This window comes from Miscanthus floridulus, chromosome 1 (genome assembly GCF_019320115.1).
Source record: "Miscanthus floridulus cultivar M001 chromosome 1, ASM1932011v1, whole genome shotgun sequence".
Lineage (NCBI taxonomy): Eukaryota > Viridiplantae > Streptophyta > Magnoliopsida > Poales > Poaceae > Miscanthus > Miscanthus floridulus.
In genome coordinates, this window is record NC_089580.1 from 39051502 (window position 1) to 39193600 (window position 142099).

At 48.1% G+C, this 142099-nt stretch overlaps 9 protein-coding genes, 1 non-coding gene and 1 pseudogene across 19 annotated transcripts; 4 read left to right on the forward strand and 7 right to left on the reverse strand.

Moving 5' to 3' along the window:
* The first annotated feature begins 29412 nt into the window (after positions 1–29412).
* Positions 29413–31735, forward strand: LOC136479848 (small ribosomal subunit protein eS26-like). Its single transcript, XM_066477583.1, has 5 exons — positions 29413–29515; positions 29600–29692; positions 30239–30323; positions 30421–30551; positions 31440–31735. The coding sequence occupies exons 1-5, from the start codon at positions 29513–29515 to the stop codon at positions 31524–31526; spliced, it is 399 nt and encodes a 132-aa protein (XP_066333680.1). The 5' UTR covers positions 29413–29512; the 3' UTR covers positions 31527–31735.
* A 1267-nt stretch (positions 31736–33002) lies between these two features.
* LOC136479857 (uncharacterized) lies at positions 33003–36967 on the reverse strand. Its single transcript, XM_066477587.1, has 11 exons — positions 36832–36967; positions 35810–36659; positions 35065–35186; positions 34870–34989; positions 34614–34701; positions 34444–34535; positions 34220–34324; positions 33996–34105; positions 33720–33807; positions 33599–33634; positions 33003–33502 (listed from the first exon to the last, which is right to left on the reverse strand). The coding sequence occupies exons 2-11, from the start codon at positions 36618–36620 to the stop codon at positions 33419–33421; spliced, it is 1656 nt and encodes a 551-aa protein (XP_066333684.1). The 5' UTR covers positions 36621–36659; positions 36832–36967; the 3' UTR covers positions 33003–33418.
* Positions 36968–45364: 8397 nt separating this feature from the next.
* On the reverse strand, positions 45365–51025 carry LOC136488889 (uncharacterized). Of its 8 annotated transcripts, none has more exons than XM_066486004.1 (9): positions 47731–51025; positions 47539–47632; positions 47356–47457; positions 47184–47244; positions 46847–47107; positions 46370–46763; positions 46062–46284; positions 45899–45984; positions 45365–45823 (listed from the first exon to the last, which is right to left on the reverse strand). In XM_066486004.1, the coding sequence occupies exons 1-6, from the start codon at positions 48688–48690 to the stop codon at positions 46415–46417; spliced, it is 1827 nt and encodes a 608-aa protein (XP_066342101.1). In that variant the 5' UTR covers positions 48691–51025; the 3' UTR covers positions 45365–45823; positions 45899–45984; positions 46062–46284; positions 46370–46414. The 8 variants fall into 8 exon arrangements, with proteins under 8 accessions (XP_066342101.1, XP_066342052.1, XP_066342009.1 ...); XM_066485955.1 differs by having other exon boundaries at positions 47184–47247; XM_066485912.1 differs by having other exon boundaries at positions 47184–47247; positions 47326–47457.
* Positions 51026–55338: 4313 nt separating this feature from the next.
* LOC136479863 (uncharacterized) lies at positions 55339–55968 on the forward strand. Its single transcript, XM_066477595.1, has 2 exons — positions 55339–55370; positions 55461–55968. Exon 2 carries the CDS (start codon positions 55523–55525, stop codon positions 55952–55954), a length of 432 nt encoding a protein of 143 aa, XP_066333692.1. The 5' UTR covers positions 55339–55370; positions 55461–55522; the 3' UTR covers positions 55955–55968.
* A 15879-nt stretch (positions 55969–71847) lies between these two features.
* LOC136479874 (uncharacterized) lies at positions 71848–74682 on the forward strand. The gene is made up of 4 exons (XM_066477601.1): positions 71848–72033; positions 72636–72959; positions 73387–73731; positions 74123–74682. Exons 1-4 carry the CDS (start codon positions 71962–71964, stop codon positions 74396–74398), a joined length of 1017 nt encoding a protein of 338 aa, XP_066333698.1. The 5' UTR covers positions 71848–71961; the 3' UTR covers positions 74399–74682.
* A 59-nt stretch (positions 74683–74741) lies between these two features.
* On the reverse strand, positions 74742–76649 carry LOC136479883 (protein LURP-one-related 15-like; annotated as a pseudogene).
* An 876-nt stretch (positions 76650–77525) lies between these two features.
* LOC136479891 (protein LURP-one-related 15-like) lies at positions 77526–78854 on the reverse strand. Of its 2 annotated transcripts, XM_066477616.1 has the most exons (3): positions 78484–78854; positions 78146–78379; positions 77526–78070 (listed from the first exon to the last, which is right to left on the reverse strand). In XM_066477616.1, exons 1-3 carry the CDS (start codon positions 78721–78723, stop codon positions 77936–77938), a joined length of 609 nt encoding a protein of 202 aa, XP_066333713.1. In that variant the 5' UTR covers positions 78724–78854; the 3' UTR covers positions 77526–77935. The 2 variants fall into 2 exon arrangements, with proteins under 2 accessions (XP_066333713.1, XP_066333708.1); XM_066477611.1 differs by having other exon boundaries at positions 77526–78379.
* Positions 78855–82548: 3694 nt separating this feature from the next.
* On the forward strand, positions 82549–99057 carry LOC136489533 (SCAR-like protein 1). Its single transcript, XM_066486160.1, is given in 27 exon segments — positions 82549–82865; positions 91193–91356; positions 91448–91557; positions 91559–91572; positions 91650–91776; positions 92269–92330; positions 92475–92889; positions 92891–93031; positions 93033–93476; positions 93478–93592; positions 93724–93899; positions 93901–94071; positions 94074–94113; positions 94231–94775; positions 94777–94923; positions 94925–95053; positions 95055–95099; positions 95101–95173; positions 95176–95240; positions 95242–95786; positions 95788–96076; positions 96078–96479; positions 96481–96598; positions 96601–98207; positions 98291–98377; positions 98475–98594; positions 98699–99057. Coding segments are annotated over 27 exon segments (6357 nt in total). The 5' UTR covers positions 82549–82707; the 3' UTR covers positions 98747–99057.
* LOC136489387 (CASP-like protein 4B3) lies at positions 98750–100653 on the reverse strand. 2 transcript variants are annotated; one of them, XM_066486099.1, is made up of 3 exons: positions 99857–100645; positions 99634–99772; positions 98759–99456 (listed from the first exon to the last, which is right to left on the reverse strand). In XM_066486099.1, exons 1-3 carry the CDS (start codon positions 100114–100116, stop codon positions 99265–99267), a joined length of 591 nt encoding a protein of 196 aa, XP_066342196.1. In that variant the 5' UTR covers positions 100117–100645; the 3' UTR covers positions 98759–99264. The 2 variants fall into 2 exon arrangements, with proteins under 2 accessions (XP_066342156.1, XP_066342196.1); XM_066486059.1 differs by having other exon boundaries at positions 98750–99772; positions 99857–100653.
* Positions 100654–120730: 20077 nt separating this feature from the next.
* LOC136512209 (small nucleolar RNA Z247) lies at positions 120731–120869 on the reverse strand. Its single transcript, XR_010773007.1, has one exon. It is a non-coding gene; the product is annotated as a small nucleolar RNA Z247 (small nucleolar RNA).
* Positions 120870–135519: 14650 nt separating this feature from the next.
* On the reverse strand, positions 135520–138271 carry LOC136455048 (uncharacterized). The gene is made up of 3 exons (XM_066455236.1): positions 137963–138271; positions 136899–137522; positions 135520–135651 (listed from the first exon to the last, which is right to left on the reverse strand). Exons 1-3 carry the CDS (start codon positions 138269–138271, stop codon positions 135520–135522), a joined length of 1065 nt encoding a protein of 354 aa, XP_066311333.1.
* Between the last annotated feature and the right edge of the window lie 3828 nt (positions 138272–142099).

Here is a 142099-nt window from a genome sequence, read left to right on the forward strand (position 1 = left end):
ATCATCCATCCATCACTCCACTCCTTCGCCCTCTTTAATTTTTCACCCCTTCTTTGCCCGTCCCTCCACGTCGCGGACTCGCGGGGCAGCAGAGGAATTCGTCGCGTCACGCGGGTCCAGGTCCTCCTCCGCTCCGCGCCGTGCGGGACGAGACCCCGCTGCCGCCTGCGTGACTCCGCGGCCGGCGGCAGCCACGGCCGCCCCGCACCTCACGGCCCGTGCGCCGCCCGCCCGCCCGTGCCGCGTGCGCACGCGGACCGAGCCGCGCGCCCTACCACTACGAAAATCGGTTGGCCTCGCGGAGTCTGGACATGGTGGCGGGCGGCAGGGCCGGCGCGGTGCGGACCGGACCGCGGGAACATACCCGCAAGTCTGCTGGCTGCTGCGCGTTCAGACGCGCGGGCCGGGGAATTCAACGTACCGGGCGCCGGGGCACGTGACTCGATCCGCCCGGGCGGGCTGGGGCGTAAATCCGAGCCGCCGTGGTGCATGCCGTGTCGAGACGGGACGACGGCCGGCCGGCCGGCCGGGCACCGGAACCATGCGGTCGTGTCGGTCAATCGGGACGGACCCCATGCGTGCGTAGGGTGGCGCTTCTTCAAGTCTCGTGCCGGAGGGGGGTTGACCTGCCAATGCCATGCGTGCCAAGCGCTCGTCGGGTCACCTGTCAGGTCGATCGCGATCCCTCCGTTGTTGGCTACGAGTACCTTGTTCTCTGGTCAACGACTTTTGCCCAATGCACAGTGTCGTGTCGTCTAGTCTAGGATATGGCTATGGCCTATGGCTACACAACACATCACTAGACGTTAGTTTTGTGGATATGTATGTATACGCGAGAGTTGAAGATACGTCCCGTGTGCATGCGATCTCCACACGATCGCGATGGTCCACCTGCGTCTGCGTGCTGAAATTCCGTGACAGTGGAAGCGCATGCATGCGCGGATGATACCGCACATTTTACTATGATGGGGGGCTAGGATGATGATGCGTGAAAGATGTGGTGGGTGCAGGAGCGATCATCGTCAGTGCTACGACGAAGAAAAGTCTAACAGGGCTATTTCTTACCTAACTCTCCCGAGCAAAACAACGACCACCGAATCTAGAGGTCTATGCCCAAACCTAGTAACCTAGCCATGTTCTGATGGCCTGGCTAAATGAGCACCGATTCTTGTTAAAAGTATGCCCAAATTTGGAGTTTAGGTCTACGGCCACCACTTGGAAGTTAGATTACTCGCCACTTGTCATAGCTAGCGGCGATTAGGTCAGTAGTATAGGGCTTTGAGATACTGCTACTACCTTATATTACTAGGACGTGTGGCGCGCTTCGCCGCGCCAGCCCTGTTGCAGGCGATGACGTGAACCAATATGCTGTGGGCGCATCAAACTGGATTATTAGAAACTTCATCCAGAACATTTGGTATTTTCTCATCGGATCATTTTGAAGTAATAAGGTTTTGCTAAATTTCTTCTTAGAGAGCGTGATTTCAAGTTGCATAACAAATATAACTGACTTATATACACCTTGTGACAGAAGGAAAAAAATGGGGAAAATATCAGGCAGTAAATAAAATCTTTAACGGTGATTGCAATTGGAACCAAAATTTGATGAACTCTAATAAGGTCAAATCGGATAGACATATAGGCCAAATATTCTCTTTATATGAAGTTTTGGTAAAATCCTCTACAGAAAAGTTCAACGGCAATGAATTATACATGCATATAGAGGATTTGTGGCATGGACCACTACAGTTAAAGCAATTGATAAAACATCCTAGGGACTGGCTAGAGCAATATACATGAACAGAGCAACAAAAGGTATGTAGGTTCGACTTGAAAACATCAAAACTTGATGGATAAAGTCAGATTCATCATTTTCCTTTTAGAAGTCCTGCAAAGCATGTCCATTAACAACTCTATAACTGACTTTTATAAGTATTGTTGCTTTTTTCTGGTACTATATTTATTGAGCTAATATATATTGTGTCGGGTTCATAAACCCGGGGTTCCTTGGGGACCGGCTTCCACGCCAAGGCTCGGCCCAGAAGAACGGCCTTTTCTTCTTCTGGACCGGCCCAAGAGTCTGAACTCAACAGACCGGAGCACTCGCTTCAGGCCCTGGCCGCCATCGGCCCATCTTTCCGACCGGAGCACCTCAAGCTCATGCCAACTCCGAATGGCCTCTTCAATCGGAGCGCTGGCTTCAGGCCTCGGCCGCCTTCACACGGCCTTCGCTCGGAAAGCCTGACCCGAGGACCGCCTCCAACCTCGACCCCGTGTCTCCGACCGGGGTTCATAGAAAACCCTACTCATCGCTATTCTTCGACTGGGGACCATCCGACCGGGGACGCCCGCTAGGCAAGAACCAGAAGGCATGCGGAGAAAGGCAAGGCATGGCTCACAAGTCAAAACCACTGTACCAGGGACCATACCCTGCACGGAACAGTGCTCTGCAGCCACCCTGACACAAAGTATTGTAGGGGCCGCTAGAAATTCCCATATGGTAAGCCCCCTCCGCGTGTCTCTGGACATCGATTGCGGTATGGGCTCCAGGATTTGCCATACCAGGTGAACATAGCACAGCTCCTCACATGCCACTAGGCATCCAGAAGTATTTTACAGGTACCGGCGTCATCCTTTCTGAAGAAGATAGCTCGACCTTTCGTACACATCTGACATCCTTAAGCGACATCGACAGTATCGGAGGGCTTCCACCATTATCCAGTTTTCATCACCGTAGACAGCAAGGCTCAGAAATATCTGTATTCTCTCCCTCTCACCTGTAAAAAGCCACCCCTTTCATCTATAAAAGGGGATGCGCTCCCTCCAACGAGGGGAGATCGATTTCTTCAAGCTCAGACTCACTAAATCGACTTCTTCAAGCTCAGACTCACTAGATCGACATCAACACTTCCAACCGCAGCACCACCCAGTTCCGACCGCGACCCTTCCGGTCGGAGCCGACCGAACCTCTTGTATCCCCCCTCCTTTCTCCTTCTCGTTTGTAACCCCACTACAGACTTTGAGCACCTGGGCTCAGGAATAAAGTCACCGACCGACCCCGATTGGACGTAGGGCACGTTGCCTGAACCAGTATAAATCCTGTGTCATTGAGTGTTATGCCACCTCCGATCATAACTTATAGTAAAACTACAAATATTTACTAGTTGGTCACTTTTTGCACCGACAGTTGGCGCCGTTCGTGGGGAAGACGTTGTACGTTCAACACCTTTTGGTCATTGGATGGCCCATTTTTCCGCCACTCCCGCCGTGGCGGGCTCGGACGATACAATTCGTTTCAGCTCGCTGGAGTTCCCCGCACTCTTGCCCGTTGGGATACGGGTTCCGCCCGTCTTCGAGCCATTCTAGGCCTTCCGCTTCGGGAGCCTAGATTTCGTCGCCGACCGGCTCGGCGTACTCCACCTCCGCGAGGAGGCTCACGACCCGGCACCCGTCGGAGGGACGTCCTCCATCGACTCCGGGACGCGCGACTTCGACGGCGCGGCATCTGCGCTTCATTCTGAACAATCTCTCTGCTCAAACCCCGTTGTGAGTAATATGCATGCTGTTATTTACTTACTGTGCTCTATCTTCCGCCAAATACCCGGTGGGTTACCGTTGTCCCTATCGCAGCCGCCATACGGTCGGTTCCCCTATGGCCTCACGTCTTCCGCGGACGCGTATGCCCAAGGACTCCAAAAGGTGCTAGCGCCGCACCCTCTCACGTCTGAGTTTATGGGGATGGCGAGCTACGCTCCCACCTATTTCGTCGACATCATGGATGACGACGTCGGGAGTGACGGCTCCAGCATCGGCGACATGGCGTCTAGCCACCGTCGGTCCCGGGAGTACGCTGCGGCGGACGTCCCGGAACAGCCGCTAGGGGTAACGGAGTCCTTCCGGACCCACGCCCCACCAGGCCCCCACGTGGGGACCCCCGAGCTCACACGTGAGCACGGGGAGGATCTACGACGATAGTGGCCGCATCAGCCACCAACTGCACCAACGCGCTCGGCGCACCACACTGCGCCCCGTGCGCATAGACCGGCGAGCGACGCTCGGGGTCGCGCCTGTCAGCCCCAGCGCAATGCCCCAATTCGGGGGACCAACCCCCCGTAGTTCGCTCGGGCTAGTCAGAATGTTGCTGCCGCGGCAATGCTCCTGCATGACCTGCCCGAGCTGAACGACCCTCGCGGACGGGCAATCCACTAGAACCTCTAGGCACTGTTGGAGACCACTGCCGTTCAGCAAGCGGAGTGCTCCGTATCACGACGCCGACCCATGACCTTGCTCCCTGTCCGAGGAACAGGGACGCAGCAGATGGGGCACTACACCCTATCATCGCCACAACCACCGATTGCGGCACAAGAAGCCGCAACCGCTCCTCGTCTTGACCTGACGACCGCCCCGTGCCGACCGCCCATCTACGCGCGGCTCGGGCCGAAACAAGACGCGCGCAACGTCGATCGGAGTCATAGCCCTGACAGCCTGGAACCACGGACCTTTGTTCAACACACCCAGCAAGCCTTTTCCGCCACGCTTCAACGGGGGTCGCGATAAAGGTAAGGCCACGCGCTAGGATCAAGACGAGGGCCCCTCCATGAAGAGGGGGAAAAAGAACAGAAAGGATCACCGCCAACCGGCTAACTTCACGTCGGTATCCACGGTCGATCATGCGGGCACACAACCCCGGCCAGACCCTCCGGGCCACTTTCATGAGCTCATGAAGAGCCCGTGCACCAACCACAACTATCCTGTCAACCATCTCTACAAGGACTACCAGCTCCTTAAGCGCCTGCTGAGGTAGGCTAGTAGGCCAAAGGAGGAAGAAGACGGGGAAGCAACGACCGAAGAAGGGGGCGCAGCGGGCGAGGATCCAGACGACTGAGGTGATCTGACCAGAAGCCTACCGACTGAAGGACGACGACGACGCTCTCTCTAAGGACCTTGGAACAGCTATGTCTTTTCTTCTTTTCCTAAGTTTCAGTCTTACCTTACTTAGCGAACGCTCCTATAAGAGCACCCTGACCCGAACACTTTTTGGCTTCTACTACCCCTTTGTTGTTGTTTTTACCTTAAGTACTCTTTTGCTTTTGTATGGAGAAATTCCTTCCTACCCTAACGAGGGGGTAGTTCATTCCTTTGTTTTGCCTTACGTAACTTTGCTTTATAACATTCCGACTGATCACACCCCGCCTTTTCCTACGGCTACGACCGGCCGAGCCTCGCGGGCCACGCCCCGGGCTCGCAAAGTTATGACCTACGAAACAAACGGGCAGGTACGAGATAGAAAGAAATTTAAAACAAAATTATGCTAAGGGAAAACTAAGGAACGAAAGGGAACAAGCTTCCCCGAACGGAGCGACTCCATCACAAGAACAAAAACCAATTGCAGTCATTAAAACACACCACGAAACGTCTTACACAGGGGCTTTCCCATGAACTTAAAACTTCCTACATTTACTAACTACTATTATATTTTTACATGCTACTGGGCCGGCCCGGCGACATCCGATGACGGTGGAACCGACGAAGGCGCAGGCTGCTCACTTCTCGACGGCACGGCATCTGGCTTGGCCAAAACCAGGGCAACATTCACCTCTAACCCAGGCTCCTCGCCATCCGAGAGCTCTGCAGCATCGTCTCCACGCGTGCTTTTGGCCAGGTCTTCACGACGGACGTCCATCACCCACTCGGCGGAGACTTGGTCTACCACCGACCGCGTGTACAACAGCAAGCTCTCCCCGATGGACTGGATGTCTGCCATGCTCATGCCTTCAGCGTATCCGCTACATATGGTGGTGAAGTCTAGGTGCAGATGGTGCGTCCCCACTGCGGTTAGCACCCCCGACGCTCCGTAGAACAGCCTAGATCTGATAAGGTCCCGGACCTCCCCTAGGACCTTCGCCAGCTGGACGGCGGGTGCGCTGGTGCTCGGCGCTGACCCAAAGATCTCCAAAACGACGTGCTAGGCAACGTTGTGGATCTGGTCAAGATCCCCCTCAAGAGCACGACGCTCCTCACGGGACTTGGCCAGCTCCTCCGTACATCGGCCAAGCGTCGCCTTGGTTGTCTCCAGGTCCCACGCCAGCACCTCCGCTTTTCTGCTGTGACAGAACTGCCCAATTTATACAAGATCAAGTACGGTTGTCCCCGCTAACACGTTGACACACCCATACTTTCACTTATATAAACCCGGTAGTCCGCCGAGTGTCCCGAAAGACCTCGGTAAATCAACTTCACAACCAAGATCGCGTGATTAAGCAAATACACATCACATACATCAGGTTGCAGTGGAAATAATATTACAAAGGGGTTAACAAATAATAGTACAAGTTTGGGTTATAAAACCGCTTAGTGAAAACAACATAGCTTTCAAATGATTACATTAATATAAGTTCCAAATATATTGCTAGCATAGTGACATCATCCGACAAAAGCATATAGATGAGAAGTAAGTATAGAATCACCGAGCCCACCGGTGGTTAGCCACCATCATCAACAGGTCGAGAACATCACCTGCAACAAGGTGGGATAAACCCTGAGTACTCGAATGTACTCAGCCAGACTTACCCGTCGGAAACCAAAACAAATGACACTAAGGATCATGCAAGGCTTTCTTTAGTGGGCTAGCTGACTTGTTTGCGAAAAGCATAAACTATCATGAAGAAACCATTTTAAGTACTTGGCATCATCTTTATTATGACCTATCCATCTAGGTAAGCACCTGTACTATAGCAATCACTTGATTAACCAATAACATCCAGTTACCAATTTAGATTTAGCATATCCCATACCATCCAGATAACCATCATTGTTCCATAATAATTACTACGATGCAGTAACTCGAGTCAAGTGCTCACTATCCAGGAGCGATGGCGATTCGAATCGATTCCTAACCAGCTGGTGATTTATTCCTTACACAAACCTCACTCACCCGCTAAAGTGAGATATTGATCACTGAGTCAACTTTCTAGGAATCTCGAGTTTGCTAGGAACCACATGTACCCGGGGGCCGACCGACTGCACTTTGGTCTTATCATCTCGCCCCCGTGTCCTACCACACCTGCTCCGGCACAGTGCGCTGCGGGCAATCTACTCGGCCCGAAAAATCTCCCAGCTTCGCGGTCGGAAGGTACTTTATCCGGCCAGCTAAATGTAAGGCATGCGTTCAACATGACTCGAGGGCCAACAACGGTCAGTCCTTAATCGACACAGACGGAAACTAACAGCACCCCAGAACCCTGTCTGGTTGCCTCCAACTTTTTCCGTCCGGTCTCCAATTATCCATCACACATGATTAATTCCAGGATATCATTCTTTCCATAGTTAAATTCTTCGAGTAACCACCTATAATGTAGGTGACCGGATATCACCGATCGCTACCGGTCTAAGCAAGGCTAAGCAGTTATTCGATCCTGACCTAACAGGGTAACAAGGTAGTAAGGTAGGCAAGGATAGTAATAAATGCATCAACGGTTTCAATCAACTCCTACAACTTAATGCAACAAAATAGATAAACCCATATATATAGAAAGAATTGCTTTTATAAAGTAGGAGACTTAGAATGCTCCGGGGCTTGCCTGGGATCCGACACAAGTTAGTTCAGTTAACTTGCACCATCCTGGTGACATCTCCGGTTCTAGCATTCGCTTAGTCCTTCCATCTTCGGGATAGATCCATCAAACACTGTCTTCGGGTTTGGCTCCAACATCACGTCCTTCACGTGGTTCATCTAGCGTACCTAGATGAGATGCAATATGCAAGTGTATTAATATGAAGAATAGTACCATGAGACACATCACAAAATAGCAAGCAAGACAAGCATAGTTTACACTAACACACTTAAGTACTTTGCGATGCTTAACTTAAACATCACACAATCTATCATGCTAAGATGGCAAACGGAGACAACAACACCAAGCATGACACAAGTTTCCCAAGATCTCAGGTGCTCTAACTCAGTCATCATTCAAGGCATAAGTCACACTTAACAATATACAAGCAAACACTATAATTGGAATCTGCCAATTTCTGGACATGCAAACAGCAGCTACAAGATTTAGCTATAACTGGAGTTACACAAATCCAAATGACTTGCAAGAAGACATTATGGAAATCTTATGAAATTTTCTACAATTCATATTTAATCATCTTAGCATGATTCTCAAGTTAACTAAGTCAAATATATCTATTTACAGAAACTGGTCTACAATGACAGAAAACAGTCATTTCTGAAACCCAACTTTAAACAGCTGTAACTCTTAAACTACTTGGCCAAATGACACCAAATTTTAATAGAAGCTAGATACATGAATTATCTACAACTTTTGTATAAACAAGTTTCACAACAAAGCACATTATCATGAAGAACTTTGCTAAGTTCCCAGATCTGTCCATAAACCACATCGGCAAGAAAATAATTATTAACTTATGTTGCAAATACATAATTGGGCAAAACCAACTTTACCAACATTTCACACATGACTAAAGAACACCAGAAAACCTAGTGTCCATGACCAAATAAATTCTTTTAATGCATTTCTTAATTTATTTTAGATAACAAGGTGACTTAATGAACATATACCAAAAGTGCACAATAACTTCTACAAAAATTACAGTGGCTCAAATATCCTCTCAGTAGTCCTACTGTACAAATTTCACTCCATTTGGATATGTCTAGCAACCTCTATGAAAAAGACAAGTTGCTAAAGCAAGAATTCATGTGAGAGCAAGATAAACCAATAACTCACTCATACTTCATCCAATACTCATGAAATTTTTACCACACATCAACTATCACATGAGTAGCATGCCACAAAAATTTCACTTCATTTGGAGCCCTAGATCTACAGTTATGAAAAATAACAAATTCAACTAGCATTACAACCTTACTGCACAAATCTATTTTTACTGCAAAATATTTAAACTAAAACATGCCATATTATAGATCCACTGCATAGACAATTTCACAAGGATTCCAAAAAGTCCTCATTTACTATTTTACAAATTTTCTATGATTTACTATGAATTTCCAAAGTTCCTACAAAATAATTACAAACCAGTCCTTATGGCACTATTCATCTGAGTCACTTGACTTCGCAGTTAGAACCCTGACTTTCGTTGAATTTTTGTAGGAGGTCCCTGATGGGATTTTGAATAGGGAGGTCGTCGGGGCTCGCGGAATCCGGCCAGAGAGGCGGCAATTGATGGCGACGAGTAGTGGGGGAGCAACAGGGGGCCCTTGCGCACCCGCGGGGCTGCTCGGCTTAGCCCAAGGTGGCCCACGGCGGCTTGGCCACGCGTGGGCGCCGGCTGTGGCGGCGGTGGCCGGAGCTTCCACGGCTAGGGTGGCGGGTTGCGACGGAGAGCACGAGCACGGCGTGAAGGAGATGGCGGCGAAGCTGAGGGTGATGCTCGTGGGGAGTGAGAAAGCTAGGAGTGGCGAGAACGGCTGCGGTGGCGAGCTCAGCGGCGGCGCCCATGGTGACCGTGCTCTGGCGTGCGTGAGCGCGAAGGAAAAACACCAGGGAGGGAGAGTGGAGAGGAGAATGGGGACTGGGGCAGCTAAGGCGCTCGGTTGAAGCAGCAGGGGTGCGACAGCGAGGCCGGGCACGCGGCAGCGGCGGTGGTGCGCGGCGTCCATGCACGGCGACCACGTCGGCAAAGCGTCAAACACGTGGTGAGCGTCGCGGTGGGCAAGGTGGGAGCAGATTTGGGCCATCCACGGGCCGAATCAACGAATGGGCCAAAAACAAAGTTTGCTCACCTCGGCCTGCTCTACGTTTTTCATTAAGGCACTCCAGTCATTTGAGCAACATAACAGTGGTTAATTTAATCTCCAAAGTGGCATTGTCAATGCATTGACGGCGATTAACAAACTCCAAAATTGAGGGTCATAACAAGGTCAAACGAGTGCCATCCCTTTACATGATCTTCTCCATGAAATTAGCTCCAACTTTTATTTTTGGACCAACTCAAGTTGCTTAGCAAAATTTGGAGAACACGGAATGGCAACAGCGATGACAATGGATTCCAGACTTAGAAAATTTTCTAAGTACTGAAAACAGCTGTCAATTCAAAGTTCGAGCCTCGATTTGACTTAGTTCCAAGTTGATCTGGCTCTGGGTCCAAAAACAAAGTTTGTTCTACTCCACTCAAACTTCAACTTTTATTAAAGGCCCAACTTCATAACAGGTGCAGAAGCTATAGTTCTACTTTGATCAAAGAAGGACCACGATAAAGCTTAAATTATCCGTTGTGACCCATTGTGGCATTTTCTTGGCATTTGCTCAACATGAACCTTTCATGACTTTTGTTGTAGAGTTAATCTAGAGTCATTTGGGCAAGGTTGCAAGGTTTGGTTGACGATCGAGAATTCCATTCACTTTATAAAATAATTCAAGCAAGGACATAACTCGTCATTTCATGTGACTTCTTGATTCCAAACTTCACGAAACTTTTCCATGGATTAATATAGATGGTTATTGATGTGAGACACATGGAGATATTCCAATAACACTAGCCAAGCATATATCTTGAAAAGGGCCTATATGTAAAGCAAGGGTGCAATATCCAAGCTTAGGTTGGGGCTTATTTCCATAGGTTTGACCTTGACACCTCCATCGTCACTTAATCTGTCATGTTTAAGCTTAAACCCATTGCTTACTGGTGACAAACACCTGGGGTGTTATAGCCCTCCCCCCTTAAAGGAATCGCGTCCCGAGATTCGATGCGAAAGACTTTTAAGGGAAGAGAAACATGTCATCCAGTTTCCAACATCAGTGATAGCATTAGGCTACTTAATTTCGGAGCATCAGAGAGGCTAATTTGGTCATGACACTTTCTGATACTTGCTTTTCGTCGTAAGCTGTTGTCTGAAGAATTTCCTTCTTCGGCCTTCATGAAATATTGTTACTTTGGGAGGAATCCAAGATAGCAATGTCCTATGTACTTCGTCCTTGATGTACGAAGAGCGATACAAACGTAGACTAAATACTTGCAACATCTACTTCCCAAGTGGATATAGCACAGACCTTATGGACTTTGCACTAGATGATAATCTTCTGAAGGATACTCGTTGCAATGGTTCCATGTGTGCAGTTCTCTTTCTCTGATAACAATATTATATGGTCTAAGTCTACTGAGTGAGTGGTAAACATAGTAGCTGACTCTGTCGGCTCAACGTTCTCGATGATCATTCTTTAGGGAGCCTTCGTATCCAAGTTGCAACAGTGATCTGGGTTGAATCTGATGCAACCTCTTGGGTAAAAACACATATAAGGTACCAAAGGCATGTCAGCATTGGAGAACCATTGACGTAGAAGGATGTTAGCGAGGCTTGGAGGACAACACAAGTTGCAAGTAATTCACAAAACTAGGGACTAGTTCACTACCAAGCAGGTTGAGTACAATTTGCCTTCATGGTGCAGTTGCACAGCAAGTTGGGTTGACTTGCATCGTAGCAAAACCAGCTTTCTTGAACTATATTTGACCTCGAGGCTTCCATTCTTAGGCCAATCAATATCTCAAAATCATAATCTGAAAATATGCGGTCTGACACCTTTCCAATTGCTTTCGAATTGCAAGGGCACAAATTTGGACTTCTAGAACACTTTGACTGCTTACGCATTGCTGATCTAAGAGGGCAAAAGCAAGGCACATAGGGGTGCAATTAGTCTTCTCAAGGGTATGGAGGGTTGTCTAATCAGCAATATACCTACAAGTTGTAATTCCTTGGCATGAATTACAAACACCACCGTCTAATGCAAATGATGATCGCAGTCACCGCGAAATTGCAGATTCTATACCCTTTTGTTTTCTATTCATATCTCACAAACTACTGCTCCAATATGCACAAAATTTGGTGGGCGGGTAGATCCATGGGTCTTCTAACTACTCACCAAAAATCAACTCAACCGGACACCGTTTGACCATCCAAACAATTCATCTACCAAAACTGTTGTGTTCTGAAATGGCAGCAAACCGAGCCAATAAGATATCTCTTAAATCCGATGTTTTACTCAACCAATACTCAAACCAACTTAAGACATTGAAGGGTCCTAAGCAAGGAATGAGATCACCAAGTTTGGGGTCAATCCAACTTCGTTTGAGTCACTAATCGCCGGCTTGAAGATAACCGGTTTAGTGCCACAAAATCTGGACATATTTCGTGTTCTCCCTTTTCTTTGCTTTCACACATTGATGTGTGTGTTTTGCACTCTCTAACCTTTCTCATAGCAGCAGCAGCCTTTCCCTAGCTAAGGATGGAGGCTAGAGTTTTCCTTACATGCTTCTCTGGTAACACTTCAACCATCGTTCTAGACACCAACTTGACTATGCACAAGCATTGGACTTGTGGGCTGTTTTCGCAGGTCACAAAACATTATTCCACATGTAGGGCATTTCTATATTGACAAGGAACCATTCCTATATATCCTTCGGCACTTCATCCAATAGAGTCCAGACACATGTGTTAGTGGCACCTTGGGGCACAAAGATGCTGACTAAAAACTAGGGACGTGCTTTCGCTAGCTCCTACCTAGCCGACACAACGTCTTGTACTATATACGTGATTGTCCAAGATGGAATTGACTTGATAGCACATTTGGAGAAGAAGTAGCACTTGCATCGTGGGGCCAGGTTTGCTGTTTCCTTGATCAACATTGTTCTGTGTGATCTAGCCTTCATAGTTACCAAATAGTCGTTACCTAACTGAAGACTAACTTTCCTACTGGTAACAAATCAGTTGTCCCTCAACACTAAAAAGGTTCCAAATCTTCACTCTTGATAATAAAAATTTTGGTCGAAGCCTACAGATGGTCGCCATTGAAGTCAGCAGAAAGGGGTCACACCAAGAAGGTCGATTCATCTACGTCATCCTTATGCACCTAAAGATTGAGAATTTGGACAGGAATCTCATATATACCAGGTGATCTATTACAGCACATAATCTCCTGGTCCATTCATCATCTGACTGATAGCTTGTTCAACATTAAGTGTTGGGTTCCTTTCTGATCCAACATGGATGACATAAGTTGCTTACTAGATGACATTATAGGGATCGTCAAGTAGAGTCACTTGTCTACCACCTCTTACAGTCTGATTATGTTCCTGTTAGTGACCTGTTCTTCAAAGGTTAACCATTGGACGACTTCACAAGGGAGTCCTATTGCATCTAGTTCGACATATATATCTCTTGACATGATAAGGAGAGATAACCAAGGAAGAGCTCAAGTGAGAATAACATATCGGTGCAGTTCTGCAATGGATCATGACTAGAAACCTCGATACCAGCGCGTGCCGAGCAGCACAACCTTGTGTGTGCACCCACAGGAGGCTCTTGGTTTCATCGCGGCACCATAGATCGCTAATCGTGGCACCATTACTGAACATATAACCTACAAGAAATCTCACATGGCACAAATTGGGTTGCATAGGAGCAAGCACTATGCGAAGGAGGGATAGCAAACAAAGGTAGTCACAAGGTTAGGAGTCAATAAGCAGGGGATCTGAAGATTAAAACACAACGTAAGAGAGCATAGCTTAATTGCCAAAGACAACTGAGCAGGGGACTTCTTGCCAAATTTCCACATACGTCTTGTGTCCACCAAGTGATTACCAAAACTTGAACGTGGTTCTAGGATAGCGCTCTTCAACACTCGTATGCTTACCGAGGACAAAAGGGGTGATAACTATGGCACTAATTAGATAACAAGCATACATACCCACCACTTGGCTAAACTAGAGGACATTATAGGTTAAGCATGTAACCACAATTATTTCTAGCAAGGCTAAGCACACACTTTTCTCAAGCACTTCCTATTCAAGCAACATGGAACAAGGCATTCTTGTTTAACTCCACACAAGGAAGATAGTAACATCACATTGATCACAAGTTACTTAGTATTAGAACAAGGTGAGGGAAGCATATTATGCACAAGCACAATCATGATGCATGCTCGTCCTATTCATCCTCACGAAATTGCCAGCCTAAGGTGGCAATCACGTTCTATGTCGGTGACATAACACGTACTCTCTCGATATATAGCTAGTCGTCAGCTACATTCAATCTACGCATTCGTGGTTAGCGTACCTGTAGGAAAATTCATTGCAGCCCATAATTTCCCAAAAAGGCATGTAAAGTAAACAGTAAACTAAATACTTTCGTACATACATCCCCCGATGTATATACTCTAGTATCACAGCTACCCAATAATTATACCTGCAATTAAGTACCTTCATATATACATGTGTGTGACATGTAAATATTCCAGTAACCACAGCTAACTTTCCCCTAGAGCGACAGTTGGACGGTCATGCTCTCACAACTCACACTTACCTGGGCGTAGAGGCAATTGATCCATACATTACCATTCAAGTGAATGGCATCCATACAATAGCACGCCGTATGGACGACAAAAGTAAAAACACCCATGTTAGTACTTAGATAGCCACCTAATAGTCCTTAACTGGGCATAAAGGAGGATGTCGCTAGCATAGTTTTGCAAATTAGTTTTGACAAATTTGCCTGTAGCTAAAGTTTTAGTTAAAATAGACTTTTTAAAACCAAAACTTTGTTTTTAAAACAATGTACATGACAGTATTATGCTTAATCTCGCTCTGATACCAGCTGTGACAGAACCGCCCAATTTATACAAGATCAAGTACGGTTGTCCCCGCTAACACGTTGACACACCCATACTTTCACTCATATAAATCCGGTAGTCCGCCGAGTGTCCCGAAAGACCTCGGTAAATCAACTTCACAACCAAGATCGCGTGATTAAGCAAATACACATCACATACATCGGGTTGCAGCGGAAATAATATTACAAAGGGGTTAAAAAATAATAGTACAAGTTTGGGTTACAAAACCGCTTAGTGAAAACAACATAGCTTTCAAATGATTACATTAATATAAGTTCCAAATATATTGCTAACATAGTGACATCATCCGACAAAAGCATATAGATGAGAAGTAAGTATAGAATCACCGAGCCCACCGGTGGTTAGCCACCATCATCAACAGGTCGAGAACATCACCTGCAACAAGGTGGGATAAACCCTGAGTACTCGAATGTACTCAGCCAGACTTACCCGTCGGAAACCAAAACAAATGACACCAAGGATCATGCAAGGCTTTCTTTAGTGGGCTAGCTGACTTGTTTGCGAAAAGCATAAACTATCACGAAGAAACCATTTTAAGTACTTGGCATCATCTTTATTATGACCTATCCATCTAGGTAAGCACCTGTACTATAGCAATCACTTGATTAACCAATAACATCCAGTTACCAATTTAGATTTAGCATATCCCATACCATCCAGATAACCATCATTGTTCCATAATAATTACTACGATGCAGTAACTCGAGTCAAGTGCTCACTATCCAGGAGCGATGGCGATTCGAATCGATTCCTAACCAGCTGGTGATTTATTCCTTACACAAACCTCACTCACCCGCTAAAGTGAGATATTGATCACCGAGTCAACTTTCTAGGAATCTCGAGTTTGCCAGGAACCACATGTACCCGGGGGCCGACCGAATGCACTTTGGTCTTATCATCTCGCCCCCGTGTCCTACCACACCTGCTCCGGCACAGTGCGCTGCGGGCAATCTACTCGGCCCGAAAAATCTCCCAGCTTCGCGGTCGGAAGGTACTTTATCCGGCCAGCTAAATGTAAGGCATGTGTTCAACATGACTCGAGGGCCAACAACGGTCGGTCCTTAATCGACACAGATGGAAACTAACAGCACCCCAGAACCCTGTCTGGTTGCCTCCAACTTTTTCCGTCCGGTCTCCAATTATCCATCACACATGATTAATTCCAGGATATCATTCTTTCCATAGCTAAATTCTTCCAGTAACCACCTATAATGTAGGTGATCGGATATCACCGATCGCTACCGGTCTAAGCAAGGCTAAGCAGTTATTCGATCCTGACCTAACAGGGTAACAAGGTAGTAAGGTAGGCAAGGATAGTAATAAATGCATCAACGGTTTCAATCAACTCCTACAACTTAATGCAACAAAATAGATAAACCCATATATATAGAAAGAATTGCTTTTATAAAGTAGGAGAATTAGAATGCTCTGGGGCTTGCCTGGGATCCGACACAAGTCAGTTCAGTTAACTTGCACTATCCTGGTGACATCTCCGGTTCTAGCATTCGCTTAGTCCTTCCATCTTCGGGATAGATCCATCAAACACTGTCTTCGGGTTTGGCTCCAACATCACGTCCTTCACGTGGTTCATCTAGCGTACCTAGATGAGATGCAATATGCAAGTGTATAAATATGAAGAATAGTACCATGAGACACATCACAAAATAGCAAGCAAGACAAGCATAGTTTACACTAACACACTTAAGTACTTTGCGATGCTTAACTTAAACATCATACAATCTATCATGCTAAGATGGCAAACGGAGACAACAACACCAAGCATGACACAAGTTTCCCAAGATCTCAGGTGCTCTAACTCAGTCATCATTCAAGGCATAAGTCACACTTAACAATATACAAGCAAACACTATAATTGGAATCTGCCAATTTCTGGATATGCAAACAGCAGCTACAAGATTTAGCTATAACTGGAGTTACACAAATCCAAATGACTTGCAAGAAGACATTATGGAAAGCTTATGAAATTTTCTACAATTCATCTTTAATCATATTAGCATGATTCTCAAGTTAACTAAGTCAAATATATCTATTTACAGAAACTGGTCTACAAGTGACAGAAAACAGCCATTTCTGAAACCCAACTTTAAACAGCTGTAACTCTTAAACTACTTGGCCAAATGACACCAAATTTTAATAGAAGCTAGATACATGAATTATCTACAACTTTTGTATAAACAAGTTTCACAACAAAGCACATTATCATGAAGAACTTTGCTAAGTTCCCAGATCTGTCCATAAACCACATCGGCAAGAAAATAATTATTAACTTATGTTGCAAATACATAATTGGGCAAAACCAACTTTACCAACATTTCACACATGACTAAAGAACACCAGAAAACCTAGTGTCCATGACCAAATAAATTCTTTTAATGCATTTCTTAATTTATTTTTGATAACAAGGTGACTTAATGAATATATACCAAAAGTGCACAATAACTTCTACAAAAATTACAGTGGCTCACATATCCTCTCAATAGTCTACTGTACAAATTTCACTCCATTTGGATATGTATAGCAACCTCTATGAAAAAGACAAGTTGCTAAAGCAAGAATTCATGTGAGAGCAAGATAAACCAATAACTCACTCATACTTCATCCAATACTCATGAAATTTTTACCACACATTAACTATCACATGAGTAGCATGCCACAAAAATTTCACTTCATTTGGAGCCCTAGATCTACAGTTATGAAAAATAACAAATTCAACTAGCATTACAACCTTACTGCACAAATCTATTTTTACTGCAAAATATTTAAACTAAAACATGCCATATTATAGATCCACTGCATAGACAATTTCACAAGGATTCCAAAAAGTCCTCATTTACTATTTTACGAATTTTCTACGATTTACTATGAATTTCCAAAGTTCCTGCAAAATAATTACAAACCCGTCCTTATGGCACTATTCATCTGAGTCACTGACTTCGCAGTTAGAACCCTGACTTTCGTCGAATTTTTGTAGGAGGTCCCTGACGGGATTTTGAACAGGGAGGTTGTCGGGGCTCGCGGAATCCGGCCGGAGAGGCGGCAATTGATGGCGACGAGTAGTGGGGGAGCAACAGGGGGCCCTTGCGCACCCGCGGGGCTGCTCGGCTTAGCCCAAGGTGGCCCACGGCGGCTTGGCCACGCGTGGGCGCCGGCTGTGGCGGCGGTGGCTGGAGCTTCCACGGCTAGGGTGGCGGGTTACGATGGAGAGCACGAGCACGGCGTGAAGGAGATGGCGGCGAAGCTGAGGGTGATGCTCGTGGGGAGTGAGAAAGCTAGGAGTGGCGAGAACGACTGCGGCGGCGAGCTCAGCGGCGGCGCCCATGGCGACCGTGCTCTGGCGTGCGTGAGCGCGAAGGAAAAACGCCAGGGAGGGAGAGTGGAGAGGAGAATGGGGACTGGGGCAGCTAAGGCGCTCGGTTGAAGCAGCAGGGGTGCGACAGCGAGGCCGGGCACGCGGCAGCGGCGGGGGTGCGCGGCGTCCATGCACGGCGACCACGTCGGCAAAGCGTCAAACACGTGGTGAGCGTCGCGGTGGGCAAGGTGGGAGCAGATTTGGGCCGTCCACGGGCCGAATCAGCGAATGGGCCAAAAACAAAGTTTGCTCACCTCGGCCTGCTCTACGTTTTTCATTAAGGCACTCCAGTCATTTGAGCAACATAACAGTGGTTAATTTAATCTCCAAAGTGGCATTGTCAATGCATTGACGGCGATTAACAAACTCCAAAATTGAGGGTCATAACAAGGTCAAACGAGTGCCATCCCTTTACATGATCTTCTCCATGAACTTAGCTCCAACTTTTATTTTTGGACCAACTCAAGTTGCTTAGCAAAATTTGGAGAACGCGGAATGCCAACAGCGATGACAATGGATTCCAGACTTAGAAAATTTTCTAAGTACTGAAAACAGCTGTCAATTCAAAGTTCGAGCCTCGATTTGACTTAGTTCCAAGTTGAGCTGGCTCTGGGTCCAAAAACAAAGTTTGTTCTACTCCACTCAAACTTCAACTTTTATTAAAGGCCCAACTTCATAATAGGTGCAGAAGCTATAGTTCTACTTTGATCAAAGAAGGACCACGATAAAGCTTAAATTATCCGTTGTGACCCATTGTGGCATTTTCTTGGCATTTGCTCAACATGAACATTTTATGACTTTTGTTGTAGAGTTAATCTAGAGTCATTTGGGCAAGGTTGCAAGGTTTGGTTGACGATCGAGAATTCTATTCACTTTATAAAATAATTCAAGCAAGGACATAACTTGTCATTTCATGTGACTTCTTGATTCCAAACTTCATGAAACTTTTCCATGGATTAATATAGATGGTTATTGATGGGAGACACATGGAGATATTCCAATAACACTAGCCAAGCATATATCTTGAAAAGGGCCTATATGTAAAGCAAGGGTGCAATATCCAAGCTTAGGTTGGGGCTTATTTACATAGGTTTGACCTTGACACCTCCATCGTCACTTAATCTGTCATGTTTAAGCTTAAACCCATTGCTTACTGGTGACAAACACCTGGGGTGTTACATCTGCCCAGCTCTGCGAGAAGAGCAGCGAGCTCAGAAATAGGCTAAGGGAAAAGCCAACACAACAAAAAACAAAAAGGGTACATACCGACGTGAGAAGCCTTGAGGGTGGAGAGATCCTCCGCTTGTCGAGCCACCTACTCACGCAGCTGGGCCACCTGCTCGCATAGCTGGGCCACCTGCTCACATAGCCGGGCACTCGCATCCTCCATCTCCATCACCTGGCCCCGGAGAGCGACCACCTCTCGATCCGCTTCCGACTGAGCCCTCCGCTCCACCTCTAGGGCCTTCTCCGTCGACTCCAGGGCGGCGCGCTCCGGATCAAGGGCCGCCAAGGCCTCCTGAAGTGCCACCTCGGTGTTTGCCAGGGGCGCTTCTGACTGAGCCCTCCGCTCCACCTCTAGGCCCTTGCCGCCTCGAGCCCTTGCTCGACCGCAGTCGCCCGCTCCTCCGCACGCTGCCCCTCCGCCCATGCCACGGCCACCTCTGCTGCCCGGTCCCGGGACTCGCGGCAAGCGGACTCCGCCCAACGCTTGAGCTCGGCCATCCGGGCATACTCCGACCGGAGGAAGTGGGACTTACGGGACGACGTCTTCCTTATCTCCTATGAAAGGTAAGCACGCTTAAAACAACCGACAAGGGATTCAAAGGGTAAAGGACAAGTACCAGAAACTCACCTCTGCCACGAGCTACATGTCGCCCTCAACCAACTGCCAGGCAAACAAAGCCCGCTTCCGGGCGCTTTCAAGCTACGCGGTCAGCTTGGTGAGTTTTGATACCGCGATGTGCCCTTGCCCTCCGAAGATGTCCCAGAGCTGACGCTCCCGGGAGTCCCGAAGGACGAACCGCGCGCTCGCTGGGTGCTCCGGGCAGGGCCACTCGTCTCTAGGTCACCCTCCGGCACTTTGCTGGAGGACCCAGCCTCCAACCGAGCCACCGCCAAGTCCCGCGGTGACACCACCAGCCCGCCAGAGGTCCTAGCCACCGACTGGACCACCGCCAGGCTCCGCGATGGCACCAACGGCCCCGCCGTGACATCACCGACAGGTTGCTGCAACAGCACCGACGGCACCGCCGGGACATCCGCCTCATCATCAGACAGGATGTCCACCACCTCGTCGACCTGGGCCGTCGCCGGGCGTCCTGACCCCGGCTTGGCCACGTCTTTCCTCAGCGCCTTCAGCTCCAACGGTGAGGGTGAGCCGCGCGACCCTTTACCCGGCAAGGTAGGATGCTCGGTTCCCCTTGCCTCCGCCGCAAGAGTCACCTCCAACGCCACCGTCGCCATCGGCACCGGGATCGCCGCTGACACCGACGCCATAGCCACCGCCTCCTCAATAGCCGAACCAGAGGGAACCATCCCCGGAACGGAAGGTCCTGCCGTCGCGACACGCTGTAGAACGGGCTTCCAGGTCTCATGCATGGTAGTCGGGCCAATACTCATCCCCGGCATCCCTAAGCCACTGACGGAAGGTATGGGTCAGTCACACTCCAACAAAAAGCTCAGCCAGCAAAAAACCAAAAGAAAACGGAGAAAGACATATCGGGTGGCGAGCGGCACAACTCTGAAAGCCGACCCCGACCTTGATGCGCCTGCGCGTCGAGAACCACTCCCGGACCGTGACCCGCGCTCCTTTACTTCGGCAGGGGGCAAAGTTGTCCCTACCGGCTCCTGCCCGACCTACGGGTCATCCCAACCCCCAGCTTAGGAATCCTCGATCGGAGCAACAAGCGCAATATCCTCCGACTGCGACTCACATGGCACACGTACCCCGGTCCGCCCCTCAGATCGCCTGGCATGCTCGACTACACCTGTAGCAGGCAGGACCTCCTCCTGCCATGAGTCATGCGTCGGCATCGGTCCGAGCGATGCGCGGGTGTCAGTCCGCCCCTCAGCAGACCGCCCGCCTTGCTCCACCACGGGTGGGGGCAGGGCCAGTGATGCTGTCAAGGGGCGTGGTGACCGTGTCCGCTTCGATGCCCGCTCACCGACGACGTCCACGCCCACTGCGCGTTTCCTCTATGAGGGATCCACCGCACGATGCACGACCACTAGCTCGTCACCAGCGGATGACGTCGCGGTATCACGACGCTCCACCGAGGTCGCAACGACCTCCCCGCTCTCCTCCTCGTTGGAGAAGACCATATCTTCTAGATCCATAGGATTGTATCACATGAGTTCCAACTCGACATCGCTCCTACGTTCCCCGGCCCTCGTGCACCGGATGATCTCTTGCTCCTTCTCCTGCTTCCGCAGGATCTCCTTATTCTTCTTCTTCTTCTGAGCCTCGGCCGCCTTCTTCTGAGCGGTCTGCCGAGCCACACCCTCTGGTCCCTAGGGAAGGTGCGGTCGGGACTTATACCTCCCAAGCCTCTACGGAACGAATGAACCAGATCAAAGAAATAGGAAAGAGCAGAGAAGAAGCACAAACAAAAACAAGGGAACGTACCAATGTGGACGCGATCGAGGCGTTAAGCGGTGTGGGTTTTCCCGCAACCGTCTCCCTGGGCCTCAGCTGCAACACCAGGCCGACGTGACTCCAGACCTCGCCATCCGGCAACTCCTCTAGCGACGCGCGGTTCGGGTCCGACCGGCCGTCGTACTCCCACATCGGCTATGTCCTCTCCGCCAACGACGCAATCCAGCGGCGGTAGAGGGTGTAGAACACCCGCACTCCATCGAGGCCGCACCTCATGAGCTTCCAGAGCTCCTCTTCGATGGCCTCCACCTTGTGCCTCCCCTTATGGCTGCAACCCCACGACTAGCTTTCCCGCTCCTCCAGCCTCCTGCTGGTAAACGCCGGGAATGGCGCCGCCTCTGGGTTCCTGATGTAGAACCACCCCTCGTGCCACCCCCAGTTGGAACTGTAGGGGGTGTACACAGGGTACGAACCTCCTATGCTTGACTTCCTCTAAAGGGCGAAACCCCCCACCGGCACGGCCTCGACCGAGCTCCCCACCATCAAGGTCCTCCCAGAGAAGAATCGCCGGAAGAGGTCCACGTGTGGCTCCATCCCGAGGAATGCCTCGCAGGCGGTGACGAAACCAGCTATATGCAACACCCCCGTTAGATTGAGGTGTTGCAGCTCCAAATTCCACTCATTAAGGAGCCCGCATAGGAACCAGTGCGCGGAGTATCCTAGCCCGTGCTCATGGAAGGTAAGGAAGGACACTACCTCGCCGGGACGAGGTTGCGGGAACTCCTCTTCCCCAGGGACCCTCCAGTGCGCCACCTCCTACGGCGGCAGAAAACCCTTCTTGACGAAAGACTCTAGCACCGACTTCCTCACAGTGGATGACCTCCAGTCTGACATCTTGCTCCGGCTTGCAAAAAGGATCAGTGAGTTCTCCTCTTCTCCCTCGCTCTCTCCCCCTTCCTTTCCTAGAAACCTCCGTAGCTCTCAGGAACGCTCTCGACGAGGAGGAAAAAGAAAGGCGGCGGCGGCAGACGACGAACAGGCAAAAGAACGAGACGAACACCCTCTCTCTTCTCCTACTTAAAGGAAGGGGGCAGCGGTTAGGAAAGGATGTGTCGATCGAGAAGGTGAAGCAGTGGGGCGAGAAACTCTCTCTCTTTTCATTTAATGCAGATGGGACGCCCCCTGATCGACGAGATGTGCCTAGCGCGACGAAACGGCTCCTGATCAGATGGGACACGACCAGGACATGGCCCACCACTACCGCACGACCAGCCACTATCGCACGCCGGGCATGAAAACCGAAGTGTCACCACATGCGGATGGCTCCCTGTCTCCCCAGGCATGACGTAGAGAGATCCAACAGTGAAGTCTCCGCCGGGAGAGACCAACCGGCCTCCTGAGTCGATCGATTCACTCAGGATAAACACCTGAGATATAGGTCCCGGTCGGACGGCTCCAACTGGAGCTCTTCAAACCCCGTCTCTCAGGTCACCAAGGTGAGCATGTGTTCATTAATACATACAGTTCACACAAGGGCTAACCCACGATTGACGAGCGCAGGTATCGGCCAAATGTCTCCGACTAGAGCTCTTCGAACTCCGTCACTCCAGTCGTGCAGGCGCCACCACATGAAATCTCCACCGAGAGACAACCAGACCTCCCTGAGTCGATTGAGTCACCCAGGATAGATCAACCGGCCTCCTGAGTCGATCGATTCACTCAGGACAAGCACCTGAGATACAGGAAGGAAGCGAAGGGACGCCCCATGCGGGCCATGCCGACTCTGTCTCGAATGACGAACACGGGTCCCGATCGGACATTTCTGACTGAAGCTCTCTGAACCCCATCTCTCAGGTCATCAAGGTGAGCATGTGTTCATTAAATACAAAACTGTTCACATGAGAGCTAACCCACGATTGATAAGCGTAGGTACCGGTCGGACATTTCCGACTGAAGCTCTTCGAACCCCATCACTCTAGTCGTGCAGGAACCACCACATGAAATCTCCACCAAGAGACCAACCGGCCTCCTGAGTCGATCGATTCACTCAGGATAAGCACATGAGATACAGGAAGAAAGCGAAGGGGCGCCCCATGCGGGCCATGCCGACTCCATCTCGAATGACGAGCACGGGTCCCGGTCGGACATTTCTGACTAAAGCTCTCCGAACCCCGTCTCTCAGGTCATCAAGGTCCCGGACGGACGTTTCCGACTAGAGCCCAATGAACCCCGTCTCTCCAGTCTTCAAGGTAAAATACTATCAAAGCCCCTATATTTCAATTTAAAACATTCATACATCCATACGCGCATTTCATTCCATACGCCTAAATCCCCCGGACGGTTAGGGCATGAACCGCCCGGGGGCTCAGGAACTAAGCATCGCACGTGCAGCGAAATGCACCAGAACGCTCCGTGTTGCGCCACGAAGCGGTGGCTTGCCTCATTCGACATGAGCAACCAAACAGAGCCAGGGGAGAAAACCGTAGATGAGCACCGTGCGGCCTTCGCTCGGTCTGGCAAACCGGGTCATCTCAACCTTCTCGTTCGATCCTAAACCTCTCGCCAAGCCCACAGAATCTCCATCGAGGGGAGGCCGTCAGGCCACCCGGGTCGCTCTATGGAATGACCTAGGCATCTGTCGGGTTGTAGGTAAAAGAGTAGTGGAATGCCACAAGAGGGCTATGGCGACCCCGTCACGAATGACGGATCCAGATTCTGCTCGATCACACCCGTTAGCGAGCTCACCGAGCTAGTCTTTGAGCCCGAGCGATCGGGATAGGCGATGAAACTCAGCCCCCTCGGTTGTGAGGAACCAGATGGGGTAGCACAAAAACAACTCACAACCCCCACGAAGGCCCGACAGGGCTCGGGGTTTAAATGCCATGGGACTATGACTCTAAACTCACATCAACGGGATAGGCGACATCCGGCTACGGCTCTTGGGACCACGACTCCTGAACTCGCGTCGACAGGATCGGCGACATCCAGCTACGACTCCTGACCGCGACTCCTAAACTCGTGTAACGGCTTCCTAAACTAACTAAACTAACTCTCTCAGTCCATGGCAAGCATCGACGCCTAGGACTACTTGCAACTCCACCTTTCCCGATCCCACGGCGCGCACCGACACCAAAGATCGAACTCTGTTGCATCCAAAACTAAGTTATTTCCATTCACGGTGCGCACCGACGCCAGGGCTTGTTTCAAAACTTCCTCGTCCGATCCCTGGCGTGCACCGATGTCGAGATCATTAAGTTCTGTCTCAATCCAATCTCCGCGCTTAAAAACACCTCGGCTGCACAACGACGCTGTGGTTAAACAAAATTATGTCTCAAACTAAAAAACATACATACACGCCTGCTGAGACAACACCCCCAACAGGTTCAGCCTAAACCGCCTGGGGCTCGAAGGCTACACCCGAGGGTGCGCTCGCGCGCACTCGCCGGCAAGACAAAAATCCCCCAGACGAATCTGTTCGAATCGCCCGGGGGCTCGGGGGCTCCTGTCGGGTTCATAAACCCAGGGTCCCTCAGGGACCGGCTTTCACGCCAAGGCTCGGCCTAGAAAAACGGCCTTTTCTTCTTTTGGACCGGCCTAAGAGTCTGAACTCAACAGATCGGAGCACTCGCTTCAGGCCCTGGCTGCCATCGGCCCATCTTTCTGACCGGAGCACCTCAGGCTCATGCCAACACCGAACGGCCTCTTCAATCGGAGCGCTGGCTTCAGGCCCCGGCCGCCTTCACACGGCCTCCGCTCGAAAAGCCTGACCCAAGGACCGCCTCCAACCTCGACCCCGTGTCTCCGATCGGGGTTCATAGAAAACCCTGCTCATCGCTATTCTCTGACTAGGGACCATCTGATCGGGACGCCCGCTCGGAAAGAACCAGAAGGCGTGCGGAGAAAGGCATGGCATGGCTCACAAGTTAAAACTACTGTACCAGGGACCATACCCTATATGGAATAGTGCTCTGCAGCCACCCTGACATAAAGTATTGTAGGGGCCGCTAGAAACTCCCATATGGTAAGCCCCCTCCGCGTGTCTCTGGACATCGATTGCGGTATGGGCTCTAGGATTTGCCATACCGGGTGAACATAGCATAGCTCCTCACATGCTACTAGGCATCCAGAAGTATTTTGCAGGTACCGGCGTCATCCTTCCTGAAGAAGATAGCTCGACCTTCCGTACACATTTGACATCCTACACGACATCGACAGTATCGGGGGCTTCCACCATTATCCAGTTTTCATCACCGTAGACAGCAAGGCTCAAAAATATCTGTACTCTCTCCCTCTCACCTGTAAAAAGCCATCCCCTTCATCTATAAAAGGGGATGCGCTCCCTCCAACGAGGGGAGATCGACTTCTTCAAGCTCAGACTCACTAGATCGACTTCTTCAAACTCAGACTCACTAGATCGACATCAACACTTCCAACCGCAGCACCACCCAGTTCCAACCGCAACGCTTCCGGTCGGAGCCGACCGAACCTCTTGTATCCCTTCTCCTTTCTCCTTCTCGTTTGTAACCCCACTACAGACTTTGAGCACCTAGGCTCAGGAATAAAGTCATCGACTGACCCCGACTGGACGTAGGGCACGTTGCCTGAACCAGTATAAATCATGTGTCATTGAGTGCTAGGCCACCTTCGATCATAACGTACAGCAAAACTACAAATATTTACTAGTTGACCACTTTCTGCACCGATATATTGCTTGTAATAATATACAATAATGTAATATATTATTGATTATCATAACCACAAACATGTGTGCTCCACACATGTAATGCTTGGTCTTTGGTGTCATAGGAGTGATTTTCATCACATGTTTAGATACAAATATGCCTTTTCATAGAGATAAATATGTCTTTTCATAGAGACACGCGCGTGTATCACTGGTCCATGGCCACTAGTTAAATTAAAGTCTCCAGTGAATGAAGGGATCAGTCAGTTTTGGTGTCAACTACCGAACAACTAGTACTACTTGATAGTACTCCTAGGACAACAAGCGCTTTGCACGTACTCCTAGATACTAGTATCGTTAACACTCACAATGCAAGAAACTATTAGCACTCCGTTAAGAAAATGTAACTAGTGTCGGTTAAAGTGGTTTATGCTTAATTAAGTTTTTAACAAATAATATTCATATTTATGATTTCAAATCAATTATTTTAAAAATACATTTAATAATTAATCTAATAGTATTTATTTGATATCATAAATATTGATATTTCTTATTTTTAGTTTGTCAAATTTAAGATATTAAAACATGACACTACGTTAAAATTGTATTTTTTTCTAGGACGGAAGGAATACTAGGAATTTAGAAAGATACGTCGTCATTCATTAGCAGCAAGGTGCGATGCATACGTGCGTGGCCTAATGACTAATGAGCCGTCTCCCTCTCTCTCTCAAATGGAAAGAGAAGCCTGTCTGTAAGCAAAACGCTACAGCTGCACGTTCTTCGATCGCTTGCGTTGAAAAAAAAGAAAGCACACATGTAACTGTACTCTTCTGCCTGCATGCAGTGCAGTGCAGCTGCAAGGCATACAATGCAGGGATGCGGCAGCTTTGATCGACGCGGACGGTGCGTGGCTTTCGTGAATTCTAAGGTACAGGATCTTCATTGTCTGCTGCTAGTGTAGGAGTCGTATCTCGGCTAAGTGACTCTACTGCCTCTACTCTATTTTTGCTTTTTTTTGGAGTCCTTGGGTGGCCAAAGCCGATAGGAAAGGCACGCAGTCAGAGACCATCACATGCAGGAACAGGAAAGGCTACCATGGCTCCATGGCTGCTGCTGTTGCTCCCACTCCCAGTCCTAGCCTCCCATCATGATCATGGTCGGGGTACATAGCAGGCAGCTCGGCACCACGATCCACGGCGTCGAGCTCGGCGCCAGGGTTGCTGGTGCCGAGCTGTCTGCCATGTCACTGTCATGTCTGCTTCGTGCCTAAGAGCTCGGCGCCAGGGACGCTGGCGCCGAGACGTGTTAGCTCGGCGCTAGCATAGATGACGCTGAGCTAAGGGTTCATTTTCTGAATTCTTTCCGCTAGAAATCTATTTATGAGAAACTTTCAAAAAGAGCTAAAAAGTAAAAAATACGGGCGAGGCGACAGAGGGGGCGAGAATGGGGAGAATACGTGGAGAGGCACCGTGCAGCCAATTTATTTACCGCAGATTCTTTATTTTTTCGGTCAAAGCGGCGTGGACCCGTTTACAACGCCGTAGGCGGAGGCCAAGACACGTGAACCGGCGGAGCCCGTGGATTGACCAAGCTTTTACCGACACTCAACAGTCACTGATGGCAGGTGTGATGTAGGCATCGAAAGTTTACACGCGGATGCCCTGGCCGTCGTCCAATTTATCCCTCGTCGAAGATCTACTAATTACATGGTACTCATTTTGTGGGGCACACGTAGGCTCCGTTCGGTTTGCTGAAACTTGGCTAAAATTGGCTGAAAAATACTGTTCCAGCTGAAAATCAAGTCGAACAAGTCCATTTCTGGGTAAGCCGAACGGGGCAATACGATGGCAATGCTACATGTATGCGTGAGCATCTAACTCGAAAACAAATTAGGCCGATGTTGCTTGAAAATGAGTATATGATACTATGCATGATAAGTATGTATGTATACTTAGAGTATATGGTTATACTTATTTTATATGCTACTATCAAAATATTATATAATATATTAAAAAATATGTGATCTTTTGAAAAAAAAATTTATATAGTAAAGATCTAGAGTATCTTAATATTAGTATATCAACGTATTCAAACTGATAAATGAGTACATACACATACGCAACATGATTTATTAATTATGGGAGTAACTACTCCCGAGAGTATGTAAAATGCACCCTATATAGGAAAATTATTTCCTACTCGTTATATTTGGCGGAAGGTCGCTGTCCGGACCTGCAACATCGATCTTGTTCCTACCTTTTTTTTCCCTACTACTACCATCTGTGGCACAGGCTTATTGTGATTTCTGAGTCACGCGTGCACTTGTTCTTTCCCCATTTCCACGAGCGCGAGGTTGAGTGCAGGTGCGGCGTCACCAGCCACCCGTCATCGTCTCCGATACGCAGCACTGTGCGTCGCATGTATCCCGCTCTGTACTATTGGGGGTTCCCTCTCCGTCGGACAGGGCAATCTGTGCCTGTGGTGCGGTTGGCCACTTGGCCACACAGCTCACTGGCGTCACCGTTGAGCTGAGCACCATCGCGTCTTGTCGAGTGTTATTATGTTATTTACAGGAATCTTCTTGCTAAACAGTGAAGGAAACGGGGGATACTTTCGGCTGCCATTATAAATCGGTTTATAAGCTATGTACTAATATTTTTCTTTCCCAACAAATCAGCCGTACAAATCAGCACAAAGCGACTTTACGAGTAGCCGAACAGAGCCGGGGTTGGGATTTCATTTGAATTCTGACTGGTTTTGAGATTTCAGCTTGGGGTTTTTTCTTTCTAGACGTTTCTTTCGACCACGGCACAAGTGCACATGTCACGCGCGAATCATCATCCTCTTATTGAAGCACACAACAGAGAAAAGAACAAAAGTCACAGGAAGAGAAAAACAGAAAAGGGGCATGGAGCTGTAAACTACTTATCCATGTTTTAGTAGATGGGCCAAATAGTTCGAGTGGCCTGCTGTAAACTGCTTGCTGGGCCATCTAGGGTCTTACTTTTAGAGGCCCAAACCTTGGCCCAGGAATAAACCACTGCAGGATAAAGCCCACTAGGGTTCCCGGTGCACTATAAAATGCTGGATTCTTCGCTGCCCCCGCCCCGTTCTCGCACACCCCGCTCGAGCCGCCGCCGTCGCATCACGCAGCGAACCCTAGCCCTCCTCAGCGGCGGCTTGGAGCTCCCCCAGCCATGGTGAGCTCTCCGAGACCATCTCCCTCCTCAGTCACTCGTCGCCGTCGTTGCTGTCTAACCTTTGTTGTTGGTTGGTTGCCGCAGACGTTCAAGCGGAGGAATGGCGGACGCAACAAGCACGGGCGGGGCCACGTCAAGTACATCCGCTGCTCCAACTGCGCCAAATGCTGTCCCAAGGTAACCATTCCCTTCCCTTAGAGCGTGGTTGTTTGTGATGGATGAATCGAGCCGTTGTTAGCTGCAGGGAAAGTAGTACTGGTGCCTGTAGTTATAGTACTGCATGGCCTCGTTCGCCACATTGTTTAGTTGCTATAAAGGTTGATAGCTCTCACGATTACAATGCATGCAAACGATTTTTATACCTGATTTTCTTGGTTATACCTGTACTTCCGATAAATCAACTCCTAATAAGTTGCCGAAAGTCAAACTTTCTGTTGTGGATTTATTACAATTATACTTCTAGTTACATACTTGCACTGAGGTGAAACTCAGCATGTTATTCTGCTATGCACATGCATAGCTGCAACTCTGTTGTCCATTTAGCCTTATGTTTTGTCGCTTTGATTCTCTCGTAATAGAGATGTTATGAACTGTGGTTTGGTAATATTGAAACCAGATGCAATGTGCACAGGCATATTTTGACGTGCATTGCAATATTAGAGCTTAATTATGTTCTGAACTGTGCATATTGTAGAAGATATATGACATTTGGTGTACTTACAGGATAAGGCTATCAAGCGGTTCTTGGTGAGGAACATTGTTGAGCAGGCTGCGGTGAGAGATGTGCAGGAGGCTTGTGTGCATGATGGTACTGTAGACATCCTTATTTCTTGCATAATTTAGTTTAATATAATCTAATTATTGGTTATCTAGAGAAATTGTCCTTAATATGTTCATTTGCACAGGATATGTTCTTCCCAAATTGTACGCAAAGGTTCATCACTGTGTCTCATGCGCAATCCATGCACACATTGTCCGTGTCCGCTCTCGTGAGAACAGGAGGAACCGTGAGCCTCCGCAGCGCTTCAGGCGCCGGGTATAATTCTTGCACATGCTTATCTTTATAGCCATATCAATTGTATCTTATGTTTTGTCTGAACTTGATTGTTTCCTGATAACTCTATTGAAATTGTGCGACCACATACTCTTAGTGCTATGTTATTGTCGCTTTTATAGGCGTTGCATTCACTGTGTGTATGTTGCAATGGATGCGTCAACGAAAGCGTATATAAACATGTGTTGGTGCATTGCACTCTTGTACCTGTGATGACTGATTTTTAGTTCACTCATTACTTCTTGAATGCACACATTGGAATATAAATTTCACACATTTTGGCATGCCACTATTTGTCCAATTTCTACTATTTTATGTTTCTTTGGTACTTGATAAGCTATTTCTTGTGCCTTGCTTCGTGCGACATGTAAAAACTTTCTATTTTTATCTCCAGATAGAAAGTGTTCCTTGGTGTTATTGGTATGCTATTCTCGCTTTTATAGGCGTTGCATTCACTGTATATATTGCAATGGATGCGTCAACGAAAGCGTAAATAAACATTTGTTGGTGCCCTGCAGACTTGTATGTGATGACTGATTTTCTTGTTCAGTCATAACTTCTTCAAGGCACACATTTTTAATTTAATTTTCACATCTTTACATTCAGTAGTTGGTAAGATTTGTTATAACACGCCATGCTTTGTGTAGTTTCAACTCTATAAATCAATTACTTGTGACATGATACCTTGCTTTGAAAGACCACATGTGGGCTAGTATCAAATGTCTTGGGACTGAATGGTCCCTTGTTTACGATTATCACCAATTCTGTCCACCATAGCTGTTGGAGTTTGCCAGACTTGTGAATAAACATACTCAGTCCATCTTTTGCAAACAAACGTAAACTGATGGGTTCTGTTTACTTGCCTTACAGGATGACGGCCCAAGGCCAGGACAGGGTGCACCGCGCCCAGGTGGTGCCGCACCTGCAGCTGCCCCTGCAGCCGCTCCTCGTACCTAAGTTCAGGAATGCGTTTCAGGGCTTAGTTTTGTCACCTATGGGAAAATGGACTTTTCCTGTTTTGAGAAACCAATGTTACTGTATCCCCTTGATGTTAAACTTGTACAATTTGTGGTTCGACCCGTTCTCACTCTTGTCATCGATTCCTGCTGTTAAGTTGTCTTCTGACTTAATATATGTTGCCATACGAAGCTATGAAGATTCTGGTTGCTTTGTTGCAATTGCATTTAGTTTTGCATTCGATGGTCTTTGATTGTTATGTCGCATGATGCCGTCTGGGTCAATCCATTTCACATTGCTCTCCACTTAATCTTCATTTAGAAATACTACTCATCATTTTTCATTTGCTCTCCCGTTAAAACCACTTGCTCAGAGAATCAAGCGCTCTGTTCGTTTGGGCTTGTTTGATTTATAAGTCGTACTTTTTTTTTTGGTCAATGAACAATATTTTTCTCTCATATTAAATCAGCCAACAGTACTTTCAGCTATGACTTATCAGCCAAACGAGTCCAAATAGGGCGAAGATAGTGAAAGACGGTAAGATAGTGAAGCTCTACTAGATATGCCCCGTAATGTATAGAGCTCTATTACTCAGGCCGCGAAGTGCTCTAGTCGGACCAACACCGTTCCACATGTGAATTGCCCTTGCCCCTCTGTGGAGCCTGTTCCCGGACTCGAGGCTCCCCTGTGTGCAGCGGTGCAGCCTGCACGCGAAGAAACATGCGCTCCCCTCTGTACTGTGCAGCCTGCACGGGAAGAAACATGCGTTGCTGCCCAAACTCTAGACTCATGCTAACTGCAGTATGAGCAATTCCAAACGCTACAATTCTGAACACTACATGTATGGTTCATGACTGTAACTTGTCACGCTACGCTTTCTTAACATTCTATCTCGCATGACTCATTTTTGCTACAGTTCACCATAAGTATGACTTTAATTTTAATTTTTACTCGCCCGTAACAACCACAGTTTGTCAGAGATAAGACGTGACAAACTATGACACCAACCAACCAAACAAGTATTTTTTATCCCTAAATGCTAGTACATTATAATTTCACAAATCACAATTCACAAACCTACCACTTTACCATTGAGTATAATGTATAACATTAAAGGGAGAAAAAAAATGTAAGGCTTGTGCAAGTGCATGGAAGGATGGAACAGCGAGACTGAATAATAACTGGACCTCCGGCTTCATTCTTCCAATCGTTCCTCACTCTGCAAACTGATTTTAACAGGCTTATAGCTAATAAACTAAAATAGCATTGGGTTGTTTGGGTTACCGGACATTGAATCACAAGAAAGACAGTTGAATGGGGTTTGGTTCGGAGCTGATCAAGTAGCGCCATAGCGGTAGCAGTCTAGCAGAGCATTGCACTGTCAAATTTTCAATTGGCAATACTCCTACCAAACAGGCCATTGCTGTTGGCACTAAAGAGTAAAACAGAATTTACACAGTCAGGAGTATATCTTTTTCCGGGAAGAACATAAAACATCAATGACTGAAGGATCATCACTGAAGATGTATTGTACATAAGGGACGATGCATAACGAATTAAAGGATGTATGATTCCGTATATCCAAAGGGGGAAACTCAATTATTTCATGGAATTAATCTGTGAGTTTGATCCCTGCATCGCATAATCCACTCAAAAGTCGAACAGTTCAATCCTACCCGAATCTGAGCCTGTGATGCAGCTAGGCTCCGAATCACAACCTAACTAGGAATGCTTGCTGCAAGTCTGGATAGTCTCAACTGACGCAGCCAAAGCTTCTGGCGGTGGACTGGTTAGAGTGTTGATGTAGTGGCACCTACTTACGACACCGCCCTGTGCCGAGTCTCCTCTCACGGTCTCCACTGATGCAGAGTCCAAAATTGGCTGCAGCTTTGCTACGGTTTGATGAAGCGAGCTAATTTTCCAAGCACGCCTCTCAGGTTGTGTATGCCAGCTCCTGTTTTAGAGCTCACCATCATCTACATGGAGTATCAGTGTATGAGACAACAATGTATTCATCAAAAGCAAAGTGCGCATACACACACAAAAAAAGAGAAGTGAATTCAAAAGCTCACCACTGGGTTTACCACTGACTTGTTCCTCTTCAGGCTCTGCAGTTGAGTGCATAAACAATTCTATTAGGGGATTAATTAACTGAAACGTGCATATAGCAGGATAGATTGATGGGGGGAAAACCTCTTGGATTTCCATGGCACGGCGAGCAACATCTATTGGGAAAACTAAATCAGTCTTTGTCAGTACAATCTGGTATGGCGTCTTGTGCCTACAATTGCACACTTGAACATATAAATTACAGAGAAAGAAGCCACACTAGCAATAATATAGTTTTGAGAAGACGGATAGGACAATTAATTATTCTTATTTCATGACAATGATATACTTGCATCAAGGAAATAAACAAGAAAAGTGACAGTGTATTTGCAAGAAAGGCCCAATAAAGGCACCACACACCTTTCCATTAATTCTACAAGCTCATAGTCCAACGGTTTCATTCCTCGTTTAGTGTGCACAAGAAGGCACACTCTTTCTAGGCCAACTCTGGTCGAAACATATTCTTTCACCTACAATTCGCAAGACTGGTTGTAAGAACCAAGAATATCAAGTATCAACTTGATGCACAATGCAGCATTTCAAGATTCAGTCGGAGTCTAATATTCAGATTTCAGGGTACTTACAAGCTCCTCCCACGACTCCTTAACTTCGTCCTTTGCATAAGCAAAACCATATCCAGGTAAATCAACAAGACACAACTTTGATGCGAGTCGAAAGAAATTTATTGTCTACAATTAAGAATAATGCAAGCGAATGAACGAGAAGTTTAAGAGCCCAATCAATTAGAATGAAACAAGCAACACTCTGCTTGCCTCTCTGTTCTTTCCACAGTTTCATTGTGCCATACCTGAGTAAGTCCAGGCTTATCTGATGTTCGCACAACACCCCACTGCCTTGTAAGTGAATTTAGGAGTGAGGATTTACCAACATTTGATACACCTAATATTTCAGTGGGTTAACAGTTAGAGATAATTGATAAACCTAAACGACTAAAACATTTTTGTTTCCTTCAGTTACCTGCGAATGCTATCTCTGGGAGCGTTGGAGTGGGGAATGATGAAGAGATCTTTGCAGCGGCAAAGAATTCCAGCTTATTTCTGAATGCCTGTTAATTGTTTTATGTGAACAACAATTACTAACTGAAGCATGCAATCCACACAACAGGCTGCGAGATAACATTATAAACTATATGGTACCAGATATGACTGTACAATGACTTATGGCAAAAGTAGAAGGTACATTTATGGCACTGATAATATAGCATATTCCTTACACTTTCTTCTATGCGTTCACGTTCTGTGCTGGTTGAGAAGGGAACATTATCGAAAGGAGCAGAAATCTTGACATTGTAGCCAGCATTTTTTATCTCATTTAACCGCCTCCGACCTAGTAACTGCAAACAACAGTAAGAGAATGTCACACATGCAATCGAAGGGTAGAAGGTTGATGAGAGGCAAATCGTGCATACATTATCTTCCACATATGAAAGGATTGAGGAACTTGGCTGTATAGCACGAAATTTTGCATTTATTGACATTTCAGTCTCTTCTTCAGGTGTACAATTCACGAGAACCTTCTCTGCACTGGAAACTTTAAAAGGAAATTAAAAAAAGAAAAAAGGAGAAGAAACACATAAAAGCACCAGATTACATATTCAACACAAAAATTATTTCAGAGACCAATAGTTTATATGTTGATAAAAAGTGGAAACAAGTAAACACAAACTTTTAAAATTTCAGAACTCAGTAGACCAATTTTTTTTCAATTTGCTAGCTTCTCAACGCAACTAAATTATGCTGACCTTGTAAGAGGTTCCGGTGGGTATGCTGTATGCATTCTTTGGATTTCTTCATGAATTCTTTAGTTCAACATTTTTTAGAAAGAGCTGTCCTCACATCATTCAAATGCTGTACATTTATAAGGAGATTCGATATTATACAGGAACTCTCTACATTTCCTTTAGCCCGACCTTAGTACCGTTATTCAAAAACGAGAATATTTCATCTGCTACATTGAGTGATAGGAAGTAGAACAATATTTCCAGGTTAGAGAAAGAGATTCAAGAAAGTGGGCCATTTTACTGTTGAAGGGTTTAGTTGGTTGTGCACATGAAACAACAACACTAAGAAGAATATAAATACGCACAAATATAATAAGTAGTAACATTAAGCATAGTCATCTGAACAATTAAAAAGTTAAGACAGAGTTCGTACCATCCTGGATAGGAGAATCTTCAATCCGTTTGTTCGAAGTGTCATAAGGATCTAGCTTCATTCGCTTTCTCTTCTTAGGAGGAGCAGGTTCCTCAGTGTCAGGAACTACAACCTTCTTAGCAGGCTTTATTTTCTTCCCAGTCCGGTCCAGTACTCGTGTAAGACGAGGGCGAGGCTTCTCTTCTTCAGTAATAAGACCCGAGTCATCTGACTTCTTGCTATCAGCAGCTTCCTCATCCAAATCAACTTCTTTAGCACCACCCTTCTTTGTACGCCTGACTTCTTTGGTTGCATCAAACTTCTTCGCTTTGGATGCTACCGAGTTCCCAAGTTTACTCTTGACCCCTCTACTAATATCAGAAACTTTGCTGGTACTCCTTTTCCCTGAACGGTAGTCATCCTCATGCAAACTTTGAGACTTCAATCTGTTAACTTTTCCAGGAGAATCATTTCGACGGCTTATCGTGGAAGCAGTCTTTCTGGTAAACTTTGATTTGGAAGGCGAAACATTCTTGTCACTACCACCACCACCATCATCCCACGAGTCATCATCGATCTTCCTTTTCCTCCTGTCAAACCCAGACACAGCCCTCTTCATACCAACCCGGGGCACTCCCTCACTCCATCGCCTGGTCGATCCCGCGCTTACTTGGCGCCCTCTGTCTTCTTTCTTCTTGTCGCCCTTATTCCAACCAGCAACCCTGGGCCCTTTTGCTTTGTCATCTCCTCTTTCCTTGTTCTTCCTTCCAGCGGCAGTCCCACCACTGCTCCAGTTCCTCTTGCCACCAGGGGCAGGCTTAGCTTGTGTCATGGGGGTTCAGTTCAACACCAAAATTTCTTGGAAATTTTACTGCGCTAGCACCGAGGGCAGGGCCAGAACAGTGTACAATGTACACCAATATTTTTTGCAAAAAAAAAAAAAAAAATCGAAGTTAGTACGCATCAAATAGCCAAATAACTTAAGCTAGGGTTTGGGTTGTCGGTTTCGCACAGCAGGAAAGGAAGAGAAGGGGTGGCAATACCTGGTGGGAGCTCGTCGCCGGCGAAGAGACCGACGAAGGCCTCGGCACCTGGCGTAGGGGCGGCGGCGGTAGCCCACTGCCCACCCAGTCGTCGCGCAGAGGGAGCGCAAGCGGGTGAAGGTGAATGGAATCACGGATGCAGCGGACGGCGATTGGCCGTAGGCCCGTCCGGGGTTGTTCGGCCCAGGGGAGAGCAGCCGCACGGGCCTTGTGCTGGGCCGTTCTTTTCCACGCATTTTTATCTTATTATTATTTCTCTCTTTCTCTCTCTCTCTTTTTATATTTTTATTCTTCCTATTAATTTCGTATTTAGCCTCATCCTGGGACAATGCCTAGTGGAACATTTTAGTTTCAGATAAGTAAGACAATAATGATATTAACATTACATTACAAAATGAGCAAATATAGTATTTTTATATTTCATTGAGATTGAACATTTTTTCCATTGAAGCTAGAAGAGCTTTTCCCTTGAAATTAGAATAAACTAGAGAATCTTTCTTATAAAGCTATAACACTTTTCACTTGAGTTAGAAACAATTTCTTCTTCAACATGTGATAATTTTCAAGTGAACCAAGAATATTGTTGTCTTGAACATGGAACAATGGTTTGCGTGAACCAGGAATATTGTTCTACTAAAAGAAAATGATATGGATTCATTAAAAAATGTTCTAGGTGCTCCAGCAAGAACTTATTGTCGATGCGGGACCCACAGGATACCCCGCAAAGGAGAAAGAAGATCTAGTCCAACTAGGATTCTTTCCATGTAATCTTAGTAGTAGAACTATTAAGTAATCCTACCAGGAAACCTCATTGTAAACCGACTAGGACTCTGGCCTCCTGACTATATAAAGGAGGGCAGGGCTCCTGAGGCGGAGGGAGAACGATAGTACGACATAACACTTGACAATCAATCCAACGCAAAGGCTAAGGCCGACTGGACGTAAGGTTGTTACTCGATCTACGATCGAGGGCCTGAACCAGGATAAATCGGCTGTCTCTTGCGTTAACCATCGAGTTCGGCATACGCCGAAGCCCGAACATACTGCCCCGGGTACCCCCGTGGCAGGCTATCGGTGGTAAAACATCGACAGCTGGCGCGCCAGGTAGGGGCTTTCGGTGACTTTGCATCCGAGAGCTCGATGGACCTCGACAACATAATCTTCCCGACGGGATCAACTTTCATCTTCGGCTCATGGATCTGCGAGGCAGACAACAACGGCAAGCTTCAAAGTCATCTCCTCGAAGATCCAGATCATCTTAAAGAAGTTCCTATTTCAACAACTGCAACGGATCAGCTCACCAGAAGATTCGCGCAACTCATAGTATCCGATTCAAATCAGATTTCACGACCACTCGTATCCGATTCGAATTCAGGCTCCAAGGCGAAGTTTTATCCGAGTGCTTTCTGGAAGCCGAGTTCTCTTTTGGAAAGATTCCAGAGCACAACCCGAAACAACTCGGATTACCCCCAGAGTTCTCACAAGAAGTCGAGTTCTTTTCCATTTGGGCTCGACAACATGGCAAAATCCTATCAGGGACAGGTCGAAAGATCTTTCAATCCTAGATTCGGGATACCACTGACAGGAGCTCAGGAGGGTCTCGTGCTAACGATAACATCGCAGGACTGTATCATCCACTGGCCGGGTTCTGTTCCTGAGGATAGCGGAACCCAACTAGTCGGCACATCAACAACAGCTATTCTACCTTACCAAGAAGGAGACTCGATCTACGACACCGAGGCATCTACTAAAGTTATCAGCGACTCCGACAGCATGAAAACTAATGCCAATAACAGAACGACTCATGCGCGAGAAGTGCTCATGGTTCGACGACCGCGGTCACCATTAAATCCCCCGGAAGCACCCGATGTCAGATCATCAGATGAATCAGAATCCAACATATCACCTTTTGCCCAGGGCTACGACGGAGAAACAGATAGTCAGAGACAAGCTAGAGAAAGAAAAAACAAGTTGAAGCAAGGGCGTCAACACCGTGCTAGGCAGCGCAGGGAAGCTTGGATCAGATACGAGTCAGAATTGGCTGAGTACGACAAAAGAAAATCGCAACGAGAAGTCGAGGGGAGACGCACGGCGAATACACCTTACGATAAGATTCGAGAAGCATTAGAAGAACTCGGAACAACTTCACATCCCGGTGAGAAGTATGAACAGCTCCAAGACTTGCTCCGATCGACTGATCCCGAGAACACATGAAGAGAGAGCTCGATCAAGACTACCCGCCAGATCAACAACCCACAGGCAAGAAGATCAAAATCAAAGGAAATCCGCTTTCGAAAGACTTGGGCCGGGTGGAAGCCATGACGGAGGAAGTAGGAAGGAACATAATCAAGGCCACCGATTTGAACAACCAAGGAAGACTAGGAGTAGGGTACCTACCCAGACAACCTCGCGAGATTATTCCCATAAAAACGACAGTTGGCCAGAAGAAGGTGCCGAATCCGAATTCAAAGAAACCAAGACACCCGACAGATTCCCCTGTTTCGCGAACAGGCTTGCATTGGTACGATTACCTCACAAATTCAAACCGTCTAACCACTCCAAGTATGATGGCAAAACTGAACCAAGGCAATGGCTCAGAATATATTCACAATCAATTGAACTAGCCGGAGGAGACGACGATATCAAAACCCTGTTCTTTCCTATGGCACTGGAAGCCATGCCTCTCCAATGGTTCGACAAACTGAACCCAGGATCTATCAGAAATTGGGAGGATTTGCAAAGAGCTTTTTGTGAGAATTTTGCAGGAATCATCACACATCCAATCACTCATGCGGAACTAAAAGGACTCAAGCAAAAGGGAGGTGAAAGTCTCAGAAACTACTATCGACGATTCGGTGAACTACGAGCTCAAGTGCATGACATAACCGAACGAGAAGTAATTGAAGCTTTCTCTCACGGAATCATGGCTAGGTGGCAATTCCAAGACTTCTGCAAAGAAAATCCGAGAAACAATGAAGAATTCAGACGTACAGTAGAAAAGATGATTACTGCAGAAGAAAAAACACGAGAGAGGTTCCCGGACAGAAGCAACCAGGACAACTCAGACAAGCGAAATCACCGAAATAGCAGACATCCAGAAAGAAAACGTAGACCAGACAATACTGTGGCAATGGCCGACAAATCAAAGAAGTTTCCCAAACCCAGAAGATATGATGACATTGAAAACATACGTTGCCCATTGCACCCTGGCGGGAGGCACACCATCGGAAATTGCTACACTTTCAACGATCGATACACAAGAAAAGATAGTAAGGAAAACACCAAAGAGGACAATCAGAAAAGAGAAGAAGACAACCACGAGGACAAAGGATTCCAAAAACCCAGGGGAACGGTAGCAGTGATTTTCTCAGGGGCTCCGGATTGCAGAAGCAAACATCAAGAAAAACTAGCACTACGGACCATTATGACGGCAGAACCGGCTACACCAAGATACCTCAATTGGTCACAGTATCCTATCCAATTTACCAGAGAAGACCAATGGACTAGCGTGGGGAACGCAGGCCATTACCCACTGGTTCTAGATCCGACTATTGCTGGTATGACCGTCACCAAAGTACTAATCGATGGAGGAGCTGGACTCAACATCATCTTTTCAGAAACTCTAAGGAAAATGGGACTACAACTCGCCGGGATGATTACGCCAACAAGCACGCCTTTTTACGGAATAGTACCCGGCAAAGCAGCCATGCCACTCGGACAAATTACTTTGCCTGTTACCTTTGGAACTCCTTCAAACTACCGAACAGAGTTTATCAAATTTGAAGTCGCCGACTTCGATTCGTCATATCATGCAATCCTCGGACGTCCAGCACTGGCCAAATTCATGGCAATACCACATTATCCGTACCTACTGCTTAAGATGCCAGGACCCAACGGTATACTTTCTCTTCGAAGCGATTTAAAGCGCGCTTTTGACTGCGACGTTCAGGCGATCCAAATTGCAGCTAAAGCGCAAGCCGACAATGGAAGAAAAGAAATAGCCGCAATCGCTGCAGAAACAAGCCAAGAAGAATTAGAAATACCAGCTAAAAAACCCAGTATCATCGCACCACCAAAAGAAGCCGACGTCAAGCAAATCGACTTAGGCACAGGCGACACCTCCAAGACAGCAACTATCAGCGCTCACCTCTCGGCAAAATAGGAACTCGCGCTCACCAACTTTCTTCGGGACAACAAAGATATCTTCGCTTGGAAGCCAGCCGACATGCCAGGGGTCCCAAGAGAGTTGGCTGAGCACAGAATTGATGTTAACAAAAGCTCCAAACCTGTAAAACAACGGCTACGACGATTCTCACCCGACAAGAAGGCAGCAATTAAAAAGGAAATAACAAAACTGATGGCAGCCGGATTCATCAGGGAAATCCTACACCCAGATTGGCTAGCAAACCCAGTCCTTGTACAGAAGAAAAACACGGACGAGTGGCGCATGTGCGTCGATTACACAGATCTCAACAAACATTGCCCAAAAGATCCGTTCGGGCTACCACGCATTGACCAGATAGTTGACTCGACAGCAGGATCTGCGCTATTATCTTTTCTCGATTGCTATTCAGGATATCACCAGATCGCACTAAAAGAAGAAGACCAGAGCAAGACATCTTTCATCACCCCGTTCGGTGCCTACTGCTACAAGACCATGTCGTTTGGACTAAAGAACGCTGGCGCCACGTACCAAAGAGCTATCCAGACTTGCCTTGGGAATCAAATCGGTGAAAATGTGGAGGCATACGTGGACGATGTGGTGGTGAAAACAAAGAACCCAGACACTCTAATTGAAGATTTAAGGCAAACCTTCGAAAACTTAAAGAAATGGAGATGGAAATTGAACCCAAATAAATGTGTATTTGGGGTTCCCTCAGGACAACTACTCGGATTTTTGGTCAGTCAGCGCGGGATCGAAGCCAGCACCAAGCAAATTCGAGCTATAACAGAAATGGGCCCACCTAGAAGTGTCAAAGATGTGCAGAAACTAACAGGATGCATGGCGGCCCTCAACCGATTCATATCAAGACTCGGCGAAAAGGGGTTACCTTTCTTCAAACTACTAAAGAAGACAGGACAAGTTCGAGTGGACAATAGAGGCCGACGAAGCTTTCAAAAAACTTAAAGAATACCTCACTTCGTCGCCTATCCTAACACCTCCAAAGAAAGATGAAGATATGATGCTATATATTGCGGCAACTCCTACCGTAATCAGCACAGCAATAGTCATAGAAAGAGAAGAACAAGGGCGCGTGTATAAAGTGCAACGTCCCGTATACTACATCAGCGAAGTACTGTCAGAATCCAAAATCCGGTACCCGCATGTACAAAAACTACTCTACGCTCTACTCATCACCTCACGGAAGCTTCGCCACTATTTCGAAAGCCACAAGATTACCGTGGTGACGGATTTTCCACTCGGAGACATCCTACGCAATAAAGATGCCACGGGACGCATATCCAAATGGGCAGTCGAAATCGGAGCTCTTGACATCAATTTCACCCCACGGAAAGCAATAAAATCTCAAGCCCTCGCCGATTTCGTGGCCGAATGGACAGAGATTCAACAGCCTTTATCAGATACAATCCTTGACCACTGGAAGATGTACTTTGATGGTTCACTCAAACTAGGCGGGGCTGGTGCAGGTGTTCTCCTCATTTCTCCAGAAGGAAAACAACTCAAGTACGTCCTTCAGATATTATGGCAAGCTACAAATAACGAAGCAGAATATGAAGCCCTCATCCACGGGCTACGAGTCGCGATTACCCTCGGAATAAAAAGATTACTCGTATACGGCGATTCAGCAGTGGTCATCAACCAAGTCAACAAAGATTGGGACTGCACCAAAGAAAACATGGGTGCTTATTGTGCTGAAATACGGAAACTTGAAAAACACTTCCAAGGATTAGAAATTTTACACGTACTACGCGATTCTAACATTGCAGCAGATGTCCTTGCCAAGCTCGGATCAGACAGAGCAAAGGTTCCACCCGACGTATTCATAGAAGAGCTATCAGTTCCCTCTATCAAACAACCCGGTGAAACAACACAAGAAATCCAGGCTAAAGGCGTTCAGATCCTGATAATCAACACTTCATGGACCCAAGTTTTCATTGACTATATCAAAGAAAACAAATTACCAGCAGATAAGGCAGAAGCCACCCAAGTTGTTCGCAGAAGCAAAAACTACGTTCTAGTAGGAGATAAACTTTACAGAAGAGCAGCATCATCAGGAGTACTCCTAAAATGTGTCTCATTTGAAGAAGGTAAAGAGATCCTAGACGAAATACACTCAGGTTGCTGTGGAAATCATGCCGCCTCAAGGACACTGGTTGGCAAAGCATTTCGCACCGGATTCTACTGGCCAACCGCTTTGAAAGACGCAGAAGAACTTGTCAGAAAATGCAAAGGTTGCCAAATGTTTGCAAGACAAGCCCATGTACCAGCTCACAATCTTATCTGCATCCCACCTGCTTGGCCTTTTTCCTGCTGGGGGCTAGATCAAGTAGGACCCCTGAAAAAAGCAAAAGGCGGCTTCGAGTACATCTTTGTGGCAATCGACAAGTTCACCAAGTGGATTGAATACAAACCACTCGCGAAATACAGCGCAACCAAAGCAGTCGAGTTCATCCAAGACATTATGCACCGCTTCGGCATGCCCAATCGAATCATCACAGATCTAGGCTCCCCCTTCACAGCTACAGAGTTCAGGAGCTGGGCACAAGACTATGGTTTCAGTATAGACTATGCGTCTGTTGCACATCCAGAAGCCAACGGACAAGTAGAAAGGGCTAATGGACTCATACTAGCCGGATTAAAACCAAGGTTATACGAAGAACTAGTGGACTATGGGTCCAAATGGATTGAAGAATTACCGAAAGTAGTATGGGGGCTACGAACTCAAATAAGCAGAGCAACAGGCCACTCACCCTTCTTCCTAGTTTACGGGTCAGAGGCCGTACTACCCGCCGACTTGATCTGGACATCCCCAAAAATAGAACAATACGATGAAGGAGAAGCAGAACACACAAGAAGATTAGAACTCGACAGCTCAGAAGAAGTCAGAGTAAACGCTACCCTCCAATCAGCCAGATACCTACAAGGTTTAAGACGGCATTACAACAAGAGTACCCAACCTCGATCACTACAAGTCGGAGACTTGGTACTAAGAAGGATACAGAAGACTGACGGACGACATAAGCTACTCAGTCCATGGGAAGGTCCCTTCATTGTCACAAAAGTCACCAGACCAGGCACATACAAGTTAATAACCGAAGATGGAAAAGAAGTCAGCAATACATGGCACATCAGCCAGCTAAGAAGATTCTACGCGTAAAAACAACTCAAGAAAAAACAGATATGCAAGCCACAAGGGACCAACGTTCACAATCGACGAAAAGCAATACTCTTCAGCAACATATGTAGTAGTTTATACTCATGATCAATAAAGATGACATTCGTCCACAGCATGTCTTGTCATGACTTTCAACGAGTTGTTTTCACGAAACAAAAAGCAAAATGGCTGAAAACATGCCTGAGCATCCCGGCCGAGAGCAAAATAGCTGAAAAAACGCTTGAGCCCGCCGATGAGGGTAGCTAAAAGCTAACACCCGAAACAAAAAGCAAAATGGCTGAAAACATGCCTGAGCATCCCGGCCGAGAGCAAAATAGCTGAAAAAACGCTTGAGCCCGCCGATGAGGGTAGCTAAAAGCTAACACCTGAAACAAAAAGCAAAATGGCTGAAAACATGCCTGAGCATCCCGGCCGAGAGCAAAATAGCTGAAAAAAACGCTTGAGCCCGCCGATGAGGGTAGCTAAAAGCTAACACCCGAAACAAAAAGCAAAATGGCTGAAAACATGCCTGAGCATCCCGGCCGAGAGCAAAATAGCTGAAAAAACGCTTGAGCCCGCCGATGAGGGTAGCTAAAAGCTAACACCCGAAACAAAAAGCAAAATGGCTGAAAACATGCCTGAGCGTCCCGGCCGAGAGCAAAATAGCTGAAAAAACGCTTGAGCCCGCCGATGAGGGTAGCTGAAAGCTAACACCCGAAACAAAAAGCAAAACGGCTGAAAACATGCCTGAGCATCCCGGCCGAGAGCAAAATAGCTGAAAAGATGCTTGAGCCCGCCGATGAGGGTAGCTAAAAGCTAACACCCGAAACAAGTCGACCGAAATTTAACTTCAAAAGACCCTCCAGCACTTCGTTCCGAAAAGCAAGAGGCTCGGGGGCTACATCCAGATAGGAATAGGAATACTTTTTTCTTCAGAAAAGCACGAGCGCCACTCAAGAAAGCACTCGGATGCCGAAGTTTGTCAAGGCAACATTCTATACCGAGTCGTTTCACATAGCGCAGGCGAAAGGTTGTTAACGCAAAGCACTCGACGGATCACAAGGGAGAAAGAAAAGAAAAGTACTCGACAAATCGAGGGGCCTCGTCAGAATAACGCACAGAGTTGTTTTACGGAGCAGAGACGGGAACAGGACAAGGTACTCAGCCAGTCAAATAACTTCAACCGCACCCAGGCAAAGAATACATCAACAAAAATAAAGAATCTTCATTTAAAAAGGAGTGTAATATTACAAGAGGATGCTCAATCGAGTCAGGCATTGTCATCAGAAAGGGAAATATCAATATTTAGACTATCTACAACCCTACTGGCTAGATCTTCGACCTCAGGCTCCATCCTTTCAACGGCGTCAAGATATTCTTGGCTATCAGCTTCTTCTGCTATCTTGGAGAGAGGCGCCTCTGGAGCAAGGACCCGGACCTGGGCCAGCACATTCTTGGTACATACTTGGGCACACCTCTTCGCGAACTCTTGGAAACGAGTCGGAATCCGGGGAATGAACTGCGCCCAAGATTGCCCGTCATCCGCCGGAGTCCGAAGGACATCGGCTACTGAACGAAAAGATTTCCACAAAGCATTCCAATTCTCAGTAGCCGTCGCCAGCTTCCCGGTACAAGTTTTCAATAGTTTTTTGGGCCTGCACAAGATCTCTGTCAGCTCCGCGCCTAATCAGCCTAGCAAGGGCGAGTTCTTCCTCAGCATGAGTAATTACCTCCTCAGCTTTATTGTGACTAGAACGGACAAGAGCCTTCATTTCATCGATACTCTCCGAGAGCTTCTGCTTCTCAACTCGGAGAGCTAGACAGGACACCCAAGAACAAGTCAGCGGGAAAACAAGTCAAAATACAAGAAGAAACAGGCAGAACCCGCGGCACCTTTGCATTCATTCTTCGCAGACTCCACCGCAGCATCTCTCTGCTTCTCCGTCTCCACTACCCGGGCGCGAAGGGTCTTCTCCTCTTTCTGGTGCACTTGACGCTCCGTCTCCAACTCAGCCCGGAGGAGGTCAAGATCGGCTTTCAGAGCGTCCACCTCCGAAGACAACTTCCTCTCATTCTCAGATGAGAAGAAGAAGCCAGAATGATCGCGAGAGAAAGACTGAGCAAAAAGAGGCAAAGAGAAACAAGACGTAAGGATAGAAGAGAAACAAAGCATGCAAAAAAGAAGTAGCAATAAAACCTACCTGGAGCTTTTCACCAAAAGAAGACGCAAGGGTCGACAAGCTCCCCTAGGCTGCGGTCAGCTCCGATAACCGATGAGTGGCATCGAACTGTTGCACCACGTCACCGGAAATCGAGGGGCCGCCGGAAGCAAGAGAAGGGGAAGGAGAGGCCGGCTGGGGCGAAGAAGGAGCGACCAAGGCAACCTCCAGAGAAGCCGGAGCCAAATCCTCAGAAGGACCCGGCGCGACGGCCACAGTCACCTCCGGAACGGCCAAGTTCGCAACTCCGCCAGGTAGCTCTGAAGCCCCCGCGGCGACTTCATCAACAGAATGTTGTGAGTCCCGAGGCTCGGAACTCGTGGGTACGGCAGGAGGCAGAGAAGAAGTCGATAAAGAAATGAGAGAAGACGAAACACTGAAAGATGATAAAAGGAAGCACCATTAAGAACCAGAGGAAGGAAGATAAAAGCCAAAAAGATAAAGCTAGAATCTACTCACCCAACCACTTTCTTCTTCGCGAAGCCAAGAGAAGGCCTCGCAGGGGGAACCACGACGGCGAAGACGTCCCCGCCACCCGGCGACGGGAGCGGGATAGCCGACAACGGGGCCGCGGAAGAAGCCGGGACTGGAGCCGTAGAAGAACTCCGCACCGGAGGAGCGGTAGAACTCGGGACAGAGGCAACCAAAGAACTCGACACCGGAGCTTCAGAAGAAGTCGGCGCGGGAGCCTCGGAAGAACTCACACCCGACCTCCGATTACTTCAAAAAGTTCAAAACTAAAATTCAAAACAAAGAGGAGAAATTCAGTGCAACAAGAACATGAAAAACAACTCACCGCCGCATGATGAGGGGGACTTCATCATCCTCTTCTTCCTCAGCCAACGAAACCAGAGCACCTGCTGAAAAGGAGATGAAAAGTACTCGGTTCAAGAGAGAAACAGGAAAATAAAAGAACAAAGAGTATTAAATGTGCTCACCTAAGAGCATGCTAGCAACAACTGGAGTACCTGAGGGAGTACTTGGTTTGCGAGGCTTCTTGGAGACAGGCAAGCCAGATGAAGACCCGTCCATTCGCCCCCTCTTCGGGACACTGCGAGGACCGCGAGGGACTAGACGAGGAACATATTCTTCATATACATCAACAAATCCGGAAGAAACCCCAGGAAGGGCTGTAAAGGTTCGAGACTTACTAATTGCAGAAGTACCAGCTAGGCGATCCCCAGTCTCCGCCACGGCAGGGAGAACATCAAGGGGGATCGGATCGACAAAGTTCCGCCCAAGCTCCTGCGAAAAAGATAAAACACCGAGACAAGGAAAAGCTAAGCAAGAGCGGATGCAGCAAGAATACATAAAGAACTCAAACAAAAAGATAGACAACTCACAGCTGGGGGCGGGTTGATGGCCGAGAACTCAGAGATGGCAGGAGGAATGACGCTCACTCCTTTCAGCATCTTCTGAAGGCGCTCGAGTACCTCCTCACCGGTCAGCTCAAGAGCTGGGACCATGCGCGAAGGATCCTCGGCCCCAGAATACTCAAAGCCGAGATGTTCCCGCTCTTTCAGGGGCTGAACCCGGCGACGAAGGAAACTTGAAACAATACCAAAGCCGGTCAAACCCTGCTGTTTCAGCATGCTAATCCTATCAAGGAGTGGCTGGATCGCTTGAATCTCAGCAGGTGACTCAAGCTTCTTGTCCCATCGGTCATTCACCACAGGACCGGATCCGGAGTGAACGACAAGAGAAGGGATCAAATTGGCAGCGTAAAACCACTCGGCACGCCAATCTTTGACAGAATCGACCAGGTCGTAATCAAAAAACTTGATTTTGAGACCCTGGCGAAACTGAATCCCGCAACCGCCGAGGGCACTGGTTTCCTCACGGCGGGGTTGAGGTTTCAGGCGAAAGAAAAAGCGAAAAAGAGAGAGAGAAGGAGGGATCCCAAGGAAGGCTTCACAAAGATGAACAAAAACAGAAAGATGGAGAACGGCATTGGGGGTTAGATGGTTCAGACTAACCCCGAAATAGCCAAGAAACTGATGAAGGAAGGCGGAAGCAGGAAGACAAAGTCCAGCGCGGACAAAAGAAACAAAAAGGACAATCTCACCAGGACCCGGGGCCGGAACCCGATGCTCGCCCGGAACTCTCCATTCAGCGATGACTTTGCTTTGGATCAAGCCATCACTAACGAGCTCGCGCAGCTGGTCTTCGCTGGTTGTTGGAGCAGGCCAAACCTTCTGAGCTGCCCTCATGGCCACGAACTCCTGGTTTTCAATCAAAGACAGGGATGACTCCTCGTCCACGAAGGTCGCCTGAGACTTGCTTGCGGTCTTCTTCTTTCCCATGAACTGGCGGGAGCAAAAAAGGCGCTAAGGAGGACGAAGCTAGAATGATGGCGCTCGGGCAATGGCGACAATGACGGCGGCGGGTTTCTGAGAACTAGGGTTTAAAGGCAAGAGCTGGGCGACAAGGGAAAGGAAGATAAAAGGTCTTTAAATAGATTTCTCAGTGATACAAACGGCCCATAAGGCCCGTTAAAGCACAGCGTGGAAACGCAACGGTCCATTTACCGACGCAGCTAAAACGACGGAGGGCACGAATCCACACAACGGTACAAACCAACGGGCAGATTTCAGACTTATCCGCACAGCACCACAGCAGGGTTATCAGATAACTACAAGAACAACTCGTTGAACCAAGAAGAAAGAAAGGGCTACCTCATGAGGGACAAAAGAACCCGGTTATGTAAGAAAGAACTCGGTAGTCTCATGAACGACAGGGATCACAACAGAAAAGTCAAAGACAACTAAGAAGACAAGATTCGTTACATTACAAGCGACTTCAAAAATAGAGGATTACAAATCTTACAAGACCCAACGAACTCGGCACCACGAAAAGCAAAGTAGCAAAGAGGAACACGGACACGACTAAGCTCTGGAACGACTACGTGTCCCAAATTGCTACTCGGAAGGACAGACCGCCATCAGCTACACTGTTTTCTTCAAAGGACGGACGCAGTGCATCCAAGGCGGAAATCGGCAGCACGGCAGGGCAACATGGAGCAGAGAAGGCCGGCGGGCATCTGTCTACCCAAGACCGATGTGATGCTGGATATGGTGTTGATCTGCGCCGGACGGTCTCAAGACAGGCGACGAGGATCAACCCAGAACTGCCGGATGAAGGAACGAAGCCCACATCACAAGACTTCCTCCAACTACCACCACGTACATCCTGGCACAATGCTGTCGCGGGACTAGCCTACCTCTAATCCCTATCACAAGACTTCCTCCAGCTACGACAAGACACACAGGAACTACAAAATACGCCCGGGGGCTGCTCTACTTCACAAACTACCATATTCACAACCGCGAAGGTTTCAACAGAATGTCCAATGGATGAAAACAAGCACCCCGAGACAGTATTTATAGGCCAAAGGATCGGCGCACATGGACCAGGAGTACCAACGAAATAAGCCTAACAAAGGACACAGCGAAAAGACAGGACTCAATAATGGATGGCTCAGGCGAGAAGAAACAGTACTCGAAGACGGGCATATTCGAAAGAATATACCAGCACAGTACAACCCGTGAACAAAAGGCATTTACACTCAACCACCACCACACAACTACATCTGACAACAGCAGACTATCAAAAGAATACGCCAAGACCTCGCATCCGAGTTCTTCCTGAACAAAACAACACGGATATACGCTCGGGGGCTCGGCCAACATCATAGCTTAATCAACACTAAGCTAGGGAGCTCGGCCTTCATTTTCAACCACTCCCGGAGGCTCGGAACCAAAGACAAAGGACCAAGAATACAAGACACATCAAGACTCTTCATCCAACCTCTTTTCTAAAAGAGAAGAACTCGGAGAAAGCAGGATACATAACCACAGAATTTTTTGAAGACAAGAATCTGGACCCTCCAACTTTTGCAAAGCAAAAGCAAGAGGCTCGGGGGCTACACTCAGTGAGTGCAATTTTTACGAAAAATTGCACCCAACCAAAAAGAACCCGGACATAAGCTCGGAGGCTGCATGCCGCGTAACTACTCGGATGATGAAATAATCCAAGTCTCGGAAACTACTTCAGAACACAAATTTTAAAGCAACATAAAGGATCAAGACCCTCCAACTTTTTGTTCCAAATAGCAAGAGGCTCGGGGGCTACACTCAGTGAGTGCACTTTTTCTTCGAAAAAGCGCACGTCACCAAAAGACTTACTCAACGCAGACCACTTCAAGACATTACGACAAAAAGAACCCGGAACGAGCCATATTCGAGTTCTTTTTCATAAAACTTCAACGAACAATCAGAGCAACTTCAAGACAAGATCCTCCAGCTCCTTGTTCCAATTAGCAAGAGGCTCGGGGGCTACAACCAGATGGATGTACTTTTTTCAAAAAAGCACTCACCACTCGAAGATCCCAAGAAGCGCTACAAGGTTTCACTCCAGAAAGCACTCGGATGACATTTTGTTCCTACTCAACAAGACTTGAAAGAGCAAAGCGAGACTTTCAGAGCTCAACCATGAAGTGCTCGGGGGCTTGTCGATGCGGGACCCACAGGATACCCCGCAAAGGAGAAAGAAGATCTAGTCCAACTAGGATTCTTTCCATGTAATCTTAGTAGTAGAACTATTAAGTAATCCTACCAGGAAACCTCATTGTAAACCGACTAGGACTCTAGCCTCCTGACTATATAAAGGAGGGCAGGGCTCCTGAGGCGGAGGGAGAACGATAGTATGACATAACACTTGACAATCAATCCAACGCAAAGGCTAAGGCCGACTGGACGTAAGGTTGTTACTCGATCTACGATCGAGGGCCTGAACCAGGATAAATCGGCTGTCTCTTGCGTTAACCATCGAGTTCGGCATACGCCGAAGCCCGAACATACTGCCCCGGGTACCCCCGTGGTAGGCTATCGGTGGTAAAACATCGACACTTATGAAGAGTATAAACACATAAATCTCTCATGGAAAATAGAGTCTTCCTAACCCTCTCTTTGCATTTCGCAATTTACTTTCTGAGGATTGTGGAGTAGGGTTAAACCTAGGTTGCAAAACTCTTTTGCGTGTTGAAATGCTCACACTTCGTAAAGCTTATTAGGTGTATATAGGTTAATTTGGCTAAGTGGTTTATCGTATGCTGCCAAAAATTTGCAAAAGCCCTATTAAAATCACCCCTAGTGGGTGTCTTATCCTTTTCAAAGAGAGTGGAAAACAATAATAGTAAAGAATACTGTAGACCTACATGTGGGACCTTAGCAAAAGTTAGGCCGAGCCAAGCCTGAAAAAGCCTAGTTGAATAAAGACTAGATTTTCTGCCTAGATATGTCCATTTGGGCAACTTTGGACTATGCATGTGACTTTTTAGTGTGAAAATAAATGAAATCTATGTTTTAGGCAGAACTCAGATGGAGCCATTTTTTTTTCTAGGCAACGATACATCTGTCCAGCCCCATCAAATAAGGCTCACAGATTGTGAAGCCACTAAACAGCGAATGTTCGCAGCGTAGATCGAGCCTAGGTGAGGGCCTATTGGCCACTTCCGCCGCCGCCCGCCATGACCGGGGCTCGCCGGACTTCGAGCTTCCCGTGGCCGGCTATCACCGAAGCTCTCTCACTCCCTTCTCTTCCTTCCCTTGTCTTCCCCACGAACCCTAGAAGCTCATACCGAGCTTAGCCGCGCCTGCCATGGTCGGATTTCGCTGGAACGCCGTCGGGCCCTCGTCGCCGTCCGCCATGCACACCGCCGCTCTAGTTACAGCTCGGTGGGGGTTAAACCCTAGGCACCTTTAGGTGCGGCTCGTCGTGAGGAGCACGCCGGTGCCCTCGGTTTCGTCGGATTCCTCGCCGACGGCGAGAAATCACCGACCATCTGCCTCCCCTGCCTCTGTTTTCGCTGCCAGGTTGGGGAAAGGCATGACAGGCGGGGCCCGCGAAGAGAGGGAGGGGATGACAGGTGGCCCCAACCTGACCGTGAGAGGGAAAGGCCTGACAGGCGGGGTCGTGGCGGGTTTACTATGCAAAAACCGAGGCGCGAGGGCCAATTTTAAACAGTTTTGAGAGTTGAGGGACTGGCGTGTCTGGTTTTTGAGTTAGAGGACTAGAACAAAACTGCAGCCATAGTTGGAGGACAAAAAATGGACTTTTTCCAAAGCTATACTAGTTATACTCATAACTTTTATATATAACTTGTGGAACAAATTTCAACGTATAACTTATACACATGACTTCAACGTATACATTTAACGTGACAAAGTTACGCACATAACTTATACATATAACTTACTACATGATAAAGTTATACGCATAACTTTTATATATAATATTTTCTAGAACAAATTTATCAACATAATTGGTTACAAAGTTACAAAAATTATACACAAACTTTTATGTATAACTTGTTCGTATAACTTAGATATATAACTTGATGAATGACTTTGATGCAAAGTTGGATGTATAAGTTATATTCAAAAACTTAGATGTACAAATTAATAGCGTAACATAGTAGAAATGTAAAAAAACTATTAGTATAATTTATAAATATATAACAAAAAAAAGAGAAAAATGATAGAAAAAACAAAAAAGGAAGAAAAAAAAATAAAGATTCGTGCATGTGTAATCATACCACCGAACGAATCCAACCAGTAAAAAGTTAATCAATACGACTTATGTGTATAAGTTGTAAGTTATATGTCATAAGTTAATACACATAAATTACTACTAGAAATTTTTTTGAAACATATGCAGTGGGATCTAGTTTTGTTTGACTCGTCGCATAGTACATACCGGTGCAGACAAAATTTAAAACGAATTCGAATATACGGTTTAGAAGTTATAGCATTTTGAAATAAATATATTGTATTTTTAAGTGACGTCACGACAGTTGGCGCGTGGGTTATGCTGGTCTGATTGTTCGCTGGAACGAGAACGAGTGAACGACCGTGGCAATGGATTCTGGCACGGACTGAGCTAATCTCGACGGACTTGGATTAGTCTGAGTATGAATTTTCTATTAGTTTTACCTGTACCACTCTTAATTAATGCATAATTTCATTTTTTGTTTCATAGATATTTAATTCCACAACTCATCTGGAGTTAGAAACCGAGCCAAACATAAAACTCACTTCTTCTCAGACTTCGTTGAAACGTTGCCATATATCATTAAAAGTACTGAGAAACTCCGATCAAACTCCCATAAGACTAGCAGTACAACCTAGAGGCTTTGATTTTGAAACAGTCGTCAATTGCCGTTGCCACGGCACATCAACAACTTGATCGACTGAACCGGCAGGGAGGGAGCAGGGACCCACGATTTCTGAACCCTGCAGTGGGTTAGTTACGTACGACCAGTTCGTTTCTCTTATAATCCGTTTTTTAGCTTGTTTTTTTAACTGAAAGAGTATTTTTCTCTCATAATAAATCAGCCGGAACAGTGTTTTGGTTTGTTTTTTCAGCGAAATGAACGGAGCCTTAATTTAGCATGATGTTTCAGGTTGCAGCTCCATGAGCGAGCATGCTCAAAGTATGAAACAGGTTCAGTAGTTTCAGGGTTCGGTAGGATGCTTTTTATACTGGTATAAGAGTATATTGCTGTTGGGTAGTGAGATAGGACACATGCCTGCAGGTTTACTGATTGGCTGGTGGCCTGATCATGATGCTACGAGAGGAGCCGTGCAATTCCGGCAGGTACAGCTGCTTGGAGCTTGCTTGGACCTAGCACAATATGGTTAGTTAACCTAACGGCGGCGACGGAGACTAATTACAGGAAGAGTAACCCATTAAACAAGTGCGTTCTGTGTGATCAGTGGCTATATCTCAGTCGTCACATGCTTGGTGGGACGTTTTTGTCACTGATCGGCCAAGAGCGTCGATCCTGGAGCGCGATATGGACAAACGCACGATCTCGTCGTCTGAATTTTCTGATGAAATGGCATCAGTCACAAGGGCGGCAAAAGAAGCCATTCTCGAATTGCTAGTAGTAATCAGCACCGGGCAAATGTTAAGGTAGCAACCTAACGGGCCAACTACTTGATAAAAACCAGCGGATTGGAGTGGACGACCTTGTGACTGGGCAGACGCCGAATGGGTTTTCCTGCTGCTGCCGCACTGTAGCCGCGGCAGGGGCAGATGTCGAAAGGCTCCCTTGCCACACTGTAGCTACAGCCAGGGCAGACGTCAAAGTCAGCCATACTATCACATCTAGTCACTGTAGCAGCATGCCATATCTGTGTACTAGGATTAGATGGGTAGAGTTATATATATAGCTTTCCACTGTAACTCAGTAAAGTTGAGCGAGTTTCGTTTTGCCATCTCCTCTGCAGAGTTCCGACCAACGCTGGTGCTTGTGAACTCTGAACTCTTATAACAATTCAAGTTTGGTTTCAGGACAGTAGTGCATCACTGCATATGATCGTTGTCTTGTATTGCACTGTCATGTAGTATGTAAAATCGTGAATGCGTTTGTTTCAAAAAAAAATCATGAATGCGTCACCGGATTGTCTTTTTCTGTTAAATTATGAAGCTAGGGTGAGGTGAGACGACACTGTCGTCTGAAAACAACCTGACAGCAGAGCCAATGCATGTGTGAAGTCCAATTAACGCGTTACTTTTATCACTTACTGCCAACAACTACGTAAAGAAAACCATCATGGAGAAGAAAAGGTATACCTCAAATCGAGTCCTGAACAATGCTTAAGTAATGCATCAGCTGTACTATCCAAGGCAAGGTTTATTTCTTCAGTTTGTGGGCGGAGCGCGACCGCCCATCTCCATCGCATGTCCTCTTGAACGAAGCCAATTTAATACTGCATCATCATCAGCTGCTTAATGATCATTATTCACGACCACCAGCACAACGCGATTGTCGATTAATTAATCAAATGATCGAATCGGAGCTAGCTAGCTTCCAACTCACGCTCTCTGCTAACCTCATGTTCCTGCCTCGCGAGGCCAGCAGCAACTTCGTACCGGATCCAGCCTACCACAAGTCAAAGCGTCACTGCGTATATATAAAGTCCTAAGCTTTGCTTGCTCCTGCGCTGAGCACTAGCTTTGCGCATTCTGAACATTGCAAGCTTAATGCTCGGCTTCGTGTGGTTTTCAGGGGAATCATCACGTTGTTTCCAGTGAAATTCCTGCCGCCGCATAAAGCTACCGCTTTTGCTTATGGATCCCAAGCAGCAGCAGCAGCTCGCTCTGCGGCCCATCTCCACCAGGAGAGCCGGCAGCGTCGCCGGCGAGGTGGCCGCGGCGATGGAGCGGTCGAGCCTGGCCACCGCGTCGTTCCGGGTGTACTACAGCCTGCGCCCCGGCGCCGTGCCGTTCCTGTGGGAGTCCAAGCCCGGCACGCCCAAGAGCGGCGGCGGCGGCGCCACGGCTGCTGTGTCGCCCGCGCCCGCCGAGATGGTGGCGGCTCATCAACATCAACTCCCGCTGGTATCGCCGCCGCCGTCGTACCACTCATCCCAGCTGAAGAAGGGGAGGAGGTGCCGGCCGAGGGCGTCGTGCCAGGCGGCGGCTGGCCTCGTGAGGGCGCTGCTCGCCGTGATCGGCATCAGGAGGAGGTCGCATCGGCGCCCACCAGCGTCGCTTGGTTGAGCTCATGTCGAGTCTTGTTTGCCGCGCGCTGACTGCACAGCCGCACAGGGACATCAAACTCGTACAAATAACATTAAGCATGTTCGCTGGGTGGTTTCAACCGAAGCTTATCAGTCAGTTAATATTGTTTTTCTCTCACAACAAATCAGCGCTTATTAGCGTAGAAACCAACCAGCGAATATGCTAATTATACGTACACATACACTATACTACTATACCGTGGTACATAGCTATTTGCAATAGATAGTTTAATTTCTTATATCGTGCTCCCTCCGTTTTAAATATTAAGTCGTTTTGATTTTCTTTACATCGAATTTGCTATTTATTTAGACATACGTTGTATCTTGATACATAGCAGATTCGATGTAAAAAAAAGTCAAAGCGACTTATAATTTAGAACCTAGGGAATATATGTGCATTAGCTGTGATTAAATTCTATGTTATCCTTTGTATTCAAATCTAAGTACCAATATATAATAGTATTTTTTCTTAAGGAAAAGAAAAAAAAATTAGTGATGACGGTTCTTATAGGGAAGCACCCGACGTGGATTATTCACGACACATTCTCCATATATGAGCATCCAAGAAACAGTCGAAAAGAAAAACTTCTACATAAAATTAGAGAAATGATATACGATACTCTGACACCATTTTGTTGCCACTCAATTTTAATGTACGCTATTGTATCTGCTTTTTAAAATGTCACCGGCAGAGCGAGAGCCCTACCTAAATGATTTTCCATTGATACCAGGCAAGACGTGTCGAGCACCTAATGGCCCTGTTCGCTGGTCTGAAACTTGGCTGAAACTGGCTGAAAAACACTGTTCCGGCTAAATTGTTGTGAGAGAAAAACACTGTTCCGGCTGAAAAAAGAAGCCAAACAAACTATTTTTAAGACAAGCGAACATTTTCTCGAAGGTCAGAGAAGTACATGAGGGGGAGATATAGACATATATCTATGTATATAAGCATCCATTGATACACTGTTGTATCTTGCTATTGGATTTGGTTTTGACCAGATCAAATTGGATTATAACCGGGTCTAGTTGAAATTGGTTGCTGAGGGGGTTTGGTTTAAACTGAGTTTGGTTATTGGGTCAGGTTCGAACTAGGTTCGAACTCGGTTAAAATGGTTCTTTTTAAGGGGTTGGTTGTAACACCTCTGGTGTTACGAGCTCGTTTGACATCGAGATTTAGGTCTAAGAAAAATTTCCGAAACGAGTCTCTCGGATTTTAAACTTTAAAATATCTGAGCTTATGTTTAAAATGCCATTTTTGACAAACTATATTGGGCAAAGTAATTAAATAGCGCTTAAATATTTTATCTCTATAGGTTAGTGCGAAGTATGAACTTTTGCGTAAAATAATTATTGGTGGAAGTTAATCGGATCGAACGATGCATAAACACACAATGTGATAAGACAGAAGCACAGTATTCATTTAATTTTCTTGACTTCACTTGATTGGGTCTCATGAGACGTACTGTCATACTAGGCGTGCCTGCACTAGTGTAGTACGTGTCCGTATATGATATATAATTGCACTGCACTCATGTCATTATCACCCCATCTCCCATCTATTCACCTGGCTCGTCATTCCTGGTAGTAAAATTTTGCAAGCTACGGCTTTGGCTCGCAGCGTCAACAACCATCACATCTTCTCATGGTTCTTGGCACTAGTACTAGCTCTCCTGCTTGTGGAGACCTTGGCACATCGCTCCAATGCACTCTGGGCGAATAGAAGTAACAGCTGAAGCGGTGCTTCACCTTCACTACGCAGGGGCGTCAGAAGCACGTGGTCATGCCCCTGCCTCGTGTCCTCTCACCTTCCTATGCACACGCTGGAGCACCACTGTAGGCCGCGCTGTGTCGTGCCGTCTCTGCTTGCCTACCTCTGCTGTCTCTGTCTGTCGCTGCCTACCTTCCTTTTCTCTGTTTGCTCTTACGCCGGGCCATCCATGCTGCAGTAGGCATTTTTCTTCCTTGCTTCTTCGCCTACCCCCTGCGCTCGGAATTCGGGCGTCCGCTCCCTTGCATGCACGCCCACAGCCACAGCTCTGGCTCGCCTCCTCTCCCCCATCTCTGCTTGCCTTCTTCGTTGGGATGTCGTTGCCGCGCCTCCCGCCATCGTCCGCCTCGCCTCGCTACCTTGGGGCTCTACCGCACCGAGCCCCGCCTCCTTCCTCCTTGTCTGGAACCGCGATTCGCGCCCTCCATTGCGCCCCGCCATGCTCCTCCGCCTGTGCAGCCCCGGGCGGGCGTCATCGACGCCTCCGTGGCCGAAGCCCGCTGTGCCCCGCCCCAGCACGTGGAGAGTCATGTCCGCCGGTGCTGAGGTGCTGCCTGCCGTGCATCCCCTGGGGTCATGCGCTGCCGCGCCGTGCCTCCCATCGCCTGCTGCCGTGAGCGCCCGAGCCCGTGCCGCTTCACCTCCATCGCCGCGCACTGCAGCGCCCTCGTGCTGCTGGCTGTCGTTTCCCCGCCGAGCTGCCGGCCAGCCACAGCTGCTCGCCTCCGCGGCTGCTGCTGGTCATGCCACACATCCCGTCGCCGTACGCGCCGGTGCCGCTCGCCTTCGCGTCGCGTCCGTCCCATGTCTCCTCTGTTTTGAGGAAGGGGATAAGGGTAAGGTTTGAATAGAAAAATTGTAAGGGGTTCTTATTACGAAGTACGTGACTCAAATGAATAGTAGAAACTGTAGCATTCTAAATAGATAGAAACTTGGGGACATTTTTGCAAGACCATCGACGCACACTGGGCTTGCCCAGTTGGGCTGGCTGTGTGCGCTGGGCCGTGCGCCCCTGTGGGCCACGCGCGCCCCGCCCACACCTAGGCCGGTTGCCTGTGCGCCTGGGCCGCTGCGTCCTTTACCGCGTCGCTGGGCCGCGCTTGGCTAGCAGGCCGTGCGCGCAGTTGCTGGGCCGCTTGTGCCTGCGCGGCGGGGCCGCCTGCCCCGCTGGGCTGGCCGGTTGCCACCGCTGGGCCGGTTGATGGCCGCTGGCCTTTTATTTCTAAAACAATTCGCTAATTTAGTTGGGGAATAAATTTATAAAATCAATATAAAATTATGTGGCTGTCCAAAAATGATGAAACCAATTTTATTAGTCTCCTAAAATCATGATCTACCTGTTAGTAGATTTTGTTCTCATAGTTTGATAATATTTTGGAAGCAATATAATTAATAAGAGATAATTAATATTATGAAAAGGTAAACTTGTATGAATCATTATGGTAAATTAGTAATAGTATTGGATCTGAAATATCTACAGTAGGTTCCTAGCAATATTAGGTACTCGTTGTAATTGTTGCAGTTTCAGAATAATTAGTTTGCTAGATAGATAATGATGTCCTATTTCGAATAATGATTAAATCAATAGAATAAAATGAAGAAACAACTTGAGTTTATGTAACAAAAATAATTGTTGATAAATAACGTCTTATTCGACAACATGGATATGTAGCCTAAGTACAATCGTCGTTAGAACTAGCTCGTTAGCTTGTGAGGCGCGATCGGATTTCTAAGCATTTCGGCTATCGTTGATTATTTATATCTATACATTTACATCAATACATATCATATAGGTACGATGATGGATCAACGGATCAATTGAAGGATGATTGGGAATTCAAAGATGGTGTAATGGTATTCTCTCCAGAAGATGACGCGATGGGCTTTCTATTCAGTGGATGGTGAATGATCTGAAGATGCAGATACTAACTTTTAATATATATCTTACCTAGGTAAGTCCCGGTGCATAACCTCTACTTTTCTGCAGTTTAAATTATATTTGTGCATTAAGTTTTAAGGAGTTGAATGAAACCCACTTGCATATATCTATATATATATATATATATATATATATATATATATATATATATATATATATATATATATATATATATATATATATATATATATATATATATATATATATATCCTAGGAGTCTTACTAGTGTAACAGGATCGTGTAGATTGCTATGCTACAGGACTCCGGTAGAAGTCGAGTGATGGCTGTCACTCGCGAGATATAGGGAAATATATTACTGTATTATTATCACTTGGAATATATAAATGGTGGAAAGGAAAAATAGTGATCGGGTGGGATATGGTTTGGGTATTGGCGGGTGTAAGAGGTTGTGTCGCCGTGGACGCGGGGCATGGCTTGGTTACACTGATTTCCCTGTCTGTGTCGGTTAAGGACCGGCCGTTGCATAAGCCATCGAGGCAAGTCACAGATCTATTGTCCCGAGCACATACTTGGGTATGAGCGCTTGGAAGACTTATTGCTCTCTTGTCGTGGGTTCTTGCTCTTTCTGGACCGACTGTCAGTTATTTTTTTGGTGGAGGAGGTCCTTGTACCGTACTGAGTCTAGGACTTAGGGGCGGGGGCTTAGAGTCCTGGTTTGGACAGGGACCCATGACCCCAGGATAGGAGGGTGATGGGTTGGTCCTGCTTGTGCCTTAGGTACAAGCGAGGCGTGTGTTTTCGGGGCACCCAGCTGGGCACATTGGTTCGCGAATTGCCACCGAGTCGGTACGGCTTGTCTTATGCCTAGCACCATAGTAAGAACTGAAAAATGAAAGATGGAATGGAAAAAGGAAATCCGGTTGCTTACCACCTGCTTGAAAGTAGCACAGGTGCTTACATAGAATGGTTAGTTAATGAACCAATGCGGCTATTAATAAAAATCGAATATAAGGACGCACGCTTAGTAATGCTTTCTGCAAATGCAATAAACCCACAAACCAGATAGCTTTGCATATCCTTGGAGACTTTTCGTTCCTCCTGTCGGGTAAGTCTTGCTGAGTACAATGAGTACTTAGGGTTTTATTTTCCTTGTTGTAGGTGATAGGTGGATGCTAGAGTTGACCCTTGTGTGTGGATACCTCCTGGTGGGCTCAGCGAGGATTCCTTTACGCTGCGATTGTAGTTGTTATTTATAACTCTCACCAAATGTTTTTATAAATGAAAGTTTCATAATCTGTTGACGTAGTGTATATATCAATACTTCATCATGCCATGATAAGATAATTATTTTCGTTGTAATTCTGATCACATGTTTATATTCCGCTGTTAAATTAAATTAATCATAACTCTGATAATATGATTACATTCGGTTATTATAATAATAAATATTATACTCTGATGTTGTATTAAAAGTGGTGTAAGAAATAGTTAAGAATGATGTAAGCTTTATTCTCTCATTTGTGATTCTGATGGAAAAATATGGATTTTCGGATTCTCCCCTAGGGTGTGCCCGACGGAACTGTGTAATTTAGTGTTCTCCCCTGAGTGCTTAGTGTCTAATGAAAGACAAGCACTTCTGGGAGGCATTAGATTAGGCGGTTCTGCCACAGGTGGTATCAGAGCGGAAATGAGAAAATAACGCTTCAAAAACCTTTTCTAAAATAAAATTTGACAACAAATGATTTTTAAAAAGTTGGGTCATCTTTATGCGAAGTTATATAAGTAGCCCTACTACTATGGTTATGTATCAAGGATAGATGGCACTCTACTGACTTAGGTAGGCTTAATCAAGTTTTCTGTAGGTACACTAACCCGAGCATAGTCCGATAGTATCGACTAGCTACAGGGAGAGAACGTTGTGCCAAAAATCTGATGACGGTTGCCCTATATGTTGGCTCTAGTGAAAGGACGTATAGGACGTGCATTCATGCATATCCTGGTTGTGCATTGTAGTGTCGTATTGCTTGCAGATACGCCATCCTTAAGTGTCTCGCATGTCGGATTGTGCACTACTAATTCGTTCCTGTCTGGAGTTTGGTCTGCACTGTGGCTTCATGTTTCACGTTCGCCCGTGGTTCACTCCTGTATTGACCCATGTTTCTCCTCGTACTATTTTTTGCGCTCTTGTCGGACCTTGCCCTACAGTCGTACTAGCCAGTAATGGCCTCGGACATCGCTAGCCTCGAACACGCGAAATTTAGTCGATTCATTCGTAGTGACCCCGCGTAGGAACCCTGGTGGACTGCGCTAGGACCACTGAACACTCTGCCTTTATAAGTAGAGCCTGGCTTAGCCATTAGTATCACCACTCGGTGCACTTTAGCTCGCTTAGCTTTTCCTTTGAGCCAGCTTTTCGCTCAGCCTTCCTCACCACCACCGCCAGGATGGCAGGAGCCTGGGTTAGTAGTTACTGCTTAAACATTGAGGGTTTTCCAGAATCCTGCATGCCACCCTGCAAAAGCTCAGAGTCAAAGATCATCCCGAGTATGAGGGCCATGAGTATGAGGAGCATGGCACCGAGCGGTGCGAGGTTACCGTCTGCATTAGGAAGAGTGAAGAGTTCCCCGACCTCACTTAAGCCTGGAGTGTGACCACAACCGGGTTTTGCTTTGTCGACACCTATCAGGTTGTGGCCCGCAAAGCCTTGCGGTACCTATGCTAGATCTATGAGGAGCCCATTGCCCGTACCCCTATGCGGTTTTTTCCACCTTTGGACAGGAATCGGTGGGCATGGAGGCTTTGCTAGGGCGAAATGCGCAAGAAGATAGTCCTACCATGGTGCACTTGACCACGTATCTACTTGCTCTGGATGAGCAGTATGACCGACAAGCCTTGAAACTGAGGATCTACCTCCGTCGAGCTGAGGAAGCCGAGATCTTCACCTAGATGCTCGAGGTGCAGCTCGCTGAAGCGCATGCCAGCGCTGTAGCTGCTAAGAGCTGGGAGACTGACATGTCAAAAGCTCTGAAGGAGGCTGAAGATCGGCATGTCCATCAGCTACGGGAGGCCTATCTTATCACCAGAGCCAAGCGGAGGACGCTGGCTGCTGAACAGCAGGATGCCGCGATCTTGGAAGGGATCCCTATCCACCTGCCAGAAAGAAGAAGAACCGGTGTTGCAGTGCCACCAGCACCTCCACCCTCGGAAGTGTCAGAAGTAGAGCCCTTGATTCCTCTCACTCAGTTATTGCCAAGAGGAGAAGCGGATCCATAGCCAGGGAAGTGGAAGAATCCGTCACGCCCGGAAATGAAGATGCGTGGCTAGAGTAGCTTAGTTGCCTTGGGATGTTGTACCCATAGTACAAGCGGGGCGTGTGTTTTCGGGGCACCCAGCTGGACACATTGGTTCGTGAATCGCCGCCGAGTCAGTACGGCCTGTCTTATGCCTAGCACCGTAGTAAGAACTGAAAGATGAAAGATGGAATGAAAAAAGGAAATCCGATTGCTTACCACCTGCTTGAAAGTAGCACATGTGCTTACATAGAATGGTTAGTTAATGAACTAATGCGGCTATTAATAAAAATCAAATATAAGGACGCACGTTTAGTAATGCTTTCTGCAAATGCAATAAACCCACGAGCCAGATAGCATTGCATATCATTGGAGTCTTTTCGTTCCTCCTGTCGGGTAAGTCTTGCTGAGCATAATTGAGTACTCAGGGTTTTATTCCCCCTGTTGCAGGTGACAGGTGGATGCTAGAGCTGACCCTTATGTGTGGATACCTCTTGGTGGGCTCAGTAAGGATTCCTTTATGCTGCGATCGTAGTTGTTATTTATAACTCTCACCAAATGCTTTTATAAATGAAAGTTTCATAATTTGTTGTCGTAGTGTATATATCAATACTTCATCATGCCATGATTAGATAATTATTTTCGCTGTAATTCTGATCACATATTTATATTCCGTTGTTAAATTAAATTGATCATAACTCTAATAATATAATTACATTCCATTGTTATAATAATAAATATTGTACTCTGATGTTGTATTAAAAGTGGTGTAAGAAATAGTTAAGAATAATGTAAGCTTTATTCTTTCATTTGTGATCCTGATAGAAAAATATGGATTTTCGGATTCTCCTCTAGGGTGTGTCCGACGGAACTGTGTAATTTAGTGTTCTCCACTGAGTGCTTAGTGTATAATGGAAGACAAGTACTTCTGGGAGGCATTAGATTAGGCGGTTCTGCCAGAGGCTCATGCCTCCGTCGTCTCCGATCCTCCCTCCGTGACGACAAGAATACACACCACCCCAAGTCATATAGAAGCGCCTCCACGAGCGCCCTCCTCGCAAAACGTCATTCCAGGAGCACGAGCACCCTGAGTTCACCAACTTGCCATCATTGGGGATGGCAACGGGTCGAGTGAGATGTGGGTGGAGCAAAAACCCGTTCGCGATGAGACCCGCAACAAGCAACTGCATCCGCTCGCGACGAGACACGTGGGTAAGAAATCACACCCGCACCCACAGGTCGCCCGTCGTGTTTCGGGCACCCATCAGCAGCGTGTTCGTTTCATCGTATACGATCACGGATTATTTATTGTTGGCTGGTTTGGCTGGTTTGGTGTGAGAGAAAAATACTGTTCCAGCTTATAATCCACGATCGTATACGATCGTATAAGCTCAGCCGAACAATGATACATTATTATGAATTATGAATATATATAGATTTGGAAAATAACACTTTAATATACATAAATCTATAAAACCATGTTGCATAGTAGAACACAAGTCAAAAGTTCATATTTTACATCAAAACCATTATTACTACCTCCACAGCTTCACGACTTACTTGCTGTATCACAGCACAAACAAAAAAGAAAAAAAAATAAAGAAAGCAGATCAGTACCCACAGCTGCAGTTGAAGAGCCGAAGGGGGTGCATGACGCGAATGCCAGTCACTGGCCCTTGGACCTCACGGCCTCACCACACCTGCACAGCCACTGGCGGAGCACGAACTGCCCTCGCGCGGATGGTGGATCTAGCTGTGGTCGGCTGAGCTACCGGCACCGGGACTCCGAGTGCGAGGGGCGGAGCTGGTCCCTGCGGGTGGCGACAACGATGCTGGCACTCCGGATGCGAGGGTGTCGGAGGTACTCCCTGCGTGGTGGCGACAAACGACTCCGGCGCTCCGGGGATCGAGGCGCTCCCTACGTACGACGATTCTTCGTCGAGTATGTGGTACGGAGTAGTACGTGGTAGCTCAAAGCCGTCCGATCAGGTGTCAAGTCCAAGTTGTATTTTGCTTTTCAAACTTCCTTCATGGACCCTGGACCAATCCAGCTACGTGTTCCAGACGGACTCTAGTCCGCACAAGCGCTGCTGACGCTAGTTGATTTTCTGTTGCCCGCTTGCTTCCTTTCTTTTAATCATGTATGTATGAACACGATCAACTGTCAAGCAAAATAAGTGATACGTGATGTACCAGGACCTGGAATCTTCCAAATCCAATACCCAGCCAATAATCGATCCTTTACTGCTTCACGTGATATTAAGCAATTCGACTTCAATACATTGTTTCAGCACGTCAATCCTACCAAATATTCCATGCCCAAATAATAGGCCGAAGAATATTAATAATATATTCTATATTTGGGTTTTTAGGCAAGATTCTTTATTTGGGTTAGGATTCCTATTTAGTTTACTCGGGACCGAGGAATCTATTTGGAATAGGATTCCTAAATATCCAGGCCATCTTAAGAACCGGTGTCTACTTTGGAATCAGACTTCGTTTCGGGCTAGACAAGAGTTATTCTAATTCGTATGAACATGTGTTATATATATAAATCTGGATAGATGAAACTATCCATTGTTCGGTAGTTAGAGGGAGACAGAACAAAAAAAGGATGGACAAAAAAATAGACTGAAATTTTGCCTCTTTATTATTACTAGCAAAATTAACCGTGCGTTGCAACGGGGTTAATAAAAAGCATATACTAATTTTTATTTGACTAAGATTTAGGTGTAAAAGAAATAATTGTTTATGTCAAAAGATCAAATTTTGTTTAGTGTCTGAACACTCATGGTAGTTGTGCTTCGTCTCCACTTCATTGACCTTTCCTCAAACACCGCTACTATCACCTCTAGCTCGTCCATGCAGGGCATGTCGTCTTTCCTCCGTACCTTCTGAAGTATGCACTCCCACCGTGCCACTACATTGTTGTTTTCAGCGTAATGCGTGATGCAGAAAAGGGTGCGGCGTGGTCAGAACGCCAGAACCACACCCAATCCACCACTGACGAGCAGTGTCCCAGATAGAGCCTCATCATAGGCGCTGGCCCCAACGGGATGCTTCACATATAGCAGGACCACTGAGCTTGCAGAGATTGGAGCCCTAGTTGCCGAGCTTGTTGGCTCTGCACCGCCGCTCTATGGCATCGTACTCCGTGAACACCACGCGGTCGCCTCACAGTCGTTATTCTAGCCATGGAATCCTAATCTTCTTATCAATTCCTATTTCTGATGTCAATGCAATGAGGCACATCTACGTCATGGCGACAAGACTGTAGGTTCTCTGGTTGGCCTAGAGGAGGATGAATAGGCCTATCAAAACAAACACTTAAACTTTTATTAAATTCACCATGCGACACTGCCGCTCTGGAGGGCGGCATTGTCGGACCAAAACAGTGGCACTGCCGTATCTGCAGACAACTTCGAGTCACAATTCAAAATCAGTGAACGGAAAACTTAGATCGGTGAAATTTCTTAGCCTACTGTAGATATGATAGTCACAGATCAAAAGCTAGAAGTTGTAGAAACACTGCGGCAGAACCGTCGAGATAACACGCTTCCGGATGCACTCATCTTCCACTAGACACTAAGCACCTCGAAAGTGAGCTATATCAGACAGTTTCATCGAGCACACCACAAGGAAGAACTCGAAATAATCTACGTTTTACATCCAGAATCCAATAATAAGTACGAGCTTACAATACTTAGTCCATTTCATACAACAAGAGTTCTTAAAAAGTATTTATTACAATACCAGAGTTCGTAGTGCGATAATTAAATAACGGAATAAAAATAAGCATCTAGCGGAAACAATTCAAGGATCCGTCTGTGCCCACCAGAAGAATCCTCCACACAAGAGCTACTCCTCAAGCTGCACCTGCAACAGGGGTAAAATAAACCCTGAGTACACAATATACTCGCAAGACTTGCCCGACTAGTGGAAATAATTTCCTGACTCCAAATAATATAATAGACAATATGGATTTGCTATTTTCTTTTTATTTATGAAAAGCATTACTAATAGTTCATCCTTACAGTCAAGTTTTATTAGCAGTCATGGTTACATTATTAGCTAACCATTCTAGGTAAGCACATGTTCTACTTTCTAGCAAGGGTTGAGCCATCAGAATCATTTTACCATCTTTCATCTTCCAGTTCTTACTACGGTGCTAGACCATAGCCAAGTCGTACCGTCTCATGGAAATCGTGATTCACAAACCAATGTATCCCAGCTGGGTACCACAAAACACACTCCCCCGTTTGTACCCCAGACACAAACAAGACAAACCCATTCTACTCCTGTCATAGGGTCCAGGTCTCCGTCCGAACTTGGACTCCAAACCCCCATACTTAAGACCCGGTCTCAGTATGGTGCTTAGACCTCCACCTTTCCCCACCTCCAATCAGTCGGTCCAAAAAGAGCCGGACCCACGACAAGAGCGTAACGAGCATTTCCGCTCCTATAAGCAAGTATGTGCTCAGGATAATAAGTCTATGACCTGACTACCATCCACAACAACGGACGGTCCTTAATCGACATAAACAGGGAAACAATATAACCAAACTAAGCCCCGTTGGCCGTGGGACACAAACTGTTACACCCACCAATACCCATACCACATCTCTGTCCTATCTCTATTATGCATACTAAGCTACTAAGGTAGCTCTAATGACTAAGATACTAAGCTAACTATCATCTTTATCAAGCGAAGTGTTGGGTTCAACTAACAAACACCTAGCTTTACAAATGAAGAATATATCTTTATCTCTACTAATGATTTAATGTATATTGAAATAAAGAGCATTTAACTACCCTAATGCTTAGTCTATTCTAAAGCTACAAAAATTAAAATGAACACATAATAATACAAAGAAGCTACCATAAAATTTTTAGGACTAAAGCTATCACCAATTTACCACAAAAATTCCTACAATAATTCTCGTAGCAATATTAAATATTTTCAAATGATTTAATAGCTTCTATTATCAACCATGTACATGTATGAACTCAATACACTAACAGAAAGAGCATAATTTTAGAAACTTAACAAAATTTGTTTCACAATTTTTGGACACCTACATGATTTTATATGATTTATCAAAGATCAGCTCAAAAATTATATTAGAAAACTATTTCTAATTTCTTATGAAAAAGGAAAACGAATTCTCCCGTGCGGCCCACGCGACGCAGCGCGTGCGTGAGCGCTCGGCGGCCCGCGATGGGGAAACCCCCCGCTCGCTGACATTTTTGTAGAAACGCCCCACGCTATCCTCTATTAACACGATGACTATGCGCACTATTTCTACAAACAATGTTTATGCAAGAAGACCGTCGTATTAACCCGTCTTCGCATCGAAGAGGTCCCGACGCCTCCGTGCTCGCCGACGCGGCATTGACCGACACTAGGCCGCTATGCCGGCCAACTGGGGACCCCCTCGACCCATCTAGAGGACCGATGCTCACCTACGGGGCAGCGCACAACAATGGGCAGCGATTCAAAGACCGGAGATGCCCTGAGCAAGGCTGGCCACATACGCGTGGCGAGCTCGACGACGAGCCACGGCGGACATGACCGCATCAGCAGCGTTGGGACAGCGATAGGGGTACAGCTTAGGTGCGCATGGTGAAGAGGGGTTCAAGGTAAGTCTAGCGGTGCAACCAATTTGGCCTGAGGTGGTTAGATGAGAGCTGCCCTCGGTGATGGGCGGACTCGGCCTTATCGGCACGGTGACGAAGAAAAGCTCCAAAATTGAAGCTCGACCGGACGCCATTCAATGCGGGGTGGGGACGGGTAGCTAGGCAGCTGCGTGACGGAGCCAACAACACGATGAATCGACTTGAGGTGATCTCACCCTGATGAATTTAATGGCGCGCTCGATGGCGGTAGTAGAGGGAGAAAGAGAAAGAGAGAGACAGGGCACGGCAGGTGGCTCGGCTCGTCCTCGCCTTTGCTGGATGTGAGTGGCACAATCAGGTGACCCACGCGTAGGTGATACAGACAAGGCATGTGCGCGTCTGACCAGAGTCTTAAATGACAAGGCAACGGTGGCTCGGCCACGTGCGCGCGGCAATGGCAGCCTTGACTAGGCCGATAGCGACACAGAGGGTACAACGGACAGGCGTGGACACGATGATGATGTGACAGTAGCAATAGCGTCGTGGCGCGAGGCAGGTCGATAGTGCGGCGAGGCAGCAGTGGGTGGACGCGACGGCAGCGCGGCCGCGGCGGCACTAATGGTGGCAGCGCGAGGCTGGGCAGCAGAACACGGGGCCAGCGGCTCACTGCGGTCTTGACTGACCCAGCGTGGCGGCACCGGGCATGCGGCCATGTGCGCGACGTGGGGTGGCCACGCGGTGACAGCGCATATGACGCCAACCATCCCGAGACTTTGACGTGCACAAATTTTAAAGCGCCCATAAAAACTAAACGGTTTCTTCTACACCTAAACCATCTTCACCATGCTCAAGATGGCACATGAGACTATCAAATCAAGTTATAACACTACACAACCCCTTAACCTAATCTCTCAAAATAATTTGCTAAACATAACAATGTCTAGCTGTTGACAGACTTGAAAATTTTCTAAGTTTTGAGGCGAATTTGATTTCAATTTGCGATTTCTAAGCTAGTGGAAATATTAGCTAGTAATATCATTTTTCGACAGCAAGTATTTCACTGTCATCTACAAAGTTTATACTTCAAACTTTATTTAGTATTACACACATGTTCTATAGCATTTTTGTTCACTAAAAAATAGTTTTAAACCCTACTTGATATACATGAACTATTGAATCAACTTTCGTTTAATATTTTTATTGATCATTTTAAGTCACAAGAAATTTATCTATACATTCTATCACATATATTAACACAAAAATATGATGCTCATGACATGTTTTAGTAAACGATTTAGGGTGCAATACCGAGAGTGTTACAAACACCACACATAAGTAAATCGACTAGAAACCCTAGAAATCACCTGAACCAACAATATGAAATGCAAGTAATGTAAATCAAGCACAAGTGACACAATGATTTATTTCGTGATTTGGCTCGCCACCAAAGCTTGCCTACCTCCATGTTGTTGAGGTCAGCCACTAAGGCTTAGGGCTTTTCAACCCTTCCTCGTTCTCAAGTCAAGAGACTTAACTCTTGAAATGAGATGTGAGTATACTAGCTTCAAGAGATGATTATAAATCTTTTGGGACTACCACACAAGTTGGCAAGCTCTACGGGCGATGCTCTAGCCGGCTAGGAGCCAAGCTCCAAGAATAACAAACACAACCGCCAGCCAAAACGTGAACCAAATACTCTTTTGAGTTGGGGAATCAATGGAGCTGCTCTCTAATCGAGTTTTGGATCCTTTTCTCTCAAGGATTTATAAGGAAATCAATGGATTTGTTTGAAGGCTCAAGGTCAATAATGGAGGGAGAGAGAGAAAAGGCTCCTTTCTATTTTTGATGAGCTGGAGTGAGGAAGAAGAGGCAGAGAGCCGTTGGAGAGAAAGAAAACGGGTATAAATATTCCTCAACCCCCAACGGTTACTTAAGTCATGGCAGTGCTGCGGCTCAAGTGCGGCAGTGCCACACCATGCAAGACAACAAGGATAAAAGTGAAGTGTAGACTGTCTTAGCTGTGAATTTGATGATGCATGTGTATATTTGAGCACTTGGCAGCACATATGAGCTTAAGTATTATGTCCCCCTTTATAGTACGGCTTTTTTTTATACTCAAATTCAAAATATAAAAAATTTAAACCTACTTTGAGTTTAAAACCATCTATATTTGTAATTAGGGGCTCCTCCGTTTCGTGTAGTATCCTCAAACATGAATTTTCTGCTTGTCATCTCGATAAATCTCATTAGTTCTCTAATTACGTGATCATTATCACAAATACCCATAATTAGGGCTTAATTGCACTTTCAAAGACCAAGCATAGGGCCGAGCCATGCAGATACACAAGTTTTGTAAGCTGCTGATGCGGCATCGTGCGGGCGGCCTGTAGGAGTATTAATCCCGTTTGCATCACTATTTGTAGGGAGATAGACCTGTCACCTGTGGTGGCGTAGCCTCGAGTGGTTTGTGCTCCTACGTTGTATTTCATTTGGATCGTCGTTTCTTTTTAACTTTTGTACATGAAATTTTTACAATAGATTCTACACATCAATAGAAGATTACCATAAAATTTCACTACAAAAGGACTAAGGAAACATCTTCTATCAGTTTATGAAAGAAAACATAGATCTATAACTACATGAAATATTTTATTCTAGTGTAGACCTAGTCAATAGGAGTTTTAAAAATATAGTTTTTCTATTTTTTTAGTTTACTATTTCTATAATTTTCACATAATTTACAAGTTTATTGTTTTACCAGAAAAAGAAGAAGAGGCTTGACCGAGTTCGCTAACGCAAAAGGCCCACGAGGCGGATTCCAGCCCAGTAGAGAGGCTCAACGTGGGCTGAACTTTTACATTAGGAATCCCTAAGTTTTTTGAATTCAATTTAGATGCTTTCACCTTTTTCTTTCCCTTTTACACTTTTGCAACTAGAACCCTTCCTTATCTTCTTTTTCTTTTTTCTCATCCTCTTCCCTAGACCCACGGAACCGTCCGAATTTCAAGTTGATCCGTGCCGGCGGCAAACAGATCCATATCGGACACGGATAGGCTGGCCGAAAATTTATAGGTGGCAGAAATTTTCCCTCTTTATTATTAGATATAGATTATATTATATATATTATTATTAAATAATAATTAAGGGGTATAGATTACCGAGAGGAGTATAGGAGTAATAAGAAAAGGAATACTGTAAATAATATACAGCTGGCCGAGTCGGTTTGCTAGTTGTTGTGCTTTTGCGAAGAATCACAAGAAGCCTAACCTTCCGACTTCCTCGTCACGTCTTTCTCCGTCTCGAGAACTGTAGAGCCGCGCGGGCGCCGCCCGCCTCGTCCCCTCGCGCGGCTCGCAGTTGTTCTTCAAGTGCCGCCTCTGCTTCGGCGCGGATCGTCTCCCGTTTTCCCGTTCATGGCCGGCCGCGGCGATAAGAAACCGGCGAATTCCGCCCCGCCGCGGAAGGGCGGTTCCCCTCACGGATCGGTAAGTGCAGCGATGGTCCAACACTCCAACCCCTCTCTCTTTCGGCCGCCAAAACGCCGATCGCCCCACTAATTTTCGGCCCCTAACGCTTGGTCCTCGCCGCTGTTGATTGCTACAATGTAGTGCTGCTGGATCGCAAAAATAACGCCATGTTTGTGTGGTGCGGCTGTGTTGGTGTTCAACGTGGGTTAGTTTCTTATTAGCTGCATATTCGTGGTTTGATAGGAAGTGGGAATTTGTTTTTTTTAATGAAACACCGTATCCTGAATGATTTATCATTGTTTCCGTGGTTTACCACTTTTTGAAGTGGGAATTTGTGAACCATCTCTTTTCTAAACCTTTTTCTAGAGGAACGCAAGCACTGTCCTTTCTCTGCAATTAGGACATTGAATATTTATGCCTATTTGTATGTACAATATATGAGTTGCAGTTTTATAGTTCAACTGGAATAACAAGATGTACGCTACTCATAGTTTGAGAATTGTTTGATTTTTTATTAATTCTAAATCTGAATTCAGGTAATGCTGGATATGGGAGGTATATTTTTGATAAACCTCGATTCTTTTTTTTTCATGCTTCTGACAATCCATTTTTACCTTAAGGTCTATGGAAGCTCTTCGGCACCACGAAAACAGGGTGCCTGTACATTCTCTCCTTCGGTTAGCAGCAAAGATTCACAGCAAAAGTTGGTTACACCAGTTCAACCACAAAAACCTGTAGAGTCCAGAAGCAGTCAGTGTAGTACAGGATCTGCCCCACTTGATATATGCATGAGTGCTAACATATGCGCTGTCAAGTTAAAACCTTCTATACTCGAGACCACCAGAGAAAAAAGGCGAGACAGGGAATGTTCCAAGGATGTAGCTCCATTGCAATTGAGATCTGGAATGGTTCTGTTGAAAAGATTCTTAAAGCCTAATGATCAGGTATGTCTATGTTTACACATGTTATTGTTGTAATACAGGGTCAATCACGTACTAGTCATTATCTGAGCGTTAACTTCTCTCTTTTTAAAAATTAGCCTCTTATCTTTGCATAAACATCTTGTTGGAAGTAGTATTTTATCTAGGAAAAAGTAATGTTTATACTTTATAGGCAATATAAAGAGTATGAAATGTTATTCTCCATGCAACTTTTCTCCTTTTGAGAAAATTTGAGTGCTCATTTCTTTGTGGTTTTTTCTTCAATGTCTTATCAGCACATTTTGTTGCAACTTGCATAATTCTTGGATTTCATATTTGCCATGAATGCGCGTGGTATGCTGATTTGATTATCATGATATTCTTAAGTACGTCAACTAATGAACACTTACTGCTGGAAGTATATACCTGACGCTTTTATTGCTCATATCAGGTTAAAATTGTCAAACTTTGTCGGCAACTTGGTGTTGGTCCTGGGGGATTTTATAGACCTGGCTACCGAAATGGTGCTATGCTAAGACTGTGGATGATGTGCTTAGGGAAGAACTGGGATCCAAATTCATACTCATATGGAGATAGACGTCCGTTTGATGGTGCTCAACCACCGACCGTACCAGAAGAATTCAAGAAGTTCGTTCAAGATGGCATCCAAGCTTCCAATGAATTTTTGAAACAACAAAAAGGAGCTGCCAATGCTATGCAAGAAATCCCTGCGATGTCACCAGATATCTGCCTTGTTAACTTCTACAACAGTAGTGGGAGGTTGGGTCTTCATCAGGTACAAAAAGAAACACTTTCTGTGTTGGTATAATGCAAATATCAGTTTCAGAACATTGTAATTTCAATCTGAGACCAATCTAGTCAATGATCTAAAGCCTGGACTGCTACGTAATTTTTTTTTCTTTTAAAAAGGAAAGGGGAACTGATTCCTGCTTAGCTAAATCGTTAAACTCTCTTTTTGGATGGGCACCTGCAGTTCTATAGGCAAGATAAAAGCAGAAGCTAGTTATTAGGCTTTACTTTTGTTTTCTCCGAAACGTGAATTTCATGTTCTTGGGCATTTCTAGTAAAGTGTCCTTAATTCCACTGATCTAACAATTGAAATGTCATATCATTGCGATCTTGTTTGGTGATTACTCACTGGATTGTACCATTGTGTTATTTGATAGGACAAAGACGAATCAAAGAGCAGCATTGACAAGGGATTGCCTGTCGTTTCTTTTTCGATAGGCGAGACCGCAGAATTCTTGTATGGTGATGTTAGAGACGAAGAGAAGCTTTCAAAGGTTGATCTTGAATCTGGTGACGTCCTAATATTTGGTGGTAAGTCAAGGCTCATATTCCACGGGGTTTCCAACACCAAACCTAAAACGGCACCAAAGTGGCTGATGGACGAGACAAATCTTCGACCTGGGCGTCTGAATCTCACATTCAGGCAATACTAGGCAGGTTTCTTTTTTTACAGAAACAGAGGGGAAAAACATTCCCCACCTTGAGCATTGGCATCGGAACAGCGAAGAACTTGCTGTTCTATCAGATGAAATTTTAGTACAGGGTATAGCAATTAAGCCATATAATTGAATCAATGCAGATGCACCAAGAATAAACTACACTCGTAAAGGCTCATGATAGTTGGGTTACTTGAAATTGCAAGTAGAGATCACTTATCATTTCTTATATTCCCGCATGTTCTTAGCTAAAAGGTAGCAAGGAGATTCATCTAGTAACTGAAAACCACGACTTCATGCTTAGATGTTTGTTTTCATGGTCAATTCTTTGCCTTCATCATGCATGTGAGCATATGCCTATATGGGGACATACATCAATTTTTACAGGCTTTAACTGAAATACAATGAAAATTCTTACAGCACTGTTATACACAACAAAACAGAGAAAACACTTAGCCGGTGGAGATAGATTGAAAGGAACACGAATGACAGGAATTCTGATCTTTGACGTCTTCCTTGAGAAACAGAGGGAACCTCAACGTTCTACCTGCGGTGATGCATCTCGTCCAGAATAACGGTCAGTGCAAGGATGAACGCTCGGTCTATGCCTGGGCTGATCGTCGCAGTATACGTGTGCCTCCCGAGTAGTGCACCCCCTGCGGTGTTTTGGCGTGTAATCTGCAGGACAGCCCACGATATAATCAGCTCAAATCGAATGGGGGAAAATTCATGAAAAAATAGTTTGGTTTAGGAGCTGAAAGATGCTGCTGGCCTGAGCAATGGCGGCATCGGAGCTGCCGCGACAGACAGTGCACGCGCCGTCGTAGTAGCTGCCTCGGATGACGAAGTCAGGCGCCTCCTCGCCGGCGGCGTTGCCGGCCAGGAAGATGTAGATCTTGGTCCTGATCTGGAACGCCGACGACTTGACCGCGGCGAAGAGCAGGTTCCTCCGGCTGGTGCTGTCCCCTCTGAAGACGGCCTGATGTCCATGAAGTAGCCCGAGTCCTTCATGGTGAGCACCGGGCGGCGCGCGGCGTCGAGGAGGAGGGACTTGCGCAGGAGCGCGAACACCGCGGCCTCCACCTGCATCACCGCCGCGCCGGCGGCGTCCGTGACGGTGAAGTCGCGCCCCATCAGGCTGATCGTCTTGGTCACCGCGAACGCCGTGGCCACCGGCGCGCAGAACCGCGTGTCCACCACCGCCGTCACTGCCGGTTCCGGTGCCGGAGCCGTGGCTGGTGCTGGCGCATCCATCTTCTCCGAGTCCTGACCAACAGCCGGGAACCCGAGCGCGCGGTGCCTATATATCGTCGGCGTCCAGCCGACGAGGCAAATGACGATGTTGAGGTCTCCGGTCGGTTTGACTTTGACGCGGGCCGCCGCCACGTTGGTGTGGGCCGGGGTCAGCAACCATTGGCGTCAGTAATCCAGCTGATCGCTTCCGGCCCACCAATGACCAATCATATATCGACCACTCATTGGCCAGCGTAAAGTCGGCCGGTCCATGAATGTGTACGTTCTACTCTTGACGCAACACGAACTTATCCTGCAAACGGAGCAGCACAACACAACAGTCTTTTTTTAGGGAACGGCTGCCGGTCGTGTATTAACAAAGGAGAGTTACAAAACTTAGTAACAAAGAAAAGAAAAAAAACATATATACAGCTGCGAGGCAGAGCGTCTAATAACATAAACACAGCTCAAGAAGCAAAAACATAGTTACATTGATGGGACAATCTCTATCGAACACTTTAACTCCTTCGGTGCACTAAAGCCTCGCTTCATCCCTAATCTTGGAAATGAGGTCTTCTCGCAAAAGAGCGGCGGCGGTTAAAAAAATTCTTAAGTTCCTTTCCTTCCACAACTCTCAAACAACTAGTAACAATAGTGATCGGTGTTAGAATTAACTTAGGGTTAGCTACTTTTACAACAGGATCTCTAGTTCTTAGATTGGATCTCTTGGGTTACCTTTATTAGTAGAGGAGAAAACCATTAGGCTTTAGGTGCGACCATGCCTACGTGATGCAGGCGCTGATGTAGAGAGGTGGTGATGTTGTCTCCCGTAGTCGTACCTGTCACCGACATCCTCTTGGCGGCGGCGACTCCCTCCTAGGATCAACCTACAGGTGGTGGCGATGACCTCGTCAACAAGATCGGAGAAGGAGACGTGGGGCAGCGGCCTTCAATTCCTTTTACTCACGCGCTCGATTAGATTGGGTACTTAGGTTTTTGGGTCTGCCTAACCTCTCCTGTTTGTGTTGGCCGCCGAGAGGGTCAGGGAACCTTCTTTTGTAAGTGTTGTATAACGCGCGGGGGGGGGGGGGGGGGGGGGGGGGGGGAGGGAGGGGGCAACCGGGATTCCTTTTTGCGACTCGATCAAGTTGCGCACATGGGGTTTCCCCTACGGACTTGGTCTTTTTGACCGTTCATGAGATCAACACAACAATTGGACCACCTTACCCGATAATCCAAGGGGTGTCCCTGCCGTCGGCCACCGATGTGAGATGGAACCAAGCCCCTGCCAATGCCATGTGCACTAGAACTTCCCCACCCACAGGTCAAAAACCTCGGCCCATGCCCACCTGACGAGCCAATAGGGTTGGGTCGGATTGAGTTCGTCGGGTCGGGCCGCCCACGAATAGATCTAGGCTCAAGTAGTGCAAGAACCGTCCGCAATCTGCATACACCGATGATGAGAAGGCCTTTAGACAAATACATTGTGTGCAAATTTAAAGTAAAGAGATTGGCTTCGTATTGGGGACTAGTTTTCTTTGTGAGTTGTGCTCGCTAGCTAGGCGCTCATGCTGTATTTTGTTTCTTTTCTTGTGGTTTGCAAGCCTTATGGCTTCTTTTTTTATTCTCAACTCTCGGCTGTGTATCATCGGTAGATGGTAGACGTCGAAAATTTGCTCCCTTATATAAAAAATATATCATCTCTAGTAAATACTTCATCTGTTTTAAATTATAAGTCGTTTTTTATTTTTTTGGTTCATTCGATATATATTTAGATACATAGCAAAATAGATATATCAAAAAGTTAAAAACGACTTGTAGTTTGGAACTGAGGAGTAGTACAATGCATCTCGTCGACGATGAGGGCATAGTCCATGCCTGGACTCTGTACGCGTTCTTTCCTATCAGCGCGGTGGACCGCGGTGCGCCGTCTTTCAATGGATGACGCGTCATGAACTCTGAAGGTCAGCGTTGCACTGATCTTTCAGGAAAAATAATCTGGTCCGACACTCTGGCTGTGTTTTTCTCTCTCCTCCTAATAAAACTTCCAAAACCCACAGCCTCAAATTGTAGGAAGGGGACATTCTCAAATTGTACTTATCGTTGTGACAGCCTTGTCAAAGGCACACCAATCACAACCCACAGGAAACCCCAAATGGAGCAACACCAATGGCGTCAAAATTACTACACTCTCCGTACTGTATTGCATAGACCGATCAGGACAACACAAACACAAGGAGCAGCAGAACTGAAGGCGCGCGGCGGGCGTGCTTGGAACCAAAACTGAAGCGTACATGCGTGTCATCGCTGGAAATGCATCTCGTCGAGGATGACGACGAGCGCGACGACGAAGGCGTAGTCGATGCCCGGGTTGACGGTGACGCTGTACGAGTTCTTCCCCAGCAGCGCGCTCACCACGCTGAACCGCCGGTCGATCTGCGGCGGCAGCCAATCCATTCTCAGTCCAACTGTCCAAGAAAGCAAATGGGAAGGAGACACTTCCACACTTGCCTTGGCGATGACGGTGTCGGAGTCGCCGAGGCAGACAGCGCAGGCGCCGTCGTGGTAGCTGCCGGTGATCCTAAAGTCGCAGGCCTGCTCGGCGTCGTTGCTGGCGAGGAAGACGCTGACCTTGGTGGACCCCCGCAGCTGGATCACGGACGGCTTCACCACGGTGAACATCAGGTCCCGCCGGCGGGTGCTGTCGCCCCGGAACACCTTCCACCGCGTGTTCAGCATCAGCGCCTGCGTTCCAATTCCAAGCAGCCGCGCGCGCGTCAGGACTCAGGGAAGGAGGACATGAGGCGGGGAAGCGGAACAGATAGAGCGAGAGAGATGAATAAACAAACTGATTCTTGGACGGTGAGGACGGGGCGTCGGTCGGCGTCGACGAGGACGCAGCGCCGGCGCAGGGTGAAGAGCACGCCGTCGACGCGCAGCACGAGCGCGCCCGTGGCCGCGTCCGTGACGGCGAAGTCGCTGCCGGACATGCTCAGCGCCTTGGCCACGGCCAGCGTCGCCGCGTCCGCCGCGCAGAACCGCGCGTCCACCACCGCCAGCGCCGGCACCGCCGCGTCCTCCATATCCATCGCCGCCGCGGCGCGCGCAGGCACGGGCTAGGGAGGGCCGGACCGACGGCTGCGGCGAAGGCAAAGCAGGGGCGAATGCGTTGCGATGCGACCAGACTCGGCGCACGGACGCGTCTTCGTTTCCCCTCCTCGCCAAGTTTGACCAGGAGGGAGCTCAGGCAGGCAGGTGCCTATAGCCTCTAGTAGTCTAGTAGCAGCGGTACTGGCAATGGCAGCTCTGTTTCCACCATCAAGCCCTTGTTTAGTTGCCCGATTTTGGACAATCAAAATCATTGTGCCAGCACTGTAGTGCACTGTAGCATTCGTTTGTATTTGGTAATAATTGTTCAATTGTTGACTAATTAGGCTCAAAATGTTCGTCTCGCAAAGTACGATCAAACTGTGCAATTAGTTTTTTATTTCGTCAACATTTAGTACTCCATGCATGTACCGTAAGTTTGATATGACGGGAAATCTTCTTTTTGCATAGTGTCAAAGTTTGGATTCGGTGGGAACTAAACGCCTCCAAATTTAACTAAACAAACAAACAAGCAGCTTGGCAAACTGACAACACGGTTTCAGATTGCGCAGCTGCATCTAGATCTCAGATTCATCTTAACCAAGAGGAAGCCTTTTGGTGGTAATAATAAAATGAAAGCCGGAGGAATTCAGGAAAGACAAATCTGCGTTCACTTCGTCAGGTAGTAGAGTACACGTGTGAGCAGCATAGGTGGTGAATGGAGTATGGACACCGGACAGGCGGGCACGCTTTAATTTCTCTCTTCTCTCTTTCGGCGTTCCTTCTTTAATCTTTATTCATTCATTCCCGTGTGATCTGCTCACATCTCTAGCTGAGTCATGGCACTTAAAAGGAGTGTTCGGGAGGGCTCCTCTCCATAGTTTCTTGGGAGGAGCTCGTGGCTCCTATAAAACGGTTTCGGCTTATATTTTTTCATTAAAAAAGTACTTCAAATAGCTCCTTCATCTAAATTGTTTGGCAGGACTCATCCGAAGAAACCGAAGCCGGAGTCACAAACCAAACACACCATAAAAAAACATCCGTGCTTAGTGGCTTTCTTTCCCTTTCTTCTTCTCTTTCCTCGATAAGCCAGCACTTTTTTTTTTGATCGGGATAAGCCAAACGCAGTGTCAGCCGCCCACTTCCGTGGCGGTCGGCACTCGGCGTTTTCAGTGGGCCGACCTGGCCGTGTCCGCGTTCCAAATCCGTGGCCAGCCCATGTCGAAGACTAGGTCCATTCGCGGCCCAACCCACGGGCGCAGTGCAGTGTAGGAGGCCGAAATTTATCTGTGGAGGAGGAAGGCGCACGGCCCAACCTGGCGGCGAGCTCCTTTCCTGTTGGCGAGTGTCCGTCACTGACCGCTGGCACGTGCTCATCTCGTCTCCCTGCGGACCGAGCAGCTCCGCACGGTACGGCAGCCGGCAGGCAGCAGCGCGCCATGCATCCCCAGCTACCGCGGCAGCCAGCAGGTAAAGAAGAGTAAAGAGAGCAAGGGCGGCGGCAGTGGCCAGTGGCGACCGCCCGGCCGGTCCCGGCGACAAGGCGCGCGCTAACGCCCAACCGCCAGACCAGTGGCCCGGCGCGCAATTATTCCCGCGGCGCTCGGTGCCAAAACGCCCGTCCTTGACGCCGTCGTCTTCCTCGTCGGCCATGCAGCGCTATCTCGTGCCCGGCCGGCAAAATGGCCAGGGAGGCTGTAGCTGCTGCAGGTGTCACAGACTTCCAGTCGGTGTACTCGGCGCCGATGATTCCAACCAAAAACTTCATCGAAAAGGTACGGTCACGGTGGTCCACATCAGTTAGGTGCTACGGCACACCTCACTCTTTTAATAGCACACAAAAACGTTCGTCATCAGATCTCCTGCTGCTGGGTACGCTACCTTACCTGTATCCGTGTGCGAAAAGACATGTACTATGCTACAGCCCAATTAGTTTGGGCTTATTTAGCTTGATTTTGGCTAGTTTAGCTAACTAATAATATTTTTTTTCACGCTAAATCAAGTTTATTTTTAGTCATGGCTTAAACGCGACGTAACGAACAGGCTTATAAGAAACGTTGACTGCAAGCGTAGGGTGGTGAACATACGCTTCCGAGATCCGAGTGGAAGCTCGAATACCAAATGAGAACGTGCAGCGAGAGAGACAGGAGGACAGCTCATGCTCACTATTTTGTTCTGCAGCAACAGGTAGCTAGGCGTAGCTAGCGTAGCAAAAGAAGAACCAACCAGTCGAGCTTTAAAGCTAATACAGGGTGTTTAGATTTAGCTACTAAAATTTAAGAAATGTGTTAGAAAAATATTGCATGGGATATTTAGATATTAATTAAAAAACAAATTATATAATTCATCAGTACTGCACGAGACGAAATTTTTAAGCCTAAGTAATCTTTCATTAACATATGTTTACTGTAGCAAAATATTATCAAATCATAGATTAATTAGGCTTAAAAGATTCGTTTCATAAATTAGTTGCAAACTATGCAATTAATTTCGTAATTAGTCTATATTTAATATTTTAATACATATGTCTAAATATTTGATGGGATACTACTAAAATTTAGAAGGGGCAACCAAACACCCCCTAAAGCGCTTTATCACAAAAACAAGCAAAACAAAACACACTTCAAAAAGCAAGCACCTTCACTAAAAAAAAGCGGGGGTTCGATCTTCCAGGAGAAAATTCGGGAGGAACCAAATTCCAATTAACCGGTGGTACTAGTTTCTGCTGTAGCGGTACTGGCGTGCTGCAGTGACGTCTCGTCCGCAGCCCACAGGTGCGTGCCAAGGGAAAGCTCACTGTCACCGGCCATTAAGGGTGTGTTTAGTTCGCGAAATGAAAATTTTTGATGTTATATTAGATGTTTCGGAGACGTTGAAAGAAGTTTTCGGATACTAATAAAAAACTAATTACATAGATCGTCTGGAAACTGCGAGACGAATTTATTAAGCCTAATTAATCCATCATCAGCGCATGTTGGTACTGTAGCATTATGCTAATCATGACCTAATTAGGCTTAAAACATTCGTCTCGCGATTTCCAACCAAACTGTGTAATTAGTTTTTTTTTCGTCTATATTTAATACTCCATACATACATGTGTCGTAAGATTCGATGTGACACTTTGAGCGAAAATTTTTGAGAACTAAACAGAGCCTAAAAGCGCCCGATACCAGGTGATAACACCAAAATTAACGCGCATTAAGGTGTGCTCAAGTACGTTGCGCTCCGTACATGCTGGGTGCACTCCGCTACTAGCTCGCCTCACTTGAACTCTGATTAATTCGACTTGCCCTTGCCCCTTGGCTACTACTGCTGCTCAGGCTGCTTTATTTTGCTGGAGCTTTACCAAACGCACTTGTTGGGTGCAGTTTGCTAGCTGCCATATCGGATGAGATTAGACGAGAGCTGCCTGAAACCCAAATGAAATGATGATGACTAACAAAGAGGCGTCTAGCCGTCTACGTCCACTCGTCCACAAGACAATAAATAAATAACCCCATCTACTGCCAGCTCAGCACGGTTCAACGCTGGGCCCCTCACCGTCAAAACCCAAACCACCCAATCTAACCCCTTAATAATTTCCAACTATCAATAAACAACGGGGCCCCACCTACGGCCCAGCGTCCTGGCCCACCTGGCAGCCGGCGGAGCCCCGCGCGGGACTAGTGGACAAGAATATCTTCACGGGGCACGAGGGCGCGCGGGCCCCGGTCGTCAGCGCCTCGCCCGCCCGTGACGCCGCTGTGAAAGAATGTGCTAGCCGTATAAATCTCGTTACCCTCACTCCGGGGCCTCGTCTTCCTCGTTTCGCCAGTCGCCATCGCCACGCTGAAAAATTCACGCGCTAAGCGCACCCCGCGAAATCTACCAGATGCTCTACGGGGCGGCGCGCGCGCCAATGGCGGGGTCCTGAGGTGCACGGGGGCAGGGGGGAGGGCGGGGAGGAAGGACGGCGCTGGTGAGGCGGAGGCTCTCGGCGGGCGGGGATGATACGGTACCAGATACGGAACGAGTATGGGCTGGCGGATCCGGAGATGTACGCGGCCCCCGGGGACGGGGAGGAGGATGACCCGGAGGCGCTCCTCGAGGGCGTCGCCATGGCCGGCCTCGTCGGCATGCTCCGCCAGTTAGGGGATCTCGCGGAGTGAGTGGCGCTGCCTGTTCTCCCGATTTTGTGTTTAAAGCTCTATATAGGTCCTGTACGTAGCTTGTGATTTCGGTTTCTTCTTCTTCATCTGAGGCTTGTTCTGTCGCAGCCGATTTGTGCTGGTTGCCTTTCGTTTTGTTTTGAGAGGTGTTTGTGTACAGTGCAGTGTAGTTTGGTTACTTATTTGGTCGAAATTTTGGGCGACTTCCTCAGCTTATTCGCTCAATCTGATGGCGGGTACAGTGCAAGTTCCAACTGCTCAGCAGGGGAACTTCTTTAACTTTCTTATCTTCTTTGATGGATGGCGGTCAGAGATCTTGAATAAAAACCCACGGTGGAATCGCGACGCGAGAAGAACCGAGCTTGGATAAGTGATCGGCGAGTTGATTTTGGTCACGTACCACGTGGTGATACTCGATACCATAGAATTTTCCTTCAAGCTTTCTAATTTCAGCGCAGTAAGCATCCATCTTCTCGCTGGAACAGGATCAGTCTTTGTTGAGCTGGTTGATAACCAATGCGGAGTCCCCGTACACCATTAGGCATTTGATGCCGAGCTCGACGGCTATACGAAGACCATGGAGACATGCTTCGTATTCCGCGGCATTGTTGGAGACCGGGAAGTGTATCCGAAGAACATAACGTAGCTTATCCTTGGTCGGCGTAATGAACAGAATACCCGCACCAGCACCGTTGATGTTAAGGGCGCCGTCGAAGTACATCACCCAGTGTTCGGGGCAAGCAGCGGCGATGAGCTCTTGGATCTCGGTCCATTCAGCGACGAAGTCAGCGAGCACCTGTGACTTAATGGTAGGTCTACTTCTGAATTCAATGGAATAGGTGCCGAGCTCAACAGCCTATTTAATGATGCGGCCATTGGCTTCTTTGTTGCGAAGAATGTCCCCCAAGGGGAACTCAGTGACCACGGCGATCTTGTAGTATTCGAAGTAATGTCGGAGCTTGCGCGACGTAATCAAAATTGCATATAACAGCTTTTGTACCTGAGGATAACGAGTTTTTGGCTCATTAAGTACTTCACTGATAAAGTAGACCGGACGTTGCACCTTGTAAGCGTGTCCGGCTTCCTCGCGTTCGACGACGATAGCTGTGCTCACGACGCGAGAAGTGGCGGCGATGTATATTAGCAGTCTCATCTGGCCTTGGCGTTGTCATGATCGGCGGCTTTGTTAAGAACAACTTGAGCTGCTCGAAAGCTGAGTCTGCCTCCTCCGACCACGAAAAGTGCTCGGAGGCCTTGAGGAGCTTGAAGAAAGGTAGCCCTTTTTCGCCGAGGCGTGATATGAAGCGGCTTAAAGCAGCCATACAACCTGTAAGCTTTTGTATATCCTTGACACATGTTGGCCGTTTCATATTGGTGATGGCGGAGACCTTGTCAGGATTAGGCTCGATGCCTTGAGCACTGACGATGTAGCCCAGCAGTATACCGGATGGAACTCCAAAGATGCACTTTGAAGGGTTCAGCTTCCATCGGTACTTGTTCAGATTGGCGAAGGTTTCTTCGAGGTCGGCGATAAGGTTGTCGGCTGTCTTGGTTTTGACGACCACGTCATCGATGTAGGCTTCGACGTTGCGGTCGATCTGCTGGTCGAGGCACATCTGAATGGCCCTTTGATAGGTAGCCCCGGCGTTCTTGAGTCCGAAGGACATAGTTTTGTAGCAGTATGCACCGAAAGGTGTAATGAACGACGTTTTTATCTGATCTTCTTCCTTGAGGGAGATCTGATGATAGCCGGAGTAACAATCAAGGAAAGAGAGTAGTTCGCAGCCGGCGGTAGAGTTTACAACCTCGTCTATCCGAGGCAAGCCGAAGGGGTCTTTAGGGCAGTGTTTGTTAAGATCAGTATAATCAACGCACATTCTTCATTCTTTATTCTTTTTTCGAACGAGAACAGGGTTTGCTAACCAATCTGGATGATACACTTCTTTAATAAACCCGGCAGCTAAGAGCTGTTTTATTTCTACCCTAATAGCCTCCTTCTTGTCTAGCGCGAATCGGCGGAGTTTCTGCTTGATCGGTTTGGCGGTCGGCGACACATTCAAGGAGTGCTCGATCTTCTCCCGTGGTACCCCTGGCATGTCTGCAGGTTTCCAAGCAAACACATCGGCGTTGGCACGTAGGAAGGAGACGAGCGCGCCTTCCTATTTGGGGTCAAGGTGAGCCTCAATCTTCACGGTCTTGGAGGCGTCGTCGAAGCCGAGGCCGACCTCCTTGATTTCCTTGGACTTGGCGGAGGCGCGGGGAAGCTCTAGCTCTGGAATCTCCATGTCATCGGCGGGTACTGTCTTGGCTTCGGCGACCACGCTAGCCATCTGGATGGAGAGGTCGGTGGCTTCAGCGAGAGCGAGACTCTCTGTCTCGCAGGCGTAGGCAACGGAAAGGTTGGCCCGCAGAGCCAGGACTCCTGCAGGCGAAGGCATCTTCAACACCAGATACGCGTAGTGTGGTACAGCCATGAATTTGGCCAGAGCTAGCCGGCCAAGTATGGCGTGGTAGGCGGTGTCGAAGTCGGCGACGTAGAAGTTGATGTGCTCGATGCGGTAGTTGCTTGCCATGCCGAATTGTACTGGTAGGGTGATCTCTCCAAGTGGTCTGGATGCCCTTCCAGGTACCACACCCCAGAAGGAGGAGTCCGAGGGTGTGAGATCTGATATCGCGAGGCCCAACTCCCTTAGGGCTCCGGCGAAGAGTAGGTTCAAAGCACTGCCACCATCAACAAGGACTTTTCTGAAGAGCACCTTCTGGACGGTTGCGTCGAGGACGAGGGGGAAACGCCCTGTATATGGTATGTCTGCCCACTGGTCGGCCCTGCTGAAGGTGATGGGGACCTCGGACCATGGGCGATAGCTGGGGTCGGCGGTAGTTTCTTCTGAAGCGACGACGAGCACTCGTCGAGCGGCAAACTTCCGTTCCCTTCGACTCTCAGTGGAGGCGAGGCCCCCAAAGATGGTGGCGACCACCTTATCGTGGTCTTGAAAGGCGTTGTTGTTGTTCCCAGGCGGTCGGCGACCTCCGGCTCCATCGTTGGCGTTGTCATCGAGCCTCTTGTCCTGGAACTCCCTGGCCAGACCAATGCAGTCCTTCATCTTGTGTTTGACGTTCTTGTGAAGAGGGCACGGGCCATCGAGAATCTTTTGGTACTGCTCGTCGTAGTTACGCTTGGCGCGAGGTTGACTAACGGCGGCGAAGATGTGTTCTGGCCGCCGGCGGCGATTTTGGCTAGGCCTGTGTCCTGTTCGCTCACGGCCGCTATCGCGATGATAGCTGCGGTCGTCGGGACGGCGGTCGTTGTGACGTCGGTCGTCGGGGCGATCGTCGTATCGGTGAGGTGGTCGCTGAGTGCCTGCATCCTCGTTGAAGCGCACCTCGGCTTCCTCTGCATCGGCGTACTGGTTGGCGGTAGTTATCATTTCGCTGATACCGATCGGCGGCTTACGATTGAATTTGGAGCGAAGCTCGCGATGGTGGAGTCCTCGGATAAAGGCGGTGATGACTTCAGCTTCCGTGATGTTGGGGATAGAGTTCCCCATCTCGGAGAAACGCTGGATGTAGCTGCGGAGGAGCTCGGATGACTTCTGGTTGATGCGGCTGAGATCATGCTTCGTGCCGGGTCGAGTACACGTGGCCATATAGTTGTCGGTGAAGACTTTCTTCAACTCTTCCCATGAGCCGATGGAGTCCGGCGCAAGGCTGGTGAACCAGCTCATGGCGGGTGGCGTGAGCATGACGGGGAGATAATTTGACATGACGCTGGTGTCTCCTCCCGCGGCGCGGAAGGCAGTGGCGTAAGCCTGCAGCCACTGAGTTGAGTTCATTCTTCCTTCGTAGGGCTCGACCCCGGTGATCTTGAAACCACGGGGCCATCGAAGCGTTCGGAGTGCCCTTGTGAAAGCCGAAGGCCCTTCAGGGTTGTCGACACCGTCATGTGTGGCGTTGTGGTCGAGGATAGGCTCGAGGGCTGAGTTCGGGTTGCGGTACTCCTTTTCGTAATCCTGGCGGCGACGCACTTCGTCTTCATGGCGACCAAAGCGACGTTGCTCGATACGCCGCCGCGCATCCCGAAGGTTGCTAAGATGTACTCTAGCATCCTGTTCGACCTCCTGGTCGTGTTGGCGATGGTGTTCGGCGCGATGCCCCCCGGGTCCCCCCTGGAGAGGTAGCGATTGGTCGGCGAAACGGCTTTGACTTGGGCGACGATTGGACCTCGGCGCAGCTGATCGGTGAATCGAGCTCGTTGGCGGCTACTGCCAAATTGGCGTTTGGAGTCTTGAAGACGTCGTGGCCGTCGACACGGAGGAATTCTTCGTCAAGGTCGCGGTAGAGTGGGAGCGGTCTTCCCTGAGAGTCAAGCCGATTATTCCGAGCAGCCTCGGCCCTCGCGATGGCTGCCTCGTTTTCTCGCCGCTGCGCGCGGTTGACGTTTCGGTTCTCCCGAGCAACGCGCTCCTCGGTTTCGCCGTTCCGAGGAGGGTTGTCGATGCTGACGTTGAAGATCGCACCACCCCAAAAGGGTGGAAGGAGAAATTGATCGGAGAAGGTTTCGGCGAGGGTCTCCGTAGAGCCCTGAGACTCGGTGCCCGGAGTTTCTTCCGGGATGGTCTGGAGGTGCGCCCCGGGGCTCCGGCCTAAGTGTAGCATGTTGACGGCTGGCGGAAGCTAGACGGCGACCTGGTCGGCGAGTTTGCCCCTTAGGGCGTGCTGGTAAGCGGCAACGGCGTTGGAGAATCCGAAGGGTAGGGCCGTAGCCCCTGCAGTTTCCTGAGCAGCCTCCGATAGATCTGGATCGGAGGGTGGTCGGCGCTGAACCAGAGTGTCCAGTGCCGATTCGGCGACGGAGAGACAATCAGCGAGCTTCAGTCCGACCCGATCGATAGATTCGATCAGATCGTCGTTGTTGATCGGCCTCCTCTGGTAGCGAGGAAGCGGACGGCGAGTCGTCGCCGAGGGAGACCTCGGAATCGGCTCCGAGATCGGATCTGCAGTTGCAGGTGTGGTGGTGACCGGCGCAGAACCGATCTGCCCCGGCTCGAGGAGCTCTTCGACTCCGTCAGCGTTGATGACCCACGAGATGGATCCGACCGTGAAGATCTGGCCGGGCTGCGGAAGGGACGAAGAGTCAGGGTGGGCAATCGGTTTAAACCGATCATTCGGTTCGGTTTGTTCGGTGTTGAAAAACTTCGGTTTGCGCAAAACAACAACCGATCGGTGGACGTCAAAAACAGAAACCGACGTGTTCGGTTTTCGGTTTAATTGGCTCGGTGTTCGGTTTCCCCCGAACTTCAGCATATGTCCCTGTCACTCATCCGCTCCATCGACTCTTGCTCACGTCTCCCCAACAAGCCAAGAACCAATGAAAATTAACACCTGTGTGGGTGTCGCATGCCACCATCGCAGTTCAAAGTGGGTTGGTGCCTGATTTGATGACCAACAGTGCTCGCTGACCATCTTCGCTGCACTTGCATCTTGCCGCGCTGCCTCCCAGGGCGCTCAACTCGCACTCGCCCCCTGTGCCTGCACCATCTGCCGCGCTGGCCGCCGGGGCTGCCACGCGCAGCCGCGCCGCCTAGCTCGCCACGCGCGGCCACGACGACAAGCTTGCAGCTCGTCCGCACTCCACACTCGCTGCTCACACGCACGGCCGCGTTGCATGAGCGGATAGATCGAGATTTGAGACTCGAGAGAAGAACGAAGGAGAAAGAGATAAGGATGAAGGAAAAGGAAAGGAGAGGGGGATGGCAAGACAGGGACACGGTCACGGGAGTCCTTTTTGGCTGCAGGTTCTGGGAGCTTCACGTGATGGGCCTTCTTGGGCCAGGACTGGTGCCGTGCGATTGCGAGCGGCAGGGTGCGCTACAACAGAGTTCGGTTTGATCGGGTGTTCGGTTTTCGTCGCCTGCAAACCGACGCCGAAGCCGAACACCGAAACACTGGAAACATGAAACCGAAACCGAAAGACCGAAAAACCGAAAGTTCGGTTCGGTTCGGCTCGGTTCGGTTCGGTTATCGGTTCTCGGTTAAAATATGCCCAGTCTGAACGAAGAGCCTGCGGAAAAAGCCATCTTGTTCGACAAGGAAACTGCATGCACACCCCTACCTGGCGCGCCAACTGTCGACAGAATATCGTCGGCAGTCCTCCGAGGGGTATTCCACAAAGGTAGATTGATCAGCAGGGGAGCGCGAGATCAAGAACAAGAAGGCAACAGAGACACACGAGTTAGACAGGTTCAGGCCGTCAGTATGACGTAATACCTTACTCCTGTGGTCTGTTGGTTTGTATTAGCTATCGTATGATATGCCGTGATTTTAGAGGGGGTCCTTGCACGCCTTATATAGTCCGGGAGGCAGGGTTACAAGTCGGTTAGATCTGAGAAATAACCGGAAAGTAATAACTGATTACATGAATCTTGGGATCATACATATCCTAACAGATCTCGTAGTATCTTCAGGATATCTTCCCGATATCTTGCGGAAGGCGCCGAGCAGAGTCGTGCCCCGCAAGGCTTCTTCTTGTGGGCTGGGCCACCCCTAGGGGCGCAGTCCATGTGGTCGGCCGTGGGTATCCGGGGTCGTACACCCCGCAGGGCCTCAGTTGGGCGAGGAACTCACCTTCTTCGTTTTGTTTTCCAAGTTGCATTTCGCTGGCAATGGTTCGACTTTTTTTAGCGGACCCTCGGTGTTGGATTTTTCTAGAGATAATTTTAAGGGAGTGCCATTTGAATTTCTGCACAAACTGGGTCTGCGAATCGATTTTGCCTCCATTCTAGGGTTGCTGAGATGGGTGAATGTGGGAATTACACTGTCTGGTGTCTTTGTTGCAAGAATTTGAGGTGTTTCAAAAGATTTTTTTTGTCTGTCACGTCTCGCCTAGTAGTTGACCATAACACGAGTGATGAGATTAGACTTTGGAGTGCATATTTCTATTTCGCTGTGCAAGTCAAATCTGTTGCGTTTTATATAGGTATATAATATCAGCTGACTTGCGCACATGGGTTGAAGTGGAAAGACGCTGCAGAATGTGAAGTATTTGACCTTACTTAGTCACATCTATCTATCTCTGCAGCCAATAATCAGGGCTTCATCAGAGTATTTGACCTTTGTTGGGTCTGTTGAAGGAGAATTTGCATAACCATTGGGGTTTCCTACTGGCGAAATACCTAAGGGCATTGCGTTGTGAATCTCATAGCTGCAAAGAAATACTCCATTCCAAATTGTAAGATGTTTTGGCTTTTCTAGATACATATCTTTTGCTATGCACTTACACTATGTCTAGATACATAGTAAAAGCAATGTATTAGAAAAGCCAAAACGTCTTACAATTTGGAGCAAAGGGAGTACTTCTTGATCCAATGAGAGTGCTTGCAATGTATGTGGAAGGAGTGCATTGCCATTAGAGCTCTGAACTTTGCTAGCCTTTTGGTCTGCACATTAAAAATTGGGGTAATTTGAGGGCGATTAGAAGAATTTGCACTATGGTTGCTGTTTTCTCGACCTTTTGTTGTTGTTCGGTTTGAACCAAACTTTACTGCTTACTCCGTGTATTTTCTTATTTAAAAAAGACTATAATGGTGGCCTGGCACTTCCCTTTTTGTTAACTAACTAGATGTGTCATTCAAACTACTGGCTTGGTGTAATTTTACTGATGAATATTTGTTCTATTTTTGGCTCAACTTCAGCATTTTAATTAAAAAAAATCATATTTAGTTGTTGAGGAGTTGGTGGTACTACTGTTTTGTCTGTCAGAACATCTTTGCATCAGCTACTGTTCCCATTTGCTCAGGCCATGTTTAGTTCCAAAAACTTTTCCCAAAAAGTGCTACAGTAGCCATCACATCGAATCTTGCGATACGTGCATGGAGCATTAAATGTAGACGAAAAAAAACTAATTGTATAGTTTGGTTGGAAATCGCGAGACGAACGTTTTGAGCCTAATTAGTCCATGATTGAATACTAATTGCCAAATAAAAACGAAAGTGCTACAGTAGCCAAAATCACAAACTTCACCCAACTAAACAAGGCCTCAACTAGTCAAGTTCAATGTTGTTGCAAAATCACAGTATTTTTTAAAAAAATAATTCTGTATGTTATTTTTTAGTTAGTACCAGTGTACATGAAAGTCCAACTATTCTCGTTAGATAAGTTTTCATCTTAAGAGAAGTATTGGATAAAGTCTCAAGCCAAGTAGTCAACTTGTTTAAAATATAGGAGTTTAGTTGTTAATCTCTGATACTTTCTCACTCGTCTCATAATAGTGAACATGCAGTTTTACAGTTGGCTTCTCATTCATACTGAATTACATGTGCAACAGGTTTGCAGCTGAAATTTTTCATGACCTTCACGAAGAGGTTATGGCTACTGCTTCTAGAGGACATGGTTTAATGCTCCGGTTGCAGCAATTAGAGGCAGAATTTCCAGCAGTTGAAAAGGCTATTATATCTCAGACTGAGCACTCAAATTACCCTCATGATGATGGTTAGCCGAAAAAAAAGCTCTGCGTACCTCCTTTCTAATTTATCTTGGATTGCTTTTATCTTTTTTAAAATCTCTCCACATTGTCTTGTAGGAATTGAGTGGCATGCTAATCTTCAACTTAATCAGAATGTGATCACACAAGGAGATATGCCTCGTTTCATTATGGATTCATATGAAGAATGCCGTGGCCCACCACAATTGTTTCACGTTGGATAAGTACTGTAGATGTTGTCTTTTGTGAACATTTACTATTTAAATGTTTTCTGCAATTACACTCAAGGATTATTCTTCAGGTTTGATGTTGCTGGTGCTGGAGCCTCCTTAAAACGATATTCAGACCCCTCTTTCTTCAAGACGGAACATGCCTCCAACATGATAGAAATGGATGTTTTAATCGAAAAGAAACCTCTTAGAATTAAGGTAAGTAAAAAAAGTCAAATCTTGCCAATATTTTACTAAACTAACTCGCCAATTATTGTTTTCCACTTCTTGGCGACTTTGCCTTCTTGATTATTTTGTTCACAAAAAGAACCTGTGAAGCTGATTGCATATTATGGTGACTATGTTGACTTGGCATTGTTTTCCTTTAAATTAATTGATCTTGCCAAAAGAGGATCAATGTGTACATTGGGGATAATAGTCAAGCTAATTAAATTGTATGTGGGATTAGACGTTAAATTAGGATGATGATAGATTTTGGGATTTATTGGTAATAGCTAAGAAGCTGTCATCTCATATTGCCTTGTGGTTTTTTAAACTGGAACCTGGCCTTTTCCCTCAAGTAAGTGCCTGTTCTGCTAGTATGTCATTATGTAGATCCGGATGCAACCAGTTCTTTGAGGCCTCATAGTTTCCAGAGAGAACAATGCTCTTAATCAAAAACTTATTTACCTTTCTTTGTTGTTTATTCAGAAGAAGGCCATGCGTTGGAGGAAAGGGGCAACTCTTGAATCATTACTCACTGCAAACTCTGAGTAAGTTTGGTGCCATTTTCTTGGGCATGACTAGTGAGCATTAGATTCATCCAAAACAACCAGTTTCCACAAGTCTTAGCTGATATGATTTTAGACTGAATTTTTCCATGTTATGATACATTACTTTTGTGCAAAAACCTGCAGGCCTCACATTACCCCCAAGGATCGAAGTTCTAGGAAAGTTCCACCTAGGACAACAAAGTTGAAATCCAGGCAACCACAGACTCCTGATCATAAAACTACTAGCAGAATCTGGCGGGAGCATCTGCAAGAAGTAATTTCATCGCAGCAAAAAATCATCTCCAGATATTCGGCGAGGCATTACCATGTGAAATTTAGATCAACTGACTCAAGTGAAACTGCATCTCCTTTTGGAGAAATGGACAATTTTGGTGCCCTTCAATCTTCTGATAAATTGGATCTGACAAAAGTTGTTCCAGTAAACGAATCTGATGCCGTGGAGACTAAATCTGAACCTACCGATGGGTCAGCTTACTTGGAGCTAGGGGATAAACGAATTCTGGGGAAACAACATGAACCTTTACAACAAGATGGCATAGGTCCATGGCTCAGAAAAGCTGCAGGACTGTCCAAACTTGGATGTTAGAGAAAGTAATAACAGATCACATTTGACATGTGAAGAGAAACCCCTATTGGCTGGGGTTCCTGCTGATCAGAAAGATATTGATGGCCGCAGGGCCTGATGACATTGTGAGTGATCAAGACAACTTCATCGATGCTTGTAATGATATGGACTCTGAAGACGAAGAAGATCCTGGAATGCAAACTGAATGTGATCCCAGTGCCAGTGTTGAACTGGTTGAATTGAACCGTCACAACAAGGAAGGTGAAAATGCATTGTATGCAGAACCTCCAGAAGTAGGTCCTGCAATAGACTCGTCACCAGGGTTGGACAATTCAAGCAGTGGTGGAGAACTAACCTGTATGGACTTGCCACTTTCAAGTGATTCTGCTCCCACAGTGTCAGCCACTAATGGTCCAAACTCTGGTTCACAATCTGGCAGACAATTGAATGGTGTTGACTGGCCCAAAGACGAAGAGCCTTCTAATGATGTGGATCTAATGGACGTGAGCTCATCATCTAGTGTAGTTTCTGAAAATGGCGATGCACAAAACAATGATGGTCTCAGTTAGTTGTCTACAGCACAAGGAGGAAGCTTTTCACTCTATGAGTGATGATCATGCTGCTGCTATCCACAATTCTGATAAACAGTCACCTGATACATCTAGCAACTTGGATGGTAATTGTTACTTGAAGTAGCAAGTCTTTCGATAAAATACATTCTCATTTGTTACAGTAAATATAACTTTCTTGTTTTTGCTTTACCTCTATTTTTTGTTTACTAACATAGTTATTGTCTTGTCTGGTTAGATATGGTTATCGGCTGCAACAATTACACCGATAAAGTACGTCATCCAGTGGAGCATGTCCAGGATGTTGTACTAGATGATATTTCTATGGTATTGAGCAAACCTAATGATGTTTCAGAAGACGAAGATAAAATCAGTTCTGGGATTGCTGATGATTTGTCTCTCCACCCTACCAAACCCGAACCAAGAGGAAATGCAGGAGTTGAAGAAAGAATTGGAAGAAGGCAGATCTCTAGAATCAGGAAGTTCACCTAGCAAACTTGCATCGCTGCCAGATAAGGATCATGTTATGTGGATGAATGATGTAGAAGTGGACAATGTTACAATTCGTAAAATTGCAGATACGCCGCAACAGGTTTGGATACTGATGGCATCCACGAGTGTCAAGATGGTATGTCGATATTATTCTTTATGTTTTTCCTTAATGCTTCAAAAAATGCTATAAGTCGCATGCCTCACTTGATAGGCATTTTGAATGTTTATTTGGATGGGTGTTCTGTTTATGCAGGAATTGCACAGAAACATTCAAGCATCCACAATAATGTACTGTATGAATCATATGATGATTGGATTACTGAAGACATGCACTCTTTACTAGATGATGGCCTATCAACTACTTTCAATAAGCATGTTGCAGAGGACAATCAAATTGTTGTGCTTGAACAAAGGACTTGTCCAACTAGCCTCAACACATGCAAGGATGATTCTATGCAAGCATGTGCCATGGCCAGGGATTTTACTGATGCTCAAAAGCTTCCAGGAGTCGTTTCAGGTGTATTAGCTTCTCAAGAGGAGACAGAATCTCATGTAGGAGAGACACTTGCACCCACGTCCTGTGCATTTAGCGATGATACTAAAGCACTAGAGATTGGTGTCCCTCTAGCCCCTAGTACTTCCTTTCTACCTAACACCAGTAGTTCCTTTGTAGAACAACATGAATTGACTGGAACGGAAGAAATTCCAGAGGTTGCTGAATTTGCGGTTGCAGAAGAATCAACTACTAGTAGATCCTTTGTAGAACAACATGAATTGACTGAAATGGAAGAAATTCCAGGAGGTTGGTGAATTTGCGGTTGCAGAAGAATCAACTACTAGTGGATTAGCAAATGATGTGGTACCTCCCAAAGAGTTCATTGATGCTAACATACATCCTGAAAAGGCAGAGGTTCTGGCTACAAGTTCAACTGAAGAAGCCACTAGGCCTGGATTTGCAACTACAGTCTCCTTCCAGGGAAGATTTGGAAACAATGGAAGCTATTCACAGAAATCTTGGGGCAGTAGATGACTCAAGAGAAGATATCTCTAAGAAGAGTATGTTGCAGACAGACAATATTCCCTCCTCTTATTGTAGAGACTACAAGTGAAAAATGTAGTGGACAGGGATGATGGTACACAATTTCTAGTAGAATCTGATTATCAAGAGGAATTACTAGAAGAGGCCAGTCATAACTGCTGAAGATCTCTCTTCTCTGCGATTTGAACAAGGATGGTGCAGTAACCCTGAATAGTAACACAGTTGGGAAAGCAACCAGTGGATGCTGATCAAGATTTGGTGTGGGGGATGCACGCTCAAGATTCTAGTAGTACAAACCCGTTCCTGGATCCTGCCTACTTGATGAGCCATACTCAAATTGATCCATCTTCCAGTATGAATTGCCAACCATGTTTCCCTGAAGAAGAGGATTTCCTTTCAGAACTTCTAATACAACATGACAATATGGGAATAACTGCTGATGCCCTTTGGGAACCTGCAACTCCACCTGATGAAGCGCCATTACCATCAGTAATTATGACTGAAGATGATTTCAGATCCTTCTTCCATGAATATCATGAGATAGATTTTTCATCTGTCACTGACTGTTCTCACAGTGAACCAGCCTCAGATTCTAACAAAAATCCAAATGCTTTTCTGGTCAGAGAGTCAGATTTTCCATGTTATAACTCTGCCTTGCCAGTGAAGTTAGATCAGGAAGCCTGTGTTCATTCTAAGTTCTGTTCTGAGTGTGTTGAATGTTCATGTGCTGTGGATAGACAAGGCACTACATCAATGACTGTTTCTGGTAAAAGATCTCAAGGACAAGGGCAAGACACCAGGAGTAGATTCCCATTTAAAATATCCTGAGTTTTCCTATGATAACAGAAGTCCTGAATTAAATATTATCTCTGTTCCAGTGGATTTACAGCAGGAACTGCATGGCTTGTCTGGAGTTGATTCTCGTAGTAGTTCCCCTTTGCTGCATAAGGAGAAGACTAGTGAAGAATGCTGCTTTCCTTTAAGCAACGACATTGTTGAAGTGAAACAAGAGCTAGAAATCCGTGCCGGCCTTGTTCCACATTCTTCTATTAATGAAAAACATAGATGGACTGGATGTCGCTGTACCAGTGGAACCAGAGGTCCATGCCTGTGCCTTGGATGAATACGATAACCAAGATGTTCCACACTGTTCAACTAGTGAGAAGAATGAGGCCCTTCCTTTGTGCAAACCTGTTCTAGTCCAGGGGGCAGAAGTTTGTGCCTTTGGTGGATTTGAAGTTGATCCTCCAATCATTCCATCACCTTCAGTTGATGACACTAAGGACAATCTAGAAGTCAGAATGAACATGATCCTCCAATCATTCCATCATTCTTTGAGGACTTCTTTTCAAGCAGAACAGAAGTCAGAATGCTGCACCTCAGGTGAACATGATTCTCAAATCGTTCCATTTCCTTTGCATGATGAGAAGATCGACGAACTGGATGGTCCTCCTTTGAGCAATGGCTGATGAACAGGATCGGGAATCAAAAGTTTGTGTTCCACAAGGACATGATGCTCAAATCGCTCCATGTTCAACTGATGAGGATATACATGAATTAGATCGCCCTCCTTTGAGCAGTTCCACTTAGTGGATCTTAAATCAGAAGACCATGTCTCGGATGATCGTGATTCTGAAGTCACTCCATGTTTGGTTATTAAAGATAAGATTGATGAATCTGTAGATGCTCAACCAAACCTTCTTCCTGGGGAGCTAGAGCAGGAAACTCATGCACCCCCTGAATTAGACTTTCGAGTTGCTCCACAAGCAGTGAAGGAATCTGATTGCTCAACTGAATTTGATTCCCAGAGTGCACCATGTTCTTCAAATATACCAGTACTAGCTGACACAACAGTGTTGACTTGTATTTCTGCCATGCCTAGCAGTGAGGAGACGTATCAGTTGTCTCCTGGTCTGCCACCCACTGTACAATTTCAAAATGATTCCTACAAAGTTCCTCAAGCACCACCCCCTCTCCCTCCTCTCCAGTGGAGGCTTGGGAAGCCTCGTCTAGGACTTCTGAGTAGAAAAGGCTGTATGACTGAGCCTGCGAGGGTAATAGATCCTGTTTTGCATATATCAAGCCAAGAGATGGATATTAGGCTAGGTTTGCTTGATCCAACGGATAGATCTATAGAACCAGTACCCTCTCAAGAAATCAAAGATAAATGTGAGAGTTCCTTGATATATCATAATGATCAAAATGTAGATTTTGGAAGATTATCGACCAGGGTTGCAGTAACTGATGTTGCAAGGACTGAACACAGGCCATCCTTAGAGGCTTCAGAGGACATTAAGCAAGAGGGACATATTTCAGCATCAGCAACAGGAGTTGAGGAACACCTGGATGCTGGGGTCACATCAACAACAGCAGATGAGGAACATCTGGATGATTCTGTAATGACAGATGGAACAGCTTTATACTCACCAGAACCTCTGTTTCCATTACCTGCATATGAACTGCAGGACCCTCAACCAGATACTAGAGAAAATAGTGAGCATCCCAGCCAAACACATGGAGCTGCATCTGGAGATGATAAGTCAATGGATGCTGTTGGCAGCATGGAAAGCACCCTAACAAAAGGACATGTTTCTGAAAATAGGTGTTACCAGCAACATCAGCATGGCGAATCATCCTCAGAGACTTCAGACCATGAAGAGCATATTACAAATGCATCAGAGGACAGTGTTAAGCATCAGTCTGGTACAAGCGAGGCACCTTCAGACACAGCAAAACATTCTGCACCAGGCACGCTGTTGAAAGGGAATGTCCAAGAGAGTCAACTTTTACAAGAACATAATGTTGGGAGCTCCGAGGACGATCAACCAGGAGGCCCATTGCGCAGCTTAGAACCAATGGCACCTCAAGATTATCCACATGATGAATATAATTTAGAGAGGGAAAACAGAAACCAGGCCAGCAAAAATATAGATGGCCTGGAATGGCCTGGTGATAAAAGTGAGTTGGTCACTGGCCTTGATGAAGGTTGCTATGCGCATGCTGAGCTGCCACCTGTGATGGGATGGACTGTTGGACCTCAGATGCTTCATCCTAAATATGGTATTTTAGTAGAAGAGAGCCAATTTGAGCCAAATATCGCCGACAATCATTTGATCAGGAAGCCTATTTCAATAAAAAACATCCCAAGGAATCCACTCGTTGATGCTGTTGCTGCTCATGATAGAAGCTCGGTATTTGCGTTCATCCTGATATATTTTTTCTGTGTCGTAGCTATGGTCCCTGTATTAACCTTAAGCCATCTATATTTTTGCAGATGAGAAAAGTTTCAGAGCTTGCACCATCAACTGACAAGCCGAAGCCTAATGAGAGAAACATGTTGATAGAACAGATAAGAAACAAGGTTGGCAAATAAAATGCTTTCTCCATCGAGAAACAAAACTAAAACTCAAATATATGTGCATTCTCTCTAACTTGTTTGCTGTTTGCTTTCCGATCAGACCTTCAGCTTGAAACCAGTTGCTCCAGCTAAGCCAACAGCCATGAGATCCCCTGCTAGAACCAGTACTAGAAACTTAAAGGTTGCCGCTATCATAGAAAAGGCAAATGCCATCCGACAGGTTCTCTCTGCGCATAACTTCAGCTTCATTCGCGACAAGTTAGCTTCCATTTTGATGTTAATGTTGGCCTTTTGCCGATCTCTGTTGTTCATCATATGGAACAGGCAGTGGGAAGTGACGATGAAGACGCAGATAGTTGGAGTGATACATAATGCCCACCTTTTGCCCTCTTGGTGTTTCTTCCCATGGCAGAAAGATACCAATTGGGGACAGGTTGGGGATGGACAGCCATGTCATCGTTTTTGTTAGTAATATAATGCTAGTCTTGTGTATAGTATACGCCCATAATCCTTCTTTCATTTTTCTTTCTGTATTCTTTCGACCGATTGTTTGTATACCGGCCTGCCTCTCCCACAGCAGCAAAGGCTGTTGCGGTTGGCATGATCCTAGGATAGCATGCATCAGTAGTTATAACAAGTAAACAATTATTTCATCTTCTGAAAAAGGGGAGATAATTGCGTCATCGATTCCACACAGCATAGCAGGCATCGATTCCACACAGCATAGCAGACCTTGAGTTGCAAAAATATGAAATCCAATACACCCACTTTGACTAATTTGTTGATCACAGAGAAAAAAAATGGTCAACTAACAATTGGAGGCAATATTATATGCACAATGTTGAGGTTGGGTAACGTGACACATGAGATGGAGAGTTGTGATTTACAGGCTATACAAGAGCCTCCATGGAGAGGTGGTACCCGGAGACGAGAGCAGAGAGGCCGATGGCCACGAACGCGAAGAAGGCCATGCTGATTGCCGCCGCCGCCGAGTCGGTGAACAGGTTGTCCGCCGCCTGGCGCATGTAGTCCGTCACCGGCGCCGCCGCGGACATCGCCGATATCAAGAAGTAAGCGACGACCTGCACCAAGGTTCCCGGTTTTTTCGTCAGAAAAAAGCGAGACAGATAAGAAGCGTATAGTAATCGCCGGCGGTTGGCGACACGACGCTGCCAGGTTGGGCATCGGTGGTTGGATCGGATCGTTGCGATCCCCGCGACGCGCGGGCACACGCGCACGGCGCACCGGACGAACCCAACCTGGTCTCCGGCGAAGTCGACGACGGCCGACGCCTTCCTCGGCGCGATGAGGTCCCGCCCGGAGCTGAGGCGGTGGACGTCGCGCAGGACCTGCGCCGTGGCGTACAGCCACGCCACGATCGAGATGCCCAGGCAGTAGCTGCACGCTCGGAAACTCAGCACTCGATCGGTACCATGGATTGTTGCAATGGTTGATCGAGAATGGTTTGGTTAGCGTACTGACTTGTACTCAGGGTACTTGCGGAAATCCTGGCTACCGCCGTGCTGGTTGGACGCCATGACGACGAGGGCGAGGAGGGAGAAGAGCCACGCCAGGGCCCGGAGCAGCAGCCGCGCCCGCGCCGGCGCGCCGTCCATCTTCCACCGCTCCACCATGGACCTTACGCCGCCAGAGTCAGCCGGCCCGGCCCCGGCGTCGCCATCGGCTGCGGCCGGCGCCGGCGCGACACTCGGCCGCGCGTCGGCCTTGCCGGACTCCGACATAGGCGGATCTCAATCGGGTGGCGCCGGCGCGCGCGGGCGCGTGTGGTGACTGGCTGGCTAGTTGCTTTCCTCCTCGGCCGGACACGCGAACGGAGACTAGGTGGACGTCACGACGAGGCAGAGCCGGCGAAACCGACGTGGTTGTCGAAATATAGGCGGGTGAGGGTCAGGGCCTCAGGGGAGGAGATGTATTGAGTGTGACGACGGGCCTGCACGGGCACGGGCCGTGACGGTGACGCCGACGCCGACGTTTTTTCGGCCGGCCGCGTCCGCGATAGGGGGAGCTGTGGTGCTGGACTTGCTGGTGCGTGCGGGCCCGTCGAGTGTTACTCGGGTCGGCTGGTTGTTATGCGACATGGGCCGTATAATAGGCCTGTCATCTTAAAGCCCATGTGTCCATGGAAGCATGCGCTCGCGCGTATATTTACACAATATATACTCTTGTACTTTGGGAAAAAAAATACTTCGACCTTCTCTTGTACAGTTGTACCACACCGGTTACGCAAACAAGAGCAAAACAGTTCATAACCCGGTTCCTGGAGACGGGTAGCACCGCGCGGCAAGCGTGGTTAGCTATCTTACCTATACGGAATTGTATTGAACTGAATGATGATTGGTCTCCTGTCTGCGTCTTCCCAGATTCTTCAGGTTGAACGAGAGCACACTACATGTGTGCTTAGCTTTTTTAATAATGATTTTTCTTCTAAATAACCTCTGGTAGTTTTTTATGCGCTACGGAATTCTAAACATGAAGTGATGTTTGTATTTTTTGTGGGCTCATTTTAGGATTTGATGATACTTTTCTTATAGGGGTAAACAATGTGTACTCGTCCATATAGCGAGGCGATTCGAGGTGACTTTGTCAATTTCAAGATCTATTGACTGAATTTTTTATTGACGCTCGAGAGATAGACTTATTACATGCGTGCATTCATAGAGTTAGAACCTGTTTTCTTGCTCTTATATGATATGGGTCAAGCTGGCCCATGGGATGCACAAAAGTATTATTTGAATGTTTGTGGCCCGTTCGCTGGTCTGAAACTTGGCTGAAACTGGCCGGCTGAATTGTTGTGAGAGAAAAACACTGTTCCGGCTGAAAAAAGAAGCCGAACAAACTATTTTTAAGACAAGCGAACGGGGATGTCGACTTGGGGCAGGCTGAGCTCATACAAGATTCTCGCATCGCCTGGCTCCGTAAAAACGAGACTGTAATCCATTTCTCGTGGGCATGACTAGCGCGATGCAGCTTGGCTGCTTTCGGCTTATGTGTTGTCTCTGAAATGGATCAGAAGTTTATGCAACCAATCAATAGCCCGATATAGCCGAGTTAGAGCAATACAAGTAACCAAACAAAGAAGCTTTGTATCGTCTCGGCATTGGCCAGTGGGGGCCTGCATCAGAAGAGAACCATACAGAACATGTATGCTATGAGCACTGAGCATATGTGTTCGTACAATTTATTTTGAAAAAAAAATGGAATTTACAAACATATGAAATTTAACCTCCTCCAATAGTGAGCCGATCGGAGCTTATGCCAAATTCTGAACTAACAAAGGCCACCCAAGTACCGAACGTGCCACCAATAATGCATCAGTCTCCAGCTCCACCCGAGTCATCTCTGAATCTGCTGCAAACTCCAACGCTCAGAGGACGATCAGGCACGATCCATAGACCATAGCTTCTGTTTCACATCTTGAGAATAGGCCCCGTTCGGCTTTTCCAGAAACCGGCTTGTTCGGCTTGTTTTTTCAGCCGAAACAGTATTTTTCTCTCACAATAATTCAGCCAGAACAGTGTTTTCGGCCAGTTTCAGCCAAGTTTCAGCAAGCCGAACGGGGCCATGTCCCGCACCGGTTATCCATCATCGGATTAATGGGATCATTACAGTGTGATACTACTGCCCGAGGGAAGTGCAGGATCATTAGCCATTAGGCACACGCACACACAGGTGCTTTCACCTTCTCACGAGGGGAATTGATGCCGCACGAACGTTCGATGGGATAGGAACCGAACGGTCCAGCAGAAACGCGCCGCACCCTCACTGTATCACTGTAGTCCTTCCCCGGCTGCCTCGTCCCGCCACGCACGCATACCCCGCCCCGGTAAGTCTCGCCCCGCCCCGCGCCCACCGCTCCTTCACCCTGACCCCCTCCTCTGTCTCCGCGCGGGCGGGACCTGGGAGCCGGGATGAGGACGAGCATGCCCCGTCCGTAGGACCCTAGGCGCGCCGCACGCCCCATCCGTCGGCCCCCAGCTTGTCGCGCCTCTTTCCCCAGCGCTCGGGCCGTGCCCCCATGACTATCTAAACATACATTTGAAGCACAAAACACTTGTAACATGAAACACTTGAATGCAACATGCATCTGAAGCAGATGAAACATTTAAAACATACACTTGCAACATATGTGTGAAACATATGCAACATTCAGATAAAACACTTGCAACTTACAACATGAAAGCACTTATTACAACATAAGACAGAAACAGCTGAAAGATTTCAAACATACTCTTGCAACATATGTAATATCCAAATAAGCACACTTGCAAAATACGTCTGAAAAAACAGATGAAACATTTGGAACGGACGCTTCCAACATACGTGTATAACTATTGCAAAATGTGCAATATCACGATCTATTTTGTAACATCCATATAAAACGCTTGCAACATACCTGTGAAACCTATGAAATAATTGGTTTCATGTCTCACCTTCTGGGTTCATAAGTCAGCTCCCGCCTTCCCGATTAAAGGAGTACTGTGCGGAAAGCGTGGTTAGCACTAATCAAAATTGTATGGAATGGATGGATGATATAATTGGTTTCATGTCCGTACCTTGGTTCTGATGGTTTCATGTCCGTACCTTCAGGTTCTGACGAGAGCACACAACATGTGTGCTTAGGTTTTTCCCCCCATTTTTTATTTTTTTAAAAGATCTCCAGCATGTGCTTAGCTTTTTCCCCCCATTTTTATTTTTTTTAAAAACACCGGCATGTGCTTAGGTCCCCACCCCCCCACCCCTTTATATATTTTTTAAAAAATCTCCGGCATGTATTTTTTTTTGAATCTGCTGCAAACTCCAGCTTCTGCTTGCACATCTTTTGCTCTCTTTTTTTTGTTGGACATATCAATTTGGCGCACGCGTTTATTAACCGAAAAAAAAGGCACACGCATTTATTAACAGAAAAAAGGCACGCGCGTTTATATCAAATCAAAATACAAAGAAAAAAAGGCGCACACACACTGATAAGACGGTGCGCTTCACCTTCACGAGAGAAGTGCAGGATCCACACGGCTTGTTACTTTTATTAGGCCAGTTTTAGTGGGAGTTTCACGAGAGTTATATTTGTATTTAATAACATGTTATATATGTATTTTTATGACATGGCAATGTTTTAATGAAGAGAGAGAAGAAATGAGTTTCATAGGGATGAAACTCTCTCGCACGATTACCAGCTCTCTATGAGTCTTAGAATTAAATGTATATGAAACCATGGAATGAAATTTTGCATTGAGAGTAGATGTTTCATCCAAGTTACATTTCATTCTACATGACGTGGCAGTCTTAAAACAACATAATGAAACTCTTCATTGACACTGGCCTTAGGACATGTGGGCCTGTTTCTTAGCATCCAAGGCCTTCAGCCCGCTTTGGAGAAAAAAGATACATCGACAAAATTAAGGTGCTCTTCAAGGATTACGGGAGTTATATGAAACTTTTTTTAAAAACAATGAAACCCTGTTTTTGTACCATACCGATTACACAAAGGGAGATCAAACCTGTTCATATGCCGATTTCCGGATACGGAAAGCACCAGGCGGCAAGTTTCTCTTTAAACTAATTAGATTAGATTTGATTAGATTAGATAGATAGATATTCCTGCGAGCACACTACATGTGTGCTTAGTTTTTTTTATTTCTCACATGATTTTTTTTTCTTGGGTGATTGCTATGTCCCATATGCACTAACACAAATTTTGTCACGATAATTACTAATTTAAAATAGAATATGTTAATTAGCACCACTACTACTCTATTTGGCACACAAAACATGCATTAATCAACATATTAGCACTCACAGAATTAATCTTACCATAATAATTACTAAGTAGAATAATATAACATATTAATAAGCCTTAATTTATTTACTAATGATAAAGATTACTCCCTTCATTCCAAATTATAATTTATTTTGGCTTTTCCCAGATAGATTGCTTATTGCTCTTGATATACATCTAGATATATATTATATCTAGATACATTATATTAAAAGCAATGAATCTAGAAAAAATAAAATGACTTGCCATTTGGAAAGGAGAGTAGAAAACATAGACAAGCTTGTCCAACAGATTTTTATGGACGAGTTTATCTAACATTTATTATTTATATATAGAGAAAATTCTTCTCTAGTGCATGTCCCTATCCAAGTCGACCGTCAACCAAACGCTACTCATCCATGGACTGTCATCACTGTCCACCTTGGAATATCCACCATACTAAACACACGTTATGTGATTACCAATCACCCTGTACATCACCGATGAAAGACGATCACTATGGAATATCACTTGAAAGGCAAATATTCCTCTAAAAGAAAATGTTGATGTAGCTTTTAGAGATGGTCATGCTCGGTTGGGATTTGAGAACTATAGGAAGGATCCTGGTTGTTTATGCTACGTGGGCCTGTGTCCAAGGCCATCAGCCCATACATGTCATGCCCAATGTCCACGCGGTCAACCTAAAGCCCATGTATATCTATGGAAGCAGTCAAGCACGTTCCGAAATACGGGAGGTACATGAAGCCGTCTCTCGTACCATACCAGTAACAGTAACACAAACAAGAGCAAAGGATTTCATAGTCCGGTTGCCGGAGAAGGGCAGTACCTCACGACAAGCGTGGTTAGTGTAAAACTAGGTGGAACGAGACGTCTTTCCTGGGCTCTCGGTTTCATGTTATATAGAGCAGGGAACAGCTCCCTGCGTGGCTTACACAACAAGATCATTATTATAACAAACTTGTGATAGGATCTACTCTACTGCATGCACACATGCACAACCATCGGCGCCTACTCAACAGCCCTGAGCATTGCGCCTATCATCCTATACAATGAACCTAGACAACGTTATCTCTTAACACCCCTACTCAATCTCAGCTGGCCACTAGGTTGAGATTGGTTCTGAACTTGTCAATCTTGGCTGCAACAATTGGTTTAGTAAAACCATCTACTAGTTGATCCTCAGAATGAATCCACCGAATGTCGAGCAGTTTTTGAGCTACCCACTCTCTAACAAAATGAAAGTCTATCTCTATATGTTTAGTGCGAGCATGAAACACAGGGTTTGCTAAGAGATAAGTAGCACCAATGTTGTCACACCACAGTCGAGCAGCGCGCGGTTGTTGAACTCCCAATTCATCAAGTAGTTTCTGAACCCACATCATCTTGGCTATGGCATTCGCCAAAGATTTGTATTCAGCTTCTGTACTAGAATGTGACACTGTAGCTCGCTTCTTTGCACACCAAGAAATCAGATTTGACCCAAGGAAAACTGCAAAACCTCTTATGGATCTCCTATCATCAGGGCATCCGGTCCAATCAGCATCTGAGAAGGCACTCACCATTGTTGAATGAGACCAACCAATCTTGATCCCCAAATTCAGCGTCCCTTGAACATACCTAAGTATCCTTTTCAGGGCACCCCAATGTGTGGTAGTCGGTGCATGTAGAAATTGGCATACCTTGTTCACAGGATATGAGATATCTGGTCTGGTCAGAGTAAGATATTGCAGCGCCCCCACTATACTTCTGTATCTTGTGGCATCTTCAGCACCAAGTGTTTGTCCTTCAGTAGCGTTCAGAATTTCAACAGAAGAGAGAGGAGTATTGATCGCCTTGCACTTGCTCATACCAGCCCGCTGTATAACATCAGCGGCATACCTCTCCTGAGAAAGCTTCAGGCCATCACAATTTTTTTTCACTTCTATCCCTAAGTAGTGAAGATCACCTAGATCCTTCAAAGCAAATTCCTTTTCTAGATCTTTGAGTAATGCATTTGTTGCTTCCTGTGAAGAGCTTGCCACTATTATATCATCCACATAGACAAGAACGAACATAATGTGTCTACCTTTGTGATAATAGAATAATGAGGTGTCTGCCTTGGAAGGTACAAAACCTAGAGCTTCCAACTTGCCACATAACTGAGCATACCAGGGCCATGGTGCCTGTTTAAGTCCATACATAGCTTTATCCAATTTACATACGAAATTTGGCCTTGTCTTATCTGCATATCCTGGTGGATGCCTCATGTATACTTCCTCTTCTAGTATTTTGTGTAGGAAGGCATTTTGTACATCTAATTAACGAAGGGACCACCCTCTTGACACAGCAATGGATAGTATGAGGCGAATGGTTGCTACCTTGACGACAGGACTGAAAGTATCCTCATAATCAATACCGTAGCGCTGACGATAGCCCTTTGCAACCAGTCGAGCCTTATATCTATCAATAGTTCCATCAGCTTTCCTCTTTATCTTTGTCGGTACGGGACCCATAGGATACCCCGCAAGAAAGGAAGAAGACCTAGTCCAATTAGGATTCTCCTCCTGTAATCTTAGTAGTAGTATTACTCTGTAATCCTACTAGGAACTCTCATTGTAAACCGACTAGGACTCTGACCTCCTGACTATATAAAGGAGGGCAGGGCTCCTTATATCGGGAGTTCAACAGAACAATTGTACAACACAACGCTTCATAATCAATCCAACGCAAAGGCTAACACCGACTGGACGTAGGGTTATTACTCGATCCACGAATCGAGGGCCTGAACCAGGATAAATCGACTGTCTTTTGCGTTAACCATCGAGTTCAGCATACGCCGAAGCCCGAACATACTGCCCCGGGTACCCCCGTGGTAGGCTATCGGTGGTCAAACATCGACAGCTAGCGCGCCAGATAGGGGCTTTCGGCGACTTTGCATCCGAGAGCTTGATGGACCTCGACAACATGATCTTCTCGAAGGGATTGACCTTCATCTTTGGTTCATGGATCTGCAAGGCAGGCGACGATGGCAAGCTCTAAGGACGTCTCCTTGAAGAATCAGATCATCATCAGGATCATCCTATTTCGACGATAACGACAGATCAGTTCACCAGAAGATTCGCACAGCTCAATCCGACTCGGTTCTCGCAAGATCACGTATCCAATTTAAACTCAAGTTCTGCTTCCAAAACGAAGTCTTATCCGAGTTCTTTCGAAAGACCGAGTTCTTTTCTGACAAAGCCCCAAGACATGATGCCAACCTGTCAGGGGTACTACTCGGAGCACACCCAGAATACTTCAAAGAAGTTGGATCTTTTTTCGTTTGGACTCCACAACATGGCAACATCCTATCAGACATGGCATGAAGGACCCACTTATCCCATGCTTAGAATGCCACTGAAGGGAGCCCAGGAAGGTCTCGTTTTAACCATAACATCTCAAGACCGCATCATTCACTGGCCAGATACCATTCCTGAGGATGACGACGCCCAACTAGTCGATGACACGGCAACAACAATTCTACCCTACCAAGAAGGAGATTCCATCTATGACTTTGAAACCTCTACTGAAGTCATCAACAGCTCTACCAGTATAGAAATCAACAATGATGACAGAACAACTCACGCTAGAGAAGTACTCATGATTCGCCGTCCTCGATCACCATTGATCCCCCCAGAAGCACCCGGCGTAAGGTCTTCAGATGAATCCAAGTCCAATATATCACCATTTATCCAGGGATACGATGGTGAGACTGAGAGCCAGAGGCAAGCAAGAGAAAGAAAGAACAAATTGAAACAGGGACGACAACACCGTGCGAAATAGCGGAAAGACACTTGGAACAAATATGAATTAGACCTAGCCGAGTACAATAGAAGAAAATCAGAATGAGAAATCAAAGAAGGACGAGTAGCGAGTACTCCCTACGATAAGATCCGGGAAGCACTAGAAGAACTCAGGGCGACCTCACACCCCAATGAGAAACAAGAACAGCTTCGAGATTTCCTCCGATCAACAATCTTTAAAACGAACGACGGAAAGGCAACATCTCATGAACAGGAAGACCAAAATCAAAGGAAGTCTGCTTTCGAAAGACTAGGACCAAGTGGAAGTCACAACGGAGGAAGCCGAAGAAATTACAGTCAAAATAACCGAGTCGAGCAACAAAGAAAGGACAAGAGCAGAGCACCTACTCGGACGGCCACACAAAACTACTCTTACCAAGACAACAACTGGCAAGAAGGGGGCGCAGAATCAGAATATACAGAAGCCAGAACACACGATAGATTTCCCAGTTTTGCAAACAGACTTGCATTGATTCGACTACCTCACAAATTCAAGCCGTCCAACCACTCCAAATACGACGGCAAGACCGAACCAAAGCAATGGCTCAGGATTTACTCACAATCGATTGAACTAGCCGGAGGAGACGATGACATCAAAACCTTGTTCTTCCCCATGGCCCTAGAAACCATGCCGCTTCAATGGTTTGACAAATTAAATCCCGGATCAATCAGAAATTGGGAAGACTTACAAAGAGCTTTCTGCGAAAATTTTGCGAGAATTATTACACATCCAATCACCCACGCAGAATTAAAAGGACTCAAGCAAAAAGGAGGTGGAAGTCTCAGAAATTACTATCGACGATTTGGCAAACTATGAGCTCAAGTACATGACATCACACAACGAGAAGTAATCGAAGCTTTCTCTCATGGAATCGTTTCTAGGTGACAATTCCAAGACTTCTGCAAAGAAAACCCAAAAAATAATGAAGAATTCAGAAGAACAGTAGAAAAGATGATTACCGCGGAAGAAAAAACGAAAGAAAGATTCCCAGAAATGAACAACAGAGACAACCCGAACAGGAAAAATCCTCGAAACAATAGGCATCAGGAGAGAAAGCGAGATCCAGACAACACGGTAGCAATGGCTGACAAATCAAAGAAATTTACCAAGCCCAGAAGATATGACGACATCGAGAACATGTGTTGCCCTTTGCACCCTAACGGGAGGCACACCATCGGAAATTGCTACACCTTCAACGAAAGGTACACTAGAAAAGATAGCAAGGGAAACAATAAAGAAGGCAATCAGAAAAAAGAAGAAGACAACCACGATGACAAGGGATTCCAAAAATCCAGAGGGACAGTAGCAGTAATCTTTACTGGGATTCCAGACTCAAGAAGCAAACATCAGGAAAAGCTAGCACTACGAACAATTATGGCCGCAGAACCCGCTACTCCAAGATATCTCAACTGGTCAGAATACCCAATCTAATTCTCAAGAGAAGACCAGTGGACCAACGTAGGAAATGCGGGTCATTACCCATTGGTTCTAGATCCAACCATTGCCGGCATGACTGTCACGAAAGTACTAATTGACGAAGGAGCGGGACTCAACATCATCTTTTCAGAAACTCTAAGGAAGATGGGACTACAACTCGCCGGGATGATCACACCAATAAGCACACCTTTTTATGGCATAGTACCCAGCAAGGCAGCAATGCCACTTGGACAAATCACTCTACCGATTACCTTTGGGACTCCCTCGAACTACCGCACAGAGTTCATCAAATTTGAAGTCGCAGATTTCGATTCCTCATATCATGCAATTCTTGGGCGACCGGCGCTAGCAAAATTCATGGCAATACCGCATTATCCGTACCTATTGCTCAAGATGTCAGGGCCTAACAGAGTCCTTTCTCTTCAGAGTGACTTAAAGCGCGCATTTGACTATGACGTACAGGCGATCCAAATTGCAGCAAAGGCACAGGCAAACGACGGGAGAAAAGAAATAGCCACTATCGCAGCAGAAACAAGCCAAGAAGAACTAGAGATACTGGCTAAGAGACCAAGCATCCTAGCTCCACCAAAAGAAGCCAACGTGAAGCAAATCGACCTAGGCACCGGTGATCCCACAAAAACAGCAACCATCAGTGCCCACCTATCGACAAAATAGGAACTCGCGCTCACCAACTTTCTTCGGGACAACAAAGACATTTTCGCTTGGAAGCCGGCCGACATGCCAGGGGTCCCAAGAGAGTTGGCTGAGCACGAAATTGATATCAATGAAGGCTCCAAGCATGTAAAGCAATGACTACATTGATTCTCTTCCGACAAGAAGGCAGTAATTAAAAAGGAAATTACAAAACTAATGGTAGCTAGATTCATCAGAGAAATTCTCCATCCAGATTGGCTAGCAAATCCAGTTCTGGTACAGAAAAAGAACACAGACGAGTGGCGCATGTGTGTTGACTACACAGATCTCAATAAACACTGCCCAAAAGATCCGTTTGGGCTACCATGCATTGATTAGATAGTTGATTCGACAACAGGATCCGCCCTATTATCTTTTCTTGATTGCTATTCCGGGTATCACCAGATCGCATTAAAAGAATAAGACCAAAGCAAGACATCTTTCATCACTCCGTTCGGCGCCTACTGCTACAAGACAATGTCGTTTGGACTCAAGAATGCTGGAGCCACTTACCAAAGAGCCATCCAAACATGCCTCAGTGACCAGATCAACGAAAACATAGAAGCATACGTGGACGACGTGGTTGTAAAAACAAAGAACCCAGATACACTGATTGAAGACTTAAAACAAACCTTTGAAAACCTAAAAAGGTGGAGGTGGAAATTAAACCCAAACAAGTGTGTATTCGGAGTTCCCTCAGGACAACTACTCGGTTTCTTGATCAGTCATCGTGAAATCAAAGCAAGCACCAAGCAAATTCGAGCAATAACCGAGGTAGGCCCCCCTCGAAACATCAAAGGAGTACAAAAGCTAACAGGCTGCATGACGGCACTCAACCGTTTCATATCAAGACTCGATGAAAAAGGGTTGCCTTTCTTTAAACTACTAAAGAAGACAGACAAGTTCGAGTGGACAGAAAAAGCCAATGAAGCTTTCAAGAAACTTAAGGCATACCTCATCTCCTCACCAGTCCTCATGCCTCCAAAGAAAGACGAAGACATGATGCTATACATTGCAGCAACTACTACTATAGTCAGCACGGCAATAGTAGTGGAAAGAGAAGAAGAAGAAGGGCGCGTATATAAAGTACAACACCCAGTATACTATATCAGCGAAGTGCTATCAGAATCAAAAATCCGGTATCCGCATGTGCAAAAACTACTCTACGCCCTACTGATTACTTCACGCAAGCTTCGTCACTACTTTGAGAGCCACAAGATTACCGTGGTAACAGATTTCCCACTAGGAGACATCTTACGCAACAAAGATGCAACAGGACACATATCCAAGTGGGCGGTTGAACTCGGTGCTCTCCACATCAGTTTCACCCTGCGGAAAGCAATTAAATCTCAAGCCCTTGCTGATTTTGTTGCCGAATGGACAGAAATCGAACAACCCGTATCAAGCATTATCCTTGATCATTGGAAGATGTACTTTGATGGATCACTTAAGCTAGGAGGAGCGGGCGCAGGCGTCCTCCTAATTTCACTAGACAGAAGACAACTAAAGTATGTCCTTCAGATATTATGACAAGCCACCAACAACGAAGTAGAATATGAAGCTCTCATACACGGGCTAAGAGTGGCTATCACACTTGGAATCAAGCGACTACTCATATACGGTGATTCGGTACTAATCATCAACCAAGTCAACAAAGACTGGGATTGCACCAAAGAAAACATGGGTGCCTACTGTGCTGAAATCCGAAAACTCGAAAAGCACTTCCAAGGACTAGAAATTCTACATGTCCTGCGAGATTCCAACATTGCAGCAGATGTTCTTGCCAAGCTTGGATCCGATAGGGCAGAGGTCCCACCCGGCATATTCATAGAGGAGTTATCAGCTCCCTCTATCAAACAACCCGATCAGACAACCACATAACTCACAGCCAAAGGCAACCAGATTCTGGTGATCAACACATCATGGACACAGGTTTTTATTGATTACATCAAAGAGAATAAGTTGCCAGCGGAAAAACAGCAAGCCACACAAGTCATCCGCAGAAGCAAGAATTACGTCCTAGTAGGAGACAAGCTATACAAAAGAGCCGCATCATCAGGAGTACTCCTAAAATGCGTGTCATTTGAAGAAGGCAAACAAATCCTAGATGAAATACACTCAGGCTGCTGTGGAAATCATGTGGCTTCAAGAACACTAGTCGACAAAGCATTCCGCATGGGTTTCTACTGGCCAACCGCTTTGAAAGACATAGAAGAACTCGTCAGAAGATGCAAAAGTTGTCAGATGTTCGCAAGACAAGCTCATGTGCCAGCCCACAACCTCATCTGCATTCCATCCGCTTTGACTTTCTCCTGCTGGGGGCTGGATCAAGTGGGACCTCTCAAGAAAGCAAAAGGCGGTTTCGAGTACATCTTTGTAGCAATCGACAAGTTCACCAAGTGGATCGAATACAAACCACTTGCAAAATACAGCGCAGCCAAAGCAGTCGAGTTCATCCAAGATATTATGCACCGCTTCGGCATGCCAAATCGAATCATCACAGATTTGGGTTCTCCCTTCACAGCTATAGAATTCAAAAGTTGGGCACATGATTGTGGCTTCAGTATAGATTACGCATCAGTCGCACATCCAGAATCCAACGGACAGGTAGAAAGGGCCAATGGACTCATACTAGCCGGATTAAAACCAAGATTGTATGAAGAACTAGTAGACTATGGGTCAAAATGGATCGAAGAATTACCCAAAGTTGTATGGGGGCTAAGGACTCAAATAAGCAGAGCCACCGAATACTCACCTTTCTTCCTGGTATATGGATCAGAAGCCGTACTACCCGTAGACCTGATCTGGACGTCACCAAGGATAGAACAATACGACGAAGGAGAAGCAGAACACACCTGAAGATTAGAACTCGACAGCACAGAAGAAGTTAGAGTAAATGTTACCCTGCAATCAGTAAAATACCTACAAGGACTAAGGCGCCACTACAACAAGAATACTCAGTCTCGATCATTACAAGTCGGAGACTTAGCACTAAGAAGAATACAAAAAACCGACGGGCACCACAAACTACTCAGTCCATGGGAAAGTCCTTTTATCATCGCAAAAGTCATCGGACCAGGCACATACAAGCTCATAACTGAAGACGGAAAAGAAGTCAACAATACATGGCACATCAGTCAGCTACGAAGATTCTATGCATAAAAACAACTCAAGGGAGAATATGTATACAAGATACGAGAGATCAACGTTCATGATCAACAAAGATACCGCAGTGTACCATTGTAACACATCAATATTCATGATCAATAAAGATAATTTTTTCTCGACAAACATATATCCCATGGCTCTATCTGAGTTGTCTCTTAAAATGCAAAATGGCTGAAAAGACGCCTGAGCATCCCGGCCGAGAGCAAAATAGCTGAAAAAAACGCTTGAGCCCGCCGATGAGGGTAGCTAACAAGCTAACACCCAAAATAAAATACAAAATGGCTGAAAAGATGCCTGAGCATCCCGTCCGAGAGCAAAATAGCTAAAAAACGCTTGAGCCCGCCGATGAGGGTAGCTAACAAGCTGACACCCGAAATAAAATGCAAAATGGCTGAAAAGACGCATGAGCATCCCGGCCGAGAGCAAAATAGTTGAAAAGACACTTGAGCCCGCCGATGAGGGTAGCTAACAAGCTGACACCCGAAATAAAATACAAAATGGCTGGAAAGATGCCTAAGCATCCTTGCCGAGAGCAAAATAGTTGAAAAGACACTTGAGCCCGCCGATGAGGGTAGCTAACAAGCTAGAACCCAAAATAAAATCAAAACGACCAAAACTAAGCCTGGGCATAGACCAGAGCAATATCACGAGCAAGACCCTCCAGCTCCTTGTGCCAAATAGCAAGAGGCTCGGGGGCTACACTCAGTGAGTCAACACAAAGATCTACAACGAGTTGTTTATAGTGCACAAGAGAAGGCCAAACAAGCACTTGACGACTTGTTTACAACTCGACGGATCAAGAAAAGTCATCAACACAAAGATCTACATACAACGAGTTGTTTACAGTGCACAAGAGAAGGCCAAACAAGCACTCGATAGATCAAGAAAGGTCGTCAACACAAGTTATTTACTCAAACAGAAAAGTACTCGACAAATTATCCAAGGAATAGGCAGGGCATTCAGGCAAAGAAGACATCAGCAAAAAAGACCTTCATTCCAAAAAGAAGTATAATGTCATATTACAAGGCACGGGCATAAAAGTCAGATACATCAAGCCTCATCATCAGGAGAATGGAGGACGATATTAAGATTATCTACTATCCTAGTAGCTAAGTCTTCAACTTCAGGCTCCATCCTCTCAACAGCATCGATGTATTCTTGACTATCAGATTCCTCTGCTATCTTAGACAAAGAAACCGCTGGAGCAAGAACCCAGACTTGGGCCAGAATATTCTTGGTACACAGTTGAGCGCACCTCTTCACGAACTCTTGGAAATGAGTCGGAATTCGAGGAATCAACTGAGCCCAAGATTGCCCGTCATCTGCCGGAGTTCGAAGAACATCGGCCACTGAACGAAAGGATTTCCACAAAGCCTTCCAGTTTTTAGTAGCCGTCGTCAACCTGCCAGACAAGTCTTCAATGGTTTTCTGAGCCTGCACAAGATCTCTGTCAGCTCCACGCCTGATCAACTTAGCTAGCGCAAGTTCCTCTTCAACATGAGTAATTACCTCCTCAGCTTTGTTGTGACTTGTACGAACAAGAGTCCTCATTTCTTCAACGCCCTCCGAGAGCTTCTGCTTTTTGACCCGGAGAGCTGGACGAAGCGGCAGATAACAAGTCAGCAGAAAGGAAAGTTTCATTACAAAAAGAAACAAAAATAACTCTCAATACCGTTGCACTCCTTCTTCACGACCTCCAAGTCCTTCATGGCCGCTGAGTTCTTTCGGGCCTCCTGAAGAGCGGCATCCCTCTGCTTCTCGGTTTCAACAACCCGGGCACGAAGAGATTTTTCTTCATCCTGATGCGTTTGATGCTCAGCCTCTAGCTCAGCCCGGAGGAGATCAAGATCAGCTTTTAGGGTGCTCACTTCTGAAGACAACTTTTTCTCATTTTCAGACGAGAAAAAGAAGCCAGTGTGATCATGAGAGAAGGACTGAGCAAAAAGATACAAAGAAGAACAAAGAATAAGGACCAAAGAAAAGCAAACGTCCAAAGAAGGAACGATGAAAAAGCTTACCTGGAGCTTTTCTCTAAAAGAAGTCGCAAGGGATGACAAGTCTCCCCAGGCAGCAGTTAATTCCGATAGCCGATGAGTGGCATCGAACTGCTGCACCACATCATTGGCAAAAGGAGGACCGCCAGAGGCAAGAGAAGGAGAAGGAGAGCTCAGCCAAGGTGTAGAAGGAATAACCAGAGCGACCTCCTAGGAAGCCGAGGCCAATCCTTCAGAAGGACCCGACACAATGGCCATGGTCACCTCCGGGGCGGCCAAGTCTACAGCAGCGCCATCGCTAGAGAGCTTTGTAGCCCCCGCAGCCACTTCACCAACAGTACCCTGCGAATACTAAGGCTCGGTACTCGGTGGCACGGCGGAGGGCTGAGAAGAAGTCGACGAAGAAGCGAGAGAAGACGAAGGACTAAAAATTGATAAAAGAAATCGCCGATGAGAACCAGGAAAAAGGAGAACAAAAGCAAAAGGAGGAAGCCAGAATCTACTCACTCGGCCACCTTCTTCCTCGCGAAGCCAAAAGAAGACCTCACAGGGGGGACCACGGTGGCAAAAACATCCCCGCCACTTGGCGACAAGAGCGGTATAGCCGATACCGGAGCCCCAGAAGAAGCCAGGGCCAGAGCCGCAGAAGAACTCGGCACTGGAGGTGCGGAAGAGCTCGGCACCAAGGAACTCAACACCGAAGCTTCAGAAGAAGCCGGCACAGGAGCCTCAGAAGAACTTGTACCCGACGTCCGGTTACTTCAAAAAAGATCAAGACTAGAAGTCAAGACAAAGAGGACAAATTCAATAGAAGGGGAATATGAAAACAACTCACCGCCGCATGATAAGGGGTACTTCATCATCCTCTTCCCCCTCGGTCTCGACCAAGGCCACCAAGGCACCCGCTGAAAAAAGAATAAAAGCACTCGGTTAAAGACAATAACAAGAAAACAAAGGGACAAAGAGTATAAATATGCTCACCTAAGAGCATGCTAGCTACAACTAGAGTACCTGGAGGAGTACTTGGCTTGCGAGACTTCTTGGAAGCAGGCAGGCCAGATGAAGACCCATCCATTCGCCCCCTCTTCGAGACACTACGAGGACCACGGGGGACTAGACGAGGAACATATTCTTCATATACATCAACAAATCCAGAAGAAACTCCAGGAAACACTGTGGAGATTGGGGACTTACTGGTTGCAGAAGCTACATCGAGTTCCTTCCCAGTTTTCGCCATGATAGGGGGAACAGCAAGAGAAGGGATTGGGTCAACAAAGTTGTGCCCAAATTTCTACGAAAAAGAATAAGACAACAAGACAAGGAAAAGTTAAACAAAGAAAGATACAGCAAGAATACATAAAGTACATGAATGAGGAGAAAACAACTTACAGCTGGAGGCGGGTTGTTGGCGGAGAACTCAGAGACGGTAGGCGGGACAACGCTTGCTCCTTTCAGCATCTTTTGGAGACGCTCGAGTACCTTCTCATCGGTCAGCTCAAGAGCTGGGACCATGCGAGAAGGATCCTCAGCCCCCGAGTACCTGAAGCCAAGGTGCTCTCGCTCCATCAAAGGCTGAACTCGGCGACGAAGAAAACTCGAAACAATACCGAAACCGGTTAAACCCTGCTGTTTCAGCATACTAATCCTATTAAGGAGTGGTTGGATTGCCTGGACCTCAGTGGGTGACATAGAGTTCTTATCCCATCGGTCATTAACCACGGGACCAGATCCAGAGTGGACAGCAAGGGAAGAGATCAGATTGGCGGCATAAAACCAGTCGGCACGCCAATCCCATACAAAATCAACCAGGTCATAGTCAAAGAACTTGCTCTTAAGACCCTGGCAAAATTGAATCCCACAATCACCAAGAACGCTGGTTTCTTCGCGGCGGGGTTGGGGTTTCAGACGAGAGAAGTAACGAAACAGAGAAAGAGAAGGGAGAATTCTAAGGAAAGCTTCACAAAGATAAATAAAGATAGAAAGGTGAAGGACTGCATTAGGAGCAAGATGGTTCAAGCAAATCCCAAAATAGCTGAGAAACTGATGAAGAAAAGCAGAGGCAGGAAGGCAGAGTCCAGCACGAATGAAAGAGACAAAAAGGACAATCTCACCAGGACCTGTGATAGGGACCCGATGCTCGCCTAGAACTCTCCATTCAGCAATGGTCTTGCTCTAGATCAAACCGTCACTGACAAGCTCACGGAGCTGCTCCTCGGTGGTCGTCGGAGTCGGCCAAGACTTCTGGGCGGCCCTCATGGCAACAAATTCCTGATTCTCAATCACGGGGAGTGAAGATTCCTCATCCACGAAGGAAGATTGGGACTTGCTTGCAGTTTTCTTCTTACCCATATACTAATGAAGGAAAAAAGCGACTAGGGGAAGAGAAAGACTTGACAGCGGCGCTAAAGACGGCGGCGGCAATGGCGACGGCGGATGACTGAGAGCTAGGGTTTGAAGGCAGTAAAGAAAAAGAAGACGAAGGGTCTTTAAATAGATTTTACAGCGTTAAAAATGGCCCACCAGGCCCATTAAAGCACCGTGTGAGAACGCAACGGTCCATTTACCGACACAGCTAAAATGACGGAGGGCACAAATCCACACAATGGTACAATTCAACAGGTAGATTTCAGACTTATCCATCCAGTGATACTGCGGAGTTATCGGATAACTGCAAGAACAATCCGTCAACAAAGAAGAAAAGAAAGGCAACTTCACAAGGAACATAAGAACTCGGTTCTTACGAAAAGAACTCGGGAATATCATGAGGAACTGGAACTACAGTAGAAAAGTAAATAACAACTCAGAAGACAAAGATTCTTTCCATTACAAGCGACTTCAAAAATAGAAGATTACAAGTCTTACAAGACCCAACGTACTCAGTACCACAAAAAGCAAAGTAGCAAAGAAGAACACGGACACGGCTGGGCTCTGGAACGACTACGTGTCCCAAATTGCTACTCGGAAGGACAAACCGCCATCGGATACACTATTTTCTTTAAAGGACTGACGCAGTGCATCCAAGGCGGAAATCAGCAGCACGGCAGGACAACATGGAGCAGAGAAGGCCAGCAGGCATCTGTCTACCCAAGACCGATGTGATGCTAGATATGGTGTTGATCTACACCGGACAGTCTCAAGACAGGCGACGAAGATCAACCCAGAACTGCTAGATGAAGGAACAAAGTCCACATCATAAGACCTCCTCCAACTACCGCCACGCACATCCTGGTACATTGCTGCCGTGGGATTAGCCTACCTCTAATCCCTATCACAAGACCTCCTCCAACTACCGCCACGCACATCCTGGTACATTGCTGTCGTGGGATTAGCCTACCTCTAATCCCTATCACAAGACCTCCTCCAACTACAACAAGGTACACAGGAACTACGGAACCTGCCCGGGGGCTGCTCTACTTCACAAACTACCATGATTAGTGATCACAAAAGCTTCAACAAAATGTTCAATAGATGAAAGCAAGCACTCCGGGAGGGTATTTATAGACCAAAGGAGCGGTGCACATGGACTAGGAGTACCAACAAAATAAGACTAATAAAGGACACAGTAAAAAGACAGGACTCAATAATGGAAGACTCAAGCGAGAGGGAACAGTACTCGAAGACAAGCATATTCGGAAGAATATACCGACACATTACAACCCGTGAACAAAAGGCATTCAAACTCAACCACCACCATACAACTACATCTGACAACAGCAGACTACCAGAGAATATGCCAAAACACTGCTTCCGAGTTCTTCCTGAATAAAACAACCCGGATATATGCTCGGGGGCTGCAAAAGGAGAGGTATACGGTTCTATCAAACAACTCAGATTCAAGACCCTCCAACTTTTTGTTCCAAATAGCAAGAGGCTCGGGGGCTACACTCAGTGAGTGCACTTTTTTTGAAAAAGCGCATGTCACCAAGAGACTTCTTTAAGACAAGACCCTCCAGCTCCTTGTTCCAAATAGCAAGAGGCTCGGGGGCTACACTCAGTGAGTGCACTTTTTTCAAAAAAGCGCACGTCACCAAGAAGACTTCTTCAAGACAAGACCCTCTAGCTCCTTGTTCCAAACAACAAGAGGCTCGGGGGCTACACCCAGATGGATGTATTTTTTCTTCAAAAAGCACGCACCACTCGAAGATCTCAAGAAGCGCTACATGGTTTCACTCAAGAAAGCACTCGGACGATGCTTGTTCCTACTCGACAAGACCTGAAGGAACAAGACGAGGCTTCCAGAACTCAACCATGAAGTGCTTGGGGGCTTGTCGGTACGGGACCCACAGGATACCCCGCAAGGAAGGAAGAAGACCTAGTCCAATTAGGATTCTCCTCCTGTAATCTTAGTAGTAGTATTACTCTGTAATCCTACTAGGAACTCTCATTGTAAACCGACTAGGACTCTGACCTCCTGACTATATAAAGGAGGGTAGGGCTCCTTAGATCGGGAGTTCAACAGAACAATTGTACAACACAACGCTTCATAATCAATCCAACGCAAAGGCTAACACCGACTGGACGTAGGGTTATTACTCGATCCACGAATCGAGGGCCTGAACCAGGATAAATCGATTGTCTCTTGCGTTAACCATCGAGTTCAGCATACGCCGAAGCCCGAACATACTACCCCGGGTACCCCCGTGGCAGTCTATCGGTGGTCAAACATCGACAATCTTGTATACCCATTTGCAATCTATAATATTCTTGCCATGTGGAGGAGAGACCAGGCGCTAATCTACAAAGACGCTGGCGGCTTGAAGGCACCAAGCACTTGTTTATTGGATGATGGCTTGAGGGGGTAGAGTCCCCCTTCACATCTACCTTGTAGGAGAGTCCTCTTGGTCCCCTGTTCCTTGATAAAAAAATGATTTGGATGAAACTCGAGAAAAGCATTGTTATCACATGCTAGGCGATTCACATAAATAAGACTTTTGTTTGCTTGCGGGGCATGGAGAATATTGTTTAGATGAATCTGACTACGTGGGGAATGCAAAATGTTGTGACCAACATAACCGATCTCCATACCTGCCCCGTTGGCGGCGTGCACCTGCTCGTTGCCGGTGTACTTGTCGTGGATGGTCAGCTTCTCGAGTTCTCTTGTAATATGGTCGGTGGCACTGATATCCATGTACTAGTTAGTATCCACGCCATAGGAAGAGGTTGCCGATGCCGCGGTCTTCTGAGGGGGGCCGGTGAAGGACGCATCAAATCGCTTGAATCAGCGAATCACTGTGTGGCCTTCCTTGCCATAGAGCTGACAAACAACACCAGAGTTGTTGTTGCCCTACGGACGTCCACCACCGTGACCCCCACATGGTCCACGCCTGAAGCCACCACGGCCACCACCGCAGCCGCGGGAATTGTTGTTGGCGCCGCCGCCGTGGCCTCCTTTGGCCGCCATGTTCGCCGAGGATTGGGATCCTCCACCATGCATCTCCATGCGCTGTTCAAAGCTAATCAATTAAGTATAGAGCTCACCGACGGTGATGGGTTCGACCCTGGCGGCGACAGCCGAGATGACAGGGTTGTACTCTAGATCGAGGCCGGTGAGGATGTACGAGACGAGCTCCTCGTCCTCCAGCTTGCACCCTGCCGATGCATTACGTCCCTTTGGACACCGTGGTAAGAGCCATGCGCGTGCTAATGACACGCGCACGGGACTATGAGGCGTGCAGGCTTTCAATGGCGGCCCAGAGTTCGGCCGCAGTCTCCGCCGTGGACACCTGGGCAAAGATCTCCTTGGACAGCGATGTGAATAGGTAGCTAATGACCTGCGCCTCCTTTGCCACCCACTTCTCATACTCGGGGTTCGACAGCGGGTAGACGTTCTTGTCCGGCTTGTCACCAGTCGACGTCGCGGGAAGGAACTCCGGTGGCGGCTTCGTCGTGGGTTTGATAAAGCCGGCGAGTTGAGCACCCTTCAGGGTTGAGGAGACTTGGGCGCGCCACATCGCGAAGTTCCCGCGAGTGAGCTTCTCCATACGGGTAGAAACCCTAAGGAGAGCGACGCAACAGCAGCGGAGGATGATTGAGCCATGGATCAACTCCGTAAAGAAAGAGGCTTTGATACCATGTAAAACTAGGTGGAACGAGATGCCCTTCCTGGGCTCTCGGCTTCGTATTATATAGAGCAGGGAACAGCCCCCTGCGTGGCTTGTACAACAAGATCATTGTTACAACAAACTTGTGATAGGATCTACTCTACTGCATGCGCACATGCACAACCATCGGCGCCTACTCAACAGCCCTGAGCATTGCGCCTATCATCCTATACAATGAACCTAGACAACGTTATCTCTTAACAGGTAGCTCTCAATCAAACAATATATCGATGAAAGGTAATTGGTTTCCCGTCTGTGCCTAGCAGGTTCCTGATGACGTTGACGAGAGCACACTACATGTCATGATGTGCTTGGCTCTTTTTTAATATTACTCCCTCCGTCCCAAAAAAGATGTAATTCTAGGATTCAAATCTTCTCTAAAAAAGAATGTAATTATGTGTTTTGACCAACTTTTTCAAGCGGGACCCACCCAATAAAAAAACAACCAAAAAACCACCACATGACTCATGACATTGGATAATGTAAAATATTTCGAACTTGTGGAGAATTCTCTAGATACAAAGATTACTTTCTATGAAACTCTCAAGAATATAGCAGGGGTACATACGTAATTTTACAACTCCGCTAATCTAGCCTCGAAATTTGAGATTTTCATTCTTTCTGGGACGGATGGAGTAATATAAATTTTTTCTGATTCTTTGGCATGTGACCTGAGTCATTCAGTCATCCTAGAATCTGCTGCAAACTTCCGCACTCAGAGGACGATCAGGCACGACGCACGGCTTCTGCATGCACATCTTGTGCTCTTATCTTTTTGTTTGGACGACGTCAATTAGGCACACGTCTTTTTATCAACAGAAAACGCACACACGGCCACACGGGTGCGCTTCACCTTCACAGAGAAGTGCAGGATCCAGACGAGCAGAAAACGAGAATTGTTACTCGGGCCGTACCTGATTATTAGGATACGTGGGCCTGTTTCCAAGCCTCCTATGCCTTCAGCCCATATGCGAAGCCCATGAGACCATCCTAAAGCTCAAATGTCCGTGGCGGCACTCGCGTTGCGCGTACATAATATATTGGGAGAATTTCTCGTGCGTTATTAAAAAAAGATCGTAATACTCCGTGTGTTTCTGTAAAAGTTCAACGGTCTTTAGCGTCACTGCTCCAACTTTTTTATGTCCTCCATGCCACTGCCGTCAGTTTGGGCTCTAACGCCGTCAAACTGCAGGTATGAAAAGTCAAAAATACCCTTAAGTCTAAATATGTCATTAATTTTTTTGAGCATCTTAACGACTTCGAATGAAAAAAATTCAAACCTAGAAAGTTATAGATCTCGTCGAGATCTATAATTTTCATATAAAAATTTTCATATTTGAACTTTTGGACAGAGAAAAAAAACTTTGACAAGATTACGGTAGAGCACAGGAGTTACGTGAAACATTTTTGTACCATACCGGCTACGCAAAAGGATAACAAACCTTTTCATAAGCCAATTTCCGAACACACAGACCACCGCGCGGCAAGCGTGGTAAGCCATCAACTTTGCAACCATATCTCAGATTAAACTGTAGGCAGGTTCTGATGACGCCGGCGATGATGGACTTTAAAGCACACTACATGTGTGCTTAGCATTTTTATTTCAAATTAATTAATTAAATAATAATATCTCACATAGTATTTTTTTCTTCGAGCTTTTTATTTTATTTTCGTTTTTTATAATTTCTCCCATGGCATGTTTTCTTTCCTCCGAGCTTTTAATTTTGATATTTAACTCGTGTTGCTATGGTAATATTGGTATATAATTTCTCACATGGCATGTTTTCTTTCCTTAGAACTTTTATTTTGATATTTAACTCGTTTTGCTATGGTAATATTGATATGCCCAACCAGGATGGCGAATGAAACTCATTTTGTGCGTATCCACCTCAGCATAAAGGGTGTATTTTTTGCATCAGCTCATGTAGGCTGCATCCACTCAGCAGGCAACCAATAAGCATCTTTCTCAAATTATATGGATTTGCCTAGCCGGAACCAAGGAGACGTAGACAACCAAACACACCCTATTTTAGCGGCCTCTTCAATCTCATCATTTTTTTTTTGAGAATGAAAGCATAGCGCCGTTAAATCCTGAAATAAATTCAGAAAAATACGAGCACCGATGCCAAGTCGAGGTCTTAAACTAGGTGAACAAGTTCCACCACAAGGGACCCAACCATGATCAGTTGGCCTTCAATCTCATCATTACTTGGCCGCTTACAATTTCTTTCTCTTTCGTTTCATGTTTCCTTTACCTCCACTCCATGTCTCACTCTCTTTTTTTTATTTCTTTATCTTTTTCTCTGCTTAGAGTTGGAATTGCATATGGACTTAAAAGGTAACCACATAGGGCGGCGACAAGGTTTGTTACATTAGTTGGCAGATCATCATGCCATAACATGCCGCAGCCTAATAATTTTTTTTCACCCAACATGGCTAGTTTATGCGCTATACGGAGTATGAAAACTGAGATGCGTGCATGTGTGAAAGCCCTAATTTGATTTTGGCTAATTGATGAAACATAGTGTACTAACCCTTGTCATTAAGTGTTGTATATGAGATAGGGTAGTACACACCAAGTGGAGGAGCTACATGATGGTCATGGTGATGGAGGTGACCAAAAGAGATGATCAAGTGCTCCAACTTGGAAAAGAAGAAAGAGAAAAATAAAATGAGCTCAAGGCAAAGGTATCACCAAAGGCCATTTTGTTTTACCGGTTAAGACGCAATAGAGTGCGTGATCGGGTTTAGAATAGATAAACGTACTATAAAGAGGAGAAATCTTTAATTGCAATGGTTATCACCCAAACCGGGACTAAAAGCTTTAGTCCCGGTTGGTATTACCAACCGGGACTAAAGACCCCTGCCCCGCGGACGACCGTTGGGCAGGGACCTTTAGTCCCGGTTGGTATTACCAACCGGTATTACCAACCGGGACTAAAGGGTCCTTTAGTCCCGGGGGCAAAAAATGCCGAGGTTAATGTCAAATTAGGACATCGTTCTAAAGTCTGTTCTCTAGTAGTGTATCACTAAGTGTGAGTTCATTTGCATATGCATTGCGCTTAGTGACGTGGTGAGGTGCAAGAGAAAAGCCATTCAAATTTATTAAAAAATGCTTACTCACACACTTGATTTGTTAGAACATTTGGTGGAGTTAAGCACATTTGAAAAGACCTTGAAAATAAAGTTTAATGGGTTGTTTCTTGTATCCTCGGAATTCCCAAGCTTGTCTCGGATATTCTGAGAGGGTTGGATTTTTCAAAGAAATTTCCGACCAGCTTTCTCTGTTTGGTTTGCGATCTTCGTCTTAGATATTCCAAACACGCTTGGATATTCCGAACTTGGATGAACGTGCTTGGATTTTCAGGACCTAGACGAACTCGCTTGGATATTCCGAAGCTGGACGAACGTGCCTGGATATTCCAAACTTGGACGAACGCGCTTGGACATTTCGTACTTGGATGAACGCGCTTGGATATTCCAAGGCGGGAGCGCGTGTTGACTAGGGTTTTGACCGTTGGCTGAGGGACGCTCCAATATCCAAGCCACCGCCACAAATATCCGAGCCGTGCTTGGATATTCCAAGGCGGGTGCTCAAAACACCCTAACGGTTAGTTGCGGGTGGGGAGGGTTTTTAACCCCTTCTTCCACCTCTCACTCACCAACTATTGCCCATTCTTGAGATCCAAAAGTGAAGAACAAGCTCTCTCCTTCTCCGCTCTCACTCCCAAGGATTTGTGCTACATTCAAGTGAGAGATTGAGCTCTAGTGTTGATCTTGAGAGCTTCAAGAGCATCTCCTCCCTCTCCTCTCCTTCTCTAAGCTTGGTGCTCATTCATGAGAGGATTTAGGGGGAACCCTAGTATGTGCATTTGAGATTGCATATTTGGTGGCACTAGGTGGTGATTGTGATTATCGATTTCTTGTTACTTTTGGTGATTGCTGGCACCTAGACGGTTGGTGATTTGTTGATTGGTGAGGGGATTTGGTGGTTGTGTCCGCCCCCAATCAAGGATTATATTTGTGAGGGGTTCTTGACCTTTTTCCCACGGGAGGTCGTAAAAGGTGCTCTAGTGGATTGCTCGTGTCATTGAATTACCCTCACTTGTGGGTAGGTTCTTGCGACGCCCATTTGTTGGGCTAGGTTTGTGAAATACATATTAGCCGCCGAATCACCAAGTGTGTGGTCGACATAACGGGAACTAGCGTGCCAGCAAGCACGTGAACCTCGAAAGAAAAATCTTGTGTCAATTGTGTACTGGACTTCTCCTGGTATTCACTTGGGCTTCATATATTGTGATTGATTGTCTCTTGCCACGGCTGGTAAAATCACCCTACATTCTTATATTTACTTAACTTGTTATACGTGTGTAGTGTAGTTCTCTAGTTTGCCTAGTTGAGTAGCTTGCTAGTTGTTTAGTTAGTTGGTTTAGTTTCTTGCTAGCTCAACTAGAGTAATAGTAGTGACTTAGTTTCTTGATTGTGCCTAAAGATCATAGCATATCAGAATTGTTGAGATAGGTGGCTTGCAACCTTGACTAGAGCTAGAGAAAAAACTTCGCTTATTATTTAACTAACATCTTGCTCTAGTAATTTGTAGAGAATTTTATTTGGTTATTCACCCATCCTCTAGTCATTAGGACCTTTCAGCATGGCTTTTACAAAATTAAAATTTACAAATACGAATTTTAGAACATGCTGAGCTAAATTAATCATTACTAACTAGCTAAACTTAAAATATCTAGATGTTCGTTTGATCTATACTGCACTAATAGGTACTTGTTGTGATGGTAAAAGTTACATTTGCCCCTACTAGCCCAGATTAGCACAGGGGATAAGAGAGGAAAAGTTGAGACATGGATATAGGTAGGATGCCAAAAAAAACAAAAAACAAAAACTGACTTTATTTTAATCACTAGCTCTTTCTAACCCAAATTAGCTGGCCCTTAGTCCGGAGTAATAGTGCACTAATGAGAACTTTCAAATTCAAAATAGAAATGACAATGCATTTGGTTCCTAATAGGCTAGGTTTGTCTAAGAACATGTTTGGTTGCCCATATCATCTCCAGCAACGTCCATTGCGTGCAAGGACCGTGTGTTTGGATGCCAAGGCGTGTCGCCAGGCTTGACCACACGCATGCAAAAGGGCTCCCCGAGCCAGGCCCAAGGGAATCGACCGTATCCAGCAAGCTAGGCTCGCGCCATGCGGGGTAATAATACAGTTAATGATGTTACTAGCACATAATTAATGAATATTAAGTAATTTTAAAGAAGATTAAGGTTTGATAAGATAAAATAAGTGTTATTATGACACAATATATCGTAAAAGAATAATTATTTTAGTATTTATGTCGACACATTCATGTCACATGATTTGTTCTCATGCAGATAACAAAAAACTCCTGAGTCAGGCTTCATGCATACATGGCTCACCCATGGAAGCAAGAAAAAATCTTGCCCGCACATAATACAAGGTAACACATGTGTCTCTAATTTCTTCTTTTCTTCTTTTTTTTAGAATCACATAGCGACGTCCACAACACATGCACACTCACCCCTATGAATACACGTACGTAAATTCTATTCCTATGAGCACATTCGATCTCGAGATTCACGAAGTCATGACCGACGCTGGCAGATCTCGAGATTCATGAAGTCACGACCGACGCCGGCTGTCGGGTACCTTAGAACGGGGTACCCCAAGCAAACATCAAAATAGAGCCAGAAGGTAAGCCGTGGGTCCCTCACCTGCCACGACCGAGCCCTCCTCCACCTCGCCTCGAGCCTCGAGCAGGAGGTCTCGGAACAAACTCCGCCTCGCGCGAGGCTCCCCAGGGTAGGCCTCGGCAGGGGGCGTCGAGCCTCGGCAGGGGGCGCCGTCTCCGTCCCGCCCGAGGCTCCCTAGGGAAGGCCTCGGCAGGGGTACATTCTCCGTATCGCGCGAGGCGTCTCGCGCAAGGCCCCGGCAAGGAACCCGATCTCCGTCTCGCGCGAGGCCCCAGCCTCCGTGTCGCTCGAGGCCGGGTCGCCCGCAGCCCGTCACCCCCCGCCTCGATCGGCCCTCCAGACAACGTGTCATGTCCCATTAATGCTTCAACCACTCCCGCAATCTCAGCCGGAGGTGGCTCAACGCCACAGGATGGCCGACGCGACCCAAGGTCGCATCAGCGCCATACCGGCCGGGACAGGGCACGACGGGGATTACCGGCCACTGTGTCCTACCACTGTGACCATGATCAGCGCCATACCGGCTGGGACAGGGTACGACGGGGATTATCGGCCACTGTGCCCTACCACTGTGTCCACGATCAGCGCCATACCGGCTGGGACGGGGTACGACGGGGATTACCGGCCACTGTGTCCAAACGCTGTACCCATGATCGACCGCCCGCTCAAGGCCTCGGCACTGTACACCGGGGCCTCGGCGATCTTGGGGTTCGTGCCTGCCGAGACCCCTCCACCATGGTGCAGCCTCGACACCGACCAAGTTTCGGCCTCACGCGCAGTCCGTCCACAGTGGCTTGCACGTCCACCGCCGCACCCACTCCGAGGCAGTCCCGGGGCTCCCATGACGCACAGGATCTGATGGGACGGCCACGTTGCCCCAGTGCTCCAAGGACGGACCACTCCGACGGCCACACCGCCACAGGAACAGGCTCCACACCGCCACAGGAACAGGCTACAGGGCCCGGACACGCCGCCTCTGTTCACACGACGCCGTATAGTTAGCTCATGTACCATCCTAGTCCTCCCTTCATGCTATAAAAGGAGAGGACCTAGGCTGTTTTGGGGGGGGGAGGAGAACACCTTGTAACACACACACACGCACGTCCCTGCTGCCTGAGAGCAACGTCTCAAGCGGCCCGCACGACACCCTGCCGGGACCTAGGACCAGCTCCCTCTCTCCTTTAGCTTGTAACCCCCTACTATGAGCACTTCGGTGCAAGGAATACAAGATCAACCTCTCAGACTGGACGTAGGGCCTCGATTGCCTGAACCAGTATAAACCTTGTGTCTCTTTGCATCACCATCCGGAATCGGGAGCACGCAGAACAAATTCACTGGTTGGTTGAGGACCCCCCGATCCAAAACACCGACAGTTGGCGCGCCAGGTAGGGGCCGCTGCGTGTCGGTTTCGTCATCCCAGCAGGTTCCGGATGGCAGACCCCGTACGACCATTGCGTCTCGGCACCGTGGTTTGGTTCGGGAGCCTAGAGTTCATGTCTCTAGGGCATGAGTACGACATGGTGCTCCTCACTCCTCGAGCCCCACCAACCAATGATGAAGTTACGCCCCGGCAGCCCAGGCGCGGGCGGCGTCCGGGCGGCCGCTCTCGCCGCGCTCGCCAAACATGGCACGAACAAGGCCACCCCGACGCTACATGAATCCGGGGCGACACGCCACCCCCCGCCATATCCTATGACCAGCTGTTGGCACAGGGTCCCTGGCTGGGGACCTGTCTAGCCTGAGCTTGGACAAAGGAAACTTGCCTGTGGCACGCGGCGATGCCCAGTCGTCAAGCTCCGCTCCACCACTCCCTGAAGAGCCGACCTCGGCGGGGCAGAATCTGGAGACGGCACCGTCCCCATACCCCTTTGGGTTGAGAGATGCCGCCGCCTCGTACGCCTACGCTTACTCTGCCGCTCACGAGCACCCCTCGGAACGCCGCCAGCGCTTCGCTCTCGACCTGAGCACCCACTCCGACTCCTCGGACGAGGACGAGGCATGGCCGGGGTGGATTTTTCCGGACTCCACAACCCTGTGGCTTTGCGCCAGTTCTTGGCTGCAAGCGACTACTGCTTCGGCTACTCCGACTCCGACGACGAAGGCACTTACGACCCCACTCGCGAATGTTTTCATGTCGGGGTCGGGATGCCGAGAGCAGGCGAAGAGGATGAGGGGGCAGGTAGCCGTTCCCCGCTCCACCCCGGCGCGGGCATCGCTACACCTCCACGCGCCATCCTGCCGGCCGCACGAAATGAGAACGTCGCTCTTGCGCGACCTCAGCGCCCAGACCTAGAACAGCTCCGTGAGCTCCAGGCCAAGGTCGAGCAAGACCAACTCCTTCTGCAGCAGCTTCGAGACTCTCTCGAACAGGAACAGCGAGGTCGCGGCGAAGGCGGGGGAGCCCGACGGAGGGCCCTCGACGTGCATCACCGCATCCATAACGATGAAGGGAGTGAGCAACCCCCGATCTTCAATCACGCTAGCCAGAACGTCGCGGCTGCGGCGATGCTGGTTCGCGCAATGCCCGAGCCTTCTACCGCGGAGGGGCGGCGGGTCTGTGACGAGCTCCGAGATCTCCTAGAGACCGCCGCGGTTCAGCAAGCCGAGAGTTCTGCCTCCCGACGGCACGGGGGCGTCTTGAACCTGCCCGCGGCACCACCTTGGCAGGACAGGGAAGCCTCGGCTCATCTCGAACCTACTCAAGCGCCGATAGCTCACAGGGTCCCCATGCTCCTTGACCACCTCGACAATCGACACGAGGGGCAGGGAGACCACAAGGTGGTCGGCCGACGACGACGCCACGACGGTGAGGGGCCCGCCCGAGGCTACCATGTGCACCGAGGTGGCCGCTATGATAGCGAGGAAGACCGTAGCCCTTCTCCTGAGCCACCTGGCCCTCGAGTCTTCAGCAGAGCTATCCGTGTCGCCCAGTTCCCGGCCCGTTTTCGGCAACCAGCCAACCTCGCGAAATACAGCGGTGAGACCAACCCCGAACTCTGGCTTGCCGACTACCGCCTGGCCTGCCAGCTAGGTGGCGCGGATGATGACCTGCTCATCATCCGTAACCTCCCCTTGCTCTTGTCAGACTCGGTGCGAGCCTGGCTCGAGCACCTCCCTCCCTCACAGATCCACGACTGGCGCGACTTGGTTAGGGTCTTCGTTGGGAATTTCCAAGGCACGTACGTACGTCCCGGAAACTCCTGGGACCTTAAGAATTGCCGCCAGAAACCAGGCGAGTCTCTCCGAGATTTCATCCGGCGCTTCTCCAAGCAGTGCACCAAGCTGCCCAGCGTCGGCGACTCGGAGATCGTCCAGGCTTTCCTCTCCGGCACCACCTGCCGGGACCTGGTGCGGGAGCTAGGTCGGAACATGCCACGCACCGCTGCTGCGCTCCTCGACATCGCCACCAACTTCGCCTCGGGCGAGGAGGCCGTGGTGCCATCTTCCCCGACAGCGACGCCAAGGGAAAATGGAGGGACGAGGCCCCCGACGCCTCGGCCTCCCACCTCCCTAAGAGAAAGAAAAAGGGGCACCTAGGGAAGCAGGAGGTCATGGGGGCCGATCTGGTCGGGGCCGTAGAACGCAAGAATCCCTGAGGCCCCAAAGGCCCTAGGCCTTTCGACGACATGCTCAAGAAACCATGCCCTTATCACCAAGGCCCGGTCAAGCATGCCCTCGAGGATTGCTCCATGCTGCGACGTTACTACGCCAGGCTTGGGCTCCCCGACGACGACGCCAAGCAGAAGGGCGCCGGCGACCGGGACGAGGACAAGGACGATGGGTTCCCCGAAGTACGCAACGCCTTCATGATCTTCGGCGGACCCTCGGCATGCCTTACAGCGCGGCAGCGCAAGAGGGAGCGCCGAGAAGTCTTCTCGGTCAAGGTAGCCACCCCCAGTACCTTGACTGGTCTCGAGAGGCGATCACCTTCGATCGAGATGACCACCCTGACCATGTTCCGAATCTCGGGCAGTACCCGCTGGTTGTCGACCCAATCATCGGCAACACCCGACTCTCCAAGGTGTTGATGGACGGAGGCAGCGGCCTCAACATCCTCTACGCCAACACCCTGGAGCTCTTGGAGATCGATCGGTCGAGGCTCCGAGGCGATGTCGCACCCTTCCACGGCATCGTGCCAGGGAGGCGCACGCGACCCCTCGGGCGCATCGACCTTCCTGTCTGCTTCGGCACCCCCTCCAACTACCGCAAGGAAGTCCTCACCTTCGAGGTAGTCGGATTCGGGGGAGCCTACCACGCCATTCTGGGGCGGCCGTGCTACGCCAAGTTCATGGCAGTGCCCAACTATACCTACCTCAAGCTCAAGATGCCAGGCCCTGGCAGTGTCATCACGATTGAGTCCACGTACGAACATGCATACGACTGCGACGTTGAATGCATCGAGTACGCCGAGGCTCTTGCGGAGGCCGAGACCCTCATCGCCCACCTCGACCAACTCAGTGGCGAGGTGCCTAACTCCAAGCATCGTGTGGGGGCGTTTGAGCCCGCGGAAACCATCAAACTCATCCCGGTCGACCCCGCCTGCCCCGATGACCGGGCGCTGAGGATCAGCGCCACCCTCGACATCAAATAGGAAGCCGTGCTCGTCGACTTCCTCCGTGCGAATGCCGACATATTTGCATGGAGTCCCTCGGACATGCCGGGCATACCGAGGGAAGTCGCCGAGCATGCCCTGGATGTCCATGCCGGCTCTAGACCGGTAAGGCAACGCCTGCGCCGCTTCGATGAGGAAAAGCGTAGGGCCATCGGTGAGGAGGTGCAGAAACTACTGGTGGCCGGATTCATCAAGGAAGTATCCCACCCGGAGTGGTTGGCTAACCCCGTGTTAGTTAGGAACAAAAGTGGGAAATGGAGGATGTGTGTAGACTATACCGGTTTGAACAAAGCTTGTCCAAAAGTCCCTTTCCTGTTACCCCAAATCGATCAGATCGTTGACTCCACTGTGGGATGCGAAACCTTGTCTTTCCTTGATGCGTATTCTGGTTACCATCAAATCAAGATGAAAGAGTCCGACCAGCTCGCGACTTCTTTCATCACACCATTTGGCATGTACTGCTACGTGACGATGCCCTTCGGCCTCAGAAACGCCGGTGCCACGTATCAGCGGTGCATGACCCAGGTCTTTGGCGACAACATTGGGCAGACCATCGAGGCCTACGTAGATGACATCGTGGTCAAGACCAGAAAGGCCGAGGGTCTCGTCGACGACTTGACAATAACCTTCAAATGCCTTAGAGAGAAGGGCATCAAGCTCAATCCCAAGAAGTGTGTGTTTGGGGTTCCCCGAGGCATGCTCTTAGGATTTATAGTCTCGGAACGCGGCATCGAAGCCAACCCAGAGAAGGTCTCGGCCATAACCGGCATGGGACCAATCAGGGACCTCAAGGGAGTACAGAGGGTCATGGGATGCCTTGTGGCCCTGAGCCGATTCATCTCGCGCCTCGGCGAAAAAGGTTTGCCTCTGTACCGACTCTTGAGAAAATCTGAGCGTTTTTCCTGGACTCTCGAGGCCGAAGAAGCCCTCGACAGACTCAAAGCACAGCTCACGAATCCTCCCGTCCTGATACCCCCAGCCATGGACGAGACCCTCTTGCTCTACGTCGCCGCAACGACCCAAGTGGTCAGCGCCGCCGTAGTGGTAGAGAGGCAGGAAGAGGGGCACACTCTGCCCACCCAACGACCTATTTATTTCATCAGCGAGGTGCTCTCCGAGACCAAAGCACGCTACCCCCACGTCCAGAAGCTGGTCTACACCGTGGTCCTGGCCCGGCGCAAATTACGTCACTACTTCGAGTCGCACCCAGTAACTGTGGTATCATCTTTCCCCCTGGGCGAAATAGTTCATAACCGGGAGGCCTTGGGCAGGATAGCCAAATGGGCTGTCGAGCTTATGGGGGAAACCTTGACCTTTGCGCCTCGAAAGGCGATCAAGTCTCAAGTCTTGGCCGATTTCGTGGCTGAATGGACAGATACCCAACTGCCACCCACTCAAATTCAGACGGAATACTGGACCTTGTACTTCGATGGATCCCTGATGAAGACCGGGGTGGGCGTGGGTCTGCTCTTCATTTCGCCCCTTGGAGTACACATGCGCTACATGGTGCGGCTCCACTTCACCGCCTCCAACAACGTGGCCAAATACGAGGCCCTCATCAACGGCTTACAAGTAGCCATCGAACTTGGGGCACGATGCCTCGACGTCTGAGGCGACTCGCGGCTCATCATAGATCAAGTGATGAAGGAGTCAAACTGCCTCGACCCCAAAATGGAGGCTTACTGCAAGCTGGTACGACGCCTAGAAGATAAGTTCGACGGTCTCGAGCTAAATCACGTCGCGCGGAAGTACAACGAAGCCATCGACGAGCTGGCAAAGATGGCCTCAGCACGGGTTCCGGTCCCCCCGAACGTCTTCGCCAGAGACCTCCACAAACCTTCCATTGGATACACCTCGGCAACAGAGGAGGGCCCACCTGTGGAACCCGCGGCGAAGCTCGACGCCCTCTCTGCTGCCGAGACCCCCTCGACCAAGCCCGAGGTCATGGAAGTCAACACCGAGCCTCCACGGACTGATCAGGACGCGGATTGGCGAGTCCCGTTCCTCGATTGGCTCGATTGGGGGGAGCTTCCTGACGACAAAACCGAAGCACGGCGGCTTGCGCGGCGAGCCAAGACCTACGCCCTCTACAACGGTGAATTGTATAGACGAAGTCCCTCAGGTGTCCTCCAACGGTGTATCAGCTCTGAAGCAGGCCAAGCCCTGCTTTGGGACTTACACGCGGGCGCCTGCGGGCACCATGCGGCGCCTCGGACGCTTGTAGGGAACGCTTTCCGCCAAGGGTTCTACTGGCCGACAGCAGTCGCTGACGCTACCAAGCTGGTACGCTCCTGCGAAGGATGCCAGTACTATGCCCGGCAGACACATCTCCCAGCCCTGGCCCTGCAAACCATCCCCATCACCTAGCCATTTGCCGTATGGGGTCTTGACATGGTCGGGCCTCTACAAAAGGCCCCCGGGGGCTTCACCCATCTATTGGTATCAATCGACAAGTTCTCCAAATGGATCGAGGCTCGTCCGATCAATCGAATCAAATCCGAGCAGGTGGTGCTATTCTTCACTGACATCATCCACAGGTTTGGGGTCCCCAACACCATCATCACCGACAACGGGACGCAGTTCACCGGCAAAAGGTTCCTGATGTTTTGCGACGACCACCACATCCGTGTGGCCTGGTTGGCCGTAGGACACCCAAGGCCCAACGGCCAAGTAGAGCGTGCCAACGGCATGATCCTACAAGGCCTCAAGCCAAGGATTCACAACCGATTGAAAAAGTTTGGCAAAAAATGGCTTGCCGAGCTCCCGTCGGTCATCTAGAGCCTGAGGAACACTCCAAGCCGAGCCACGGGATTCACGCCTTTCTTCCTAGTCTATGGGGCCGAGGCCATCCTCCCCACCGACTTGGAATATGGTTCCCCGAGGCTGCAAGCCTATAACGAACAAAGTAACCGCACCACCTGAGAGGATGCCCTTGATCAACTGGAGGAAGCCCGGGACGTCGCGCTACTACACTCGGCCAAATACCAGCAGAGCCTACGGCGCTATCAGGCCCGACACGTCCGAGGCCGAGACTTGAAGGTAGGCGACCTGGTGTTGAGGCTAGCACAGAGCAACAAGGGTCGCCACAAGCTGACCCCGCCATGGGAAGGACCGTACATCATCGCCCAAGTGCTGAAGCCCGGGACCTACAAGCTGGCCAACGAGAAGGGCGAAGTCTTCACCAACGCTTGGAACATAGAATAGCTACGTCGCTTTTATCCCTAAATTTCCAAGCATTGTATATGTCGTTCCTAGAAATACAATTAAAAAGCGTTCTTTAGTTGGTCTAATTTTTTGAGAAACCCCCTGAGCCCATCGTAGGCCTCGGCAATACGGTAACACGGCAAGGGAAACTCGGGTCTGCCTCGGCAGAACCAAGCCTCCCTCGGGGGCTAGATGGGGGACTCCCCCTAGGTCCCACGCACCATTCTTTAAGTTGCTTTTTCGCAAAAATTCCTACGCTAAGAACTCTGGCAGGCTCTGACGAATCATTTGTGAAGACTCCTCGGACCAAGGTCTGCTTCCTAAGCAAGAGGCTAGTAGAGTCGCGAGACGGCCTATGCCCCCGGGCTACGGCAGTCCCTCACTACCTCTCGCTCAAGGAATGGCTTAGGCCCCAAAGGGGTGTTTCGCAAATAAAATCTGATCAGAAGCAACAGAGGGCAAAGGCTCGGAAACATGAGAAAAACAACTAAGAAACACAAATACTTCAGAAATAAAGGCCTCGACGGCCACAAACGTTATGATACAAAAATAACCCATATTCTATCTTTACATAGCCCCCGGGGCCCAGATCAAGGTTCAGGGCCTTTAGCACCAGCAGATGGTAGGGGGGGCACCACCTCCTCTTCGAAGAGTGTCGCCAGCGCCGCGCCAGGGCCTTCCGCCGCCTCCATCAGCTTCGCGACCGCCGCGTCGGCCTCCTCCTCCTCATCAGGCAGAACGTAGCCATCACTGATGGCCGAGAGGTCGACGCCAAGGTAGTGAGAGGAGATGACGGCCATCGCCCACTTGACACCCGTGTGCAACGCCCCTCGGAGCCGTTCGCACATCTGGCTGCTCAGCGCAATCAAGCGGCTCCCAAGGGAGCTGCCTGACTGAACCCCCTCGACCTCCAAGGCCTCGCAGGCGGAAAGGGCGGCACATTTCAGCACCTCGTGCTCCTTGATCTCGGTATCGAGCACTGTCTGTACCGCGCTGGAAGCCTCGGCGGCCCTGGTGAACTCCGCCTCTGACTCTACACCGCGGAAAATGTAATGAGGTAAGAAAAAACAACCTAAGTTAGGGACGAAAGCCCACGGAACTCACCCTTGGCCTTCAGCTCCCAGCGTCGGGTCTCCACCTGACAAGCCTCGACCTTCTCCCTCAACCGCTGGGCCTCGACCCGAGAGGCCTCGGCCGCCCTGGAAGCTTCACTCCCCAGCTCTGCGTCACACAAGGAAGTTAGGGAGCGAACATAAGGAAAAGAAAACAAAACAGGGGGACTCAAACTCACCCTCGACCGTCCCCCTCAAAACCACAGCCTCGATTTGCGAGGCCTCAACCGCAGCAAGGGCCTCGTTCAGAGCACCTTTGGTCAGCCGGTGTGCACTCTCCTCTGCCCCCAGCTGCCCGGCGAGGGCCTTGCCTGAGGCCGTCGCTTCTTCAGCCCAGGATCTGAAGGCATCCCGATCGCTGACGACGCGGGTAAGCTCCTCCTCCAGCTCCTTGATCCGCGCCGCCAAGGGGGTGCGCTGCGTCTGGGCTGTGGCCGCCTCGACCTTCATGTCGGCACAGCGAAGGCGGAGGTCCCCCACCTCCGCGCTTCGTGCCGATAGAAGCTCGTTAGCATCGGCAAGAAGGCCCCTCTGCCGCTGAAGCTGGTCCCAGATTCCCCTCTCCCACCGAAGGAAGACCGACTTCCCGAGGGACCGGGTCTCGAGCTCTTGAGGAGGCAGAGCAGAGGTCGTCGATTATGACAAAACCGAGAAAAGAACAACGTCACGCGAGAAAGGAAAACACGAACCTGGGCGACTCCGGGCAGTTCGTCGGCCACCACGGACAGCGTCGTCCATAGCGACCGCTCCGCTAGCTCACGGTACTGCTCGAAGGTACTCCAGCGCCCGCCCTCGGCCGTGTCCTCGAGGGCGAACAGAGGCTCCCCCTCAAGGTCGTCCCGGCTCCGCCACAGTACCCACGGGTGATCCCACCCGCGGGGCTCGGGTCGCACCCGCACGAGGGTCGAGCCTCCCTTGTCTAAGAGCGGCGCCGGCTGCTCCACGGCATCGGTCTCCTCGGCGTCGACCACCTCCCGCGCCCGGGAAGTATCGTCGGAGGAGATCGGATAGACCTCCGTCTCCCGGGCGCTCTCCCTCAACAATGGCGGGCCCTGAGCCAAGGGCACGGCCGAGGCCTCCGCCGCCTGCGTCTCCGCCTCCTGTACAGACGGCCTCGCCGCCATCACAACGGCCTCGGTGACCTCGGGGGCTCCCGCCTCTGCAATCACGGCCTCGGCGGTCTCGGGGGCTCCGGCCTCCGCCATCGTGTCCTCGGCAGACGCAGAGACGCCGACCGTGGCCACTGCGGTCTCGGCGGTCATGGGCGCCGTGGCCTCCATCGCCTCAGCCTCGGAGGCCCCGGGAGCCTCGGCAACAAAGGGCACGACGGCCCCATCTGACTGTGTAGGGGCCGCCTCGGCGACCCCTCCGTGGGTGACTGGTCCCTTTGGGTCGACCCTCGCCGACGCCGCGCCGCATTGGATAGCGGCTTGTGCCTCCGCCACCCAGTGGGCGGAGGACCCGGGGCTCGCCTTAAGCGCCTTAAGGGGCGCCAAGGGGAGGTCATCCGCAGGCCGCTTCCGACTAAAGGAAATTAACCTATAGGGTCAACGCGAGACCAAAAAAGCGAACGGAAGACACTACGACCCTGCCAAAAATACACTTACTTAGAACGGGGCGGCCCCCGCTTCGCCACGGCAAACCGCATCCGCAACGGCGGAGGCGGCGGCAGTGGCGTCGCATCCGTATCCATCGGCGCCGGTCGGTCCTCAGCGGACCCCGGTGCCCCTTCGGTCCTCTGCGGGGGCGGTGGTGTCGCCTCCACCGCCACCTGCTCCACCACGGCCGCCGAGCCTACCGGGCTGACGGCGCGTTTGCCTAACGCCCGCGCCTCGGGCGTGTCGGCCTCGGCCCTGGAGTAGGCAACCGCCGGCCCCGGGTCCGCTTCTCCTCCCCTTCCCAGGGGTGCCGGGATGCTTACCGACACCCCGGGCGCCACCTCCATGACATCAGGAAGGTGGTCCAGGGGACCTCGCCCTCCCTCGACCTTGTCGTCCCCGTCCGAGGCCTCCGTCGACAACGACGTCGACGGGGATTCCTCCAGCGGAAGACCGTCCTTCCATTGTTGACGGCGGCGCTTATCCAGCTCCTCGTGCGCAAGGATGTGCTTCGTGCGCTTCGCCGCCTTGGCGTCCTTTCGCCTCTTCTGCGCATCGGCGTGAGCACGGTTGACCGCCCGCCACCCCGCGTCCTTGGGAACGGGCGGTGGAGAGGAGCGCACGTCCCTCATCCCCTAAAGGAACGACAAACACACATAAGGGAACAAGGGGTAGGAGGAGACTGAGGAGGTTCAGAGGCTACAGCGGCGCACGACTCATGTACCACCGGCGGTTGGAGGACGCGAGTTGGGCCGGGATGTAGAGGTGCAGGCGGTCCTAACGCACTTGGAGAGTGCAGCCTCCGGCCCTCGACGCCTTCCTCTTACCCGACGTACCCGTCGGCTTGGTAGTGTGCCCCGCTCGGAACAGGTGGAGCCACAACTCCCAATGGGGAGCGATCCCCAAATACCCCTCGCAGACGGCAACAAAGATAGCCGCCTGAGCGATGGAGTTGGGATTAAAATTGTGGAGCTCCACGCCGTAGTAGTGCGGGAGCGCCCGCATGAACCGGTCCACTGGGACACCGAGGCCGCGCTCGTGGAAAGAGACGAAGCTCACGACGTAGCCGTCGCGGGGCCTCGGCTCCGGCTCACCATACGGAGCAATCCACTCCGGCCTACTAGGGTCTGTCACCGGGCGGAGGAGTCCACCGTCGACAAGCGACTAGAGCATTTCCTCGGTGACGTCCGACGGATCCCAAGGGTCCGCCTCGACAACAACGACGTTGCCGGCCATGGTGCGATGGAGGAATCGGGCGCGGCGGTGAGTTTTTTCTCTCTCCCTCCCACGCTCTCGCTTTTTTCCTCGCTTTCCCCCTAGGCTCGCTCTTCTCTCCTCTTCTTCCCGGCACCCACTGCTCTGGCGATGGCTCGACGGAGGCGGTGCTAATGCAGGCAAGGTAAGACGAGGAGGGGCGAGATTCCTCGGGTATTTATGCAGGGAGGAGGCGAAACGAATGGGCGACAAAATCGGGGAGGTTTTCCCCCGTCCGGCGCGGTTAACCACGAGCCGATCTTGGCGGCCCACGCGCCCACGTCTCCCGCATTAAATGCGAGGACGGTTACGTCCCATCCACCACACCACGCTCGGCCACTACGGCAGTAGGTACCGTTTCGACTCCCAATAAAACTGCCCCAAAAGGCGCGCCGCCCGAGCCAATAGGGAAGATATTCCCTGCGGCCTATTCCTTTCGTATGAAGGAATCCAGCTCTGAACCTATTACGATCCAGGGGTTCGAAGGCTGGACCCCAAAGGGTTTTGACAGCCACCCCAGGATAATAGAGTCAGGGACAACCGCGGGCGAGCCCATACAGGGCCGAGGCCCAAGCAAGCGAAACGCTTGGGACGCCCAAAGTTGTGTCCGAGACCGGAGGAAAGTCTCCGAATGGGATCCCACCATAGGGAGGCACCGAGCCACCGAGGCCTAGCGAACGGCCTCGGCACCCACTAGAGACATCCTTTGGTACTCTTGGAGTGTGTCTCTGGACCGCTAGCCGTCCCCTAGCGAACGGGGTACGGGCCTCCACTCGGACTACCCGATAACAGCTCACCGGAAGTGCCACCGCTCGTGCCCATCGAGGGTAGCGAGGCACATTCCACCCCTCCTTCTGAGCGAAAAGGAAGCGTGAGGGTCGTATAAAAAGATAGGGGAGTCCCTGACGGCCCTCTCACCCTGTGCAGAGGCTAGGGGGGCCCTCCTGCAAACACGCCAAGACCCCACAACTTGGGCCCATGCCCAAAAGGGGCCTCGGCAAACAAACCCTCACGCGCGAGGGGCGTATAAAAAGTCAGGGGAACTCCCGACGGCCCTCTCGCTCTGCGCAGAGGCTAGGGGCTCTTCCTGCGACCTTTGCCGAGACCAGAATGGGCTCGGCAAACAAACCCTCCGTCCAAACGAAAAGGATATGTGAGGGGCGAATGAAAAAGTCAGGAGACCCCCGACCGTCCTCTTGCTCCAGGCGGAGGCTCGGGGGCTCCTCTTGCACCCAAAAACCAAGACAAAAACACGATAAAAGGGCTCCGAGCCCGTTACGGTCCAGGGGTTCAAAGGCTGGGCCTCCAAGAGGTTTCAACAGCTGCCCCAGGGCAACAGAGTCAGGGACGACTTCGGGGCGAGCCTACGAATGGCCCAAGCCCGAACGAACAGTCGCTCGGGGCGTCCTAAGTCGTGTCCGAGACCGACAGGAGAGTATCCGAATGGGATCCCACCGTAGGGAGGCGCCGAGCCACCGAGGCCCAGCGAACGGCCTCGGCACCCACTAGAGAAATCCTCCGGTACTTTTGGAGTGCGTCTCTGGACCGCTAGCCGTCCCCTAGCGAATGGGGCTCGGGCCTCCACTCGGACTACCCGATAACAGCTCACCGAAAGTGTCCACGCTCGCGCCCATCGAGGGTAGCATGGCACATTCCACCCCTCCTTCCAAGCGAAAGGAAGCGTGAGGGACATACCCAAAGTCAGGGGGACCCCTGACGAACCTCTCGCTCCGTGCGGAGGCTAGAGGGCCTTTTTTTTTGCAACCTCGCCGAGACCCCCGCAACCCGAACTTGCGCTTATGGGCTCGGCAAATGCAATAAGAACTGATCACTCAAACGCGAAAATGCAGAAAGCCCCTGGAGGAGTAACTTCACTCCTCCAGGGGCTCGGGGGCTACACCAGGCGGGTGCGCTCGCGCGCACCCACCGGAACCTCAGAAAACAAACCAATTCCTACGGAGCAGGCATAAACCCAGCCTCGACGAACCCTCAGGGAGAGTGCACGCACTCACCCCGAGGCTCGAGGGCTACTGTCGGGTACCTTAGAATGGGGTACCCCAAGCAAACATCAAAATAGAGCCAGAAGGTAAGCCGTGGGCCCCTCACCTGCCACGACCGAGCCCTCCTCCACCTCGCCTCGAGCCTCAAGCAGGAGGTCTCGGAACAAACTCCGCCTCGCGCGAGGCTCCCCAGGGTAGGCCTCGGCAGGGGGCACCGAGCCTCGGCAGGGGGCGCCGTCTCCGTCCCGCCCGAGGCTCCCCAGGGAAGGCCTCGGTAGGGGTACATTCTCCGTATCGCACGAGGCATCTCGCGCAAGGCCCCGGCAAGGAACCCGATCTCCGTCTCGCGCGAGGCCCCAGCCTCCATGTCGCTTGAGGCCGGGTCGCCCGCAGCCCGTCACCCCCCGCCTCGACCGGCCCTCCAGACAACGTGTCATGTCCCATTAATGCTTCAACCACTCCCGTAATCTCAGCCGGACGGTGGCTCAACGCCACAGGATGGCCGACGCGACCCAAGGTCGCATCAGCGCCATACCGGCCGGGACAGGGCACGACGGGGATTACCGGCCACTGTGTCCTACCACTGTGACCATGATCAGCGCCATACCGGCTGGGACAGGGTACGATGGGGATTACCGGCCACTGTGCCCTACCACTGTGTCCACGATCAGCGCCATACCGGCTGGGACAGGGTACGACGGGGATTACCGGCCACTGTGTCCAAACGCTGTACCCATGATCGGCCGCCCGCTCAAGGCCTCGGCACTGTACACCGGGGCCTCAGCGATCTTGGGGTTCGTGCCTGCCGAGACCCCTCCACCATGGTGCAGCCTCGACACCGACCAAGTTTCGGCCTCGCGCGCAGTCCGTCCACAGTGGCTTGCACGTCCACCGCCGCACCCACTCCGAGGCAGTCCCGGGGCTCCTATGACGCACAGGATCTGATAGGACGGCCACGTCGCCCCAGTGCTCCAAGGACGGACCACTCCGACGGCCACACCGCCACAGGAACAGGCTCCACACCGCCACAGGAACAGGCTACAGGGCCCGGACACGCCGCCTCTGTTCACACGACACCGTATAGTTAGCTCATGTACCGTCCTAGTCCTCCCTTCATGCTATAAAAGGAGAGGACCTGGGCTGTTTTGGGGGGGAGGAGAACACCTTGTAACACACACACACGCACGTCCCTGCTGCCTGAGAGCA

Excerpts from the sequence above, each read along its gene's own strand:
- LOC136479848 (XM_066477583.1), top strand. Across the intron at positions 29,693-30,238 it reads GCGCCAAATGCTGTCCCAAG|GATAAGGCTATCAAGCGGTT; the intron begins GTAACCATTCCC and ends GTGTACTTACAG. Across the intron at positions 30,552-31,439 it reads CGCAGCGCTTCAGGCGCCGG|GATGACGGCCCAAGGCCAGG; the intron begins GTATAATTCTTG and ends CTTGCCTTACAG.
- LOC136479857 (XM_066477587.1), bottom strand. The coding sequence starts at position 36,620 with ATGACACAAGCTAAGCCTGCCCCTGGTGGCAAGAGGAACTGGAGCAGT. Across the intron at positions 33,635-33,719 it reads GTGCCATGGAAATCCAAGAG|AGCCTGAAGAGGAACAAGTC; the intron begins GTTTTCCCCCCA and ends ACTCAACTGCAG. Across the intron at positions 33,503-33,598 it reads AGTCAGTGGTAAACCCAGTG|ATGATGGTGAGCTCTAAAAC; the intron begins GTGAGCTTTTGA and ends TACTCCATGTAG.
- LOC136488889 (XM_066485691.1), bottom strand. The coding sequence starts at position 48,690 with ATGGGAAAGAAGAAGACCGCAAGCAAGTCTCAGGCGACCTTCGTGGAC. Across the intron at positions 47,633-47,730 it reads CCATCAACCCGCCCCCAGCT|GAGCTTGGGCGGAACTTTGT; the intron begins GTGAGTTGTCTA and ends TCTTTTTCGCAG. Across the intron at positions 47,108-47,183 it reads GTCCCCCTCATCATGCGGCG|TAATCGGAGGTCGGGTGTGA; the intron begins GTGAGTTGTTTT and ends AACTTTTTGAAG.
- LOC136479863 (XM_066477595.1), top strand. The coding sequence starts at position 55,523 with ATGGATCCCAAGCAGCAGCAGCAGCTCGCTCTGCGGCCCATCTCCACC.
- LOC136479874 (XM_066477601.1), top strand. The coding sequence starts at position 71,962 with ATGGCCGGCCGCGGCGATAAGAAACCGGCGAATTCCGCCCCGCCGCGG. Across the intron at positions 72,034-72,635 it reads GCGGTTCCCCTCACGGATCG|GTCTATGGAAGCTCTTCGGC; the intron begins GTAAGTGCAGCG and ends TTTTACCTTAAG. Across the intron at positions 73,732-74,122 it reads GGAGGTTGGGTCTTCATCAG|GACAAAGACGAATCAAAGAG; the intron begins GTACAAAAAGAA and ends GTTATTTGATAG.
- LOC136479891 (XM_066477611.1), bottom strand. The coding sequence starts at position 78,723 with ATGGATATGGAGGACGCGGCGGTGCCGGCGCTGGCGGTGGTGGACGCG. Across the intron at positions 78,380-78,483 it reads TCCTCACCGTCCAAGAATCA|GCGCTGATGCTGAACACGCG; the intron begins GTTTGTTTATTC and ends ATTGGAACGCAG.
- LOC136489387 (XM_066486059.1), bottom strand. The coding sequence starts at position 100,116 with ATGTCGGAGTCCGGCAAGGCCGACGCGCGGCCGAGTGTCGCGCCGGCG. Across the intron at positions 99,773-99,856 it reads CGCAAGTACCCTGAGTACAA|CTACTGCCTGGGCATCTCGA; the intron begins GTCAGTACGCTA and ends CCGAGCGTGCAG.
- LOC136455048 (XM_066455236.1), bottom strand. The coding sequence starts at position 138,271 with ATGAGGGACGTGCGCTCCTCTCCACCGCCCGTTCCCAAGGACGCGGGG. Across the intron at positions 137,523-137,962 it reads AGGTGGCGCCCGGGGTGTCG|GCGCTTAAGGCGAGCCCCGG; the intron begins GTAAGCATCCCG and ends GCGCCCCTTAAG. Across the intron at positions 135,652-136,898 it reads GCGGGTGGGATCACCCGTGG|GAGGAGGCCGACGCGGCGGT; the intron begins GTACTGTGGCGG and ends CCTGATGAGGAG.